The following is a 124633-nucleotide window of genomic DNA, read 5'->3' as shown; positions in this document are numbered from 1 at the left end:
TTTAAAGTTGTTTTGAAAACATCAATTGATTTTAAGAGACATGAATAAACAGATACATATAGAGAAAGCTCATTCAATTCTGAATATATATACTGATTAAAATACAGACAAAAACTGAACCATGGTGATCTTTTCTTATAGGCTGTCCTCTGGCTTTGCAGGTAGTGGTTTGTCAGCACACGAGCCATATCTGGGTCATTGAGCTCACATTCAATCGGTCACACATCAGTGTTGCAGGGCTTTGTTACAGTTAGCTGTGTGACAGCTAACTCATTAAACATTTGTTGGAAAAAGCTAAATCACTTCTGTAAACATGCAGTCATAATAGGAAAGACTGCTTCAAGTTTATGCTTCACATGGAGTTCTGAAACTCTTCATGAGACGTGAATGAGGAAACAGCTTCAATATGTGGAGATGAAGCAGGCATTGTAGGATTAGATGGGAGTTAAAACCTCAGTTTTACAACTGAACATAAAATTTAGGAGTTTTTTTTTTTGTTAAATCTAAAATCTAAAATCACTATGTGCAGCACAAGTCAAGCTGTACATGACATCCCATCATATACACTCACTGACTCACTCACAATATGTTTTTGTTATGTTTCTTGAGCTTGAAAACTATCATTCTTTCATCTTGAATATGAATGATATATGGAAACATTACCATGTTTGTTGAAAGTTAAAATATTAAAGAACAGAATGCAGCACCATGGAACATCTTCACGGAGTATAAAGAGCCATGCATCTTCATTTCCAAATGAAAGGGAGTTTGGCTCACATTTACACTTTTATGATATAAATGTTTTATTTGCCAAGGGAACAGTAAATGGATTACATTCATATAGCTTGCTTCTAGTCTTGTTGACCACTCAAAGGGCTTTTAAACTCCAAGCCACATTCACCCATTTACACACACATTGATTCAGTTCTTCTTTGTCAACACAGTCTAAAGAGCTACGAAATGCTTTTCTTAATTGATACACACACTAAAGGTGCTTTCACACTGGCGCTGTTTGGTCCGTACCACAGTTTGTTTTCTCAGATAGTCTGGGCAGGTGCACCTGCAACACGAAGTGTCAGTAGGACACTTCAGTAACTACTGACACTTCGAAACACCAACTTTCTGACTGGCAGATGACTGCTCTTTTTTTCCCAGCACTGCAGTCAAAACGTCTGGGAACCGGAATGCAAATTTCTTCAATTCCACTTCATTTACCTGAATCTAAAAACGATCATGATTTCTCCCCCAGCTGAGCAGTGCTTGCTCAACAAGTCAGCTGACAATCCCCTTCAACCAAAAACTGTGCATTGCAGGGCCATCAAAATAACAACTAAATGAAATATGCCTCAAATATCGGCACAATGTCACAGCTAACAGAACCACAGAGGAACAAAGCGAGTGATCTGTATGAGGTTAGCAAAAACTAGATAAATGTAGTGTGGTACATCAATATCTTGTCTGGGACTTCTTCAGAACAACCCTGAATATACAGTAAAACCATAGTTTTTGTAAAGCTTAATCAGATTTCCAAGCAACATTGCCTGGAAACAGGTGTTTTATTCTTACATTCTGTTGTGTTGAATAGAATATAGTTAGATGCAATTCTTTCACTGTGTGCAGCTTTCTGGTTCATCCTTGGAAAACCACCATTTCACGTGTATGTCTGATTTACAGAATCCATAAAAATCAGAGTAGCATTTTCTGTTATGAGTGTCAATATAAGAATACCTTAAATTCAATCTCACATCAGTGGAAATATTGCAGAAAAATGAACTTATTTCACATCAATTTATTCTGTCACTCAATACCAGATTTCCATTTATTCATGTATTTATGCAGTTATGGGACAAGATTTTCTATTTAACTGATATTTCACATAGAGAAGATGTTTTCTCTATGTTCAGGGTATAGGTTTAAATATTAAGGGGAGGACAAAAACAATGGGAATGGGAAACCAGGACAAAACAAAGGGCCCTGTACCTCATGTTGGCCAAAGGAGGACAAAAATAGCTTCAGAACTGGCAGAGGACTGAAACTGCCAGTCACTGAGCAGGTTCCTTCAGACCCTCAGTGCAGAGAATCAGTGCTGAAGCTAGTTTTCTGTTTCATTCTGCCAGTATTCCAGATTATAAGACTTTTGAATTTTCAGATAAAAAGAAGGTTTGACATTGTTTACTGCAGATGAAAAGAAAAATACACACCAAATAAATTAATGAGGTGCTTGAGAAAAAAACATGGCACAGTAACACTCTGAATTTCCAGCAGGTCTGGCAAAGAAACAAGGAGACACTGTGTACGTAGTATGCACACAAATGGGTTCACCCATACAAAAAACAAACAGCTACCAGCTCAGTGAAGGAGGAAATGTTACTTTCAGATGCTTTAAGTAAAATTTCCATAAACAGCTAACAGCAATTAGCCTCTTCAGACAAATTCCCAGTAAAAACAGAAGTTAGGAAGTCCTCCACAAAAACCCTTTGAACTGATCACTCTGTGGACCGTTCAGCATCAGAAATTAGAACAGAAATTTAAAAAATCAACTTGCATCTGATATGCAACATTATTACACCACCACAAATGCTGTTGTCCAGGAAGTGATAACATAAAAATGTCTTTAAGATATACTAGAAAAGGATTTTTTGTCTTTGTTGGATCACAGCACAATACAAATCATTAACAGACATTTAAACTTTTATTTCATGGGGGACTTTGACTAAGAATATAACATTGTAAAAGATTTTTTCCAATAAATCACTGTAATAATAAATCTACTTTGAATACAGTGACACATTTAAAGTAAGAACTATAATTACATTTCAATAGCAAATCACATAACTAAAAAAAGACATAGCTAATTAGTCTTTGATAACTAAAAGCACTTATTTTCTTTGAATGAAAGATCAAACTTATAATTATTACTTTCTGTCACATGATAAGATGGTTTGTTTGGGAAAAAAGAAAATCAAAGACAACGTTAGCACAATCTCACCTTGAATAAGTTAGAATCGTGAAGTTTCAGGCATTATGTATTTGACTATGCCAATTTCTGGAAACAACAGAATCTTAATTCTTCTGTCAAACAGCCCAAATCCACAAATGTGGTGGTACCCTCAAAGAGCAGATGAGCCGCAAGCATTGTGATCAAGACAGAGATCACAATTACCATAGCTGACATAAGAAAAATAAAAAGAATATGTGCAACTTGAAAGAGAATCATTACAATAAGTGTTACAGCGAGTGAGTTTCAGCTTTCAGGGACAGATGACAGCTCACTGCTTTACATAAAAAGGGTAATTGGATTTACAGATTACACAACTAAAGTATCATAGTAAAACAAAACTGATCTTAGTCCACGTCCATCAGGTAACTGTACGGCCATAATGTATTCAAATTTATCTTTAACTGGCCCAGTATGTAGCCCAACAGATCACCCACGGCCTGAGACAAGCAGCTGCCTCTTTAAAGACCTTCTTCAATGACTTTGAGAAAAGCATGGCTTGTTTGTGTTGGTGTGACAGTTCAGGAAGCAATTACAAACACAGAGCAACAGATAGAAAATGGCAAATTTCCAAATAAAACATCAGACGCGCAAGCCTTCACTGAAAATATGGGTATAGACGGCACAAACACCCACAGCAGGACGTCTCTGTTGGGCAAGCAATCTGCATATCACCAGCCTAATGTGGCAGGATGCTGGATTGCGCGTGTCAAACAGGCATTTATAAAACTGTTTTATATATGCCTGTGTTAAAATAAAGAGGATCTTGCAGTGTGCGCAAGCAGATAACCACAAAAGGAAAGCCACATTGGACCGATGTCAGCCAAGAAGCAGTAAACCAATGCTTAACCTGCAATGAAACAATAAATCATAACAAAGCCTCTTTAATGAGATTAAACAAATTGGAGACTTTGGCTGAAACAGGAGCACTCTGTAATTTAAGGTTAAAATCTAATGTCACATTCTTGTGCTGAGCACATGGAAAGTTCGCCTTGTTCACCATTTACCTTTAGGTTTAATTTTGTTAATTAGCATCCATAAAGCTGATGCGGATTTTTCTTTTTTTTTTAAATTTGTTAAGCATTTTGTAACAAATTAAAGGACTGTCCTGATATCCGATGATGCAGCGAGGGTTGGATCCTAAGGGGAGCACGTATGTTGTACCAGTTTACAGGGCATTGAATATCTAATTAATTTTCAAATGTGAATCTCACAGGGGTGATACGAGGAAAATGTGGGATTCATTAAGCAGAGAGAGAAAAAAAGCTGTTTTTGATTGCAGTGGGAATGCTTTTACCTGCTATTTAATTAACCTTTTTGTTTTTAAAGGAAACAGATGCTACATTTTGATGCTATTATGTTGCCAAATATTTGCCATAAGATTGTTCTAAATACTTTCTCCCACCACTCAAAGACATGCATGTGAGGTTAACTGTTGACTCTAAATTGACTGTAGGAGTGAGTGTGAGCATGGCTGGTTGTTGGTCTCTGTGGCCCTGTGATGGACTGGCGACCTGTCACTCGTGCCCAATGACAGCTGGGATAGGCTCCAGCTCCCCCACGACCCTGAGTTTGATTAAGCATGCATAGAAAATGGATGGATTGTTCTAAATAGCTGACAAAAATAATTTACTACCACACCACTTCACAGCATTTTATTCAAGCGGCAAAGTTAAAACAGTGAAAAATGTGAAAAACTAATAACATTTCTGCCCAAAGCGGAAGTAAATTAACTTGTCTGATCTACATTACTTTCAGATCACCTTAACACAGTAAACATATATCATATATTGCGTTTCCTCATTTTTTTTTCCCTTTTATAAACAGTCGGTAATTAATTAGAAAAAGTTACTGTGCATAATTAAAGTTTCATGGCATTAATTATGCGTTTATTATTGCACAATAAATGCGTAATAATAAACCCAGAATGAAATCACAACATTTTTTTTTTAACAAAATCAGGCTCTCTGACCCACAAAACCATAAAAGATGAAAGATAGATGTTGCTTTATTATCTAAAACAACAACAAAAAATCAAACCAATGTGTCTTATAGCCAGTGGAGTTGACATATCTGGCTGTGAAAACTCTAATATATAATCTACTTCTTACTTGCTTTGTCACACATTATCCTAAAAACTGTATGGTTTAATTAGTAGTTTCAGGTCCTATTTAATACACCATTAATCTTATAGAACTATGGTGCCTTTGGACTAAAGCAAATGGATTTAGAGCTAGGGTAATATCGGACTTACAAGCTGCTAAAGTATAGCAAATGGTCTGCAGCGTCATGTCCAAAAACACCTCGACATGGGGGGGGGGGGTGTTAACTAAGCATATACTTCAAAATGTTTTTTTTTTTTTTTACAAACTTCATTTTCAATGATTTCAAACACTATCAGCTAATTTCATACTTTTCGCCTATGTAGGAAGCCTGCTTAGAGAATATTCATGTAAATCCATAAATAGGTTCTTAGAATGTCACAGGCTGAGGTAAAGTGGTGGATCAGCCACTAACCGACTAATATTGCCTCCCCAGAGCTGAGCAGCTGAAATGACACGCATCAATTAAAGATGAAAACAGAGCAGAGGAGGTTCTTTCTGAGAGGAATAAAGGTCAAAATGTGAGGCACAGACATGAACAGTACTAAAGCAAAGTTTATTAGGATAAAACAAAGAAAACATCACAAAGACAAAATAGCTATAAATCTATCATTTTCCTCATTTTTGTTTTTCATACAGCATGTTTTACTCCAGACTTCAATAATAAACTTGAAAGTGAAAATCAGTCAGATTTAAACTGTGAAGTGCAGAGGATCGGCTAACTTTCAACCCTTTGTGACTGTCACAAATATCCCAGAGAATTGTTTTGGTGAGGAAAATCTTCAGGTTTTTCCTTTTTATAGTCACACACTGTCACACACTAGCCCACACAATCCCACACATACGCGCGCGCACACACACACTCAAACACAGACCAAGGTCTTTACTTTGGTCTTTCTGTTCAAACAGGTTGCTACGCACTTCGCCTTGAGACTCCTACCTAAATAAAGAGTGTTACACCCGTCATGTAACACCCTCAGGGTCTCAACAGTTGACAACTCACTGAGGTCTGAAGGACGAACATGCACACACTGTTTATTTATAATTATTTACACATCTGCAACGCCCAAACCGTTCCCCTCCCTGGGAATTTGCCCATTCCTTTTCTGGGCCGTCTTCTCACTCAGTGGGGGTCTGCATGGCGAGCTAAACTAATGGATCCTCGTCAGCTCCTCTACTATCTTAATCACCTCGTCCACTGTGGCTTCACGCTTCATGCCGCTGCCATCATCGATCTGAAATGGAAAGACATCAAGCAGTAAGGCTCCACTGCTCAGACAAACCCCGTCGACGTCACTTACATCACATGAGATGACAAATGTGGCATGCGTTTCACTCAAGCCAATAATAATATTCAGTCCCGTTTTATAGTTTTACTTCAGCTGATTTGAGGTTTAATCTTATTAGCTCCTGGAAATATTTTACCCTGTCTGCACATATGATGGAGTGCCTCTTTTCCCCTCTATTTCTTATAAAAATTATTTCACCAGGAGGTTTAAACTAAATGTTTTCAACAATACTGCATTCATTAGTCAAGTCAGCAATCAACAGTAGTTTTTTTTTACAATCTATAAAGAGTCTGCTCCATGTTTGTGTAACTTTGTTGTGTTCATATTGTTGTACAGTGAATAGGTATTGTTGACTGTTTGGCATCTAAAAAGTTGTGATCTGTTTACTTGATCCTCAAGAGCACAGCTTCAGGTCTAATTTCCAAACAATTGCAGGTAAAGTATATAGTTAATATTTCAAAATATGAATATTTTCAACTACTCAGAGATGCAAATGAACAACTCCTGCTGAGGCATGTTTTATATTTCAAGCAATGTTCCAATTTTAGCAGAAGAAAAGGTTTTAAACCAAGGTCTCCTGCAAAGAAAAACAAAAAATTAATGTATCAGTTGCTCTTCAGAAGTGGGAAAGGCTTTTTAATTAGGTAAAAGGCGCTGTTTTTAGTAAAGGAAAAGGGACACTAAGCATAGTTTTGTTACCCATTTGCCAAAAGTGATTTTGCCACCTGTTCTATCACAAGGGATATTCCACAGTTTCCTCTCAGAGCACAGGAGCAGCTAAAAAAAACCACTGTCTTAAAGGTTGCATCAAGTTCAACATTGCTTTAAGTGAAAATGTCAAAAGAAAGCGCAAGACTAGTTCCTTAGCAGAAGAATAACGAGGTTATGCAAAAGGCTACTATTAATCAAGCGTTTCTAATTTCATCCATTGATAATCACAGCAAACTGTCAAGAGGTTGCCAATAAGTGATGTGGATTGTCGTAGTGCTTTAATGCTTTTTTAAAATATGAATAAGTTCACAGAAATGAAAAAAAAAACTCATGTAACATTGTTTTTTTTCAGTCATCTGTGAACTCTAAAAAACACTTATTCTACGGTTGTACAAGCTGAGAAGTAAACATGGCAAAGAGAAAAGAGACTGCTGCCAAAGCTGAGCTAAATTATTTAAAAGAACTAAAAGGGTACTGGCTGGAAGAAGATTCTGAAGTCCAATTGGATTAGATTTCCAATTCATGGTGCAGTCCTGAGAGGTTTGTGAGGAAGTAAAATCACTGATGATTCATTTTTAAAGTTTACTCCTCATGCTTTTTACTCTATTCTGTTCTAGGACTGGGTAACTGGACAATTCGGAATAGTTTGATTTTAGGTCCAGACTGCCAACATAAGGCAAGTGTAGTCGTACTGATGGACAGTTTTTTGTATTTGACAACATAGAAAAACTCAGTAATACAGCTAAAAATGTTGCATGCACAGTGGAGTCAAGCTGCAGTTGCAGCTCAGTCCAGCCTGGAGAAGCTCGACTGTGTACGTTTTCTGTCGGACTAACATCTTTACGGGCATTCTAAGTTCGGTTAGACTTTTTCTAACGTCATGTAAACATGCTTACTGACTTTAAAATGAGCACTAAACAAGCAAAGAACCACAACTCTTTCTTGGCCAATCAGCAAATGACAAATAGAATTGAATATGAAGGAAAACGCAGCCCTGAAGGTCCGTTTAATGTGATGAGCTGGGCCCGTTTAAACTCATGGATAAGCAGTATGTCCTGAGCCAACATCACAGCACCACCGACATTTCAACTGTCAGACATGGAGGTGGGGTTTTATTATTAGCTTAAAAATCTAATTTTATTAATCATTTAAGAATCAAGTCTCTCAGTGCAACAACGACAGGTTGGTATTTACTGGACTTTCCAGCGTGATAATGAATATGAACGTGTGTGCAAGTCAGCCATAATCAAGGATTTCTGGGAGTTCAGGGATTTCTGTTGGAATATCCTTCACTGAATATCTTAGTCGGTAAGATCTGAATCAAGAAAGAAGCATCTGCACGAGGAGGGAGCTGAAAGTCTAAAATTAACTACCGGAAGCATTGTTTGTTGGCTTACAGTGAATGGCGAAAAATCACTATTTGGAATTACAGATGTGGGTGAACATGCGCTCCTACCTGTAGGGTGCTGACAACCTCCTGCATCTTCGCCCGGCCGAGATCCAGAAAGCTTTCAATCAGGTCCCCGTCGATGAATCCCGTGGCCTGATCGGTCTTCCGCTCTGTATGGAAGGACCTCCAGGTGTCGCGCCGTCAAGGAAAATCAATACAATGCTGTTGATTTTGCCTGACAATGGTACCTTGAGTACAACAACGCATACTTTAGCTCAGGCAGAGTCAACGAATATCAAGTACAACGGGGCGAAAATCTAATAAAAACAGAAAAAGTGACAGCTGGTATCTGATTTTAAAAAGTAGATCAGGCTTAACACGCTCCAACTGTGACACAGAAAGAACACAATTTCTTTAATAATTTCAAAATGTGTTGTTACTTTAGTTAACCTCAAATGCATCTGCAATCTCCCTCAATTCTATCGTTAAAAAAAACCAAACATTTTCTTTGATCGATCTTTACTGAAACTAACAATTCTTTTTAATGATTTTGTCAACTCAGCAAATAAAAAGTCCTCTCAGCCTTTTCCTTAAGCTAAAAAGGACTTAAGACAATTAATCAGTCATCGAGATTGTTTATGAACTCTCAGCATGAATGAATGAATGAAACAATATGAATTGTATAATGAGATCACATAGGCTGAATGGTGACACACAAATCATTCAAGCATGAAATATTCATAAAGCACCTTCAAAACCAATTAAAGACATTATTATTGCTTCGTCCTTTCACTGCTACCTGTCCGTGAGGGTCACCTGTGCTGCTGTCACAGACGGTCGAGCGTAAGTGTGAATTTCAAAAGGATATAAGCTGTGCTCGATCTTGCCCACGCTCTTGATGACCTTGTTCAGGCGGTTCTGTAGGTCCAGCAGGAGACTGTACCAGCCCTCGGACAGAGACGTCACCAGACCTAACACACGCAAACACAACCTGTGGTTTTTCTTCCAGGTGGAAAACATTTGAACCTCACAACACAACACAACAACAAGTCTTAGGACTGGATTTATTATGGAACTCACAACAGCTTTGTTATTAATAAATTAAAGCTCATTAGTGTGACTCCCAACACAAGCCTCACACTTGAGTGATGGAACAATGATGGGAGAACACCAACATGATTTTCATGCTTTAATAATTTAGGGGATTTTGCTAATTTCAAAGCAACTTTGCAAATCTTACAGTCAGTAGAGAGAGAACCTTGTGCTCCTCTGCGGTAAAAAAAAAAGTTCTGTGACATTTGATGAATAAATCTGATGCTCTGGGGAAGCAATCGCTGCTCAAAACTGACGGCACACAGACAGATTACCGAGTGAAGAGCTAAACCGATTTGCAATGCAGAGTTTGTCTCTCAGTGTATGATACAATTAAAGTGTTTTGGGACAAACAGGTAGGAGCAGTCTGAATAACAGCAGATCTGCAACTAGCAGTTATTGTCAATCTAATTTCTGCTGCGGATGATTTAAACGTGTGATCTATGTATTACACATATATACGTCTGTTATTGTACTTTTTGTAGGTTTCTTCATGTTTGTAGGAATCTTTCTTAATGCAAAGAGGCCAATTGAGAGCAAACTTTCTTTTTCAACGAAGCCCTGACATTAAAAACACAACAGCAGCAGAATAATGACAGTACATCAAATTTAGAAAACCAAAACAGCAGAAAAGGAAAGTTAAGTTAAGCATATAATTGATAATTGCATGCTCAAGAAGAAAAATACAAACACATCCATCTAGTTTGCTCAAAATCTAAATCTAAATTGGTTTAAATGCGTCAAGCTATCCAATTGTATAGAATAGAATTGTATAAGTTTGGAAATATACAGTATACAGTTTGGAAACTATTTCACTTAGAAAAGGCGAAAGAGTTGAAAGTTGATCATCCACACTCTGTGTTGACACATTAAAACTCAAGAGTGATATATTTTTGGGACCTAGTACAGTCTGAAATGGATTGGGGTTGAGTGGGATGTGAGATAACAGAAGTTCACCAAGAAGAGCTGTGCAGATAGATAGTTACTGCATACAATTCCAAGCCCGTTTCATCATAGAGAATACAGTGAAGGAGTTCAGATGCATTTATCTATGAGAAAAACCTCCGAATATTTAAAGATAAGTTCAACACAATCTGTAAATAACTTTCTATGCTTGAGCAGGTGGGAAAGTTTGTGCATTAATGAAGGGAAAAAAATTCATTATCTTAATGCCACGGATGGAAATGCACATAGATTGGATGAAAACGTGACTCAAGTGTCTATTATTTATGATTTTTTTTTATTGTCTATTTCTTATTTTCTATTTTATTGTCTGTTTTTTTTTATCTAACTTTTTTTAAGTCCACTACAAAAATCAATTAATCGACCAAACAGAGTCAAAAAGTAAGAAAAACTTAAGAAGCTTAAGTTTTGCATGTTTGCTAAAATCGAATTAATTATTAGAAATGATTCACTTCCTGACAGAAATAATACTTAATGCTAAGCAGAGCAGTTAAAAAGCCCAGACCGATTATTTGCCCAGTTCAATTCATCACCAACTGTCTAAGAACGTGCATTTAAAATAAGTTAAATAAAAGACATTTAGCTTTCTGATTAAATCATTTGATAGCAGATCTTTTTCTCAGAAATCGTGGACCCTCCCATTTCACTTTCAACCCAAACTAATTGTGATCATCCTCTGATCACAAGGTCAAGAGTTTCCACAGACAGATCATAAGTATATGAGAAGTTTGGCCATTTGTTTGTGCAGAATGATCTCGTGGCCTCGCAGCTTCTTCCCGGAAACGTTGAATATCTCACACCAGAGCGATAACACCTGCAGTGGTTTTTACTCTCTCTACACGCCACAGATCATTTTGCTTTATGAGCGACTGTGGAAACTTTTCACAGGAAAGCATGACTGCGGTTCTCGTTTCTTATAAAACTTTCCTCTGAGAATTTTTAAAGACTCAGAATGCTGAGATGAAATGATGTGTTGTGTGCTGCAGCTCTGGGAGTGCAAGGCGTAAATTACATCTGTGTCCAAATGATGTGCGCTCCCTCTTTCATCTGAGCCACAATTTCTGCCAGGCTGAGAGAGGAAAATGTGATTGCTTTCCCTTTTGTCATTTTCTGTAAAGAAAATGGTGGTTTTGGGGAACTGGCTGTGACAGATGTTTGTGTACTCCTTAAATGTTCTGAGGTCTGAAATACTGACAATTCCAGTAATCTACTGACTGAAAGACAGCTTTCTGTGAGAGGATATTATAATTAAATCTAAAAGACTGTTAACAGTTCACCAGGAATGCTTCCCTGGTTGGCTTTCTCTTGTTACTGTGAAACATTTGCAAAATGTCTGCAGAGATGTCTGGGATTCAACCTGAGTAGCAGGGGTATCATTTCTGAAAACACATACAGCTATAGAGTTTAAAGCTCTGCAAACTAGATCCTGTTCAGGTTCAATAAATCAAAGGCAGGAAAGTGGATATTACAAATAAATCCCTAAGTGACAGGACACCACTAGGATTGTCTGAGAAAACAAAGAAAAAACAACATAAAGAATTTAAAAGCGCTGGAGAGGGAGTTGTTTGCTTTCTTGCCAACAATTGAGAGACAGAACCACTGTCATATCTCAGTTATTGTAGCTTAGCACACAGACAGCCTGAAAACAGAGAAAACCTGACTACCAGCACCTCCAGAAGCCCTTTTTCACTTTACATAGTTCTACTCAGCTCAATCCAACACAAGTTTGAAGTATTTTTTTGTTTGTTTTAGAGGTTCCAGGTGTAGGGAGCAGATTCTATCAGCAGGCCACCGATTGGTCAGAGAGAATGATCCCGAGCTGCTGTATGAACAATGTCACAGCAGCAATACTGAACTATTGCAGATAAGACTTCCTTTGCCTAGTTGTGATGACGGATTACAAAGGTTACAGATTAACTCACGGTTCTTTTTCCCTCAACTAAAAACACTAAAGTTTTGGTGTCCTATCTCCGTACTTTGCCAATGAAAACTTACCTTATAAGGCAGCTGGAGCCAGATTAAAATGAGAAAATAATCAATTTTGGGGTTTTAGGTGTGGCAACATTCAACAATAGCCTAACTCATCCCCATGAAGTGACTTATGGAATCAAAGCTATTACAAACATTACCAGAATTCCCCAAAATGTTTAAAGCACACCAAAAATGTCAGTAACAGCTGTGCTTGTGTGACAGTGCTTGTGTGAAAGCTCCCCATGCGCTCACCAATCATGCCGTTGACGGTGCCGAATAGGACGGAGCCCTGGGTGGGCGTGGAGCTCTCCCCAAGGTTCTGCAGCACCAGTGAGCCATGGCAGAAGACATTTACAAACTCACCGAGGTGAAAGACCCCCACCTCCTGCAGGTGCTGCCGCTCCTCGTCAGTAGTGGCCGCACTGACCGCAGCACGGAAACCGGAAACAGGACAAAGAACGTGGCAGAGGGGATATTAATGTCAAAGGAACAACTGGAAATTGTTTGGGGTAAGACTTTGTCCATTAATCAAAAGAATAAACAAGAAGGGCAGAGACATGAGGAGCGATGGAAAAGGTCAGAGAATGATAAAGACGCAATGGTAGAAGGTTGAGAAACAGTGAAGAGAGCAACAGGAACACAGACGAGACGCAAAAGAAAAGGTCAAACGCATAGAGAGGTCCAAACTGATAAATTAGATGGGTAATGAACAGTGGCATAAATGTAGCAAACACACTTCCAGACCATATCTTTCTTCCTTCCCTTTAAAGTCAAAACTCATCTAATAGTGAAATTACAACAATGAAAAACGTTGCAGAGTGGAGAAAAGTTCAGCAGACAGATGAATCGTTATTTCCCCACAATAAATGCATGAACCATTCTGCTGCACAACATTCTTATCAATGATGCTGCTCTAAAAGCTATTGTGGGACTTGGTGCAGAAGGAGCAGCATTCTGATGGCACAGTGGTGGTTTGAGAAACTTTTTGGCAGTTCAGTAATGTAGTGATTACAAGAAGAAAAAACTTAAGAAGAGAAAACATCAGAAAAATGTTTTCTCACCTGTCCTTTTGGCAGACAAACAGATTGAAGGCGTTCTCCGCCCCCAGAAAGTTGTCGTCATCCAGAATTTCTACTGCACTCATCCAGTTAGGATTGAAATCACGAGCAATCTGAGCAAAAATATGAAGTGGGTTGAAGAAAGTTGTGAACAACACAAACGTGCCAGCAAACACCAAGATGACTCTCGCCTTCAAGTGTATACAGCGTTATTTATGAGCAGAGATGGGCCAACTCCAAACAAGAGCTGAAGGTTTGGCATACAATCAATACGTTTCAGCACAACACAGGAATAGTAAATACCTCTGAGAGCTGTAATGGACACACTGTGAAGTTGGGACGTCTGAACAGACAGAGTGCTCTAACATGTCCTTTCTAATGAGTTGATAACATGTAACACTGTTAATCCTCGAAAGAAAACAGTGTAAAACAGGAAGTTTAGCTTAGTTAGATGCTAATGATTTAGGTACAGATCAAAAATAATTTTTTAAAAAGTTATGAAACTGAGAACAGAACTTGAGCTCAACAGGGTAAATATCTCATCATCAAACCTCTTCACCTTTCTACCGTAAATCGATTTCAACACTGCTCATCAAAACACTAGATAATACACACTTTATGCTGCAAAAAAAAAAAAAAAGATGAAACGTTCAAAACGAGCCTTGGCTGAAAGTCAAAATTGATTTGCAACATACAATCCTCAGCTTGAAGCATTTTCCAAAAATCTGCCTCACATCTCACCTCTTCAAAGTTGCCCTCCATGGGTTTGTACGCCAGTAGCAGGACGGACCTCATCAGGTCTCCCACCAGGATGAAATCCCCCTTGGTTTTCAGGTAAAGGGCCATGATATTGTTATAGTGGTTACACTCTGTCCTCAGCTCCTTCTCAGCCGTCCACTCGTACAGACGGACCTGAAACAAACAGCACAGCTGTGTGATTGCTTGTTGTCAAAATAATAAGTGGATCAGAAAGTAGCTCCTGTCGTATATGATGTACTGCACTGTCATTTTTGTTCCACGCTGCCATCATTTTGGATACGATGTGCCTCACCGAGTCTGAAGTGGAGGTGCCGATTAACAATACAAGTTACCAGCTGCCCGATTAATGACTGATAACGGCTAATTAGTCACATCGTTTCACACTGTGCGCACCGTCTACCAATTATTAAAAATGGTTTAGAGGTGATTGAGAGGCAGAGTTTGTGTTGCTAAAGACCTGTTGATGCCAAGAGAACCACAAGATGATGGCAGAGTTAAGAGCTCCAACAGGTCTGAACAATCCAATGGACAAATGTCCAAAGTCCATACAAAAGCAGATTTTATAACGAATTGCTCATTTGGTTACAATTTTAAAAAAATGCCCAACTTTATAAGAACAATGATTCTAATTTCACGGCATTCTTTTTTTTCTTACAATCTACCCAACAAAATTTGAAGCATGTTCTTGTTCAACCTTTGTTTTATATTGTTCTAATTTTTTTTTTTTATATTTTTCTACGAAGCACATGGTGCATTATCTGAAACTTAATCCATTTGTATCAATATAATTGTCCCATTATTCATCTCTTCCCCAACAGGAAACTTAATTGACCAAATAAAAAGGAAAAAATGTATGACCATATATTAGATTTCAACATATCTACACGGTTACAACATGTGAGAATAAATCCTGAATCTGATGTATTTTATTTGAGATGAAAAAAAACCAACACTATCTGCATTGGAATGAATTAACATTTAGGGTAATAAACCGTTTATGGTCTTATTGAGGGGGATCAACACCAAATTTGATCTTAACAGAGAATATAAAGTTAGAACAGCTAAGTTAGCTTAGAACTAAAGACTGCAAACAGGAAATCCGACATCTGTCTCTGAGTGAAGCAAAGAAAATGTGAAAAAGTTCAACAAAAACTGAACATGTTCACAGCATTTGAAAAAGAAATCTTCACACACAGAACTACAACGCGTCATGTTTATATGGTTTAAAGGTGCTAACAGTGAGCTTAAGGGTGCCTATAGACATCTTTTTGTGTTTTTTTTTCTTACATCGTGACCACATTTAAAAAAAAATCAAATTTTTAATCCTCTTAATTAATTTCTAAGGATTCTCTTTCAACATTAGATTACATTAGGAGTGTAACAAGCAGTGGAGCTTATGGCTCAGCATTTTCCACGACTTCAGAGCAATAAAATTAGTCAATTAGTCAGGATTTCACACATAGACTTGAAGAATCGATCAACTTGCTCGGTGGCGTCAACCCATCGGAGGTGAAAAACAGTAACATGGCTTATCTCGCGTTAGAAAGACGTGCAGATAATTCTGCTAAGATTACAGCTAATGTTGATTATGTGCATTTGTTACAGCTCAGTGTGATAATCTCTCCCGTAGTTTTGTTCTTCTGTGTGGCTGTGCATGTGTTTATTACAGAAACAAAGAGAGACAAGTGAAGAGGAGCCATAACTTACTTGTTACTGTTGGTGCAATTAAAACAAAAGTCCTTTATTTATTTATTTAAATTTTCAGTCAACTTTATAAAAGATGCTGCTGAGCCTTGGAGCTCCCTGCACTTTTTGTTTGAACTGTAAACTTTATTTACAGTTGATGTAAAGTTATCAACTGCAGTATGCATAACTTCGTGCTTCCTACTCATTCACACACATTCATACAAGAATGGATGCATCGTGGTATGCATCATCATGATCGATGGGCAAGCTGGAGTCGAAGCGCCGACCTTCCATTTGGTGGGCGACTGCTCTTCCTTCTGAGCTCCAGCCGCCTCAGACTCAAGATGAGATTATTTCCATGCGTAAAATTGTTCAGAAAAAATCTAACAGTGTGACTTTGATGAACAAATGAGAGCAAAGCTTGGAAAAGGCTTTTACTGTTAACAGAGTGAGGCAAGCCGGTCTGCTGTAAATTAAGCTGACTGACTGCTTGCTATGATGACACAGAGGTAAAGACATTGATGAGAGAATAAATACACTTTTTTTTACCAAAATATCAAACTGATTAACAAATGGTCAAAAAAACTCAACTAATTTACCCGAGCCTCTAACATTCCTAAAATGTCACGCTTCTCATGAAGAGGATATTGTGCAACCAATTCAAATCTGACTGTGAAGAAAATATCAGAGCAGACCAGCGAAGTACATCCAAGTGATAATCAAATTAGTTTTTCAAAAATTTTAAGTCGTCCGAGAAAACATTCTGCAAGCAACTAATGTCAAATGATGTCACCATGTCATGTTTTCTTCAACTGAAGCTGCTCCCAATGCGAGAAATTAATATCCACAGATGGACAAGTACTTGGTGATATTGGTGAATATTTGGTGATTGGTGATGATTCAGTTTGATTCAGAGTGAATATATTTGTTTGGAGTTTGTGGAGTCAGTGAAGGTGAAGAAAGAGAGCCGTGCACTACGAGTGAGTCCCTGTACCCTGATGAGCTCCAGAAATCTGAGGCCATAAGTATTTGATGCGTGATATTTCCAGATAACGCTGCCTTTCAAGCTTTTAATCCCTTCAATCGATCAACAGCTCAGCATAGATGAGAGTGGTATTACAGCGCAGCGAAGGGAAGGCGGTTTCTTTCACACTGTATGTCAGGTAATTTCATACTTACTCACGTAGGATGAATCTATTTAGATATAGCACCAGACAGTGAGTAAGATGGCACTTTTCTTTCTGGACAGATCACACGCCTCTTAAACAATTACAGCGAAATAAATTCAAAGCAGCCAAGTTATCTGGAGGTTGACCTGCATGACAAAGACAGCAGTGAAGTACAGAATCTTAACATGTTCTCAACATATTGTGAAGGATTATGCCACCGGTTTTCTTGTCAGGTCTGAACATGGAGGTGAGTTTCGGTCACCATGAAGGGAAACAGAGCTTAAACAAATGTAAAGCCTGTTTGTTTGTTACAACTGGACGTTTTCCCACTACACAGGGAGAAAAGCAGCATTTGCTGAATTTGGCTTCAATCTGAGGACCAGATGGGCAATTCTACTGTGGGAAGCAAATGACTACAGAGGTGCACTAGAGTAGATCATTTTCCAAGGGCTGCGGATTATGATCTACTTGCACCAGCAAGTCTAAAGAGTTTCTGAATGAGGACGTGTAAAAACATAATCGAGCAAAGCAGTGGCTTTACTTTTCAGGCTATTCAATATGTCAAAACTTTCAACACTTACTGTGCTATTTATGCTGGCCAGCAGTTTGCCATTGAACTCCACCATAGAGTAGACCGCTCCTTTCACCTCTTTTTCAGCCACAGTTTGGAGCTTACCTGCAGGATACATCAATCAGTCAGGGTTCAGCTAATGCATCATGTGCTAAACATGAGATGTTTAGTTAAATTAGCACCAACAAATACAACTGAGAGAGATGTGGGGAAAATTGAAGATGAAACAAGGCTGCATTCAAAATAAAGGTGTGAGTAAAATAAGGGGCTTCAGTGTGGTAAATGAAATGCAAGCTTTGAATCTTGAAGGGGAGACGGTGTGAAAGGAACTGAGGAGAATCAGTAATGGTGGTGGGGGTGGGGGGTGTGGGGCTTCTGATAAAGAGTGATAAGAACATGATTAAGTGAGAGGACAAACGAGAGGACGGTAGGACAAAGTGTCCGTGCGTAAAATACAGGACAGACTGCCGGGAGGAGAAAATCAAACTAGGTGAAGGGGAGCAGAGTTAAATGAGCTGGGTGAGAATACAAGCATGATAACACTGAGCAACAAGAAAAGGAGGGCAGTTAGGTTCGTCTTCTGAAACCAGAGAGAGAGTTTAAAGAAAGAAAACATCTTGGTGACTGACCGTCGGTGTAATGGAAGACAACGATGCGTCCCTGCTTGGGTTCGGACTCCTCTGGGTACACCATGGCAGTGCCGACAATAAAGTACACAGATGGGTCTTTTCCCAGACGACATGACACCAAGCTGAGGGCATACTCGCTGGGGAGGAACTGATGGGCATGAAGAACTGACAGACAAACACAAAAAAAAACTCAAAGAATTGGAAATCTGAAAAGCAAGAGCAGCAGAATTTGTACTTTCAAAGGATTTAACGTTGATCTGTCCTGCTTACACGACTGTTGTACAATCGGATTGGAAAAATACATTTCTAAAAAAGTCACAGAAGAAAAACACAAATCAAAACTGTCCTCGTGTTGCCCGTATTAAAGCTGCCATATAAAGGGATCGACCTCAGATAAAACCACTTGGTGTTGCACATGAGCAGCAAAGACCAAAACCAACTGAGCCAAAGGTGAAAGGGAAACTTAAAGTGGAGTCCCTTAAACTGCTCATGGATTCTCCATCTCAGAAAAACAGACCATTTTGGACACTAACCTGATCTCTCTCTCTCTGCGGGACTCTTTTTAACTGAGGAATGTGGTTTGTTCAGTGAAGAAAAACTAGAGCTTTGCTTGCTCCTACAGTGACTCGTGTCTTAACGTGAATCACAGCTTTCAAGACTTTAAGCTGCATTATCACAGCAGGAAACCTTTCAAGCAACCAGAGTTTTTAAGCTTTCTTTGGCCACCTCTGTTTCAACTGCAGGGGATAAAGAGAGGTCCGGGGACAAATTTCAGCGTAACAGGGCCCAGGAGGAGAGGGAGCATTTTGGAGATTGCTCTGAACCTTTGGGATGGGTTTGTAGCACTGAACATTTTTGACTGGGGGAGTATTCCCAACATTTTATTTCCACATGTCTCAGTCATCTGCAATAGCTTATAAAATTAGTTAACTTTATGCTGTACCACCGTAATAATTATTGCTGTGTAAAAAACAACATTAAAACTCAAACATTCATTTCAGGAGCTCCAGAATGAATGAGGAGACAGAGCTCAGATTGTGACAAGAAAGTAGAGCAATAAAAGATAAATATGATTAAGTCACAGCGGTTCTGCTCGAACACACAGATAAAAAACACAGAAAACTCCTTAGAAAAGTAACATTGACAAATTTTCAGTTAATAGAGATGAAGCACATTGATTTGTGGGTCAGCACAGCCCCTGCATGAATGGAGAACTCAGGCAGCAGTTGTCATGACACCGAACGTGATTTGGAGCAATGAAACGTTAATCTCCTATATCAGTCCATGCAATAAGATATTCAGCTACAATTTTTAGGTTAACTGTAAAGCACAAAAAACAGCTTCCAACAAGCACTGACGGGGTGGAGCAACACAATTCAGCAGACTTCACTTCCTTAATCTTTCCTGAGCAATACATCTCGGTGGAAACGCAACAGGTCAAGGGTTCAAACAGTCTTTTAGTTCAGGGCGAAAAAAAGCAGATACATTCTGGGGGCTGCTGATCGAATTGCACATTTAGTTTACTTTCATAAAGCCACCTCTCAGAGTAGCATTCAGTTTGTGCCTCTCATTGGGACTTTTCTCACCCCAATACAGAGCGACACGTGAGTGGTTTCATTGCATGCCAGCAGGGTCCCCTGTAGATGCTCAAACTCAACCACTCACAGGCGAGCCCAATGGAGTCAGCCTCTCTAGGTGGGAGCAATAATTTCTTGACACATAAAACGAATGCTCGAGAACAAAGGATTATGAGAAAATCAAATACGACACCCACATGAGGAGAAAGATACACTGTCACATCTTCAAGTAACAAACAGTTGCTTGCTGCAGAATTGAAGTTAAAACGGCTGTATCTTGAACCTTTACATTATTTGACAGCCTGTCTTTGCTTTCTCATCCAAAATGCTTACAGCAAATAATAAAATTCTTATTATTCTGGTCCTTTTAGACTTAACTGCCAGATATCTCAGTCAAACTAGAGAGAGGGGCAAGTTCAACATTATCATCAGGAAGCAAACTGAAATCATCATCTGTGTCACTGCACTGAGCAGAGACATTATCAATCTCCCTCACTCCTCTGGTAATTTACTGCATCTGTCAAGATGATTTTTTTATTTATTTTTTTAATGCTGTTTAGCTCATTAACCTGGACAGTTTCTATGCTGAAGGAACTGATAACATTAACAAGCACACAAATCACAAAGTGCTTCCACTGCATTAGAATGTTTGTCACAGCATCGAAATGAGATGTTATCTGGAGGCGCAGTAATAAAGTGTAGTCAGCTGTGGACCCAGGGAGCTGAACAGTCCCTGATCTACATATCATTAACATATAACAGACTCTAATTTATGAGGGTGTGGTAACGGCAGGGTTCTTAAAAGAAAGGCTTGGTGCACTAAAATCTGCATTGCAAAACAGAAAGGAGTAAAAGCCCGCCACATCCACGAGGCATCATCATGGAGATGGCCGGCGCGACACTGAAAATGTTCAATCATTCAAAATTAAACTGCGTGTGTGCTTTAGATTCTAGGATACAAAGATATATTCTATCCATCCATCCATTTTCTATACCTCTAATCTAATTTAGGGTCACAGGGGGGCTGCAGCCCATCCCAGCTGTCATTGTGCGAGAGGCAGGGTACACCCCAGACAGCTGACATGATAATCATAATCACTGAGTACAATTATTAAAAACGGGACGTGAGATTACACTAAGGATGGCAACAGTGTTGAGACGGACAAATGCAAACTTCGCAGATTAAAACGTGTGCGCATTTATTTTTAGATCCGTTATTCTCCCAAGTTGAGCACATTAACATCAGACGCTGCATATGAAAGCAGCAGCTCTTTGAGTTCAGAACGATCAGCTGTCTCACCTTCAAAGGTGTGTTGATCCACGACTAGCAGACTGTGAACCTCCACCTCCTCACCAAAGGAGGTCTCATGTGGAGAGGTGCTGCTGGGGAAGAGCTTGCTGGAGCTCACGCTGCTGGAGAGTGCCTGTAGATTAATGAGATGGGACAGGAAGAGGAGTGAGTACAAAGATGGTTGTAGTGCAGGGCATGAAACAATTCAAATCTCTATTTCTGTCGGAGATGTATGAACACCACCGACACCATCTGCAGCAGCAGATGTGCTGCATTTAAAATCAGGAAGCCATCACTCTGGACATCGCATGGGAGAGGCTCAGCGGCAGTGAACACTAACACAAACAATAAAAGTACACAACTGGTCCCTTGATGAGCTATGGAGCCAAGCTGATCAAACAACACATAACGTCATTCTAAACTTACTGAAAGGACTTTCTGATTTGCTCTCAGAGTGACCTCAGTCTCAAGTTAACACACTCTTTAATAGTGAGTAAAATCTGACAGTCAGTGTCACGATCATGTCTTATGTCGCAGACATTTGATTTTAACTCCTGCTGGATTTGGAAATTTGGTTGCAGACACGCACAGAGACCAGCGTTAGAGCTGCAGCCCTGTCGCTCTTCTTACTGTAGCGTTTGCTCTAATGTTGCTGTAAACGAGCATAGCGCATATGTAGGTCTGCATATGCAGACTGTTTGATTATTTGATAATAATCACACTGCTTATAATAAATAATGCAGTGTTTCCCAAGCATGGATAAGACTTTAACACCCTACACAGGTATTAAAAGCATATTTAGCAACCAATTAACATATTTATTTGGTAAACTGCAATTGGATCTTTGTTTATATCTGATATGCTGATATTTTCCAACTCATTTTGGCCAACAATCGATGCTCACACCATTATATGCAAATATTCTTTCTATGTAATTGCATAAAGAATATGAAGCGTACCCTGTGGGGGAATTGACAAATTATGCCCGCTTATGTTATGTGATAGCTCATTAGTATAAAATATAATGCTTTGCAAATGTACACATTTACTGGACAAAACAAGTAAACTACTTGTATGCAAAACTTTTATTTTTGTGTAACATCTTCGAACAAAGCTGTGAAATTTATCCTAATTCAACAAACTTGGAGGATGATCCCTCTCTGAGACGTATATGTTGACAGCCACAATCCGGGTAAATTTGACTTTACCTGCATGTAAAATTGAATTTAATAATTCATTAGCTTTTATCAACGCTTGCATCCTGACTAACAACTGATTTGGGGTATTCCTTTAATAGAAAGTTACTCAAATAACGCTTCTGTGCAGCCGTGGGTGGGTCAGTTAACACATTAAAAATGGGTTTAAGTCTCTGATAAACGGAAATATTAAATTCTCAGACTTCATGAACCTAAATACACACAACGGTTTGATTTGAATCTTGGTTTAAAGATTTTAGCTCCAACAGACCTGCTAGGAGACGAGGTGACAGGACAAGACATTTGTCTTCCTGACAAGATCCCAGTCTAATGTTATAAATAATGTCCTTAGTCAGCCTGCTTGGTTAGATAAGAGTGCAAAACAAACAAGCCCCCGGGTGTTTTTAAATCCCCCCACAGTATTGATATATAGTACCTGAGTGCTTGCACTGGGCCGCACGGCAGATGTGGTGCCGCTTACGTCTTGAATCTCCACTCTGTTGGACAGAACCCCAAAACACTGGGAAACCTCCTGGTAACAAATCCGCCTGTAATGGTGTAAAAAGGAGAAGGAGGGGAGGGAAAAACCAGAGGGATAAATACAAGTGTATGTGGATGTAGAAACTAGGCTAAGCTGTAAGAAACAAAGGGCTTCAGGAACTTATTTAACAATGCTGAGTGTTGGCTGTCATTTACAGGCTCGAAGAGAGGATTAGAAATTATCCAGCAGATATATAACAAAAGCAGCAGAGGGGGAGCAGATACAGGGAAAAGGCAAAATCACAGCAAATATGAAAACATGCAAAATATTTGCACAGATGATAGATGTGAAACATTCATTTCATGTTCAGTTACGTGTCAATACTGAAATACTGACCTGGGAGACTCGTAGAGGGGAACTGTGCGAATGTGGAGTTTCTGAATTTCATCAATGGTACCGATGGTCAAGGTGCTGTTGTTGGCCAGAGCCAGACTGAAGAGGAAAAGAAAAAGAAAGGAATTGTAGCATTGAAAGGGGGGGGTACACTCATCTCCTACAATTCAGAAACATGAGACCGAGTGAATTTCTGTAGTCAGTGGAGAGCAGATGTGAGCCAGCTGTGTCAGCTCAAAAAATCATTGAAGCGATCAAATGGAACACGTAAAATAAGAATATAAGAATAAAATGGCATAAAGCTGTGCAGCTGACCTGTCAGGGTAGCCCTCAGAGTTGAGCGGGCACATGTAGTTGACCTCCTTGAGGTTGACGTTAGAAAACACCAGCTTGTGGTTGGAGGAGTAGATGACAGTGGGTCGGTCGGAGCAGGCAAAGACGTTGGAAGTAGAAAGGGATCTGAAGGTCCTCAGCACGGTGGGCTGTGTGCCAAGGGTCACCTTCTTGCGCTCACTGAGGGCACCTGGGAAAAAGGAATACGGTTGAAGCCTGTGTTCCGGTTTGAAAGTTGTGTGTACCAATCACATTTTGGGCCAAAAGACCACTTTGCAAAGCTCCTTTAACCAATAAAGTTTGTCCTTGTGTGCTCGGTAAGCCCTTGAGCCATGTGTAGAAGCATCCATCTTTGTTATATTTGTGTTTTTTCATTTAACATGTGTGCAGCCAGTGCTAATAATAACGGCACTTATACCATAGACTGGCGTCCTGTTCCATCCCCTCTAACTAACGTATACACTATGGGACTGTGATCCTATGATCTAAGTAAACCCAAGCAAAGTTAATGAGCACATTTATATGCACACTCATATCGTAGTTGTGAGTCCTGCCCCCTGTTTTTTATTCAATTCGGTGCCAGTGGTTTACAGGGGTGCGGGGAGTAATCTGATTATATTCAAATCCCTGTGTACATTCTTATATCATTGTCCTAGTCCTTGGTCAGGGAGTGCTGCTTGTGTACAGGTTTTTTTCTTTTCTAACTGCCTCCAACCCAAATCTGAAAACAGTTCACCAACTCTTCCCTTGACTAAAAAAATAAATAAATAAATGCATCTGGAATAATTTCAATCATTGACTTAAATCAGTCAGTTTAATCAGTCATTTCCAGATACATTCCAAACACAACTGCCAAACGTGCTCCAGCTCCAGCTTCTCAAGTCTGACAACTCGCTGCTACTCGATGCATAATACGACTCTAAAATAATTATCTTCAGTTACACTGGTTGTATGGTTTATCTGACAAAATTTGAACTGTGAAGAAATTGTGCTGGCCATTAATCAGTAATGATGACAATAATTGTGAGTTCCATCTCTAAAGGACCGTATTCTAATACTCATCACTTATTAATAGGGGTTAGTGTCTCAAAAACATCTGTGATATGATTATAAAACAATTACAAGTTAATGCATCTTTTCCTTTTCTATACAGGACATCAGTTCTCTCACCATGTGATAACAATATATTTAACTAATAAAACAAATAGAGGAGATGCGGCCAACTAACTGGATGTTTATATTTTCTAACATATTTCTCAGCAGTGAAAAAGAACATATAATAAAAAAAATGTAAAAGTTAAAAAGCAGGACGCTTAATACAAACGTTGCATGTTTTGAATCACAAACAAAGTCGCAGACTTCTCAGGTGCAAAGAGCTGTACACTCACTCATGTTTGGAGCGCATGAAGCTATCATCTGTGATAAAGTGCGCAGTTACAGCGACATTAGACTGTGACAATGCAGTCTGCACAACATGTGAGAGATAACCCACCTGCTTTTTTAAAAAATGATTCCAGAACTACAGATTTAGTGTCAGAGTGTGGGAATCTCTGCGTCAATATGATACAAGAAATGTTTCATCTCTCCTCAAAACACTGGTTCTCAGGCTCAACATGGACGCAAATCCTTGACAATAAAAGTTGCGATAGTTTGTAATTGCCTTTGTTACGTGGAGCCGTTGAAAACCCTGAAAACTTGGTTTCACAGATTTGTTGTGTTTCCAAAGTATTTTAAATCAGCTTCACAGAAGTCAAAGTGCTTCCATTTCCCAGTTTTAAACACGGAGGGTGCCGTTCATCTTGTGCATCTGATAGACTGTTCAGAAGCTTCACTTCTGCTTTTCCTCCTTTAGCAATCCGTCCACTTTACTTTACTCAGTAAGAAAATCCATTTTTGGACATTTGTCAAGCCATTCAGAACCTCCTACCGCATCGTGATGCATTAAAGATTCGATATTCTTCCCCCTCATGCTTACATGTTAATGTCCTGATGATGTTAGTTGTAATGCTTATCTTTTTTCAACAAAAATGAACAAAAATGAGTGAGAGAAATGGCTGAATTAGAAAGATAAGAAGTTAAGATTCAAAATCTATTCATTCATCTGCATTCATTGAAAATAAAGAAGGAACCTCACTGTCGGCTTTAGTAAGATCTGGCTGGAAAGTCCAGCTATTACCTCTATAACCTCCATAGTTGTTGAGTCTGATTTAAAAAGAAATAAAAGAAAAAATCTGCATCCTATCTGCTGATTACATGGAGAGGTAGTGTACATGTGAATATTTAAAGTGGACTTCTTATTCAAAGCTGTGTCCACTTCCTGCTCACCACTAAACAGCACACACACAGTTAACAACCGGTTTCTGAACCCAGGAGAGCATCAAACACCTTTTTCTTTCAGACCGAACACAGAGTTGGACAAAACTGACTAGTAAAACACTAGGAATAATTAATAACATTCCTCTTCTCTGGGCGTGTAAATAAGCAATGGTTTTCTAACGTGTTTGCAGCAGAAACTACAAATGCGATACCCCAAGTGGGGGAAAACGTTACCGCAAGTTTAGCTGGCTCCTCCACCTGTCTCCATAAGGAAGATATTTATGATACGTTTGAATTAACAATATTTTTCCTGGTAGCTTTGACCACACTCGGGGTTGTTGCCTTGATGTTTCTGTCTATAAAACCATAGCTTTTATTTTACATCACTGATAATCGCTCAGTGCAGTTCAGCGACTGCCGCTCAGTAAAACTCATCTGCAGATGTCCGTCGCCTGCACAGTTTCTCACCCATTAAATACAAATATCTTACAAGCTGACATGCAATTTTACACAAAAACGATATTCCAAAAATGTCAATGTGGCCCACACAGAGGCTCTATTTGATCTGAGAGGTTTGAGAAGCTCACGTCTGATGTGTGTAGTGAAGAGGAAGACCTACCAGTCTGCAGGTCTAGACCAAAGTAGAACAGCGCTCCGTCTCCCAGGGCACACAGCAGATAGTAGCTGCCTTCAAAGGTGGTCATTAGGATTGAGCGAGGGATGATCTCTGAGGACACACACAAACTGATAATTTATCTTTCCTGTACCACGTTGTCACTTCTTCCTCACCCATAGTGATGAATGTCTGCAAAAACAGGTATTTGTCAGAGGAATCAATCAAGGTTTCTGTACAGAGTGGCTGGAAACCTTATTTTAAAAAAAAGGTCTTCTTTTCCATTTCTAAAACATTTGTTTCTCTGATAGCAGAGCCGTTATATCAGGACAACCTTCTTCAGAATGCTTGAGAGCTTGATTATTTCTGTAGGGACCTGAGTGAGGAGGTAAACGGCAAGAACCTACAGGGAAACAACAAAACTATCACGGCTGAAGGACAGGTTTGTAGTGCTGCGGAATTAAGACTCCCTGCTTCCAGCGATAGAACTAAAATGTCAAGAATTAAAGTAGCACCTAAACTTTCATTCAGAGCTTTCCTGCTTCCGTCAGTCTGCCCATTTTTAAGAAAGTGGGCATGATTTGCAAGGTTTGAGCATCAAGCAGCTGAAAGTGTGGCACTTTGGCAGAACATTGAGATATTCTTCAAAGATGAAGCATACTAATTGGAGGGTAGAGTCCTGCTTCCTCATGGTGTAAAACTTTTTTTTCCAGAATATGCTTACTTTCTCTGAAGTTTAATCTAAGATTATTCTAAGTGGTGCACTAAATACATTTGGATAAGCAGAATAGTTAATGCTGAGGTGGTCACTGAGTGCATATTAAAAAATGAGGCACTTTATGTCAGAAGTCATTTACATCTAATTAAAACGGAGATACAATTTTACTTTAGAAATCTCTTTTATTGGACCTAATTAGGGGATATCTCCACAAACCCACCCTCAGATTTCATCTAGCAACAAATTCCATCTAGTTTTTCCCCAACAACACAAAAAGATGCTCTGTTTGGGCTGCATGAGCCGGCAGCAGCAGGGTGACGCTCCTGGCTTCATGTTTACCGTACAGATATAGTTTTTTTTTTTTTTGTTAATAGAGGGTATACAGTTACATCACTGTTCTGTATCGATCAGCCGAGAGCGCTTGAATTGACGGCCTCTTGACTGGAAAACATTTTTCAACATGGCTGCTGCCGCTGCTCAGGAGATCGGGAGAACAACACGTGAATATCATCTTAAATTAAAGGCTGTTGGTCTTGACTGGGATTTTTGCAGCTTTTCAAACAAACCGAGGACATCAACAATAATGGCAATAAATCATGTTTCTCTGTGTTTTTAAGACCCTAATTTATACTCCAGGAAAAATCCCAAAGCAAAGCCTGAAAGCACATAAAAGCCTGGATGTGTGGTTGCACTTCTAAGGGGGATTTGTTGGTGATATTAAGGTGGTAAAATACATCTTTTATTTTATTCAAATCTCTGTAATGGAAGCAGCACACTCTCTACTGCTTAATCATAGTCTTAAATAAGCTTTTTCTCCTCACCCCCTTAATCAATGGGAAAATACTCGATGTGTGAACCAGCGGATCGGGATTACAAAGATGCTACAGGTGTGATTTAACCAAAACAGCAATAAAATAACTTCATTTTAACATATTTGAAACAAACTTTAACTGTAAAGTCACTTTCTGTAGAAATATCACTTGCAGAATAGATCCGTTATCGTTCCTCTAAGGTCATCATTACATCTAATCCACATTCTCCACTCTTTTTTTACATTAAATGCTAAAACTATGATGCAGTTTCAGAGTATTAACAGGAGATGCTTAATAGCTTACGATGTCTATGGTTTGTTATATTGTAAAATAAAAAAAATTCTTATCATAAATTTAACAAACAGGACGTAAAGAGTTGAAATGCAAATCCGTATTTCTGACTCTGGATTCCAGTTGTGACTGATAGAAATCCCTTTGCTTCTCTTTATTTCATAGCTTTCTGTAAAAAGAAACCCTGACTTTTCTGAATCTGTTGGCACATTTGATGAGCAGCCGCTCTTCACCCTTTTAGACACATTTTCTGTGTTTTTTCCAGCTGGTGTAACAGTCTGCAGTCATAAAGCCAGCAGTTCTGCCCCTCCACTGCTAAAAGTGGACGTAGCCCGACTACAGTCACATGTCTGATGACATCATGAGTCTTCCGTCTTTAGGATTATAGAACGTAGGAATTATTTCATTCAGCAAAATGAATTTAGACGTTTTATTTCTTCAAGTTTCTTTTTTTCATGCGATGCAGGACTGATGATGAAGGAGCACAATTCCAATTTTTTAAGCTGCTTCAAAGAAATAAACAATAACGAGATTATAAACGCACAAAAACGTGATATTTACTGTTAAACTTTTTTATGTCAGTAAAAAATTATCTTAGTCTTTTACACTGCAGCTCTATTTAGTATTAGAATCTAGCATTAAAAGCTGTTCATGAGATACTAAACAATAAACTCAAAGACAAACACGAGAAAAAAAATCCTTTTGTTTCTTGTTTTATCACATTTTGTTTTGAAGAAAACTTTTGGATTCGATTTTTTTGGTCTTTCTTTGTTGTGTTGGTTTTCTTGAAATGTAGTAAGCTCCACCGGGACTCAGAGATAACACACTTGACTTGTTTTCTCCACCCCCCTGCCTTTCTCTACAAGTCAGGAACAGCTTTCGTTCTTTACTGCCTGTGATTTCGGCCTCTTTTCTCTTACCTCCGCCCAGCATTTCCTTGTGCAGTGCTGTGAAGCAAGGCAGTTTGAGCACACGGGCTGAGATGTCGGTCCACAGTCCCACAGCGCAGAGCGGTGACTCACCGCCGCCCTCCCCAAGAGGTGTGATGTCCAGGCAAGCCACCTCATGCTCCATCTCTGTGGTACTGAGGAAGGTTGAGAGGAGTTAAGAAAAACACAAATTGCCCTGCATGTTGTGAAGGCCTGAAATAGCATACCAGATAATTGTGTTAGTGACACAGACCTGGATTTCTAATTGATTTTTCCTCTCAAGTGAGATGCAAACTGATAAACCTTATTCAGTCATCTACTGAGTCGAGCAGTGAGGTCACGCCATCATAATTTAATAGAGGGCAATTAATATTCTATAAAACTGTGGTGGCACAAAAGCACAGTGACGACCATCTCTTTCTTCTATAAGCTGTACGGTTAATCTAGTTCAACAATAACTCCAACAAAGTTTGAGAGTACGTGTGCTTTTTGAATAACAAGATATTTTCTGCAATAGCATTTATTCTAAATTCATCCCTCTTTAAAAAAAAAAAAAAAAAAAAAAAAAAAAAAAAAAGAGTAGGCAAGATGGTGTCTGACATGGTATTAAAATAAAAGAGTTAATCATCTGGTTTGAATCCAGACAATGACATATACGCCTACTGTTAGAGAAGGATTTGACAGTTGTGTCAAATATATAAATGACTTGCTGATTATAAATCTGTAGCCCACCTGAGTGTGTTCTATGTATGATCATTTGCATATCACAACCATTCAACTCTTTGAAAAGTGCTGGATGAAACTTAAAAAAAAAGAAAGGTCACATTTAAACATTATTCTCCAGCATTTGATAGGATTGACTGACTGATAGAGTTTTAATAATGTCATCTCGGTGCACCGTGTCCTTCTGCGGTGCACATGGCACATCTGCCTCACTGTAGTTGTCTAAGCACTGCAGCAGAGAATGAAAGCTGGTGAAATTATTTGCCTTATCTTCTCTGCACTTTAGGCTGCAGTGAAAAGGTGACACAGCCACAGTCTGAAGCGATTATTTAGTTCCTTTATAAAAGGCCCTGGAGCTACAGTACCAGATACTTTTGGCTGAAATTAGATTAGAGCAAATAGCTGTTTGCTACTGTTTGAGGGGTTGGCACTTAGCACTTTTAACCTTTAAGCGTTCATAAAATGGTAAGTACTTTATACAACTTTGAGTTAAAGGGGAGCATTTCAGCCTTTAACACTTTATCAGTGGAAACGGCCTGTCTAGCACTCGCGTCAAATTAGCAGCTGTTACAATCTAAGCGGCTAAACAGCTCTGATGAGATGAGATACCTCACTCCAACTCTTTAATTGTTTCATTACTTACAAACACCAAGTAAGGCACAATCTATTTAACTATAAAAGAAACCTGATGACAGCATGAAGGTAAACCACAACAGCAAAACGAGAGAAATGTAAGGTTCTGTTGCTTGATGGTGCAAATGACTGAAGAATCTCACACTTACCCAGAGATCAAAATGAAAATTTAAGTAAGATTACGCAGGATAGTGATACATTAATAACTATGAATCAGAGATAACTACTGGGAATATAGCAATTAAATGATTAATTTAACTTTGGCACAGCTGTTCTGTGGAGTATCGTGTATGCATCCATATGTGAGATTTGTCACTGCTTTCTGCTGTTGTACCATAGCAACTAATTATATAAAAGTAATTCCTTCCAAAAAAACATTTGGAGGCTTTCATGTTTTGGAGCGTATCTAAGGGAATGAGGTCAGAGATTTCTCCCCACTTCTGGGCTCTTGTGAAGTCTCACTGTCAAACACACTGACTGTTAATGATATTTGCCCGCAAGGGATTTTGTAGTAAATCTGTAGCTAATCGGATTCAGTCCAATCGTTACCACTTTCAACATGCAGCAACTCTAAAGCCCAACAATGACCACATTACATCTCGCTTGTTTTTATCTTGACAAAGCCAGCATAGCACTTTCTTCCGGTTTGTCTTTCAGCTTCGACATGCTGATTGTATGCTGGATCCGGTCACAAATTTTTGTGGTTATGCATGATTGAAATAAAACATAATATAAAATAAACACATTCCTGTTGTTGATGTTTTGTGCCAGCTCACATCTGTCTTTCTGTGCCTAACCATTCATTCAACAATGTGAGTGAAACAGTACCTCAAATAACAAAAGTGAAATAAAGCTGAACATGCGTGTGAAGAAGTCCGTCTTACCTGATCTGTTTGAGCTCTCCAGCCAGGATCTGCAGGTAGTAGAGGGCCCGTCCCACAGCAAGCACCACCTGTGTGTGGTTGCAGGCAGCCACACTGATGTTCCTGCCCTGTGGCTCCTTCCACTCACTCACTAACGCCTTGTTTTCTTGAAGCACCAGGCGCACAGAACCTGATGTGATCTACAGGAGGACAGGTTTTTTTCTTTTTTTAAGAACAATTCTCATTTCTGGAAAAGGACCGAACCAGGTGGAGACTGAGATTAGATCACGTCTCAAAGAAAACACAGTTGTTTATATGTGATGTACTAAAATGAAATAAGGATTAATCTTTCAACAAGATCTGCATTTGTTCTGGTAGATGAAATGTGAGGGCAAGACATTCATTAAATCCACTCTAATAAATTACAATGAATAAATTAGCACAAGCTCAGTTACTTCCAGCAATATTTATGAAGCTGAAACATTCTACCCGTCCAAAAGCAGAGAAAAGTAAAGGTTATGCACCGAAGACCAAAATAAAGGTTACACTGACATTTATTTAATAGAAACCATGAAAAAAATTCTCATGTTTTGAGGGAAAACACAGCAGTGTAATCACAAATTAAATATCAAGAAATGAGCCTTTCCTAAAAATATTTTCAAGAATTATTTACAATCACAAATACAAACTTGCTTTTGTATAGAACATCCACTGTGAATAAATGGCACCGAAGGCAGAGGCAAAATACTAACTCTACGTTTAAGATGTAATGATATGAAGGAGGGAGGCACACAGCACCGAAGAGGCAAGAAAAAGAAAAAAAAACACAACTGCAGCAGGTTGGATTAAAAAAAAAATTCAACGACAAAAGGAGGTGCTGGACTGAGCCCATAATATGGTGGTGTAATGAGATGTGAAACTAGCATATATTCAGCATAACATCCTCTTAAAAAGGCAGAGGATCCAATTGTCTCATTTCTAAGGTTTGTTTGGGTTGGCATTGCTTCCAAAAAAAAAAGAAGCACTGATTTCACCAACTTGTGGTTAATCAACGGTTTTGGAAAAAATTGGACATTTAGCCCTGGAGACATTGCTAAAGATTAAGTCAGGCAATCACCAACACTGTTACACTTCAACCAGTGCATGCATGACATATTTCTTCAAATTCACACTTTTATAGTTTTGCAGGTCAGGCTGATCTTTGAAAAGAAAATTTAGAAACATGAGAAAAATATAAGATACAATTACATATCAGATTACTAAGGACTCAGGTTTTGAAAGTTCAAGCATATTCAAACTTAGATTAGTTGCAGCATAGACATTAAGGATAAAAACATGCATTTTACGTGTCATCATTTATGGATGTTTATATAAAAAACTCAAATTCCCCAACAGATGTTCTGATGTGCCTCTTTTTTTTTTTTTTCTATGACAGCACAAAACCTAGAGTAACATTCACTGATGTTACTAACATCCAGATTCTTTTTTAATTCTGGTAAAAGTTTTATGGTGTTGGAGCAGTGAAAATCTCATTTTTACATCCTTTGTGGACTGATGGCCTCACACACACATGGTTGGGAACCACTGCTCTAGACTGCCAGCTACCATATATGATGTGAACAACAACACAAACTGCATACACACCCAGAAAAATATCAGAAAAGAATCCCGTAAAGTTGAAAATAGACCCACGTTTAACAGCAGGGGGTTATGAGCAGAAGAAAAAGATGACATAGAAGAAGAAATGACAACTTTTCTCTTGATTTCTCCTCCCTTCTTCTCTTTATGCTGGTCGTTTTAAAACACAGGGCGATTAATGGCTTACACCTCTTAATTTTGATGCTAATGTAATCATCTAGGAGACAAAGCATTAACCGCATTAACATCGAGACACATTTGATTTAGGACAGCAGCATCCCCAGTAGATTGGATGCTACGCCACTACCTCTATCGCCTTGAGGGGAGATATCTGATACTTTTGATATCTGAACTAAAAAATTCATGCATTTATTTCTATCCCTTAATTAAAACGCACTCAAATTGTTTGATTTGGACCAAAGTAGCAGTCTGACTTTTAACAAGGTAGAGGACACACTCCAAAACAAACTATCTATGGCTGATCATTAGCTTGACATGCAAAGCTGTTGGTACAGTGACTGGCACCAGTATCTCTGCCAGTCTCACATTCAGTGGTCTTTTAACTCTGACTTGGTCTCCAGTTCCTCTTGAGAGGAATATGTTGGCATTTCTAGATGCTCTGCACTCTGCTCAGCACGGCTTACCAGCTGCTTCCTTAGATTTCAGCCATTACATGCTGGGGAGGTATGCTTGGTCGGCTTGCTTGAACTTGTTTACTCGAATGAGCAGCACAGTTTTTATTGCAAAGTTAATTAGAGCAGCAAAGCCAAAGCACACGGTGTATGTGCAGGATGACGGACCAAAATAACAAGCTACAGCAAGGCCAAAAGCTGCAGAGGGCTGTCTTATTGGGTTTAGCACTGTAACCAGTACTTTCATGTTGCATAGTCATTTAATTCACTGTTTGCATGAAATAATGCCACGTCTACGGTTTCTTTTGTGATTACAGCACATTTAAAAAGTATTTCAAAAACTATGGAAATTGGATAATACTACTTAACAAATCCTGCAGTTGTTTTTTGGTACATTAATTCCAGTGTCCCCAGTACTACCAATTAAACAGTTTGTTGTTGTTTTGGTGCAACCACTGAAGGCCAAATTAAAAATGTCTGACTGCAACTGGTAGCTTTAATGCCAGTTGCAGAGGAAAGTAGAAACTTTTATCAAATCAAGTAACTTTGTGCAAAGCCAGAAAACAAGGCTTATGTAACAGCAGCCAGATGGGGAAAAGTATTAATTTCATATCTGTGTAAACATAACATCTCTAAGAGACTAGAAAAATGTTAAAAAATGTGCCAGCATTAAAACTCGAGCAAAGATTAATAGAAGAAGGTCTAACGTCTGGCAGAATTTCCAACAGATCTCATCCTCATTTCAAATGGCAGCCTGAAAGTTGATTTAAGTGAAGTGCAATATTCATCAGGGCCAAGTGTAAAATACATGAAGTCCTTTTGCACCCTTCATATTCTGCACTGCCCTTTTCAAGCATGTATAATGCAGCTACAGTAAAGTATATCTTATTAAATGAAAAAAAGACTACAGCTAAATCATTAATTTCTATAATTAATTTTGAGAAATTAGAGGGCATTCATGCTTTGAGCTGTGACGTTTGAACGCTGTAAGACAGCCTATTCTCAGCTATCAAACTAGTGTGAATGTTAAACTGAGAAAAGGGCGCCGTGGTGACGCACACTGACAACGCATGCACTTCCAACGTGTAACAAAGAGTGTGTGAATGTGTGTGTAAATGAACCTGAATGAGTTGTTGGTGCGCCACATTTCCACAGTAAAATGTTTGCTGGTTGTCCACAAAGCCTGGCAGTTCGGTCTCTTCAACCTCCTCACCACTTAGCATCAACACCCTGAGGAGAAACACACTCAGAACTAAGATATGTGTAATCAGAAGTGACTCCATACTTTTCTGGCATGCAGCAGAGCACACGCTCACCGTGTCTGACCCACGAACGACAGGACCAGCATATCATCTGTCTCTCTGCCGGCCTCAGAGCGGAGCGGCCACAAACCTTGAACAGAATGAGTGTCAGAAAGAAAAGTCATTTTCTGCACCAGAAATACAACATCAAGCCAGAAGCCGATCTTTAACTAGTCCATCTGTTAAATGCTAACATGGAAGACGAGCAGGTTGCAAATTCTTTTAAGAGAGCCATTGATTGGCTTAGGGAATAATTGGTCCTCATTGAGAGGCCAGGGGCAGGAGCCAGCAGCTGAGACTTTTAAGGCAGAGATGGTCAATAAACAGCTGAAGTCTAACAAGAACAAGAAGACCTTAACTGGCCTCTGTGTCTCGTTTAAGCATCAGATAAATCCCTTTAGAGGAACCTAATCTTGTGAAATTAAGAGGTCATTAAAACCTGCTGGCTTTCCTCAATGTGATTGTTTACCACAGCAGACACTGGAGTTCTTTGGTTTAGTAAATGAAAACAAATGTCTCTGAATCCAGCCTTGGCAACTTTCCTGTTCTTTTGAAAGCAACAAGCCAAGACCTACGACATCTGCACCATCTGCTTGCACTCATGTGCAGAGCTTGGTGCAGCAACAGCTGGCAACTTGGCCGGCGAGACAAACAGATGCGCAGGATGAAGTGGCTCTTCTGTCAAGCCAGTCGAGGATTAAGGGCCAGATAGAGTCAGAACCTGAGAGGGAGGTGTTGGATGAGACACAAACGTACACACACAGGACACACAAACCTTTGATTCCCGGCAGGTCAATGCTGGCATGCTCATGAATCCCAATTCCGTTGCGGATGATCCGAAGAGAGCCCTCTTTGAATGCGCCTGAGCATGTTACCAGCTGAAAGAGGCAAAGACGAAGAAGGACAGAGAAACTGTTCAACTTTTTTCTGACACATGGTTGCTATGCATTTATAACTGATGTCATTTTCATGGTTTCTCTTAAATCATCTGCTACATCCTTATTTCTTCTGTTTCCCGACTATGATGCTTGATTAAGGGATAATGCTTACGCATTAGTTAAATCTATCATTTGCATTTTTAGCGAAAAAAGTGAGCACTGACTGCACAGATTTGATTTTTAGCAAAAAGGAAAACCAAGCAGGAGCGGTCAGAGGCTCGTGGGTTTAGTAACAAAGAATCAAATAATCAGGCAATTTTTTTCATTAATGGTCAATTATTTGGAATCTTTAGGTATTATCAGATGTGATTTCTGGGGTTACAACTGCAATTCATTCTTGAATGCAATCAAAAGTAACCTTGATTCATCTCCAAACAGTCCACAGTGTGCTTGGATTGAAGCAGTGACTTTTAAAGCAGATACAGATACGTACATATAACTCACTGTGCCATTGTTTTCAATTACAACAGATATTACAGATGTTAAAGGCTGCAGCAATAAAGGTTCTTCAGTAAAATAATGTGAAATTAAATGAGAACCACTGTTGAAAATGAATTGAAAAGATTGCAATGTTTACACAGTTAATTATTAACAAAATGCCATCCCTTACAATTTGATAAATGCAAGTATCATTAAACTGAAGGGACATTTTTATAAAACTATGATAATGTTATATAAAATGTCTGAAATGTAGGCCAAACATACAAATGTCTTGTGCTAAAAAATGTGTGTGAAAGACCAACCCTCCATTAACTTTTAGCTTAGCGTCTTTGTAAAACTGACTTTTAGCTTTCTCTGATGATCTGACATAGCTTGGGTCAATGGTATGTGTCAAAAATGAGGTGCTTTGTTGGTCAGCAGCTGGACATTTAACTTGTTTGGCTTCTTTCAACTGTAGGCACTGGCAGATGATGTGAGCCGAGACGTTTGTGCTGTTGCTGAAGTATTTGACTTTCATTTTGCAAACCTTCCATATTAAATGAGTCATGTCTCGCTCAAACTCTCCTGGAGCGCAGTAGAATTAAAATTGCCCCGAACACAAAACTGCTTGTATTTTCTGCTGAATTTTGCGCTGCTCCATATTGATTATTTTACCCTGAATACTAACACAAATGAACCAGCAACCTCAAAAACAGCCTCAAGAACTCTGGCTAATTTTAGCTGCAACTAACTCGCATCTCGGTGCTTCCTTGACAGCAGTATGGAAGCCCAACGTCAACTTTTGCCAAACAGCAAAAAACTGAAATAAATTAAATATGATTTTTCATATACATATAATAACCTTAAAAAAGGATTGTGTAGTGGAGGTAGTTGTACGAAACAATGTCACAGCACTAGCACAAGTAGCACAAACAGTCGAATCAGTTAATAGTAGAGCTTCTCTGACATGGCCGTTACCCTGAAGGTGAATAATTCTGGTATCTGGAGAGCACCAGAATGTTATTTATTCATCCAGTCATGGTACACTTACAAGATTAATGCCAGAGCCCACATAATCCCACCCCCCACCACCTGCCAACTTAATGGAAATAGCCATGATGAACCTGGCAACCCACCTAACTCCCTTGAGCATCCTCTCAAATGCCCTCATCCTGATAATCTTCACACATTTGTGAATTTGTTATTTAAGCAGGTTTTAGTCTCTGCATGATATTCAGCAGCACATCTGTGAACATAATCAGTTTTCAGCTATGACTACACACTGTGCTGTCACCATTTCTCTTTTAGAGGTCAGGCTGTGTTTCGCCCTGCAGCTTGTGCACCAGTCCTCTTTTTTTCTCAACACTCCTGGAATGTATCTGCATCAATTTGCCAGTCCAAATGCTCTGTGGATTTGCAACAAATGGCAAATTAAAACATTTGGGATCAGATTTAGTTCTGGATCTCAGCAGAATGAAAAGAGTAGGAGTGTAAGGACGAAAACCCATCAGTGGCTGATTGTCTGCTGATCTGTGCCCAGGAGAGTGGCTCAGTGCTCTAGTGGACTGATGCCTTTGGAACTCCATCCAGTGCCCTGGAGCCTGTTGTCAAACCCTGCCAACAACTCCTTCTGTACAGCATCTCTTTCTCTCGGTCTGTCTTTACTCCACTGTTTCATCTCCCTGTGCCTCGGTGATTCAACAGAAGGGAGGATAAATGTTCAAAGAATTTTTTTTTTTTAACCAAACTATGATATTTCTCTGGTAATGTGTTAGAGGGCTCGTCAATAGCAGACATATTCCATTAGAGGTTGGTTGCATTTAACATAAAAATACATCTATCTTTCTTTCTTTCTTTCTTTCTTTCTTTCTTTCTTTCTTTCTTTCTTTCTTTCTTTCTTTCTTTCTTTCTTTCTTTCTTTCTTTCTTTCTTTCTTTCTTTCTTTCTTTCTTTCTTTCTTTCTTTCTTTCTTTCTTTCTTTCTTTCTTTCTTTCTTTCTTTCTTTCTTTCTTTCCCCTCAAATTATCCATTTGACTTTTCAGGAATAAGGAAAAAAAAATCACTTTGTAGGAATAAAAAGATGTGTCTGCCATTTAAATGTTACATTGAGATGCAATACGATTTATACTGCATGCCATTCAGAATACACAGCTGACATTTCCTGAAGGTAAACAACCTTACATTCACAGAAAAGCTGAATATGATGAATCTTTAGAATATGTGCAGGGAACAACAGCCAATACAAGGTCCTCATTGTAGATTTCAAAGGAGGCAATTTTACAAGGAAATTACTTGCAGGGTGAAATGCCTTTTTGCAATGGAACAAGAATGTAAAATTAGGTTACTGTTCAACAGATGCCTTTAAACACCAGGGGAAACTGTAGTGGACACTACAGTGGGTGCATGTTGATGCTTGGTGTAAAGATACTGGTAATATAAAAGAAGAACAAGAAGAATAAGTCTTCAAAAGTCATGGGAGAGACTTTTTTTATTGAACTAGATGTAACTCTGTTGGTGCTAATCCACTAATAAAGAGGAAAAAACACAGATCGAGATTCAAGAGTCAAAGGAACCACTGGGTGGTAACCTTTTCTTCTGTGACAAATAACACGAAATGTTTGTGATAATTACCTGGCCCTGGCCCTGCCTCTCCAGGTCCACCACACACATGTCCACGATAGGCCCCAGATTGGTGAACGTCTCCATTACTGTCACATATGAGCCCTGCTCATTGCTGTCCACGTTGAGCTGCAGGGAAACAAAGTCCTTGAGTGAATAAAAACGAATGACAGGACACAGCGGACAGGTGCCAAACACCTGTTTGTCATTTTCCCCCTTTAAACTGGACAAAATAAAGTTTCATGATCAACTTTGCCACTTTGTAAAACCAGGCTCTTTTGCCTCTTACCTTCACAAGCTGGGAGTCGCCCAGTCTGGAGCCCACAAATACCACACCATTGTCCAGGTACGTCAAACACTCAGCAATCGATGTCTGTCAATGAGGAAACACACAAATATCTCTCAAACTAAATCTCAAAAGTTACACAATTTCCCAGATACTCAACTGAAGGCATGTTCTTTCTAAATGGAAGATTTGGATAATTGTTAAATAATGAAAAACAAGCAAATCCTCTCATTGGACACTTAAAGTTTCAATTTGACAAATCATCTAGTAATTTCTGCAGACTGCCTGATTGATTAACAGTTTCAGCTCCATTTCACAGTAATGATGCAGTCGATTTACACCAACTCTTACTGGATAGTAAATGCCAATCTTAAGGGTCAATAAAAGCACAAATGAGCATTTGATTATACCAGTTGATAAAAAAGGCAATTAAGCATTTTGGACAGCTGATCAACAACGTAAACATTCCAAATAAATAAAGCCTTGTAAACATCAAGATTAGCTTCCTTATTAACACATTATACAACTGTACGTTCAATTGTTTTTTTTCTTTTTTGTTGTGGAAATATGAAGACATCGGTCATTTTAGATGAGAACATTAGCTTTGATTTGGACCACTCACATGCTAAATCAATAACTGAAACATAGATAAATAAACATATCTGGCACGTAACAAGATGAAGAAGATGATAGTCAATTATCTGACAGCAGCAACAAAAAGGTCATCACTGTTCTACACCAACCTGAAACTAAGTCCCTAATAGAGTAGCAAACATGTACAGTTGTTTGCAAAATGTAGAAAAATAAGCTAACAGTTATACTTTCAACTTTAGAAAAGCAGTATAAACACAGGCACATTTCTGTATGCAAGAAACTAGAAAAAAATGATATGTTCAAACTTGTTCCCATTAATCAGCGCATTTTAATGACACAAGAAAACTAAAAAAATCATACAAATGAGCTTCTTAAAGCTTGACCCTCAGATAAAGCAGTTGGGTCACTACGTTCAGATGGACTCAATCTGGCCTTGATGTTCTGCGTATGTGCCACAGTTCCCATCCAGAGCACAGAAGAAGAAGCCGGTGGCAACAAAGGGTTTGGTAAAGATGGCCGGACTACATCTGCGCTGAATAAGTGGCCTGTTTTGTATACTGTGACAATGGAGATGATTCCAATGAACTGACCAACTCAAGCTGTAACTGTAGCTCGACTTAACTGTGCAAGTCAATGTACTGACAGTTTAAAACCATACTCACCAGTCACCATGCAAACACTTACTGTATAGAAATAATATATGTTATATTTGACAAACAATTAATAAAGCCTTTTCTGTCTGACATTTTAATTTAAAGTCACTCATGCCTGCACAGACTGGTCCAAACTGTAAAGAATGATTTGAAAAGCAATCCGTCTCTGGCTCAGCACTAGCAGTCTGCTTGATTGCTTCAGCTTCAACATCCCTCAGAGAACAAGAAAGAAAGCATTTTACCCCTCTGAGCTCGTTGGAAAGTCATTACGAGAACGGTGCTACAAACTAAATGCTGTCTGCCTGGAACATGAGGTTGACCTTCAAGCACAGTATTGAAATAGAGTCATTGTCTAAATCAACTTTAAAGGGATAAGTGACATTGTGGCAAGCAAGTAACAAAGAGCAGGAATATTTTCTTCTTATCTTTTGTACAAGAGTAGACAGAGCCATTAGTTCCTCTCAGGGCTGTAAACCATTCAAAAGTCAATTGTAACAAAAAGGGGTACTTAGGTGTAAGAAGAAAAGACAGGAGAAGAAATCAGTAAGCAAGAGAATGGGTGGTCGAGGCAGGCAGAGACAAGGCGATGGGAGACATGCCAGAGGATGGTCAGGTGGATAAAAACAGCAAGAGCGATAGAGAGAAAACAGCAGACAGAATAAGACAAATGAGCACCTCTCCGAGCAGCTCCACATGAAGATCTTTGAGCGCCACTGTTCCATCCATTAGTTCCTCCTTCTCCAAGAGTAGCATGAACAGGCGTCCCTCCATGTCCCCTAGCAGGTAGCGTGAGCCGTTGGGATCCACCCGGTTGTGGCACACAATGGTACTTTGCTGCAATTTAGAGTGGAGCACAAACAAAGTTAAAATGGCATTCAAGAGGTAAAGGCTGCAAAACCTCAGAGAATCAAACCTGTACCAGAAGAAAACCTCATCCTATTTTCATGGATTAATAAAAAGAAATGATGAAAAACTCAAAGCAACAGAACAGCGTATGTTGGGTTTGACCCGTCATCAGGTTAATATTTCCTGGCTCCTGCCGTCCCATCAAGGCTTTATGGGAGGAATAAAAAGCTGATCACAGAGGACGCGATTCCACTCTGCACAACCTATACATTTTATCAATATAAACCGATTCAAGTTTTTAAGGTTTATTAAATGTCATTTTATTGTACTCCGTCTGCCCAGTAGCTTCAGAGCGCGTATGGGAAAACACATTGGTCAGTCACTCTCAATCACATGGATGACACAAGATGAAAGTCCAGAATTTAGATTGACATTCATACCTTTGGTCGATTCAGAGTGACCAATTACCCTAACACAGATGCTTTTGTGCTGCTGAATGAAGCCAAAACACCTGGAGAAAGTCAATACAGGCCCAATGAATAAGGGTCCCAGGGGTCTCCTGGTGCCTGTCTGCACTGCTAACCACAGCACCACCAAACTGCCCCACCGCCCACATGGAGCAATTAGTATCAAAGAACTCTGTAACATACAGTACTCTGAGACAGAGATGGACCGATACTTTGTGCTTGAGGGCAAAATTTCTTTTAAATTGTTCTTGATAGTGCCATTCTACACACAGCAACAAGAACTGTATGACTCTGGAGAAAATAACAAAGAGAAGTGAAACAAAGTCACACACCGCAGTTAGAGCAGACATTTAAGACAAGCACTGTCCTCCCTTAGAGAGATGTCTGGTCTAATTTTCTCCTACTACTCCTTTTATAAAAGAGCTGTTCATAAGAATACCCGTCCAAGTTCTGTCGCCTTGTCTGCCCACCATTAAGGTCATTTCAATCCTTTTTACATTGTTAGTGGGAACTGGAAACATATAAAACATATACTACTTACATGTCCTAATTTGTAGTTATGGTAAATTCTGAAATTCCAAAAGTAACTCACTAGTGCTCCCTGGGGGACAAACTGTGCAGTAAAAACACTGCGTCTAAATTACATCTAAAACACATCTTTGGTATTTATGTTGTGCAATATCTTGTGATTAATTACTGTGACGCAGAACTAACACTAACGTATCTGTGATATGCTAATGTTCACCAGCAGTAATCACCTGACTGACTGATCTGAGCTTTAGTTGTGTTTATATAATATCACACTTCTATGGTATGATAATCACCTCGTGTTGCTTCAACTTCTGATAAAAATATGCTGTCAAGAGGAAACTGCAAAGCTGCTTAGACTGCATGAAGCAAAGGATGAAGTTTCTGATACAAGCTTCTGTGTACATTGAGTGGATTTTGTAAAATTGCATTCGCTTTACACTAACAGCTTCAGTCTGGTAAGACTTGAGCTCTCTTGAAGACATGTGCCAAACCCAACTGGGCCATACCAAAACATTTCAGTTTCTAGACAGCCAAAGCTGCCCCTTTTTACAACAACCCCAAGATAAGCTCTCCAGTTGGCAAGCTGTTATGATTGAAATTGGTATTAAATCCACCTAGCGTGACTCAACTTGCTCTACCTTTCTTTCAAATTAGGATACCGTTATTGTCACTGTCTGATGTACAAGTGGAGTCAATTTCTCACTTGGTCGAACTTCTGCAAAACTAATTCTTACAATCCTCCTGCTTGTGGCATCATTACCGTCTTTTGTTAAAACCTGGATCCAATTTGAATTTTTAGGGCTCCGATCCTGACTTTTCTCTCAACTGAAAGGCGGTTAATCAACTTATTAGACTCTACAGGTAAAACTGTCCGACAGAGCCACCACGGACACATCTATTTTAAAAAAGTTTTGCATGGTGGCAGAATTGTTGGTGACTCTAATTCAGTTTGCACTTCAGTGCCTCAGAGTGACAAGATTAAGTACTTGCCAAAAGTGTTGTTTTAAATTTATGCAAATATTAAAAGAACATACAGAACAAAAAAAAAATAAAACTACAAACCTCAATAGCATATTAAATGGGGTTTCAGATGTTACATATACCCCTCAACCTGTTCCTACACATTTACAAGAGTGTTAAGCAACACTGCTGCAGAGCCGTAACAAAGTTGCGTGACTCCGGAGGCTGTTTTTAAGATAAAATAGATCAGCCGGACACCATTTCGAGCTTCTTATGAAACAGCAGATGGATTAGTAGCGTTTGAAGCCATCACTGTGCCACACTTTTATCTGTGATGAGAACATCTTGATAAAGACAACTTTGCGGTTCAGTTAAACGAGGATGAGCAAAAAGCAACTGAATAAATGTTGAATCTGTTAATGCCTCATTCTTATACTGTTGTGTACAACAGGTGGGTCATGAAATGATTTTCAGCACGCTGCTGAGAGTACATGTTCTTTTTTTCAATGAGTGAAACTAGAGAAAATGTATCACTGCATGAATGAGCCTTGAAGAACCACCAATCTCTCAACCCTAATTCACAATGATTAGGCACTTAGCAGCAAAGCTAATGGCTCTGAAATGTCAAAAGTGTATGAAACTTTGGTACTATGGTAAAAAGACAGCTCTCTAATTACAGAAGGAGGCTGTTGAGGAGGTCCTTTGGGACTTGAGCCTCAAATGTTTACTGAGCAGCTCAAACTGCAACCTGAAAATACAAAAAGACTGAAAACCTGCTAAATAAAACAATTAATCTGCATCTAGATGCAACTAAACAGCAGCAATGAGAGTAATAACTAATAAGATAAGACCAAGTATACCTTCACGGTCTTCTGAAGGTAACAACATGACAGTTTCAGCTTTTTTATTTCAGTTTCACACTGAAAAACTGCATCTCAGTTTCTTACAAAACCTTCTCAACTCGTCACTACTTTACTTAAAGGCTCTCCGACACGGTGATAATGAGCTTTATATCAAAACAATCGCACCACACCTGTGGCGAGTTGCAATGACTTTGCCAGTGACTTTACCTTACTCTGTAACTTTATTTTAGTTTTCCTTGATAGAGAAACGCTCATTTGCTAGGATGGAACAGCAAGTGGCACATTTATATGAAGGAATTGTTGAGGGCTGTAAAAACAAAATTGGCTTGAAATTGGCTAATGATCTGTAGTTTCCTTTGCCTCCAGTCTGCAGGAGGAAAAACACCATTTCCCCGCACTGAATTATCATCAATTCCCCTTAGTTTAGGAGACACTATCTAATTCCATCGAATGAAACCAAAATGTTAAACTGCCTTCTTTAGGAGAGTGGAACAACAAAAAAGTCCAAGCCTGAAGCATTAAGATTTTTCTCTCTTTATTCGTCTTTCTGAGCTCTTTACCTTGATAGTGGGTGGTGCGATGGCCAGGTATTTGTCTCCATTGTGGTAGGTGATGGACTCTTGTCCTATGATTATAGCTCCACCAAATGGCTCCGGCACTAAAATGCAAGCACACAGCAAGAGAATCAGAGTTAAATACGTGCACATCCTGACAGATATCATTAATATGCTCAAACCAGTTATACCATCCTGCAAATAACAAAATCCAAAAATATCTATTCCTGAATTAACTGCATGATTAAAGTAAGATGGCACAATACTGGAAACATAAAAAATGTGATAATGTCAATTCAACAGCTTTCTTTGGAAGGATTTAATCATTCCATTTATAACTTAGAGTGTATCCACGCAGGAAAAAAATAGATCTTTTAATGCTTTTAAGAGCAAAGCATTTTTTCTTGAACTTTAATGCTACATAATTTCAGTCATCACACAACGGAGAAAACATCTTGTACTCTTCTAACTCAGGAACAGAAGATAGATTTTTGTAGAGAGCTGTGCACAGAATACAGAAAGGTGGTTCACAGCAGAACTGAAGTGCCTTCAAGGCGTCCGATCTAATGACATGATGGAGAGCGCTTAAGATGCACTTATCGTGGATAGCAATTTCTAAGTGAGGGAGAGGAGACACTGGTGTTTCAACACAGGCTTCCTGCCTCATCCTTCTTGCCACAGAGGAATACAGACAAAATACGCTGTGAGGATGGCGCTTCATATCTCTGCCTTCTGATGTATTAAATCATTTAACAGACTCACTTCTCCTGTCACAAGTATTTCTTGTTTTGTTTTAAAGTAAAAAAAAAAAAAAAAAGAAAATTTACCTCAGCATTTAAGAACCCTTAAACTAGATTAATAATGTTACATTAAGCAAAGCTTTTTGGTAGATTAATCAGAGATAATGTCTCTTTAATGCAGCAAAGAAGTTACTACATGATACGACAGGGTTGGCTTAATTTGCTGTGACATTACACATCATGCGATGTGACCATAACAGGTGCACACATTGGAAGCAAGCCAGTGCATCACGACATTGCTTCAACTGAGGTGTGGCTCTGCTTTAATAATACAGACAAACAACAAACTGACAGCGTGCATTAGGGTAAAATGTTTCGACTGAACTGAACTCATTTACTACAGCAGGTCTTTCTCAAAACCTATCCCATACCGTTTTGAATTCATGATTAATGGGTTGCTTTCTTTTGCTTTTTAATCACCCCCAAAGAAGTTGAAACGGAAGAATATTTCAGCATCGATTACCTGGGATGACCATAGATGCTTCGGCCTCCACATTCTCCTGCTTCCAGGGCCCCTTATTGAACTCCTTCTCCCTCAAGGAAACCTCATACGTCTTTACATGGCGTCCCTGGGGGTCCTATGATGCAAAAAACAACACTAGATTATACATATTCAAAAGTGTCTTGAATGAGGAGTATGAGAGACCATAAATGAAAAATTAGGAGAATAAATACACATGTTGCAGTTGTATGAATTAACAAGCAGCCTTTTCCTATCCTCTTAATTCACATCCGAAATGACTGTTCTTCTTACAGTACCTGATAGATGAAGCAGACAGTTGGGGCCTGACAGCCATACAGGAAGTGAACATCGATGACCTGCAGCTCCTCCAGTCTGATGTTGAACGCCTTGAGCTCACGATTGTCCCGATCTAAAGGGATCACCTTGAACAGCCCATCGTACAGCCTCAGACCAATCATCCGACACTCTGGGTCGACAATTCCGATAATCCCCGTTTCTGATGGCCGACCAATACGATCCTGCAAAAAATGTTCCAGAAGGTTTGAAGTTGGTTGTGAAAACAGTCATTCATATTGAAAAAAAAAAAAAAAAAAACACTGTTGTGACCTTACCCACCTGGACATTGCCATGGGCACGGGTGATGATGTCAATGCTCTCGCCGTTCTGTTTGTATTCAAGGATGCACGCGTTATACTTGGATGTGAGAATGAACAGCAGGTCCTTGCTCTCACCCTGAAAAACAACAGGAAAAAAATGTGACATTTCATTAACAGGCTTTGATACAAAGTGTTAAAAGTAGGCTGTCACGGCCTATTGACCCACTGATTTAAATTACCTACTACAACCCTAATTAGTAGAGATGATCATAGTTTCTAAATTTGCTCGTCAGCGGGGAAAAAAACTACTTTGGGATTACTGTCAAATAACAACTGGGAGGATTTATTTGGAACAACACAAGGTAGCCATATATATTGCATGCTTAGCACTAAACACTGAATATTGCCACATCATTTAGATATCAGCCTACTTATCTTCAAACGTCAAATTTCCACCTAATTAAACAAACAAAAAAACAGACCACAAGCTATATTTTTGCAACCAAAAGCAAATTAATTCTTTTATCATTCCACCAGCAATCCAAACTAAGAAAAGATTTTTACTTTTCATTATTAAAACAATATTTGTACAAGACGTACTTTAGGCCGGAAGAGCTCCATGACAGCGATCCTGCCATACATGCCAACTTCCTTGACTGGCCTCAGTCCCTCTGCTGTGACCACATAAATCTCCAACCGTGTGTTTTTAGCTATGAGCAGGTTGAGGTCCTCAGCAGATGTGAAGTGACCTGTAGACACAGCAACATTTTGAGCTTGTTAATAACACTGTTGTTTATGTGGAGCCAGTGAAGTAATATCAACCATTTGTGGCATATTATTGGTCCAGACTCAGTTTCGAACTTTAACAGATGAACATTTACACCTTTAATTACTGCATTCAGTAAGTCTTCAACTTATTCAAACAGCATATGATCAGTGGAAAATTACGCTTTTAGATATAAATGACTAGAAATCTCCCCATGATGTGTGAAAATAATTGTTTTGGGATTTGAATATTTTTTTTTTATATAATTACCACAATGTTTTACCTGAGTGCTGAAAAATTCAGGAAAAAGTGTGATACATTTACCAGTGAATGTCTATTTTTCGTTCACAAGTACTTGACATGATTTATCAGGTTGACAGGTTCATTTCACTAAACTGAATCAGGTCATTAGAGTTATTACAAAAACAACTCGATTTATCAACAGAAAGGCTAAATATACTAATTATTCAAAAAGGGAAAAACATGAAAATGTTGCTTGCTTATAGTTTAGTTAATAGGTTTGATATTAGAATATATATATATATACATTATTCACTATTCTATATAAACTTTAAAACCAAATTATTGTACCCAAATATTGCAGGTTTAAATCTGCTCAATCAATGTATGCTTTAAATGGAATAGATCGCATTATCATACAAGGAACACGAAGGCACACGTTTAATATGCACATGTCAAGTTTAAGGTTTAATATCAAAACGTAAAAAATAAAGTTCCCGAATTAAAATCTGTTTAACAGAACAAGTCCTGGCAACAGATAATTCACAGACTGTGAGATGATTATTTAAAACCGCCTAAGCCTGACTGATGTATCAGCGTTTATGTGGCTTATAGACACTAGGTAAGACGACACAATTTATATGATCAGGTTTGCTAGAATGCAGCGATGTGTGGTGTTTATCTGCAGGGAGAAACGCGTTTTGTTTTGCAGTTACTTAATAGGCACGACAACAACTATTTCAACATTTAAAAGAAGAACCAACGAAAGGTTCACCTGATCGTATGTATCTGTGAACAGGCATTTTGAGATGTGTGAGCCATCTATTGCATAAAAGCAACTATGCCTGGTCTTGCAGGTAAACATTGTACTTAGCAACAGCTAGCTGCTACCACAGGCCCGTGTGGAGCACTTTGGTTGTAGCGCGGGAGCTCAGCTAGCGGGCAAGTGGCGAATGTTTAATTCCTGCAAATCAGCAGACACCAGCGGGTATTTACCTGTGATGCAGGCGTTGACAGCCGTAGGCTTCTGCGCTGTTACCACGTAGTTGTAAGACATTTTGACAGCAACAAAAAACAAACACCAGAGTAGTGTTTTAATCTCACACAAGTGACAAAATCATTGATATACAACTCCCGGAAGTAGTTAGCTGAGCCGTTTCAGTTAACAACGAGCTCTGATTATGAGTCGCAGCGCCCCTTGTGTTCCGGAGGTGACATTACAAGGTAAATTTACTTGTAATCTGAAGCAGGTTTTGGTTTTGGTCCACTCATTTTTAAACTGTTTAAACTCCACCAGTTTGACTGAGACTGGAAAGTTAACAAAAGCTGATTATTTTTTTCTTAAATCAGACAAGCTCTGTCTAACAACATGACATACCCAAGATTAAAAGTAAGACATATATCTGTGTCAGCTTTATTTGTCAAATTGGTTAACACATGAGGAAGGGAAGGGATGTGACTCCAGCTTTGGGTGTTTTTCTACATATATTATATAGACTAGTTCTTATTCAAAGGTAGTCACAGTACGCAAATATTCTACAAACAGATTACATGAAGTAAGACCGTTTAGACAAAAAAAAACTCAATATCCAGCTAAATGCTTGAAACAACATATATACAAATTACTTGAACACGAACAGAGAGGAGGTGGAGTATTAGGGAGATCATCAGTAAATACATAAGTAGTTCTTGTTTTTAGTCGAGATTCAAATAAAAACAGTACTGTGACGATAGAGCAACATCACTGATGGCAAGAAGCTTGCTCAGAATTTTATTCTATTTTTTGTCTTTCAGGCCATTTATTGTACATAAGAGTGGATCATCCCATTAAATGATTGGATTGTAATAATTTCAAAGGGAAAATTGAAGCCTACAATGCTGCATTCAAGTAATGTCCGCAAATACTTCGTACAACAGTGGTCTTCAAAGTGATTATCAAAATTGCTTGTATTCAGTGAAGTTAATGACAGATATTGTTTTGGGACGTTTTTCTTCTTGGTCTTTCGTTTTATGACTATATTTATCTTGTGCGCTTAATTAAAACTGTTAATTGACAGGTAAGTGAGATTCTCTATACATATTTTCGACGGTCATTGAATATACCACCAAATGAGACACCATTGCCATGGAAACAAGCCGCAGCGTTTCAGACGTTAACTGAACTCGAATAAAAGCGTTACTTAGATAACTTTTATTAATCATATTGCTCTGCAATGGAGATATCTGAAAACACAGCAGAACCAGAAACAAACTTGGCCATTGAAATTTGCGTAATCTGTGCATATAACCTGGTAAGTTGGTGGAACGTTAGGTATAAAAGTAAACCAGTAAAGTTGGCTAACATGATCTTAAATAGCATAACTAACAGAGGCAGCAACATATACTTACATAGTGTTTAATTAACTTGAGGTTAATGTAACCAGATTAAACAAATTAAGAGTTGTCGTCAGATGGACAATATTACCGACAATAATGTCGAACACTGATAAAGCAGCAGTTTATTACTCAAAGACTGCTTTAACAACAGATGAATAGCTCCACCAGTTTTGGTTCGTTAACATCATTAAAAATTACCTCGTTTGAGCTGTGTTGTTTGACATGTAGTTGCCCGGAGGTATTATTTGTTTATGTATGAGCATTTTTAGGCAAGATTATTGATTAATTATTTTCCCATGAAAGGTCAATTCATACAGACAAAAAGGCACAATTATAAGCTCATTACGCTTAATCCCTTCAATACTTAATGAATTTCAGCTCCAGACTTAGAAGTGTATGAACAAGAAAATTGTTCAAATCAGTGTAAAAGGAAATTATAAAAGATTTTTCTAACTCACAAGTTATGCACCTCAAAATTGTCTCAAAATTACTGTTAGATTGATTGAATATTATCATCAATGATCCAGATAACACATTGAGTTGTTCGCTTGCCTCATACACTTTTGTATAAAAGCTGCATTCTGTCAGAGTCTATGAGTTTTTGGGGTTTCGTCTTTGTTGCAAATCAAACTGGAGTTGAGAAGGTGTGTGGATGACGTGAAACTTATAATGTAACATGTTCTGGCTCTTTTCAGAAAGGAAAAAAGGCAGACAGTTTACAGAGTTTTGTGCGGGTTGCAGTGGATGGAATGGCCCTGGGAGAGTCGGACAAAAAGAAAGTTGACCTCGTGGAGCAGCGAGTTGACTACGACTTTACCTGCAGCTTCCATCCAACAAATAATGCGCAGACTTTAAATGTCATAGCTCAAAAACCAATCATATGTGAGTTGAGTGCGTCTAATCTAACTGACAGTTGAGTCAACTGACACTGATGTTTTCAATCATTTAGTTTAATTTGATTTCTTCTTCTTCGTCACCTCTTGCTGTGGCTGGGATCTCCCACACATTGGCAGCCAAAACTCTCCTTGATAGTCACGGTCAGCTGTTTTATGTAAGACGGACATCCTAAAACAATAGTGATTCCCTTGTGAACGCAAGGTGGCATGGTGGATTGGGAGCTTTATTGTTGCATTTGTTGCAGAGAAAAGAGTAGTTGGACTCGCCTTTGCAGCCTCTTATGGGGAATTTATAAATAGAAACAACATATTACATGGCAGCACACACAAAATTTCCAACGACAACAGTTTGTTAGATCCTCTTACACTTCCTGATATCATTCTGTGCGTTTGTGGCCAAAACCCAATCTCTGTCTGGCACCACTGTGTCTGAGAATGCCACAACATCTTCTGTTATCAGCTTGACAGAGAACATTCTGACCCTAAATAATATGTGGTGTGAGTAGTGTCGAGGCTCTGCTCCCTCTCACATGTTCACATGCTATTGCTGAAGAATTTACACGATTGTGGTCTTATGGTCTTAACATATAAAATGTTTGATTTTATAATGAAATATTTTATTGCATTAAAGGTTTTGGATTGTTGGCTTGCTTCAACCATGAGTTTGTAATTTCTAATTAGAAATTGTTCTATTTTTGCAACTCTGAGGTATTTTTCTGTAAATTCAAACAAGTCTTACTTAGCATGTTTTATCCCTTCAAATTCATTTTCTTTTTTGATTGAGTTTTGTTTGTTGTAAACAGTTTTATCTGTTCTAAACTGTACAAATCTGCTGCAGAATAATTTTTTCAAAGTACCTGTAATTACTATGATAACATAAAGGCATAAAGTTTTCATACGTGTCTGTATTCTTCATTTTCCAGATCACTGTTTAATGTAAATATATTTTCTGGTCAGTCACAGTGATGGAGTTCCTGCCTGAAGAGAAGAGGGCTGATGCAAAAATGGCAGTGCTGGGCCAAGCTGTGGTCGACCTGCTGCCACTTCTGCAAGGTACAACTGCTCCTATTGGAAATGATCTTTTTTTGTGTGTTTTTGTAAGACAGACCTGTGTACCTCCTCAAATAACCACTGTTTTTACACTGTGGTGTAAAGAGGTGTAAAGAAGAGCAGAGACTGATTTTGAAAGAGATTTCTTAGCCAAGCAGGACTTTTCATATAGGAATAATTTTCTGTTTGTCTTCAGGTCAGTGCAGTTTCTCGGTTACAGTTCCAGTCAATCCAGTGATCAGTTCCTCAGGCAAAGAGTCCCGCCAAGGCTCCAGTCGTAAGGTTGGTTAATCAATGACTCTGCCCTTAATCAAGCCATAATAATATCATTCAGTTTACTTTGAGGAGCAGGAACAGAGGTTCCAATCGCTGGATATCTGCAGTTTGCAAAAGGCACATTTCCATTCATGTTCAAGCTTTAAGGTATTTGACAGCTTTTCTATCGTACCACTTTCAAGGAGTGAAATTCCAGTCTTGGAAGTTTCAATATCAAATCATATAAACTGAATCAATTAAATAATAATTTTCTGTAATTTAACATAAATGTTGGCCAGCATACCAATATTTAGTTTTTTCTATTTCATATATGGTGTAATTAAGTTAAAGTTAGACCATAAATGGACACACACTTATGATTATTTGAATGCTATCAAGACTCCAGGATATTTAACACTTTCTGTAAAAAAAAAAACAGAAACACTGTCACAATGAAAGAGAAGGAAAAAAGAAAAGGTTTGAAATGTTTTTGTCTTTTTATATATTTCATGTAAGATATAAGACCCTCAGATCTATGGCCAAGCTGAGACAGAAGACAAACTTTATCATTTCCTTGTTCTTAACCCGTGCCCATCTACCTACGGCCATAAATAAAGTAACCCGACTAGATTCTAAAGCTAAAAAGGAATATAAACCCAGCCATAAACCCAAAATGACCAGTTCCATGACTCTTAGTAAAGGTTGTAAATTTGAAGGCAGATGACTTGCAAGAGGGAACAATGTGTTTTTGATCATGGGCATTTACACTGATCTGCCATAACATTATGACCTTAGCAAAGGATCCTTTGGGTCTTGTGGGTTGTGGGAAGGTTGGGTTTGCTTCCCACGAATGCCAACATATCCCATCAGATTAGTACCGGAAAAGTTTAGAGGTCAGGAGAACACCTCTGGCTTGTTTATAAGCTTTTTAGCCCTACCTAAACTCGTTAGGGGCGTGATGCTGCCATACTGTACGGCTGTGGGAGGGTGATTGGTCTGCAGAAATGTTTAGGTACGTGTCAAAGTGAAATCCATGTGAGTCCCAGTATGCAGGCTTTCCCAGAAGAACGTTGCATTGGATCAAGATTAGAAGTGTTGCTCACTCTATCTGTCAGTGGTCATAATGTTATGGCGGATCGGTATATGTACACAGTATGTCAGCTCCGTGAAAATTGTATTGACGACATCAGTCGTTAATATTTTAAAGCCTTCAACTTATATCATCAGCATCCAATTTAATGAAACAGTTTGAATATGAATTAAATATGAATGTGTCTCACCATTTGACCCATTTAGCAGCCTACCCTGGATGTCTGTGTCAGTGTCTCGGATTTACTGCTGTCTGAGGCTGAGCGTTCCGCTTCCAACCTCCTGATGATAACTTTGGAGACAGCTTATTCTGTCCCTGAGCCTTGGACCCTACCGTCCGGCCCTGCCCCCAGTCCCTTCACATACGCTGTTGCCCTGGAGGTCCCTCTTACTGCGGAGGTGAATTTTATGCTCATGTAGCCCTCAAAGAAAACGTGAAGATTACCTACATCCAAAGCTCTTCGAGGTAAGGCATGAATTATGAATGTACTATTCATCTGTCTCTCAGCAAGATCAAGTGCTGGTATTCAGTGAAGGACAACTGAAGGCAGGGGGGCAGAGGGAAGTCAAGGGCCGTCAAAGGAAGAGGCCGCATCAGGCCACATTGGCGACTGGGAACCACTTCCTGCCAGGAACCTTTTTCCAGGCTGAGTCTGTTGAACAAGAGAACGGGGAGCTCACTGGCTTAGAGGTAACCTCTACTGCAGCTTACAAATGCAGCCAAATTAATTAGCTTGAAATAAATGCTTTTCATTTCCCAAAAATGGCCAAACTTTAGGCTGAAATACTTTTTTTTAATAGCACATCAGGCGATTGTAGAAACAGGCTCAGTTAGCGCTTAATGATATGAGAAATATATCTACCACTGTAGAAGATTAGAACAGTTACATGGTTGAGGATATAAATGTTTTTGCAGGACCTGACGTTTCGTAATGAGGCAGAGACCAGAAAGAACAGGGTGAGCTGGGACATCGAGATGCGCTGCTTTCTGGATGCAGGTGGAATTTCCAGGTCAGTTGCACAAAACTCACTCCTCCAACCAACATACCATTGTTTTGCCATAGATTTTAGCCCTTTTATGACCTCACTGAGAAAAAAAAGCAACAGAGAAATGTTTCTTTGCCATTTTTTATTTCCATGGGCTAATAATAAGAATCAGTGTTTTCAAACAAATGGTTAAGATGTCATGGGAAAAGTATCAACTTAGTAATGGCATGAAATATATGCAGGACATTAAAGGACATGGCATGTACCATTATTTGGCAAGTTAGTATTCTGACTTGATCATTGTTTGTATGGATATGTACAAACTCCAAAACATATCAGCTTCAACACTTATTACTTTGAACTATTTCAGGCGTATTTGTGCTATGAGGGAGGTTGTGATATTTAAAAAATGATAATCACAGCAGCAAATATTGAAGTACAAATTTTTAGCAGAAGATATTTAGATATGTCACAATGTATTCTGTATTTTAAGGCTGCAGGAGAGTATCATCAAGAGCAGACTGTGGCCAGTGGAGATCATGAGGTCGATGGTGCCGCTGGAAAAGGTTAGTCACATTTTCCGGTCTCTTGTCAGTACTCTGCGGACCCTGCAGAATTAGCTGAATAGCCTAAACAGAGTGATTGCATTTAAGTGAACCAAAGCTAATGAAGGGCTTGATTAGACTATTTAATGGGTAAACATTTTAAGAACATATACTGTGCTTAATGCTTTAAAAACCTGAAGCAATGACAAATGATTAAACCGCACATTCATCTTGTTAGTGGCAGAAATGATTCTGTGTGTTTGTGCTTGTTTTTGTGTGTGTAGCTGGGTGAAGAGAACATTGAGCTCCCCTTTCATGGCGTTGCCTTTGTGGACATGGGGCGGCTGCTGTATCCTGGAGTCAGTCGCATCAGAGGAGCATATACCATTCAACCTTTCTGCAAGGCTGAGCTGCTGAATAAGGTCACACAGTGACAGACAGGGCTAATTAGTTTTTTCTTTTCTATAGCTTTTAGTTATTGAACTGTAATCTCGACAAATAATTACTTTTACAAAAATGTCATTTTACCTGCTTTTTTAAAAATCAAAAACTCGTTGTCTCAGTGTGTTCAGTAGTAAGATGCAGTAGGTTTAATAGGCTGTATTAAAAACTTAATTTATTGTATTTTTTTTAATATCCCCAATACAGAATGAGTGGTATTTTTGCTGTTAAGCTTCTATTAAAGTGAGTTTGTCATTACTCTTATTCTCAAAGGCTAAGCGGAATGCTAGTGTGTTAAAGAAGCAGGCTAACGTTGCAGCTATGCAGGCCAAAGCTTGTGCCAGCTCTGCAGTTGGAACTAACAAAAAAGGAGGGAAGACCTATGACGGAAACAACAAGGGAGCTAAGGACCAAGCCAAAAAGGTCAGAAAAGATTTACTTTAAAAAACAATGACAGTAGATCAGTAACTCATATCATGTCAATCAATATCCAAAAAAAGCTAAATCTGTTTGGGGCCTTTTACTTCACCCGTAACTAATTGGTGAACACATAAATAACCAAGATTTCAGCAATGAAAAATATTTTGTTATAAATGTTGGGCCCTAAAATGACCTGTTTTTGAAATGCCAGCAAACAGTCAATCAGAGCAGACCAGCTGCAGCGGACGGCACTGCCGAAAGCTTGTCTGAAACTGAGACAAAACTCAACGCAGAAGGAAATGTAAGCTCCCACTTAACAGCAACACATTGCTGTGCACCTTTAGTGTTGCAGACATGAACATGATAAGTATAATTTACTGTGAACCGTGGTTGTACTTACCATTTGATAAAGACTTTCGATATGCTATACACTTATAAACAGGTAAAGGTTTGCTGTTCGGAAAATATTTTGACACCTCTCTTCTGTTAATGGCAGATGTACGTGGAGGCCAGGAGCTATATCATTATTGAAATAGCTTTGGAGAAACCAATAGTAGCTAAGACATCTCCAGAGGAGCTGGCCAGAAGGTAATGCGTTACATAAATCATGTGGTGACACTGTTTGGTAATGTTACTTTTATAAATGACTTCTTACATTCAATGATTAGGGTTTATATAGAAATGTTTCCATTAAATTGTTGCCCACTGAGAAAATTGACTCTTTAGAATACTCCTTTGTTACTTAGAATGAGCGCCCCTTTGCAGTTCTTTGTGGTAGTGACATTGTCCACAGCTTTGCAGCTGACTGTACATCCACCTTTGAATGTAGCATTTTTGCCACCACATAACTAGCAATAAGCTCTTTATTTTCTCTTTGAGTGGCAGTTTTAGCAGTACTAAAAGCTCAGAATAGCTCATTTTTAGCTTTAGCACCAGCACCCCATAATCAGTGAGTGTTGTAGACCTCTGCCTAGCTTACATTTGAAAGAGTTATTTTAACATTATTATCTAGGCATCATTTACATTTCACTGTGCTGATGCTCAAGTTGTATTCAACCACAAAGTCAAAAATGATGTGAATACTTCACATGCGTACTAACATAGCTCCATAATTGGACCCCAGTCACGCGTCATGGTTCTGAGCTATCAAAATGTGTGGGTTTGAGCACAAGTCATGACGGATTTACATGAAGTTGCTGCTCTTGTCTGTTACATTTATCAGTTGCCTTTTGGGTTACAAACTGACTGTGGAGTGTGTTGAGATGTAGTTTTTATTTTCTGCAGGGTGAAGGCACTGATCCCCTCAAGACCTCCACCTCAAGCGGGCCCCAGCAGAGCAGAACGAGTAAAAACAAATACAAACAAAGGATTAATTGCACAGCTGCGGAGAGCTGCTTACTCAATAAATTCTATTGACTGGTGTGTGCTTCTACAGGCAGTGCTGGACTTTCACAGGCAGGTAGGCAACACCGTGGCTGTTGTTTCGGAGCAGTATGAGGAACTGTTTGGAGCAAGTTGCAAGATGCCACAAGACCATAGCCAAGAGCAAATGTTGATTCAGCTGATGGGAGCCCTCAATGTCTCTGGGAGATATTTTACTTTTAAGGAGCAGATAAAGGTCAGAGCGAAAATACCTGAAATGATCTGTTACTGTAAATCAGTAGCCAATTAAGGTATTTTCCTGCAATTGTGAATCTTTTCCCAAACTCACCACTTGCTTGTGTGTGTGTTTTTTGCTTGTAGCATGCAGTGGTGAGGATTGTACGTGATAAGATGCAGAGGACTGAACCATTGACTGACCCTGAGGAGCTAAAGGAATTTGTCAGTAAGCTTTATGTCTACCTGGTGGACGAGATGCACGTTGCCCTAGACAAGGTAACAATCACAGACACTTATCAGGACATCTGTTTACTTAACTTTTTTTTTATTGATTTTGATCCTCTCCTCTTTACTAGATTTACACCAATGATATTGATGAGGAACCCACAAATGCAATCCACTTATGTTCCTCCCAGCTCAGACATTTTGCCAGAGAAGCAAAGCTCATTGGGAATTATGAGCAAGCTTCTCAGTACTATCAAGAGGTATAAAAACAAGAAAATATCTTTCAGAAACAGTTATGATGAATATGTATATCAGTTGAATTATATAATGAATGTATGTATGATTCTAAATGTCCAGCCATAATTTCCTTTTCATATATATAAAAATATTAGGGCCAGGATTTTAATGCGTTAATTAAGATTGATTAATTACACAAAAATTAACGGATTTAAATCGCACTTATTTTTGCACCTCAGAACGTTTCTCACTGGATGAGTTTCAGGCATACCGATTATACTGGAGCACCAACTAACGTTCATGACTTCAGACAACAACAAACCACAGTGAACAATAGTCAAACATGAAAAAGAAGCTGATGAGACCGCTTTGGTTGGCCCCGTGGATGGGACATTTTATTTTAAAAAACAGACAGCTGGGGTTGTGCAGGCGCCCCGTGGATAGAGGCTACAGTCCTTGCTGCTGTCGGCCACAGTTCGAACCCCGCATCGGACGGCCTTTTACTGCGTGTCATTCCCCCTCTCTCTGCTTTCTGTCTCTTTTTATCTGTCCTGTCCATTAAAAGGTATAAAAACATTTTTTAAAACGGACCGATGGATGGAAGCGTCAATAAGAGCGTGGTTGGTTAAGTACCACCTTGAAAAAAAATAAACAGTGTTTTGTTGCTTAAGCTTATGTATTCCGTCATTATTCAATGGTATACTAAAATCCATGTGAATAAAATTGCGTCTCACTGTTCTCAGGTCAAATATTTATATGCGATTAAAATGCGATTCATTTCGATTAATTAATTACGAAGCCTCTAATTAATTCGATTTTTTTTTAATCAAGTCCTGGCCCTAATAAATATATATATATATATATTTATATATACATATGTACATATGTATATATATATATATATATATATATATAGTAGTGATTATTGAAATTCTCTCTGCAGATAATCACTGTGGCTGATCAAATAACTGAAATGGCTACTGAAATGTGTAATTGTTTGCAGCTAGTGGTGAGACACCCCGATGAGCCCTCCCATAAGTTTGAGTGGGGGACCATGTACATGTTGACCAAGGATTACATGAAGGCAAGAGAGTGTTTCCATGATGCTGTTTCCACCCAGCAAGTGCATCAGCCCAGGTGAGAAATGCTCTACCAAACATAAAACATCAAAACAACGTCACAGTTTACTTCAAGCAAATAATTGATCTACACATCTACACAAACAAGTGGCTCCTGTTTTGAGAAGTAGTGTCATAAAGGGGAGCTATGAGCTCAACACCAGTGTATCGCTAAAATATCATAATTTATTCATCATTGTGTGTTACAAATTTATTTTCAAGTCACTTCACCAACACACCAGAACTCTTTAACTTTACTTCCTTTGCGGTGATATTCACCTTCAACTTATCCCATACTTCTGTAACTGATTATGTCAAATAACTCTGTGACACATTTGCATCATGATTAACACATCGACCCACCTTTTCTTACTGTAAAGTGACTCAGTTGTTTGTTACTGTGTCTCCTTTTTCTCCAGTCTGATAATGTGTGGGGTCTTGGCAGTGATATTTGAGCAATACACAGAAGCACAGACCTTCCTGGAGCGAGCCACCAGCATCGACCCGTCAAGTGTGGTGACCTGGACGCTGCTGGGTGAGATGAAAATCAGGATTTCTTCTCAGTGCTGTTTACCCTGACCGCTGCTGCTGCTGCTGTACCAACACTCATGTAAAGACTAGATATTAGGCAGTCGTTGTTGTTAACTCCAGTTGGATGGATGTTACAGCTACAGCCACAGAAGACATTTTGTTTGATCAGTGTATTGTATTGGCAAAATTATTTAATACATTTATTTTTGTGTGCAAAATTTAAAGACACCAGGTTTAAGTAGGTGAGTAAATCCATCTTTAAAGGGGCAATCTTTGAATGTATTAGTTTTATTTCAGCACATTGTTGAAGTCTTTAAAAATGTTGCTGAAAAATCAAAAGGAAATACTTTATATTGTACAAAAAGAAGCAATACTCATTAGAAGATATTAGAATTTACTACTGCCAACATTATAAATCAGTAATACCCACATCCCCAGAGCAGAAAAGCAGGGTGATGCATGTCTGGAAATGTATAACATAGTTTCATTTTACATTTCTGGGTGGGCTGTCAAGGTTTTCTCCATGAGAGCCAGAATGAATCCATCCTGGCAGAGAGGGCTTTTCTGGAGGCTAGAAAGCTGCTGAGGGAATATGAAGCAAATGAGAAAACACACACAGAAGAGGAGGAGAAAGATATGGAGTTAGAAAATGAGGAGCAAGTCCACCAGGAAAAGGAAGAGACAGCCTCACCTCCACCGACTGCCACTGTTGAGCAAGGTGTTTACATGCAACACAGTCTTACGTGATGTCAGAAATGAATGTCGTGGTTTCGGTATATTCTGTTGACAAGAACCACCTGACAATTAAACTTGATTTTTTCCTCTTCTGTGCTGTAGTGCATGTAGCCTGGAGTCTGTGTTACATGACAGTTTTGACATATGTCTCTTCCAGACCAAAAGATTGTTGACCAGGACACAGAGGAAGACAAAGAGCCTCCAGCACAGGATGACAGCTCTATATCACCTCCAACCAAAGTCACCTCTACCATTTACACACAGACGGTCCAGTTCCTGCTGCAGAACAATGCCCTGCAGGTATACACATGGAGTACTGGTGGTTTTTCAACCAGATAGCCACATGTACAGGACTGTTATTTGTGGCTATTGGTTTAGTATGTGATAGATTATGTTGTGATTTATCCCTGATGGTGTGATAGTGTGAAAACAAAATCAACAATGGTTACATTCAATGTCTGCAACTAAAATTTCTAACTCTCAGCAGAAAATTATAACATAGATATTATGAAAAAGAAAAGTATTGCTAAACAGTTTCAGAGGTCACTGTGTTCTCTTGTCAGATGGCAGAGTACACTTTGTCACAGGAGCTGCTGTGCTCTGAAGGTGATCGCAGTGTCTCCTACCTCCTTCATCTGGCCCAGTTGCAGCTGCTCAAAGGTGACTACCCCAGTGCTGCTGCCAGCCTCAAAGAAGTACTGTTTCACAGATATCAGGTACTCTGCCGTCTAAGGTTTGGACAGAGAATAACATGTAGTTTGTCTTTTTCATTTCCACAGTCTGTGATTTAACATATTTAAACTGCAGTAAAAAAAAGGCATTATCTTGTTTTTGATGGGATGGGATGTGCATCCTGGCTCTTGTCCAACTCTCCAGCCACATCAACTCTTGGCAGGGTAAAGGAGGTGCAGCTAATTAATGGAATATAATAAGGATGCTACATTTTTTTACATTTGGAAAAGATATTCCAAGTTTCTGTAATTACCGTAGTTATAGTTAAATACACAACAAACAAAAACATTCTCCATTGCCTGTCTCCACTTTATCAATATTAATGGAGACATTCTCTTTTAGTAGATTAAATTATATTTAAAACATTTAAGAAGAAAGTTGGTGAAACTGCTCCAAAAAGTGTACTCTCCCCAGCTTTAAAATGTCCTTTTTCCAGCTCGGTGTTTCTCTGCAAACACCCTGAAGTTTTCAGGGTAATTTTGCTGTGTAATAGGGTAATGTTATGGCCCCTGCATTGTAATTTTACAAATTTCCTCCTGATGAATCCTTTTTGTACTGCCGTTTTGTTTCTGGAAAGGCAGTAAATTCAATAGTAATCATATGCCTCGTGTCGGTTAATGTTTTCCAGCCAAATGAATTAATTAGTGTTCCCTCATACATAAAAATGAGAAGTAAGAATATAGTGCTATAGTTCTGTGGCAATAAATCAAACTAAAGAGATACAAAAGAAGATGTGTAAAACTACTACAGGTCAGTAGAGTATGGTGCACATTCTGGTCTTTATTTCTTTTCTCGAAAATATGTATAGCTTTTCATGCAAGCACTAAACTGGTTCAGAGTAGTGCTAAATCTTAGTTAAAAGAAGGGTTGAACAGAATGTGTTAAAACCACTTGTACTATTAACAAAATGGGTTCGTACTAGTCTAATTCTTGTAAATAATGTGACCACATAGCAGTGGCTAAGTTAACCTTAAGCCTGCTTAAACAAGCACCTCTTCTGACCATTAACATGTTCATGCTCTAAGCAGGACACGGATGCCTGGTCTTTGAATGGTCACTGCCACTTCCTGCAAGGTGCCCTCACTGAAGCCCAGGAGAGCTACGAGTGGAGCCTCAACTTCCTGGAGCAGCCATCAGACTCTCACATTGTCTTCCTCCGCCTGGGATCCATCTACCTAACGCAGAAAAAGGTCAGGATTTTAGAAAGTATCGCTGGTGTCTCCATGAACAGTTTATCCATGTTAAGCGTCTGGCAAATGCATAAACATTAACATAAACATTAAGCAAATCTGCTAATGAGCCCCCAGATTAAATTTGACCTCATGCATTTTCTAAGAAAAACTAAAAATACGACCTACTTTTTATCAGTGCCACAGCTGACACTCCCATATACATCTTGTCTGTTCATAGTTGTCGTAGGAATTTTTACATTTGCATTGTATTTATGCCATATTCATTGCCATTTACTTTGTGAGTATCTCATAGAGAACATCGGGCAGTGGGAAACTGTTCTTATTTAATTTAAAGCATTTTTGATAATTTAGAGTATCATTTGAAGCCACTAACCTGTCTGTTTTCTTACTTTTACCCTCAGTTTGAACGGGCCAAAGTTGTGTACCTGCAGGCTTGTGAGCGGTCTCCATCATGTCTGACCTGGCTGGGTCTGGGCAAAGCCTGCTACAGGGTAAAAGTCCAACACTGGAATCCTTCAGTGTAGTTATTTACACAATCTAAGTTACTCATGGCGCTTCAGCAGACTTTCATCTAGCTACCAAACGGGTTGTTGGGAATCCGATGTTTTTCTAGCAGTGGAAGGAATTTAACCTTGTGTGTTTTTTTTTGTATAGTTGGAGGAGCTGTGTGTAGCTGAGGAAGCTTTGACCAAGGCAAACCATTTGAACACAGAGAATGCAGAGGTGTGGGCTTATCTGTCTCTAATCTGCCTTAGGGTGAGTAATTACAGTGCTCTGAAAACACACTGACAGTCTGCCCCAGTTCAGGTTCTGCCTCCCCTGAAGGTTTTCATTCAGGACAGAATATGATCAAGTGGGTAGACACTTTATCCCATATAAACAATACAAAAAAATGTAGCCTTTCCAAACCCAAACATGAGGACACAGCTACTGTATCTTTGGTAAACATTTAACTCAAAGCAAGAGGGGTAAGCAGAGGGTTTAAGCATCACAAGAAGTAACTTGTTAGGGAGAAGGAAAAGCTTAGGTTTATGCCTTTTTAGCCTTGTAATCAGACAACAACATGTATCCCCTCTTGCTTAGTGTCATACAATGCTTGCTCATTGATCATATAACCTTATTGTATTCTTCACTGAAACCTGATCCCTTTTCCATCAGTTCAGTTTGGACTACTTTAGCCTAGTCCTGATGTGTCGTATAAGGACACATGTTAGGCAACAGTGCGATATAGCCCATGAACTGGAACACAGTTAAACACAAATTGACTTTCACTTTGTCTGAAACTGAAATAACCCTCTGATAAACCTTTTGTTTTCAGTCTGGCCGACAAGAGGAATCTGAGCAGTTCTGTAAATATGCAATAAGGGTGAGTTAGTCTGATGTTTTTTCAGTCATGGTTATTTTAGAGTAAGGATGAGACAGTCATTAAGTTATTGTTCATTACTGATAATGCCATAAAAAGATTATTTAATGTCTACATTTAATATTTACAATTTGTTTTCCTTGGAAATGGAAAAGACAAAAAGAAACATCATTTCAGAAACATCTGATTGAACAGTTTGTTCTGCTTCCGAACTGACCTCACAGTGGCACTGTAGTCATTTTTGTCCTAATTATCTTAAGTGGCTGCATCTGTGAAGGTGTAGATAAAAGACATCCCTGGTGAGGTGCACATGTTCATGTTTGTGTAAAAGCCCCAGGATTTTTACTTTAGTTACTGTTTTACCCAAATAAACCTCTTTTTTTTTAGCTCTGTGTTCTTTCCCCTTTCTCTGTTGTTGCCCACAAGCCCAGTCATAACTATTAAACAGCTCTCAGATGTCATTTCCCCACACAAACACTGAAGAGGTTGTGCAGAGAATTTGGTCAGGAATTTCTCTGCAGTTGTTTACAGTGAGAGACTCTGCTGGAAGTACCACCATTGGGCATCTGGCTAGAGGCTAGAGGGGGCGCAGGACATGATGCAACCACTGTGAAAAAGGCTGTGTTTAATTTGCAGCACATCATAAATGGCAGCAGTGCTGAATCGTGACTCCCAAATCTTGGCCTTATCACAGATGCTCCCTTTTCAGAGGAAAAGAAAAACCTTAGCTACTGTCCTCTGATGCTGTTGTCTGGTAACAAATATTGTGCAACAATACAGTGAAAATGCGAACTCTTCTGAATAGAAATCATACTATCACATAAGCTGTAGGCTGCACATACATTATTTATCATCGTCCGAACACAAGGCACACGACACCAAATCAATTATATGAGAGCATTCCCACACGCCAAGCTTCAGATACCAGTTTCCAGTAGTAACCACAAATGAAATTTCTAAAAGATAACTGAGGCTCTATTGGAGCAAGGACCTATTAAATGCATGACACATTTTGTTTGGAAATATAGGGTAAAAGTACGATATGAATGGAAACTTAAATTAAACATTATTTATGCATTCTGCAGAGCAACTTTTCCCTAATAAACTCTAATACAAGTCTAATTGGCAACATAATTCTGTATTATTAAATACTTTTCTGAAACCCATAACTGATAACAGTTTTAATTTCACATAAACATTTTTGTTTACAGTTCAACCTGCAGGAAGAGTCACTCCTCAAGGAGATCACAGACCTGAAGGATGAGCTTCGTTTCAGTCATCTGACGTCATGCTTCAAAACAAGTGCTGAAGCAGAGGTTTAACTCATATGATCAAGTACATTTTACACATACAACATAAGTTATGAATAGATTTTATTGTACTTTAAGCATGTGTAATGTGTTAAACTTAGCAGTTCAGCGGCAGACAATGAGTCATATTTTAACAGACAGTCGAGATCAGAAACTCCTGGAAATTAAAAATGAAAATCTGTTCAGTACAAATAAACAAAAATGGACAAATAAACTTAGAGCAACACAAATAGTATCAAATACATATCAAACAACTGCAACATTTATTCTTTAAAATGTACTGCAACAACAAAAAAGAGCAGGTGAGAGGGTGATAAAAAAACAAAACAGATAACACTGCATAACATAATTACTAAAGTCCACTATAAGCACATTAATAAGGCATTGCAATGCTTGGAGAACATTTTATAAAACATTTGATATTTGTATTCTTGCATGATAACTCATCTGTGGACATGATTGTTGTGGCATGGAGGCTTGAAGCATCATGAATGCTTAACTTAGTGTGTTCTAAGTTTAGCATTCATAATGCTTTCAATACAACATACACCCCACTCAAAGTGATTTATAAGCCTCAGTGTTATCATGCATGATTATAAAGACTTTTAAAAAGACTTATGAATGCATTATAATGTCTTGCGAATGTGCTTGTAATGCATGATGACCTTTTCAGAAAGTGTGACCTAAATATCATTAACTCAGCCTTTTGAAACATTCTGTTTCAAAAGGCTTGTTTTTTCTGAAACCCCTTCACAGATTTTGGCACAATCTTCCCTACCTTCAAATGAGATGTTATAAAGAATATATTTTTGGCCTGTCCAGTAGATCTGTAATGCATGTGTGGCAATAAATGCATACCTCAGTGTATTTTTAATTTTCTGTTTGGTAATTAGTTTTTAATTAGAAATGAAATGCCTTTAAAAGAATTTTCCTTTATCTTGAAAACAAGCTGAAGCTGACCCCTGCAGGACAGGATTTTCATTCTTTAACTTATATGAGCAGTTGTGGTATCACGTACTCTCCTGTAGCGAGATCACTGTCTGACCCGAGCAAAGACGTCTCGCAGCCACGGTGAATCCTCATAGAGACGAGGGTCACCCAGATACTCTGAGGTCCTCTTGTAGAAGTAGTAGTACAACACAGAAGCTAGAAAGACAAAATATATAGGAGGGTTTTAATACCCACATCACAAAATCAAAAGGTAAACAGCACTTGTTTTCACCTTTTACATCAATATCAAGGTGCTCCAAGTCAACCAGTCTCAAAACGTGAAATAATTAGGTCAATTTAATCTATAGATTTTTGTCCTCAGACGCAATTTTGAGTTTATTTGAGCTATAGAAAAACTAGAATAACGCCATAGAATTTCTTGGAAAAGTCACATATTGACTGTTGGACATTAAATAGGGCAACGCCACACACCCGACTGACAGGTGGGGAGAGTGAAGACTGAGTCCCGTCCTGACCACCAGTGTCTTCCAGTACTTGAAATACTTTACTTTAAGTACTTTACTTTAAATGTCCTTTTTGCATTCAATCGCTGATTCCTTGCACTTTCACTCGCTCTTTTGTTTTCTCATTACAAAGGTTAGGTATTAAAAATGAGATGGTTATGGTTAGGAAACATTATGGCTGGCATTAAAACTGATCCTGTGAAAACAAATTGGATCAAAATATGCTTTTCCTGGATTAATTGCTGCTGAGTCCCACCCCCTCAGCTAAACACACAAAACGTGCTGGACACATGAACCAGACTATTAAGATACTTTACTTTAAAGTTGTGCTGGTTGCTTGAAGGAAATGCAGATTTCATCGGCATGAATACAAAGTTCTCAGCTACGTGACTATTTCATGGTTAAGTGGGCTGAGACTGGGCTGCCTGAGTATATCAGCTAAAATACAGTTACTCCTTTTAAAATATCCACCAGTCAGAGACTAGTACACTTGTGTGTGTTAAAAGTCTTCAAGTTACAGCACATGTACAGTTTTCAGTGCTTTGAATTAACAGTTAACAACAAATCCACAATTTAGTATTTGCCCAAGCCACGATGAAACCTCTGAGGTTTGAGTTGTTTCATGTGATGAAAATGTACTTTTCTGTGGCCCCGTACTGAGCAGCTGTTAGCTTAGCTCCCTGCTTCTCCAACTGAGAGTGTTCTGTGTGCAGCAGGTGAGACATGATTATTCATAAGCATCTCACACAACCTCACATAAAAGAAGAAAAAAAACAACAAGCAAACAAACAACAGTGATAGTACAGAGTCAGAGAAAGGGAAAATCCCTACCAGTGAAAAGACAATTTAGAACAGTGAGTCATGCTCTAATGTCTGGACAAGTCTTAAGTAGCAGACAAAACACAGGGACAAACAAAAAATGGCTACAGTACGTTCTCATACTTAGTAGGGATCACCTTCCAAGAACAACACTAACTAGACAATAAATCCTTTAATCCTCTAATGAGCTTACATCAGTATGAAAATCACACCCACACTGATGTGATAGCATGGCCTGGAGCTATTGCAGAGGAGGGACTAACCCACTCACTTACAAAAAAACCCAATGACAGCACTTAAGGTTTTCTTTCAGTGACGTTCTGCAGATCATAAATAGCAGGCTGATAAACACTTAAATATTTTGTTCTTTACCAACATACCGTTTACTGTAAACTGTGCAAACCGGTTACTGTGTGCACTTTGGCATTCAAATGAGAATAATCGTTTTCCCATGCATTTTATCCAGATTTTATAAAGATAAGAGAACACAAGGTAATAAGTCACTTCTGCCTAATTGTTCTGTGTAAACTAAACATCTACTGAATATAGAATATGATCATAAATGAAGTTTGATGCAGTACAGTCAGATTCATTTGTGAATACAAGCTAAATTAATTTAAATCAGAGGGAATTTAGTTATATCTTTGAGCTATGTCTAATTGAGGAATGATGTGGGATTCATGTTTAAATAAACATTCAGAATGAATACTTTTGGTCATCATAAGATTGAATGAAAATTTTACCAGATCTTTGGAACACAAACAGCACTTGAAGACCATCTGTCCAAATATATCTGTTAGTGTTTAGCCAGCGCAGATTCTGAAAAGAATGTGAGGAAAACATAATGAAGATTTTGATTTCAACTCCAAATATAAAGCTTGATATATTGGGTCTCAGACTTATGAAACATTTGTGCCATATATGGTATTTAACAACCTTGAGATAAAGACTTTTCGGTCTACCTACTGCAAAGTTTGGGAGCTTGCACATTTTCTCAGACTTTATGTATTTTCCTCCTTAAATACCATTTTTTAAAATGATTATTTCAACATTGTCCTCTAAGAAGTTTATAAATACAGAAAAAGAACATTAAATAAGTGCCTATCTTTTTGGTGCAAGCTAAAGTGGGGAAATTAGGGCTGTACATAAAAACCTACATACCATGAGCCAGGAATGGAGTATGATACTGAAGGTCAGGTAGAGAGCAGAGAGCAATAGCAGCGATCTAAATCGCTCCAGCAGTATAGCAACCAGGCCAACCTGGAACACGAAGGTGTTGAACAGCATCAGCAGAATGATGATCAGGTTGAACAAGATGGAAATGTCCTGGATGCTGTTGAAGATGTTGAAGAATAAATGTAAAACCAGTGGAAACAAGGATGACAAGAACAGAAGGACTTGGTCAACAGTGCCACTGCCTTGGTGTCAAATTATTTCAGCCTCGTAGATGTTTCATAATACACAACTTAAATATTACAGTGTTTCATGTGTGTTTTATGTCAGAAACTATGTGAAAGTTTGACTTACATGAAAAGCACCAACTGGATGGCTGGTTCGGTCCTCAGCAGCTCGCTGAAGGAGTTGACAAACAGGTCAAAGGAGAGCAGGCTGAGCTGAATCAGTAACACCAGGGAGTAGTTGCTGGTCTGGAGCGTCTCCGGCCCGAAGGCTGGGTGCCCGGGCGGATTGTGGTTCCACTGAGGATCCAAGGCTGCACTGCACTCTCACAAACGCTACGCAGAATCATCAACCTGCATGCAACAGGTTTGACATGGGAGGCTTAGCTCGGCATTCAAATGTCCTTGATTTCCCAAATCCAGGTAAAGTGTGGCTGATACAACATTAGGGGTCCATGTCTCCTGCAAATGAATTCTGTTTACTTGGGGAAAACTGAAGTCCTCTTAAAAGGGAAAACAGAGTCTGGCCTGCGGATGAGCTGCCAAAAAGTCAGAGATGTCAACATGTTACTGTTGATATTTTTAGCCTGAGCATCAACAGATGTGTCAGCGCAGTGCAGTCTGTGGCATGAATGCAACAGCAAAGGTTGTCTTGAGCGTTCATATCAAAACTGGTGACACATCAGCGCTCAAGTGAATGCAGCAGAGATCCTGAATAAGGAGATGGGAGACACATTAGTATTCTGCTGCAACGCTTAATGCTGGAAAGTAGAGCAACTCTCATTCTCCTAAAGATTTAGATGCACTGAAACAGGACTCAGCCACAATATAAATCAATAATACTTACATTAAGCTATTTAATGTAAGGATTTCAAACCTCCAAATACAAGATCCTAGTACAGTTGCAACTTACTATAAAATCGTAAACCCAGAGTGTCACTCCCTGATAAATAAAAGACCGTCAGATCCAGATCTTTTCCATTAGGTCCACTACTCTAAACTAAATAAGTCTATACGTTCACTTGTTTTTTAGAGACTGAAGAGGAGACAGTTCCACCTTTCACTACTGTTACTGCCTCTTAGAGAATTTGTTGAGGTTGTAGAGTAAATCTTTGATCCTCTTTTGAGCCAGGATCACTATCACGCAGGATCCCTTACACTGACACCTGCTGGATCCTCTTATGATCCCTGTATTTATAGCTTGGTACGACCATGGCAGGTGTGAGGAAGATTAGGGCTATTCTAAACACCCAACCATCGACCAGGAGACTGCTTATTCTCTAAAGCCATCCCACTTTCTGGGTTAGCAGTCTTACTTTGTTCTTAGCAAAAAAAGAAAGCAAAATCGATAATCAATGTATGTAAACAGACAGAATGAAGTAGCAGGGAAATATGTTGAAGGTGTAACAAACCTCGTTAAGGTTTTCCAGTGCTATGGTCACACACCAGAGATAGACATGCATCAAGTTTCACTTCAATTATTTCATTTAAAAAGTTCAACAAAAATCAATCAGTTTTTCTGACATTGAGTTTTCCTCTGATAAGAAAAACAATGCAACTTAAAAATCTGTTGTTGTTACTGTGCTCCCAGCTTGTAGTTCTTAGTACCACACTGCTTAATCTTCTTAGAAACATCTAAACAGCTTGTTGCTTCACAAAGAAACATAACCTAATATTCTACAGTGTTCCAGAATAACAGGCAACTGCAGTCAAACTGCTACAAAAATGCACAAACCTGTGAATGAGAGTTGTTTTCAAAGGTTGAAGCATCGAATGTCTCTCCAAGTGATGCATGTAGCCACGGACAGCATAGTGCGCAGCAGGCTGACAGCTTGTGTCCTTGTAGCAGCTTTTATCCCTCCTCCCCTCTTATAGTAAGGCAAGAGATCTGTGTTGAGATGTGCTACAAACTGTGTTTGTTGACATACAGTTTGCTAGCAGTGTGTGCACTCCCAGTTTGAATTGAATTGAATGGGTAGTAGCAGTGGCAGAGATTCCAAATAATTATCTTGTGTTTAGGAGATTAAGTGGAGAATTGGACCTAAAAAGTCCAGATTTCAGTATTACTCCAAATTTCCCTGTAACCCTGCCAGGTTTCCTTTTTTTTCATTGACTTGTGGATTGAATTTCTTCTGAATTTGAATTTAATAGAAAGGTCAGAACATCAGCAACACCTGTGTATACATAGAAAACTACTTTATTGTTTGACCAACACGTTTCTATTTGTGGCCTTCATCCGGGTCAGAAACCTAATCATTTTTGCCACAAGCCAAAATGGGTCGGTCATACTATAAAGTTATTCTCTAAATATGCTACAAGCGTCGCTGCAGGTCTGACCCTCTGACTACCCCCCTCATCAAGCAGCTTGGAAGTAGGTGAAGTTGTGCCAGGAACTTCTACGCTGCTGGAATTTCTTACTTACTTATCTATTTATGAGCTACTCTTTTATTTCCCACACCAGGCCTTGCCATACAACTCCTGTAGGTCTGTGTTTTCCATGGCTTTTTCAGTCACACACCCATTCGAGATTACAGTAATGCTTCTAGGAAAGATAACTGTAATGAAGCTGGAGAGAAGCTGTTGTCATCTAGTGGTGAATCTGTATACCTGCATGCACAAAACAATGCTGTATGTTTTACCTGCAGGGAGAAATGACTCATTTCATTTGCAGTGCAAACTGTTATGTAGCAGTCATGGAAAACTGAGGATTGGTTGTCCCAGATGGATTAAATCTAAAATGTGTAGATATGAAATGTTAAAAGAATAAGCAACTCTCTGTGGTTTATAGGCCTTACCCCATGACAGACGATGAGAGTTGGTCACATATTCAGTCTTTTAGTTGATCCCCAGGCCAGTCTGGGCATTAGTTACAGGGTAAAAGTCTCATTGTAAGGTTTTTAATCCAATTAATTAATACATTCTGTAATTCATTCACAAGATCCACACATAATGATGATTAAGTTTCAGTTTTAATCACATTAGCCAATACAGTATTTTTCCATCTTCAACAACTGATTTTACTTTGGATTTGCTGTAAAAAAATCTTAGATATTGAAAATTTGGTCATATAGAAATGAGCTGTCTTACAATGACAGAATGAAAATCACTACTTATACCTACTTTCTGAGTGGTATGTTGGTTTTTGAGTACAAAGAGGCATAATGTTGGTCTCTGGGTTTCTGGAATGGTAGAGCTGATACATAATAGTCAGTAGCATGAATCATAAATACAGCTATTAACTTAATCTAATTAGAGATTTATGGGCTTTATTGGAACATTGACCTCCTTGCAGTAAAGCTGTAACATGGCAATGGTGGAGATAAAACTTAAGTATAGTTCATTTTAAGGATTAGCAACTGATGTTATTATAAACTGCCAGATTAACTCAATTATTTGCATGTTCAACTAAGAAGTGGAATTCACTTTAAACTTGTACATGATATTTATCACAAAATAGCTACACTACTGCTGTGGAAAATGTGGAAAAAAGTTAATGTGTTAATTTTCTTTTTTTTCTTTAGCCTCTGGGACATTAGCTGTTATTTTGACACACAACATCAAACACCTGCATATGTTTTACCATCTGTCCTGAAGGCACAAGCAAAGAGAACACAGTAGGGCTCAGAGAATTGTATCTATATGACTGTTGGACTCATAGCTCTTTGTTTCCTCTGTGAATAACTGGTGTTATGTATATTTTCTGCATATCGTGCTCGTAAACATCTGGACACACATACTAACCACAGGTTCTACTTTATCCATAACCCACTTCCCAGATTTCAAAATATTTAGGACATAGTGCACAGTTGAATTTGTTAGAAAATGATAAATTTTCTATTCTCTGTGTGAGGGCCTGGTCATGTGATGCTGCTCTCCAACACTCTGCTTCGTGGCCAAACAACCCTTCGAGAGTCCAGTGGTGTGTTTTGGTGTGCTGAGACAGAAATGATGGCCCCACTGGCAGCAGTTCTAATCTTAAACTATAATCCTAATAATTTACTTTTATCAAGAAACACCCATTAACGATAAACCAGTGCAGGTGATTATCTTAGAGTGACAATAGAGTGAAGAGCTGTCGTCGAGGAAGCAGCAGCAGCTGAAACATAGTCTGCTCTGATGATCTATTTTTCCACACTGAGTTGTCAAATTATGACCAACAATGCAGACTTGTTTTGAGTGTATTTGGGAATATCTTTGCAATTATTAACTGACCCCATCTTCCCGTGATTTTAGTTTGTCCCACTTCATTGTTTGTGGTCGTCTTGTATCCTTCTTTCATGATTTTTTGTCTCTTTCTAGTAATTTTGAATCTTTTTGTTGTAATTTTATGTCTCCTTTACTATTTTTTAAATCAGTTATAAGTAGTTTTGAGTTTCTTTTATGTAATTGTTTGTCTCCTTGCAGTAATTTTCTGTCTCTTGAGAAATTTTGTGTTTATGGTGTTTTGAAATGTTGTGGTTCATTTGCAGATCTTTGATATTTTTCTCTCCTTTGGTAATACTGTGTCTCAGGCTCGTCCTGGTCATTTAACTGCCTTTCTAGCTCGAAATATTAAGGTTGACTCTGTGTTTTTGTTCCTTTGCTTCCCCTGGCTGCCATCAAAGTTCGTCTTTGTGCCTGTAGGTTTAATTTTCATTAGGATTGTTTTTGCCTGTTTTATTAGATTTAACCCATTTCTTTTGTCCATCTGTCTGCTTGCATAACTTTCCTGTTTTTATAAAAACTATAATTGCACGTAAATTCATGAGAACATTCTTAAATTGCCCCGTTTTCTCTCAGTAGCTGCTTGAATTACACTGAAGCCAAAGCATCGCCCCGGGACATGAAAAGCAGGGAACATGCAAGGTGGCCCGGGGTGGAGTCAGCCGCAGCTCCAGCCTCTGTTTATGAACTCAGCGTTTTGATTTTCTGCTTTCTGTCCTCACTAGCTCCTCAGAGAAGCTTTTTCCAACGGAGAGTGGAATGAAAACAGGCGACATATAGGAATATTTGTCATACTTTTCACGCTTAAACGTCAGTAGAGGACAGAAGAAACGGCAGGTGAGTGAAAGCAGGAAGTACTCGGTGTCCAGTACTAGCTCATACTGCTTTGTCGCAGTGCTTAGACGGCGTGTTGCTATCATCTTCAGCGAAGCGGCCAAAACGTGTTACAGCTTAATATAAAGTCCCAGTGACTAAACAGGATTTTATCAGATTATAAAAAGTGGGTCGTGCTGATTAAAAACGGCCGTTCTGTTACGGTCACAGTAGGGGCTTTGTTGTAACTTTAGCGCTAGCTTCCACCGGAGCCGTTGTTGCGCGTAACAGCTGAAAAGCAAACGTATTCAACAGATTTTTAACTGGGTGTTTTCATGTATGTGGAAAAAAACAAAGAGGGTTATTTATCTTTAAGGGAATAAACGAGGATTTAAAGTGCTTATCACGAGGTCAAACCTTTTACTGTAACTACAAGAATACTTCACTTTCCAGCGGTTTTTCCAGATTAGTTTATGTTTGGATACAGATTTCTAATGATAGCTAACCTAAATTTTCCATTCGATGATACATTGGATTAGGTTTTATATAAAAATGTCTTCACTAAAACATATGTATTCATTTACGATGTGAATAAAACAGCATTTATATTTGAATTACAACCAAATATGTTGGCTGTAATGACACATTTCTCACCCATCTCTGGGCATAGGCTTTGTAGTAATACCAGTTGTTTATTATCGAACCGTAAGATGCCAAATACTGCAACTCTAAAAAAAAGTGTTCATGTGCTCAAAATGTGATTTAAAGTCTTGATTTAATCGATAAAATAATATAGAAGCAGTATGACACCCAAAACAAGACGATACCTGCCATTTATACCCAGTTTTAGTCTCATTAAAATCAAACTTTGCTTCTTTGTCATGTTCAAAGGTGAGTTACATGAATCAAAACTCAAGATGATGTCCACACTAGCAACACAAACATAAAGACTCCTTATATGTAGTCAAAATAGCTGTAGTTGTAGAAAAAAACCTGAAAAGAAAAAGGGCAGCATGTCTCTATAATCTTGTTGACTTAATCTGATTTTTCTTTGTTTTAAGACTATTCTGGATTTCCAACATGACACTTTAAAGATTTTAACACACTGGACTGATGGCTTTATTCATTATCGATAACTGTGCAGGGTCTTTTTATTCAACGAGAAGATGATAAAACTTCCCCCCAAGCCCAGGCTCATATCTTTATATGTTATGAAATGACCACATTTCCATTTGTTTTGGAATTTGTTGTTTTAAAATGACAGTTCAATTTCTATAGTTCAACGCATTGATTGACCAAGCTGAGCTGCTCTAAACAGTGCGGTCTTTGTGTTGACCATAAAAAAAACGTTAAAACTGGTTTAAGTGATTTGATCACTGTAATCTAGTGGGGTAGAAAACACTGCTATCAGCCTACCAAATGCAGTTTACAGAGAGTATATCAGATAGATGACGTATATTAACTATCTCTGTTAGGAAATAGTTTTGCTTAATGTGTCCCAGATAAAATGAATCATATCCTGAAGAAAAAAAGTAATTCTAAGAGGATCCATTATTGTGGAAATCAATTCTTCTCCAGTGGTAAACTTTCTGGACAGAAGCAAGATTTCTACTGCTTTTTAGTTTTAAAAGCAAGCTGGTAAACATTTGAAAAGGAAAACTGCTTTTATTGACGCAGCACTGTTCTGTCCAGCTCTTACAGGAAAAGACAGAGTTGGCAATTACCTCATGTTTGAATTTAATTAACAGGAGCACATTAAGAGGCCCCACCTAAACAGATGGCCAGCAGACATGCTCTGTTATTCACTCATGCCATGCCCACACCTAAACTGACAGCAGTGTGTATGTGGGGGCAGGGAAGGAGACCCAAGAGTTAGGAGGAGAGAAGGAGTTTCAGAAGGAGGCAGTCAGAGGAATGCATGTATGGACTTGACTGGCAAGTTATCCAACAAAGTGTTTGGCTTTGGAAAAAAGGATGTTTGAATCAGAGTTAACACGAAGGCAGAAAACGTTACATGATGGGATCCATGAATCTTAAAAACATCAAACTTGAGACTTTGTTTGCTTTAATTGTGGCAAGACTACGGTTGAATTTTGAAGGAGCAGGTTATTAAGATTTCTAGCCTTTGGTCGAGTCTTAGCTCTTACTCAGTGCTTAGTCATGGATCTTTGCATGCACATGTAATAACTCAGCTCACTGACTGTGTCTACACTTAGGCTCACACCCCAACACACACACACTCACACACACACTGTTCACTGCAGCCCTGTAACAACTCATTTGTTAAAAGCCTCACACAAGAGCTCATTTTTACATGGTGCACTGCTTCTTTATTGTCCTTGCAAACAACTTTGGTATAATTCAGAGAGCTGCAACGACTGGTTCATTAGTTGATTAAATTAATGTGCCTGTATTTGTGTTAACTGTTTGAATGTTTTTTAGTATTTTTTTTGAAAAGCAATCATTGCAAATATGCTCAGGTTTCAGATTTGAAGGGTTTGCCCTGCTTTTCTGTGTAACATGCTATGTTTATTGGATAAATAAAACTAACTGCAGATTAATTGTTAATACTCGGCCTCCCTTTTAGCCTTTATATAAAGATAGTATAAAGATAGATAGTGATGTCTCTTCCACATTTTCACATTTCCTGTAAAAACAGAATCGTTGGAGACTGTCTAGGCTACTTATTTATGCTAAATACTCATTCAGTTATTACATATCGCTCTTAAATGCTAAGTGCTTTGATTGTCTCTACATGTCTGTGCTGATATAATAGTTTGTTGCGAGCATCCTTAACTTTTTTTGGTACCAACTGAAACTTTTACTGCTGCACAATGTGTTAAAATGATGGCAAATCCCTGCTTTAATTTTCTAATCCATGTGACCACTGCAGCCTGAGCTGCATCCTACCCTCATAACTCCAACTCACTCATTGGTGACTGGTTCAAAGTGCTACTTTTTCTTTTGGTAAAAGTTTAATCGATTGTATGAGTCATGGTGGAGATTGATTGTTAGAAGACAGACAGACATGTTTCACAATGCTAACCCCACTCAGAGAGTACTGGCACTCTTAAAGGAGTTAGGATATAAAATACCTCCTCTGCACTTTCGCTGCCTTGTCCCTGCAGGGAAAAGGTTTCTACAAAGTCCCTGAGGACAGTTCCTGTAGTCAAAACGAAGTTATATTGGTATAGTATTAAATAAATGTCTGTGTGCTGTACAAGTTTCTAAAAGGTATCGTACTTGTCAGTTTATCTACATTTCTACTGTTTATGGGGAAGCTTGAAGCTGTGGTTCTTGATCTCAGGTGTAAGTAGATCATATTCAATCTCCTATAAACTAAAAATGCTTCTACCAAATTGTAATATAATAACTGACAATCTGCTGTCTTTTTCAGCATGGGGGTTCACGAGGAGAAAAGGGAAACGTGTGGGACCATCTGCCTGAAATACCTCCTGTTTACTTTCAACTTTCTCTTCTGGGTAAGTTTTGAATTCAGTCGGCATTGAGCTTAAATAGAAGATTTAGTTGTTTAAAGGTTTTTTTCTGTCCAATGTGTGGTTTGGTCAGGCTCTCAGAATTGAAGGTGTGGACTTGAACAGCTTTTTATGCAACTCAGGTCTTTTGTGTTTTGATTTGGCTGTTTTATTTGTTGATTATGGTGATATATTGAATCTTCTGGGATTGCAGTGAGGTTAAAGAGAAGTCAGATGGGACAAGAAATGAAATTAAAGTTACTCAGTTACTGTAAACAATGTCACAGTTTACCAGTTAAGGTTGGCTGCAGTTAGGGACATTTACCACCATTTAAGTTTACTGTCAAATTTAGATGAATTAACCGTGTGTGTGTGTGTGTGTGTGTCTCTGTGTGTGTGTGTGTGTGTGTGTGTTGGGCGCTGCTGATTACAGTTGAAAGCATTCACAGTTGCTTTGCTGTGTTTAGCCTTCTGCTCAAATCCAATGGAAACAAATGTCTTTAATAGATGTCTTCAGGAGAAGCATTCTCAACTCCATATAAATCTGAGACCGGTATATTCAAGTTTTAACAAGTCAAACCCATATTTCCTGTCACAACAAGGATAGTAATATGCGTGCACACAGTATGCCCTTGTATTGACATGAATAATAGTCTTTTTGAATGGCATAAATTGGAAAAAAGACATCCTTCCTAACACATTAACAAATCCTTATTATTTGTGGTACTATTAGCCCTCTGCTTCCCCTCTTCACTGAATAACATCTAAGTTTTCCACTTAAAAAGAGGATAAAAAGGAAGCATCCAAACCTAATTCCCCCAAACATTCCAGTGTCAGTGTTGTACTGAATATAACTGATGTATTTATGTGTAAAAGAAGAGTCAGACACAAGTGTAACACCCTCACACTCTGCGAAGAAAATCTGTCTGTCTGATTCTCTCTCATTCTCAACGTGAAATCACACTTAAAGCTCTTCCCATATGTGACCATCATCCGTCTGCCAACGAATCGGATCTTTCTCACATTGGCAGACAAACATCACCGAGCCTCCTCAGTGCCAAACGTCAGAGTGAATATTTCAGACCAAATCATACAGTTTGTTACATTGCGGACCTTACGCACTGTGAAGATAAACCCTGCAGCCATTAAGGTCAGGAAGATGTCTCTGACTGAACACTGGGTTTAAAAACAACTTAACTTCCTGCACCTACAACACAAGGAAAGAAACATCAGGTTTTAACATGGATATTGTAGAAGCAGTGATATCTTGATCTCAAACTGCAATAAATGTTAGAATTATCCATTCCTTTATTTTCAAGAGGGTGCTGGAGTCTATTCCAGCTACCATTGGGGACAGGTATTCTGATATATAAATATAATAAAATATACAGCTACAGCTGTGCATAAAGACACAGAACAGATTTGAATTTTCTTTATTCAATCTAGGTAACAGTGATTGTGTTGAGTTGCTGTGTGCTGAATGCTCTGACTCAATAAACGTCACACTCGGATGCTCCAGTTGTTACCACTTTCAGCCAGTAGATGTCGCCAAAGTGTAAGATTTCTTTGCATGACTTGAACTAGATTTTGGACAGGATTCACAAATTACTGTGGCTCATTGAGCTTAAATGGCACATTTACAGCAGCTTTTTCTTTCAGCCCATGCAGTTAGTACTGCAACCAGATTCTGCTGCATCTCTTTATTTGTGGCCATAACTTTTTAATGTGCTGTGTCAAATTATGATGATTATGTCTTGAATCTATCTGTTAGTAAGAAGTTGAAAACCACCTAAAAGGGATATGCTTGAATTGTTTGTTGATGACAGGGGTTTTTACATGTTTTTCATGTTCATTTTAGTGGTCATCAGAAGTTTTGAAAATAACTTTGGGGAAAACAGAAGCCTGCAGGCCTCTTTAAGTCAGTTTAGACTGCTGTGTAGTTTGTGTGTGGTGGTAAATTAGTGTGTCGACTGCTATTATCAGGTTCTTCTGTGAGCTGAGCATTGCTGCAGCTGTTGAGTACTTTGTAAAACACATTTTGTAATTCTACCACAGGCAGTTTTTCTGTGTTTTACTGCCTCACCGTCTCTGGGCACATTGCAGTCTCAGTCAGTTATCAATCTTTAATGATCATCTTCTCTTATTAACTTGATTTAAACTCAGTAGGTGCTTGTCCATGATGACAGAGATCTGCTGACTCATGTTGCGCTGATGTGATCCTCCTGATGACCGTTATGTGTTTGATCAAAGCATCAAATGTTCATTATTCCTCAGTCTTTGAAGCATAAAGATGCTTATTAGGTAAAAGAAAATTGACAAGTCTACAACTTATAATTATTTAGCTTTAGGAAGACATGCCTTTCACATTTTTCAGAGCCCGTATTTGGGACTTTTTTGGTCACCGACAGTCCAAAAGCTAAAGATGTTCAGTTTAATCTCACGTTTGATTAAGAAAAGCAGCCTTTTTCATCACTAAGTCAGTGAATCATGGTAAACTGTCAGTCAAGTCATTAACTAATCAAACAAGCTGCTGCTAAGTTTAGGTATTTTAACCTGTCGCAGTAAGTCTGACAGCCCTGGAGAACTGACCCGAGTCTCTCCAATCGGCTCTTCAGTTATGCTGTTGCAGGACTGGATCTTCAGTGGCGGCAGTAGATTTTATTTATCAGTTCTCATTCGGCCACCGACAGACTTTCATTTCAGGCCCCTCCTTTGGCACTTTGAAGCTACCTTGGATGGTTAATTATTCAAACTCTCTTTGGCACCTTCATGTTGTGTCTCCTCTGTACTGTACTTTGTTCTTTCCAGTCCGGCCACCAGCACAAACCGGACTCTTATCAAGTGTCTCTCTCCCAGTTGGCAGGGGGCGTTGTGATGGCTGTGGGTGTTTGGACCTTGATGGAGAAGAGCGACTACATCAGCCTTCTCTCCTCTAAGACCTACGCTGTCTCCGCCTACATACTAGTGCTGGCTGGAGCCATCGTCATGGTAACAGGCGTGCTGGGCTGCTGTGCCACTTTCAAGGAGCAGAGAAGCCTACTGCGAGTGGTAAGAGATCACATCAAGGTAGAAAGAGAAAAGAGGCTGCTCACAGCAATGTGTGAGACAGAAGTCGCTTGTACAAAAGGAATTTAATGCTTATATCTATATCTATACACATATACACTAGTTTTTTCTGCTACTACTTTACAGGATTACAGGAAACCTTTTTGTCATCAGTCACGTTTCAACTGTTGGCTCTTAATGAATAAAAAAGTTTAGAAAAAGGAGGGTGGACAGAATTATTGTTGTTTTTAATACAGCCAAATTCCCAATAAAGCCTTAAAGACACCATCTGTGAGGTTAATTTGGCTATACTTACATGTACGACGATGAAAGGTAGGTCTCATGCATTCCACAGCATCGCAGCGTCAGACATACTTCAGTCTGTAACTTGATTCTGCTGTAGCAACACGTCACATGTTAGAAGGACGGCTGGACTCAAACCAGCTGTGAAGAAGACCTCCAGCCGGTTATTCTGGGCATGTGAAAGATTTTTTGTTTGTCAACAGGAGTTAAGCAAGAAAAATAAATGTAGAACACTGAAAACAGCAAGCAAGACAAGGGATCCTACAAGGACACCGTTATATAAGAGCCACGTCAAAGTGTCATCCACTTTGGACAAAAAGGCAAATGCTCAATTAGAGAATTTGCTCATATTTGACTTGGTACACATACTGTGCAAAGACATAGGACAGCACTAAAAAAACAACTCTTAATACTAATTTTTCTCATCCAAACATCTCACATGGTCTCTTGCACTCTGTGAAACTCAAATGTTTGTGTCGCAGAAGCTTTGCATCACTTGAATTTCTGTTTTGCTTTAGTGGAACAAATGATGATCAAATGAGAAACTAAGTGCTTGTTAACTATTAGTTAGCGAGTACCTCACTCCATATGGAATTGGTTTGAGCAGCTAATATTTGTTAATAACTACTTAATAATTGGTAAAGGAAGACTAAATGATGGATCTTAGGTTGATCCTGTTGACCAGTCATTCCTATTAAATCTGAATTACTCAATGACCTGCACAAAACTGGTTTAATTACTGTTACTGTGTAGTTTAAGAAGGTACTGTCACTAATAAAAAGATAATCGTGTAGAAGTAACTTGGTGAATAATTTAGTAAGTCGTAACCACCCAGTTTGATGCTCCACTTTACTTGAGGGGACAGAAAAAGGTTAATTAATCCTAACATAAAGATAGATTATTTATTCATTCATTGCTCAGTAGTGAGAGACATTACTTTGGTTCACTGGTAGATAATGTTTAAAAACTGTAAGTTATTAACTAATCATCAGCCATTTCTTAGGATTCAGTTTAGGAGCGAGTCAGTTTAAGAGTTCCATTTGTTTTTGTCTTGTTCCTCTGTATCTTTTCAACACTTTCTGTCTCATCAAGTTTTACATCTTTTTATTATAGAACTGCATGAGACTGTTCGAGACTTAAAACTAGATGTGGAACTTTATTCCTGTGTAATGGATTTGTGTACGACCAATTTAAGAAAAACCCCCACAAACGTCTGTTGATTTACAGCTCAGTGTTTACAGCTTTGTGTTGTGCACCACCTCTTCTCCTCTGTGTGGAGAAGTTCTCAAGCGCTCGGTGCATCCTGAAGAGTTGAGAATTAGGGGGTGAAAGAATGCACTTGTCAGCAAGGAGAGATGCTATCGAACGTGTTAAAGGAAGGGGATCTAAGGGGGTGGGATAATTGTGTGTTTTGTTTTGTTTTTTACTATGTAATGAGTCTCTGCTACCTGCTGAAATTAAACTGGAGTTGCAGTGATTGGCATCACCTTCCTGCAACCTTCTAACAACAAAAAAAGCTGGTCCCATCACAGCTTCACAGCACAAATTTACTGCTGTAAGGCTTAATTTAACCAACTATATTTGCCTTTTAATTAAAGGGAAGGCCTTGTCAGATTTTCATGGAGGTCACTGCAGATGTCCGCACTGTGCAAAGAATGAGAGAGGTCAGAAGAATAAAGAGGAAAACTGTCTGATGGGAAGCGAGGTGCGGTGTGTGTCTGCAAACACACACCTCCATTGTTTTGGTTTTTTTATATTCTGGTAGAAAAGCAACAGAACAGAGTAATGACTCGGGGAGAAGAGGGAGAAACCTTTCCTTCCAGGTGACACAGCCAAATAGAAAGCAGTCCTTAAGGAGGCTGGAGTTCATGCACTTTGTCTGAACACAGCAGAAGTCATTCCCTGACTTTCCCCAAGCTCAATGTGGCTTCTTCTGCTGTTTATTTTTGTCGACCTTTCTGCCCAAAACCAAGAGATTCTCAATTTAGAATTTAAAGAAGAGAAGCCCAAATGTTTTTGTCATTTTCTTTTGATACATTTTTTCAGCTGTGACGTGGGTAAACAAAGCTTAATAAATGCCCAGTGAGACACACCACAGTGTGTATCGTGTGCAATCATGTGTATACTGCACGTTAAATAGACAGCAACTGATTCCCCCTTTCACTGCAGTGAAGGCTGCTCAGCCAGCAGCACGGAACCCGATGAGGCTTTCATGACTTGGTTATGATCGGTGCACATGATGGCCTGGCATTTATTGAGTCACAGATGTTCTTCGGACAGTCTGTAACCGTCAGTTAGAGCTAGAGAAAAGTGGCAGGTGTAGAATTTGGCATGGACAGGGATACTGAATAGTGTCCATGCATTGTTTTAAAAGCTTGACAAGTTTTGTCTTGTTTTGTTTGTGTTTTTTTTACGCACACGAAGAGTGGAAATTACAGCTGTAGATCACTGAGAAGGAATGAACTTGTCAGGTAGGTGTGGGATCACTAGCAACGGCCAGAGAATAAAGGAGATGAGTGTACCACACTGATTTTATGTTGTGCATCAAAAGCAGCAGATATATGGAATGACATCTTATCTTTTAAATCAGTGTATTAGCATTTACAAGTTGTTGGGGTGTCCTCATCCAAAATATTTTATTTATGAATGTCATATTCCATAAAACTGCAGCTGACATCTCCCATTTTTATTCAACGGTGAGTCTGAGTGATCATCATGAATAATTTGCACTATTTTGGACTTGTTTTGACATATTTGCAGTCTTTCAGAACACATGGATAAGCCCCTATCTAAATCTGAACCATAAGGCTGAGCTTTTGTTCTTTGCATTACTGCTGAGTTTAAATGGAGAGTTTTTAAATGGAGATGTCACATGGAGGAAATGGATGGCAACAAAATGATGGACAGTTTGCAGATCTGATGGTTATTATCTTAGGAAGTAAAAGCGTATTAATTAAACTATTTCAATTTCTTGATGTAAAGAGGAACTCTGTTAATGTCTCAGGAAATCAATACTTGTACCCCAGCAGAACAACTGCAGTGTACTGAAGAAGTCTGACTATTACACTGCCTTTTATTAGCGAGGTTAATTGACAGCTAGGTGAGCTCTGTGTGCTGCTAAAAGGTTGCAGGTTGAGTTCCAGATGCTTTTTTTCATCTGATAAAAGTCCCCTTTAATGTGACCTCACTCCCTCTTGCTCAATAATTGTAGAAGCAGCAGTGCACTTCTAGTTTAGCAGCCTTACTTTTTCCTACATACATATATATATATATATATATATATATATATATATATATATATATTCTCCTTGCGCTCATCAAAATGAATCTGGGTTTACTATGAGATGTTAGTTCTCTGCAAAGAATATGTGTGCTTCAGCCAGGCAGCCCACACACTGTGGAGTCTTAATGCCAATGCAGTACTTTGAAAAAGGTTTTATGCAATACATCTTAACCTGCTGACAGTCCTTATGGCAGGAATTACTTTGTGCCCTAAAGTTTCCCCAGAGAAGAACGGCAGCTTGGATGTAAAGTCAGCATCCATGAGAAAAAATGTTCCTGAGATCATGAGGAATCCTCTGGAGTCGCTGCAGTCAGTGATTCAGTGAGTCTCAACCGGCGACAACAGGTTCTCTGTTACACTCTGTTCATCGCACTTCATGTGGGATCAGTCTGCAGAGGCTGTGGAGGAAAGAGTAGAGAGAGCCGCACGGCATGATTATGGCAAAAATTCCACCTCTGTTATCCTTATTTTCAACAGCTGCAATCAGCTTTATTAATAGTGATAATTCCTTAGTTGGGAATATTATGTAAAAAATGTTGGCTTGATCAAAACTCTGTCCAGGAATGTAATGTTGTTTAAATCTATAAATGAGAAAAAGTTGCAAAAGGTGGTAGTTAGTGATAACCCAATTAAGATATTTTGCCCTCGATACCAAGTCACTAAAGTCCAAGTCATCTAAGACTGTCTCAAACTGATATGTGCAGCAAATACAACAAATACTGTGCAAACTACTAACCACACTACATTAAAGTTCCGAAGACTCAACACCTCAACAGCTCTGAAAAGCAGTAAGAAAACATTGGTTGATGCTGTTGCTTAAGATGTTTCATACCATCAACAAGTCCTTTGAACTTGGATTATCAGTCAGGAGGAGGTGGGAGCGCTGCTGGTCTTTTTCCGTGCATTGTTTGCATTTCTGAGATTTTAAGAAACCTCCGGACATGCGGCCTTGCTAACTTTTGATTAAATCAGCCCAGTGTGCAGTGAAGCTTAGGAATGACATTGGGAAAACACTAGAACTCTTAATACAGTAACCCCAGTCGTGGTTACATCAGATGGAAGAACTTGTAGGTGATGGTGAAGTTTGTTTTGTGTCGCTAGAATTTTGCCTGAAGGGCATGTTGTGTAAAGAGGGTACAATTTAACGTGCCTCCAAATTATTCTCAACCATATCAGTGGACTCACCATCCATAGCGATGAATTCCTGTATCCAGGAAACTTTTCTTCTCCTCAAAGTCTTCCAGTGTTTTGTCCACGGCACCGACGTTGGTTTGCAATCGACACTTATAAATAAATGACCCTTTTTAGCTGTGAATTGTAAGCCAGCTTCAGATTGCTCTTCAACTGAGCCAAAGCCCAAAGCAGCTGAGTGAAGTCCCTGTGTTCAGCCAAGTCTTTAAACTTCATGTGTCTGATCAAATCGGAAGTATTAAATAAATTTCTGACCGTACTGTTTTTCAGAATGCTCCAGTTACAGACATTTTCCATTTTAACGTCTGGACACTGACATCCACACAGCATCCATGTCAGCAAAGCTCCTGGCACAACTCTTTAAAGCAGCTGTATTAACTAAAACTCTCTCTTCTTTTTCATTTTGGACCCTCACACACAGCTCTAAAATTCAAGTTGGAGTCTGCTCAACATTCAGGCTCAGAGCTCCTCAGAGATCTAATCAGTTCAAGTCATCAAATCAAAGACCAACTCTGCTTCAACAGGCTGAATTTCTCCCTGTGATAGCAGCAGGCGAGAGGAATTTGGGCCAAGGTCTGACTCTGATAACATCTCTTGTCTTTAATTCTGGAGAGGGACGGTCTACTCTCCGCTTGGCATGAAACACAGACCCTCCCTCCCACTCCCATCACCCTCGTCATGAATCAGATGCAGACGATAAACTCTGAACAGGAAATCTCTCCAAAAGCAGAGAGTGACATGGTGCAGTGACTCACTTTTTGTAGTACCAGGCTGTAATTCTTTAGGTCAAACAACATAAACATGGAGTATGACCCTTATTTACTTAACTTTTGGTTTCATCATCTGCTGTGAAGCTTCTTTTTGTGTGTCAGGGAGGTTATGCAATCATTATACGCCACTATTACTGGGTTGTTCAGGACACGTACTGCGTGATGCACTGTCCCTGCAATATATGTCAGGCTAATGAAAGTGTTTCTTGTCATAGTTATCATGCTCTCATGTCTCAAATTTAAATTCTTGTAACGTTTTACTGTCCTGTCACATGCTAACCTTAACATTTGCATATATACCATCGATACAAACTGCATACTCTTTGTTGCAGGTAAACAAAAAATCTTCTTAAAGCAGCTACTTGCATGCTTGTTGATTAGAGTACTTCTGCTCAGAAGTCATTTTTCTAAGTAGGAATGTAGATGAAAGACTTTGTCCTCCCATCAGAAAGCTACTAGTTTTCAATGAGTCTGTTTCTTTTTTCTCTTTGTTTGTTCTTATTATAGAAATGTTGTTTAAACCCACCGTGGACCAGAATTTTCAGTATTTTTATTTCTAATTAACAGCTGACTTGAATGCTACATGCTTTACACTCTGTATTGTTTCTATTTGGATCAAAACTGTTAGCAGTAGCAGTGCTGCAGTTCAAGCACAGCACATAGTTTCTAATAGAAAGAGAAAAGCACTTTTCAGGCAGTGTCGGACACAGGCGATGAGGTGCCACCTCTGATTTTGAATCCCCATCACATTACCATGCACTAACTGTATTTTCTTCTCCGCAGTACTTTGTCCTGCTGCTATGTATCTTTTTGTTGGAGATCTTGGCCGGCGTCCTGGCTTATATCTACTACCAGCAGGTAATCCTTCCATCTATTCTGGGATTCGTATGTTCAGCTGTACTTATGAAGTGGTAAAGGAATGGGTGACATATATCTAAAGACTAGAAATTGATTTCAGATGACAGAAAAATGAATTTAGAAACAGACACAGAGGTTAGGACTTTTAGGTAGTCTTAACTTACAGCAGTGGGTGAACCTAAGTCTACTCTGTTACTGAAAGTCCTCCACTACTATGAAAACCTCATGTTAAAGTGTGTAGCAGCTTTATTGTATCCTACCGCATGATCAATTGAGCATGTTGGACAAATGTTTTGTGATTTTTATCCCAAGCACGTAGTCAAAAGTGTTGTAACAGAACGTAGACATTTGTTTTAGTTCCCACATGGCATGTGCTGTGCTATAATTTTAACCACGACAAAACCAGCATGATGAATGAGACCGCTGCGAGGAAACATAAGACAGCCCATTAAAAATACAAATATCTGACTACCCGTATTACTTGTGGTACATTTAGTCCAAATGGAATGAAAAATGCCTCAAGTGGTACAAGGCTGAGCGCTCTGTCAGTGTCATTTAAAAGCATTTGTTGTGATTTTGAACTGAAATGCACTCAAACTGAGCTTTTTACATGTATATCAGTGGCAAGTTTATGTCTAACAATAGTAAAAACAATGTTTGGTACCGCTACATTTACTCTGAATCCACACAAAACTGAGTACACTGGTAACAGGAGTAATTGAGGAGTTTTCTATTTATGTGACATTAACATGACATTACTCCCCATCAGCATCATTCCCTCATGGCTAAAGCTTAGGGGCTTGTAGCATTTTTCATTCGTGAGGTGTACTGCTGTCAGTATAACTGCCTCATTCATTGATATTACACAACTCATGAGGAGCCACAGAGGTCCACATCTCTGTCTCACTTCCTAAAGCTCTGCCCCCTTTACTCCCTTCAAAATATTCACACTTGTAAAAGGTGCTAAAATCTCCAAAGCCACCCTTCTTCGTTTATTAGTATTATTATTATTCACGCCTCTCTCTGGTAACAAGTCGTGACAGCTACATTTGCGTTTTAGTTCAAGATACACAAATCTGCTGCCAACTCACTTACAGAAATCACCCCAAGGTTTTACTAGACCAGCATGCTTTGCATAAATGCATAGCTCCACACGACTACTCATCACAGGGAAAGCGAAGCACAGGACTGATTCAAACAGCTTTATACACCATCACAAAATGTACTCTGTATTGATAGACTGCCTTGTAAGCATGCCTGTGTTTAGCTACAGAAATTAAGCAATCTGTGCATTTTTCTTCCATATTTATCATGCAATCCTTCTCATTTTTTCAACTTCTTTGTTGCCTGAAACATACTTTAATGGATTTCTCACATGCTGCTCATACTCTGTTGATGATTAACTTTTCTTCTTCATTCTTCTTTTTTTTCCCAATATTACACTGATTATTTCTTTTTTTGTTTTTGCATCGTCTTCATGCCACCAAAATAAAACCACAGATTTTGTTCCTGCGATAATTGATAATGATCCAAAGTTAATTAAAACTGCTTTATACATAAATGGTGTGCATTCAGTCGAAGGGTATAATGTAGCACTCAGAATTTAATGTAAGAGAACCTCCAGTAAAGTCTTATTTTTATATCTGCTCATGCGCCTTTGTCATCAGCACATAAAGTCGCACACACAAGATGTAAATATACACGTTCTGAAATAGAAGAATTACTTTTGATTTAAACAAATACCGGTACTTGTAGCTTCAGGTTGCCAAATTTCAAATCTGCATTAAAGATCTTGTAAATATGGTCTTTATATGCTGTATTATCTATATATTTTTTTATCTATATGTTTGTTTCATATGTGAGATTATTTGACAAGTGGCTCTTAATAGTTCAATACTATAGATTTAATAGCTCTTCTCCTGGTACTTAGGCATGTATGGTCGTTAGCCTTGTTTGTCCCTTTTTTGGCCCTGAGATGATTTGGTGACCTGTCCAGGGTGAACCTGCTGGGATTTAATGGCTAATTTAAAATATCTGATGGGCATCAGTCCAAACCAAAGGACTTCTGCTATTTAACGTGATAAATTTGAATCATTTTAATTAGACTCCCAACTTTAGTGCAGATACTTTGCATGATATATTGCTTATGCTGGGCTTTGTTTCCTAGCCCTACATTTCTTTTTTTTATGCACTCGTATGAAAACACTGTGAGCTCAGTTTTCCTATCAATATTCCACAGAAAACATTGTCATGTTTATTCAACTCAAATGTAAACAAAGGACAATAAAATGAACCTGGAAGCACATGTTTCATGTGTGTGACTCTGCAGATGAGTGAGACTGATTTCTGATCCTCACCTGCACAGAGACTTTAATTCCTGTTACTTGTATGTGGTGACTGAACTGCCATGATCCCTTTCACCATCACACCCGCTGTTTCTAGCGTTTCCACGTTACTGCCGCAGTGTTTCCCAGACTGTCAACAGGTAAAATGTTAAGCTGAACAGCTCCACCTTCCCTTATCTCCTTCCTTTGTCTTCTCCTCTCGTCTCTCATCTCTCCCATTCCTCTCTTCATCATTCATTCCCTTGATATCTCCTTCACGCTTTGATTTACAGCAGTTCCCCAGCTGGCTTGTTGCCATAGAAACTAAGCCCCCCAGACCTCCTGCTCCTTCGTTGAGCTGCCACCGGTCGAGAGAACAAAAAAAACAGACTTCCTCTGCGTTTGCCCTGGCGTCATCTGCTTCACTGTTGTTAGAACTGCCGTCCATGACATGTATCTTAAGAGAGAGCTTTTGTCCTCTGTGCTATAAATGTGCTATCTTTAGCTAAGTCAACAACTGCAGCTAATTCGTCCCTTATGGCCATGCCCAGTGATTGTCTGATAGTTTTGTGGTGATTGTAGTGGGCTGCTGCTGCATTTATGTGTGTTTGTGTGTCTGAACAGTTGAATGAGGAGCTGAAGCAGAACCTGAGGGAGACTCTGATTATGAAGTATAGTCAAGACGGGCATGAGCATATCACCGAGGCTGTGGACAAACTGCAGCAGGAGGTAAGTGGATGGATGATTGAATCGATATATAGATGAATAAGATGGATGGATGGGCACAACTACATATTTCACATGATCAAAGTTGGCCTCGTTATAGTTCTTACTATCACAATATTTCTTAAAATCAGAAAAAGCTGTATGTATTTAGGGAGCTGTTGGCCTCCACACTGTCATGTTAAAAATCAACCTGAGCTTTTAAACACAAGTCACATGGATCTCCAAGTGGTTTGTTGATTGGACAACATTTTTTTTAACCTATCATCCCATCAGATTAGAGATTTTGATGATGGGGGCGAGTCGAAGCAAATCCGATTCCGGTCCTTCTGACTGCAGCTTAGCATGATGGACTTGTCCACACCCATCTTTTGCTTATACCAGTTGACAGCAGGACTGGATAAACCTGAGAAGCAGATGAGACTGCAGTTTGTTTTTCAGGCCATTTGGTGTCTGCACGGATTCTTTTATTTTATTTTTTTTCATAAACTTTAATTTGTACCATTTTGAAACGTTTCTTAGCATGTGGTGCTTTTACCCCGTTTTAGAAATTATTAAGTTGTTTTTTTTAAATACTGGTATGCCTATTGGGAATGGTGTCATTCTCATAACAAAATACACCCACGGACCACAACTTAAAAACCACTGAGGGAGTACTTTGATCATCTTGTTACAATGCAGTGTTGTGCTGGAAAAGTTTGGGTTTGTGTGGATGCTAATCTGTCATGTCACTCTCACCTCAACCTTGCTTTAAACCAGTCGAACTCTAACCAGCGAGATCAGATTGAGAAGCATGTTAAAAAGCCACGGCGTTGAAGCAGCCTCCAAAAACCAATGATCCTAATCTGATTTCATTTTATGTGTACCAGTGCAGCAAGCTTTATCCATCTAGGTGCCACCCAGCGACCTGCACTGCCCATAGCATCCACTTCTTAAGTCCAGATGTCACACATCACAGGAGACTGTAAGAGGCCTTGTGTTTTTGCTCTCAGAGGAGCTTTGGTAACACGAGGGAGGACCTCTGTGGTTTTAATGTTGTGGCTGATTGTTAATGTGCACATAATGCTGGCATCAGGAGTTGAAGCCTAGCTTGGCTTAAATACTGGAATGGACTCTGATTGAGAAGGCCTGACCCCCCCACCTCCACCCCTCCACCCCCTGTCACAAACTGTGGTCTCGAAATAGTTAGCGGTGCACTATTTCTAGATCTCAGTGATTGGGAGGGAACATTAATAAGTCTGATATGTATGTGGGGGCAAGGTCATTTAAGGCTCAGAAGGTAAGATTCAGAAATCAGATTGAAGTCCAACAGGGAGATTGAGTAGTGAGGCAAGCACGGGTAATCATGCCTTTTTTCTCCCACTAATCCACTGGAGATGATGGAGCGAGCCCTGATGGATACCTGAATACAGTGAATTACAGTAGTCAAAACGAGAATAGAAAAGACATTACCTGATTTGATTAATTCATTTATTTTCTTATATTCTCTTAAGCTGGAAAAAAAAAACTAAACTAAACAATATGTTTGACCTGCGCATCAAAACTGGGGTTAGAATCAGATATTACTCTTAGATTCTTAGCAGCTTGTGGGATAACAGAACAAACTGTGGCTTATCATCATTCAATTTAAAGGGAATTTTGGGTCGTCATATATCAATAGCATATGTCTCTGCTAAATATTGTTCACTCTCCCCTGAGAGGAAAAGTATGTGCTACAAAAATAAAACCGACCACAGAGCTCAAAACACTGAATTATTGTTACAAATGATCTATTGGGTCTTTACCTCTTCCATATAATACAACACAACAGCCTGCACTGCAGATGCCACCGCCAGCCTTGATTAGTTTCTAATATTCTTCAAGATGCCACAACTTTTACAGTCACTCTATTGTTTGGTTTCAGTTTGGTTTTGAGATGAAGCGCAGGTATTTTAACTTTTTTTTTTAGGGCTGCATAACCCTGTCCGTGCACAGCATCATTCACGGTGCAGACGTATAAACATTTATGCGCTTGTCTCTTTCACAGTGGCAACATTAAAGCAACAAACTGCTACAGAACCCACAATTCCTTGGGTCAGTATTGATTTTTAAACACTGTCCTGCTCAATTAGGTCAGACTACATCACTTATAAGTTCATTCAAACGAGCACGATGTGATCCATCTACTCACATCTACGCTTTAAGATGCATTTCATCAGCTGATATATGTTTTGTTTTCTCCTGTGTGCTCCTGCTGATGACAGTTGTTGTCACCTTCTCTGAGAATAAGTTGGACAGGCACTCGTGGAGGCATTTGTTATAAGTCCTGATAGAAGGTAACAGGAAGTTGTCAACGTTATGCATTTGAATGAATCACAATGTCTAAAACTGAGATGAGCCAATGAGATTTTAGACTGAGCATAAAATCCTCCTTTTTACTATCAGGTTTGGTTCCGATCATATTGTGTTCATCACTGAAGGCTCATTTAATTTTTCTAATTTCAGCTTCCTCACTCCTCACTCTTCTACCCTGCTTGTGACTCATAAATCCTTCCCAGCCAAATATTTGTGGATGTCCAGAGTCCTAAAATACACCCAGAGTAGATGGGACTGAGGAGAATGGTGGGGGAGCGAAAAGCAAGGAGGCAGCACTGCGTCCTTAGCTGAAGATTTTTGGGTACCCACAACATTTAAAGAGCACGTGCCATGTTAACCTTACACCTTGAATTCACGAACAGATTTAATGCTCATATGGGAAAAATAATTAAAGTATTAAATTACAGCGAAACAACCGTTGGATGATGTTTAAAATGACTCTGAAGTAAGAATTCTCTTAAATGCCTTTCATTGCGCCTCATGTCGGTCCTCGACTCCTCCGCTCGCATCTCTGGTGGGAGGGACTAAGACACAAATAGAGGAGTCGAGTGGAGGAATCGAGTGTGTGCGAATTGTGAAATGAGATGAGGGCTGAGAGCTTCACAGCAATACCAGACCTGACAGGGAGCAGCCAACAACCGTGGAACTGCGTATTACAATGAAAAGCTAACTTTTGGTGAATTAATGAGAGATCTGGAGACGCACAACACTCTGAAGGAAGACATTAGTTTTTTTGTTTTTGCCATTTGTATATTCAGCTTCTGTGATCATTTTACATAAAAATTGTTGTCTTGAACTTATGTATGTTACAGTTGTATCATACTGAGCCCTACACCAAAGCTTTGCCTGTTCATATTAAACAGGATAACTTGTCATGATTGTTGTACAGATGCCACAGTCGCAATGATCATCTGAATCGGCTGTAAGGCTAAAAAGCCTATTTCCTGAAACGCTTCCCTATTCTTTCCCTAAGTTACACTGTGATTTACTTTTGTGAGGCGCCGTACTAATTTATTTTAACCGTCCATGTAAAACAGAAAGTTTCATTTGTGTCTTTTTATACGTTTTCTTTGATATTTGACATGTTTTCTGCAACTCGTCCATCAGTTCAAGTGCTGTGGGAGCAACAGTTCATCCGACTGGAATGAGAGCATCTGGATTCGCTCCTCAGATGCAGATCGGAGGAGGGTACCTGACAGCTGCTGTAAGACGCTCACAGATTTGTGCGGTGTAAGGGACCACCCCTCCAACATCTACAAGGTGGAGGTGAGAGCCTGATGCGAGCATTTGGTATGACTTTGTATGTGTGTGAGTGCTGCAGAACTGTATACATAACAGTTGTTTGCCGTGAGACTCCGGCAGCGCTCCCACATCAGCTGATGCAACATGAAGACACTCTGTTTTTCATTTAGGGTGGCTGCATCTCTAAACTGGAGAAATACATCCTGGACCATTTGAAGATTATTGGAGCGGTGGGTGTTGGGATCGCTTGCGTACAGGTGAGCGCAGAACTCTTCTGCGATGTGCTGCACGTAAAGATATCAAATAAAATGTAATAACTTGTGTTTTCCTCCTTTCCGTCCAATCCCCAGATCTTTGGAATGGTGTTTACATGCAGCTTGTATCAAAAATTAAAGGCAGAGCCATACTAAGAGAAGCAAAAGAAGAAAAGTGTGTGGGTTCGGAGGTAACTTCGTCACCATGTGCCATACTTAAAAAGCCCATACGTTATTTCCTCTTCCCTGCACATTTAATAAGAATCATTTGGCAAGATATCTAATTGCACATCTGATTATCTCATTTTAGTAAGCAAAGTGTGGGAAAAACACTTCAAGAATTTGGCAGCTTCAGCTACATCTTTAAGATCAGAGTGGCGAGAAAAAGCCTCTTAAAGACGAACTGATGGGAATTTTACACAAATTTTGTAAAATTTGCGCGAAACAGCCTCCTCGAGACTAAAACACTGGAGTTTTCTTATCACTCTGATTCCCACAATGTACTTTTGATATACGTCCACCGGATTGTACACCGATGAGTGGCGTGAAGATCAGTAGAGTAAAGCTGGCACTTTGTAGAGTGGTAATCCTGATCACAGCAGCTTCTCTTATCAGCAACATGAGCTTTAATAAGCTCATCTCTGGAGCACTCTTTAACAGCATTTTGTATCCACATATAACCAGTCAGTCATGCATTTTAAGTTTTTATTTAATAGTGGCCTTTTTTAACATTTTATATTTTGTAAACAATCATTTTCTGGAACACCCGAGATACTTTCTCAAGAGCTAGTATTTTTAGCCATATACTGCCAGCATCTGGACACTGTTTTACTGCTCTGACGTGGAAAGGCTGACTCTAATGAAGGGATTTTATGGTTATGCTCATGACGTATACAAACAACGCCACTAATATCGCTCATAAGAAAGTGCCTCATGTTTTTGATTTTTACCACCTCTTTTTTATACACTTATGCCAAAGTCATAGATTGTAAGATTGTACCAACTGTATCTCCTCCAGCCTTATTCGCCATCTACTGTGCCGATGTTCTCTTTTAAAGAATGTTTTCTTGAGTTAGGATTTTGTTTTGTTTTCTAGACCTTGAATATAATAATGTATTAAACACACACCTACTGTAGTGGGAAATTCTATTTCCACACTTTCACTAATTATCTTTTACTGTGTGCCTAAAGGAAAGCACTAAATCTGCTGTATTTCTGTCTTCATGATGATATTTTAGTTGAATAAACATAGATCCACACTACTCATCGCTTCTGCTGTGTTTGTTCTTTCAGCAAAAGCCAGGTGGTAGTTATATTACCAAAGGATGATCAAATATTTGATTGACTTTACAGAGTAGTACAGTACAGATTCCTTCACATCATAGTTATCAGGCCATGTCATCCCAAAAACTGCCAAAAAAAACTCTTTAATGAATAAAGCATGTGACTGTAACCAGTGACCCTTACACAATTGGCACCAGCTTACAGGTGCATTAGTGTATTAACCAAAAGGCAATTCCATAATGTTACAGCATTGTGTTGTGGTGATGTGGAGGTGGGATGTGAGCCATATTTCTGACAGCTGCTGTGGAAGTGTATTATGGCCTGTAATGAGAGTTACTGTGTTGTCGGGTACATGGCCGGGTCGTTTAAGCCGAGGCATTGCTAAGGGTGACAGTGCGTTGGTGTCGTTGCTGTGAACAGTAGCAGTTACTGTGTCCAAACACAGGGAGGCAGCACTCTCCAGGCTTTCACTGCCACAACATCATGGTGATGAAAACAGCTGGTTAGTGTGTCTGAAAAACACCCCTGGGTTGTTGTGAATTACCCCCTCCCCGACTCACTCATTTACTTTCTCCTTATTCTAAGTAAAAATAGCAGAGCATCTTTCACAGGGACACCTGACGTGTTCCTGAGGGGGTGAAAGAGGCTAAGCACACAGTTGCAGAAGTCATTTTGGCAGTGAGCTATAACGACTTCATGAAACAAACAATTTATTCATTCACAAATATGTTTCTAAATTCTATATTTAATGTGCAGAAGTGGAAATCGAATAGCAAGCAGGCAGCTCGCTGCTCCAGACTTCTAAATGATTTCCACTGAGACTGCTAACAATGCAAATCCAGCCATTTCCCTGTTAGTGACACTGGCAGTGTTACAGCATTTCCCCTCTTGTGTAGCAGGCACAGGTGGTGGAGCGAAACGGCAGGAATCAGTGCTCATACCACCCCTGAAGGTGCTCTCACAGTACACCATGTGAAAGCTGAGTCATTCCTGGCAAAATATGCGGGTGGCGTTTCTTTTCTTTCATAAAGGGGATTCATTCAGCCTTTACTGTTTCCTTTTGAGTGAAAGTAGTTGAACACGTGGCCATTTTTACAGAGCAGTTATCCAAGGAGCAAACAACTGTGGAATGCAAGCCGTCTGCCTTGCTCTTGACGCAGTCGCCTCCTTTGCTTGTTGCCTGAGTTTGACTTAAAATAGACAGAAATAACGATGACCCCTCAAACAACCACCGTGTCCTAAGCGAATGCACCCTGCTGATGAAAACTATCATAAATCTTTCTCTTCGCAAGCCATGCAGGCATCCCTGCCTGTTATGCTTGCGTACCCACATGCAGGCTAACACAAAGGGGTATGCTAATAATGCCAATGCGTGACATTTCCAAAATATCTCCTCCAATTCACTCTCTAAACAGTTGTCCATTCAGTGCGCATGTCACCTGCTGCATCTCAGCAGAGACGTATGCTATTTTCAGTCCAGAGGGGAGGCTTGCACACCCTTCACCTTCCACCTTTTTCCTGGGAGGTGATGTGATTTCCGTGCCTACGTGGTCAAAGCGACAGCAGGGAGCTGTGCTGCAGTTTGTCTGCAGCTGGTGACAGAAGGAGGAACATACAGGCATTTGTTCCCAGGGTCACCCTTGAGCTGGGAACCCCAAGAGTACAGAAACTTGTCTAAATTTGGGTGTAATTTGCATAATTTAAACGTAATGGACTGGGGACAGCCTATCAGCCGAGGTTAATTATTTGTTTCTCATTTGGCTTCACAGCAGGTAGATTTGTCATGAGCTATAACGGTTCCTGTCTACATCCGGGTTGAGTTACAGCTTAAGTTTCAGGTTACTTACAAGGAAATTAGTGTGAACGCTTGTGTTAGGGCCACCCAGAGAGGATAACACATCTTACGGAAAAGGAGAAAGACAACAATGCTGGCTGTAATAGAACCTATTTATTTTTTCCTACTTGTCTAATAAATTACTGTAAATATTACTGTATATATATATATATATATATATATATATAAATAATAAATCAGTTGCACTTCAACCCTTAACATGGCTGCAAATAGACACTGCATTGTTTGAAGAGGTCACATGTTCAAAAGTGAGGAACAACTCTGTATATGACCATAACATAAAAAGAGCATGATGTCATGGAAGCAGAGCAGGCACAACAAGGCTGTGATTGTGACTTTCAGCCAGCTAATTCATAGCTGTTCATGCAGGAGAGTGAAGGAGCTCTGAACATGCCGGTAATCTGCTCTCGTTTGGCTGCATGCATGCTCTGTATCCCGAACATCTGCTGCAGGCATCTCTGGTCATTTCATTTTCATTCAAGGCTTTGGTTGTTTATGTCAAGTGTGTGTGTGTGTGTTTGGGTAACAAATGTAATCTTGAGTCTGTAGATGGCAGCAGCACTCTTGGCCAATCTGTCTCAATAAAATGGGGGAAAAAAAGTCTTTTGTCCTGCCTGTCAAAGACTGCCAACTGAAATTCAAATTAATTGGAAATTTCCGGCAAAAAGAAAAAACAAAACAAAACACAGCAACAGAGAAAAATAAAAATTCCCTGTACCAAGCAAACTGTGCTTATATACCTGTACAGGCCAAGTCTTTACTTAGTCAAGCCATGCAGATATTTTGAGACGTGAAAAAGAATATTTGCTTATAAAGTCCATAATAGGCTTCTCGTCCAATGACAGCTGGGATAGGACACAAAGATAAACACTTATTTATGGTGACCAACAGATTCTTCTTCACCTTCATCATCACTATGACTCTGGATCAGGGATCCTTGACACTGTGCTGCATGAAGTAGGGACATAAAATGTCAGTTTTGTCCTTTGTCTTAGCTCTGTGAAGATGACTGATTTTATTCGGACGTTTTTACACAGTTATCAACAGTGTTATTAAATGCTGACTTCACCTATTTGGCGTATGTGAGTGAAAGGAGGGGGCTGATTATGTAAGTAATTTACATTTCCTCCAATTTTGAGAGCGACTGGCTCAGCGAAGTGAGCTACTGAGCCTCGGCAGCTTTGAAGCACCCCTTGGACTAATACCAGAGAGCTGTGGGAAATAAAACCTCACACTGAGCTGCCTCTCAGCTTCTAGGAGTTGTCAGTGGTGCATATCTTGCAGGAATAGATAAATAAATAAAAGGAGCAACTACTAGCAAGACGAAGATCTAGGTAAAGCTCCTGTCTTCTGACAGGAGGCTCACACGTGGCTCTTATCCCTCAGCATGCAAACACTGTATTGTACACACCGCATACATCACTCTCTCTGTCACTCACTTGCTCACTCAGGCTCACTTCAGCCTCAGTTCGCCCCCTGAAGCGTAGCGCCTCAACATCTGGCTCTCCATTTCCAATCTCCTCTGGGTCACATCCCAGTCAGGCAGAGGAGATTCTGAGTCCTGAGGTGTTGGACCTCCTCCTAGGTCGCATGACGAGCTGGCTTTTGCTCTTCCTCCAGGGCTTTAGGTTGTGTTCCTTGGCGTGTTCCCTCCTGGATGGCAGCAGGGTTACAGCTGTAGATCTCCAATGAGAAGCAGTCTGTAAAATGAAACTACCATGCAGATGAGAAACTGATAGGCGTGACATTATTGGACCACAGGAACTGAAGAGCAAAAATGGATGTATTGCTCCACATTTCCTGAGTAGAAACAATCTATGTGAATATGCATATTTCCTTATTAGATGCTATTATTCTTGTTATCACAACAAACGTCATCTCAAGGCACTTCGAAGATACAGGCCAATTATGTTCCAATTCATTGTAATCAAATTATAATATAATAAAATCCAATTCAGCAGCTATTGTTATGTGTCTTTCAGATATGAAAATTCTACTCACAAAATATTGAAGTTTCTAAAGATCGAGTTTTCTTAAATTAAATTAGTGATACTGTCACAATTTGGCTCCTCCAAAGAAGACTGTTTTCACCTTTTCCCTCCAAACTTTCATGAGGGTTTGATAAAATAACTCCTCCACTCCTGCATGCCCCCAAATCACCAAAAACTATTAAAAAAAAAAAAAGTTGTGTTTAGTTAAATATGTGCACATTCTGGCCGAATAACATAAGAGTCTATGCACCCGAGTTAAAAATTAAGGACAGTGAAAGAGGGACTGTTTTAATTAGTTGACATAATTTACTCGACAAAATCTGTAAAAATACCAACAAAACACAAATCATATAGATCTAAGTTTGAAACTTGGCTTGGCTTCATAATTACTGATCAATCAACGTGCCAGTATTACTTTGTTTTAATGTTGTGGTGGATTTAATTTAGTCTCCTTTGCATCCTGTTCAGCATTCTAACCTGCGACCCATTTTAGAGTTTTTTCTTACAGTTTCTCCATTTTATCTTACACTTTTAAGTTGTTTGATTACATCAAAGTGTAGATGACAGGAGGTTTCATTTCTTTTGTATCTGTGTGTGTGGTGAATTAGTTTGAATTTTCTGAGGTGCTGAGTTTAATTTTTCTAACTGATTGCATCTGGACAGCTTTGAGGGGTCAGTGACTCTGATAATAGTGGATGATAAATGCTCATCGACAAGCTTGGATTGTGCCACAAATCGGGACGTAGATCTGCTTTTGATGATTTTTTTTAATGCCTTAAAAATTACCTTTAAATCATAACAAGAAATGACCAAGAAATCGACAGGGCTTGTAAAATACACTATAGTTATTTTTGGCGCTTGGAGCACTGGGTGCACCTGCACTCGGGGGAAGCCTTATGGTGAGGAGGTGCATGCTGACCGCTGCTTATGGCACTGAGAGGAGGATCCATGCCATATTTATAGGCTTGCTGTGTATTTTTTGTTTAATCTGGCCAAAAATGTGGTATAAAGTAAAGGAAAAGAACACCAGTAAATGTGCATGTAAAATCTTTTAAATCGAGCCCTTATACAGTCGACAACAGTTTCTTTTTCCTACTTAGCCTTGCGTGACTGAGCAGCAGTGATACAAAACCCCCCCAGGGTGTCTGAACGTGCCACATATTGGCACTATTATAAAGTCAATGCCAGTCTGGTCAAGTCTCCCTGCTTAAAACACACTTTTCTATTTTTAAAGACATAATTGTATTGAGATGATAACATTTCTGACCTTATTTGCTGTGACTTTATTAAGTATGTGTTTTAAGAGTATGCACACATACACTGGGAAGGATTATCCAGTTATTTCCTCTTCTTTCACCAATGAAAATAAAAAAAACTCTTTGCATGTACACTATGAATCGCTGTGAACGACAAGGATTTGATCTAACCCAATGTGCGACAGTTGATTGAGAAAAAAGTACAAAAGAATGGCAAGTAAACTCTGCTCTTTCAAAGCACTCATTTTGAATGCAAATTACTTTTGACTATAAATTTGATTGAAAACAAATAAAAAACACATTTTAAATTCATCCATTTTCTATACCCGCTTAATCTGTCAGTCGGATCGCGGGGGGGCTGGAGCCTATCCCAGCGGTCATCGGGCGAGAGGCGGGGACACCCTGGACAGGTCGCCAGTCCATCACAGGGCCACACAGAGACAAGCGAGACAAACAACCATGCACACTCACACTCACTCCTAAGGACAATTTTAGAGTCACCAATTAACCTGACATGCATGTTTTTGGACGGTACATTTTAAATCTTACAACTTTTATTAAATATATCCTCATTTTAATTTTGATCCCAGAAATACAGTTTGTTTTAAAAAAGTTGGGACAGATTTCAAATGTTTCAAATTTCAGTAACTAGTGGAGCATCCTGGTCAGTTTGGTTAGTTTGTAGCAGGTCAGTTTGTCTCTGTGTGGCTCTGTGATGGACTGCCTTTTTATCCAATGGCAGCCGAGATCGGCTCCAGCCCCCTCAGTTACCCTGAACTGGACTAAACGGATATAGAAAATGGATGGATGGATGGTAACAGGTCAAATACATGTAAAGAAAAACTAATTTTCAAGGGAAAATGGGAGTGGTTCACTTGATATGAGAGACTTCAAGCTATTTTATATGAATGTTTTGAAACACAAAATTGAATAATTGCAATAAATGAATAGATGAAATAAACTCTTTGGTCAGATACATTGTTAAAAATGTTGCTTTTGTCAAACTTCTCTTTGTCAGCATCCTTCCTACTTCTAAATTGCTGCCACGCATCCGCCTTCGGGCATGAGGGTGAAGCTGTTATTGTTGCTGCTTCTGTCATGTTTCCTCCCCCCTCGCAGATGGTGCAGGTTATCATAGACATGTGCGTGAATCTGGCTGCTCAAGGTTGCAAGACTGAGTTCACACGACTAGTTTACGCAACAAGATTCCCAATACGGATATTCTGGAAATGGCATATATTAACAATCGGTTCAAGAATTTTATGAACTGATGCAGGATTTTTCAAATAAGTAATAAAATAATTGATTTGAATTGGAGAATCGTTTTTTTTTTCCATTAACCCAGCCTTACTCAGGGACACTTATTAAAACCATTGAGGAACTTTAACATAATTTTTTTACGGCTAGAACAACGAGCTAAACTGAGCACATGCTTTTAGATGCTCTAAGATCACAGAAACAGAAAATTGTGCCTTTGCAGTGGCTGCTCCCAATCTGTGGAAGTTGTGCTCATGTAAAAACTGCCCAGACCTTTCAAAATGCTTTTGAAGACTCACTTCTTCTCATTAGCATTTGATTTGGATAGAGCTTCTTGATTATATCCATTGTGTTGTACTATATTGTCATTAGAATATTGTTTTACTTATATTAGTCTGTTTTAATATTTCATTGATGTAACTCTGTTTTATTGTGCTTTTATTGTTTCCCTTCTCTTGGTTTGCTGAAATTCTACTGTATGTCACTTTTGGTTCAACTCCAGTTTTGAATCTGCTTTATGAAGAAAATTGGCATTGACATTTTAAGGGAGTACAATTTGTCATTGCATGCACAAATAAAACTCTATCATGCATGGCACATAAACAAGATCCAGAATCCATAACCTTTTTCACTGGGTCTGAACTCATTCAAGAGGGACTGAGGTGGCATCATTTGAATAATTAAATTCTTAGCAGAGGGACCATCTGGTTTCTTATCAGCACACAGTTCAAGAGCCAGCATTTTAATGCTAACTAGCACACCCTTTTATAGGTTTTGGAGCAACATCAGGTGCCATCCAGATGATGTTTCTTTATTGAAGGCCTTGCCCGTTTCGGCAAGACGACAGAAAACCATGTGAAATACAGTTTTGTTTAAATAAAAAGAACTTTAAATCTTTACAGAGTACTAAAGAAAAACTTGTGGTGGGGTCAGCTGTGGAGAGCTTGGCCAGTGGCATGTGAGCTACAGACAGGAAGAGACTGGGTGAAGGGAGGTCAGTTCTGCCCTGGGACGCTCTTTACGTTTTACAGGAGGAGACGTGAGCGGGGGAGACGGATGATGGCTCACGGACAACTGCCTCATGAAAACCTTAGAGCGTTTAAGCAGCTTCTGCAGACACAGGCCAGTCCTCTTGTGTTGTGATGACACACAACTACAGTCATCACCACCGTTCTTAGCAAAACTACTTAGCTATAATTCTGTCATGCAGCTCAGCTGTTCACCTCTCTGCTCTTTTCGCGTTGCATTATGAGACACTCTCGTGCCAAATTGCATTTAATGTTGCTCACACTACTGTTTGCAGAGAGAAGACACTACTTTAGGACTTTTTTTCCCCCACACTGTTGTCGTTCATTTTTGGTTACTTTTATTTTTGTAGTAATACACAGTTCCTTTAACATATTTGACAGCTAACTTACCAGGAATACTTATATTCCCACTTTAAAGAAAAATAAAATGCATTTGTAAAGATTAAACCTGTTGTGACAGACCCTTTATTTACCCTGTGACCTTTTGTAAGTATTATTACACTTAAGCCCAAAAGTTTCTAGTCCTGCTTGGATGGTAAAACGTTGACCCTTTCAACAAGACAATAATCCAAAACATGATACCAGAGTCAAGAAATGTTTTTTCAGAAAAAAAAAATGAAGGATATTTCAGAGTGACCCAGTAAGAATTTAAATCCATCCATAATCTGATGATTTGCACATCTGGGTCCTTGATGAGCTTGAGATAAGAGGAGTGGTCCAAAATCCACTCCTATTATCTATTTCACATGCAAAATGCTTGTTAGCAGTTATAAGTGCAGCAGGGTTTTAATTACAAATAAAAGATTTGCCTTTAGATCAGGCATAGATCATTTTGGATTTGGTGTTTCTATTAGGTAGAAAACAAGGCTTAAATTTGACCATATTTAGTCCCCCATTTAAAGGCTTCTTTCCAAAACAATTGCAACTGGATTGCTGAAACTGCCCTTCTCTTATCTCTTTCAAACTGCAAAAAAGTTTTGGCTGAATCTATCAAATTCTTTCTAAATAGAGCAGAGATGAGAAGTGGTTCATTATCAAACTTTCATCTGCTGTAAGTCCCAAGTGCACTTAAGGTTGCCACAGTGAGGTTAAGTGCCACATACTATCGCACGTAAACTGTAAAGTCATTTAAATGAATTTAAGGAAAACCTGTAATCACTATTGACAGATAGTGTGCACCACAAGACTTACTCTGCACACATAGATGTGACATTAAAGATTGCTTCAATTCAGTAAATTGATATCATAAATAAATCTAAATTTGGTAAGGGTTAAAAAAAATATATATATATTATATATATAAATATATAATACATATTTATATTGTCAACAATGTCAACTCAGGTTTAAAAGCAGATTGAAACTACAATACAACTACATTATGATTATAAAATGCTGTTTATCTTTCTCTGCAGAGAATAGATTGCACGTTTTTTTTGGTAGAGATGGTTGCAAGAGATGTTTTTGGTCTTTACCAATTTATATTATTATTATTATCATTATTATTATCATCAGTATGCATGCTATATTTTAATAAGATATTGTGACGAATAACAAAAAAAAATAGGGTTTTGAATTAATTCCCCAGTTATGTCGCAAAGAAAAACAAAGATGGCCGCCAACGGCTACCTGAATGTGACACCAAGCGCACAGCTTCAGCGACGGTTTACAAATATGATCGTTTATTTCTCTTTATCATTTAATGAATGAAATATATTACCTTCTCGAGGTTATATGAGCCTTTAATGATGCCGGAGATACTTTGAGGATTAAGGTGAGTGTTTTTAAAAGGATTTAGATAATTAATTTATTGACAGAAAAACAAATGGCTTTTGCTAACAGTGCTAACATGTTAGCTCTCTGACGAAATGTTCCATTTTTCACCACAGCTGGCAGTTTTACCTCATTTTAGCTTTGCTTTGCTGTTGTGGTGTTCTCGTCTAACATACAATAAGTCTAACCAGTTAACAGTTTGTAATGCTTTTTCAGGTGTGTTCTTTTCTCATGTACCCAGTTTTGTAGGACGTTTATTGGCTTCAGACAATCTTGCAACTTCATTTCCCAGGTAATCATTAATACTGTTTGTCTTTTAACTAGTCTAGGTAGTTTATTTAAATTGTAGTTTGTTTTAATGATTCTGCTGTCTTCTCAGGTGTCTCCTGTTCATCTACTGTCCAAAAAACAGCTCAATGTGCAGTAATTTTTTTGGCTTTTATCAAATGTCTCATCAATGTTTGGCATGAACTCCTTGAACTACATTTATGCTGTCCAAATGTTCCTTTTACACCTGACAGTATCAGTTGATTGTCCAGTCCTAATATTTTCTCTTTTATTACTTTTAAATCAACCGAATGCCTACAGATGGAACATACACAATGCAAGGCCTATGCCAGACCCTTTTGTTGTGTAGCTGCTTCATAATAAAATGGATTAACAGGCCACCCTGTGCTCTGATTTTGCAACCACAACCAACATTGGAGAGCCCATCATTATGCTTACTTTGTTCTCTTAAAATTAAATTAGTGTTGGATTCTTGGCAACTGGGGCGTGAATGTGTTCTGGGATTTCCTAATTGAGTTAAAATAGGACGAATTATGATAAAACAGGATCTAAAGGTTGTTAGAATCTGCTTCTTTAATGCTAAATGGTGAAACGTCATGTGTACAAATAAGCTTTATTTTTTAAATATGAACAAAAAAGAGGAAACCTCTCTAAATTGCTTCAGTCTCTTCTCTTATGAGGCAGATTTCAAATTCAGGGTAGTGTAAATTTGTTTTGGGAATGCAAATATAATTGTTGTCCCTGTGCACACACAAAATTCACACAATTATTTTCCTGTAAGAGAAGCTTCATTCAAAACTTAATGTGGCTTTTGGTTGTTCATTCACATTTCCACTAGAATAAAGGAAAATGTTGTCAACTCAACTAAGTTTATATTTGTACCTTAGTGATTTACTGCATATAGTTTTATATATATGTCCACCTGCTTTTGGTCTCATCTGATGTGCCTAGCAAGGTAATGGGCTCATGAGGATTGCGATGGATGTTTAATCCACAAGACGGATGCTGGGCCTGCACATTGTAGATTATCCAGGATAGCTGCCTGTGCTCAGAAAATTAAACTAAAAAGAGAAAATAGTGAAATGATGAAAAATACTTTTGTCAACTTAATCATTGCCACCACAGAATAAGTCACCTTTGTTTACTTTTGCATTCGTGTTTATGCAACAACTTAATCTCAGTTATATAATTTGCACTGTAAACCAGGCCACTTTTAAGAACAGATTTGCATCCGTTACAATATGAAAACATCAGCACAGATGAGTTTTATATGGGCTTGCTAATGCTTCCAGGTCTGCCTGTAGAATTGTAATAACTCAGTTTTTTTTTTCAGTTACTAAAGATCCCCCCCCCAGGCATGCTTTTTAGAATAGAATAGAAGTACTTTATTCATCCCAAACTGGGAAATTACTTTACAGTAACAGCATTTACACCCAAAAGAAATAGACATAAAAGCACAAAGCACCTTCTATTAAGTAGTAGTATAAACAAAATGTACAATTCAACCTTTAAGATCGTAATTACCCGGCTTTTCCCGGTTTTCTTTCTTATCCCCAGTGTTAAAACAATGTATTATCAACTTAAATGTCACCAAAAACTCGTATTATCCAGTAGTCTTGAACTCTCACTTGCAAGACTTTTTTTTTTTCTACAACCTTTTTACTCACACATCACATTGGGTGAAAGACAGGTTTTGTTGAGGGGGTGAGTTTTTCCTGGCCATCACCACAGTTGTGAAGATGTTTGCTACACTGCAATGGCACAAATCTAAACCTCAAACAGTAAGTAATACTTTCAAATGTTTATGTTGTGTTGGCATTAAGCATGCAAATGCATTTTAGCTCATGATGGATACAATGAGTGAAAAGGCAGCTGAGGGGGCTAACTGTACTCTCTGTTGGTAAGTAATGAATCATTTGTTCACAGGGCAGCCAAAAGTTTTAATTTGTTGCTTCAGCAACTCCTTTGAAACACAGACTTACTCTTACAAGCAACAATAGTTTGCATTTACCACCCCCTATGCATTTCACGTAATGGGTACAAAGAACAGCAATTAGCAAATTAGCCTCTGGTAACAGTGAAGGCCTGCGACAGCATCATTATGTTGTTCTTGGAGCAGATATTTTCTGGCACACTTCCCACATCTGCACTTATTAACACAGGAATATACACAAAAATATATATATGTTGAGGAGCTGAAAGATGACATAATCCATAATGTTGTAGATTTGCTGGAAATTAAACGGGGACTTCCGAGCAGTAATCATTTTTGTGGCGGTTCGTTGTGCAGCTCACTGCCATATCCTAGATCTGATTCTGGCTCCAACCCATATGGCTGAATTTGAGGTGTTGTCACGAAAACAGTGTTCCATCCCTTATTTACAAGTTATACCTTTCTAACTGGTAAAACCCTGAGTTGTCGGCGATCACAAATTACCGTCATTGTCTCCGCCGCCCGCTCAGCAAACCTCCTGGGAGCTGACCAATCAGAGGACACTTTTAAGAGCCCCCCCAAGAGAGCTGTCCCTCATTCTTAAATATTTACAAACCATTAGGAGATATGAAGTGTGCAACGCTAATCTAGCGGTACCCAAAATTGAGAATTAAATGACTGGAAATAATGATGTTTATGTGGACCATCTGAACATAAGTCTCTTCAATGTATCACCACTCTATGTTCTGGCTGGATATGATGCATTATGCATTTGTTGCATTTTTGTAGTTTTTGTTTTATATAGTCAACGCCCTACACAAAAAGCCAGGAGCTATTGATGGGCTCTGCCTGCAGTGCCATGTATGTGTCACTGATGTGGGGGAAAAAGAGAGGGATGAGAACGAAAGTGCCAAGGGGTTGTGTGTTCGAGTTGGCGGTTTGTTGGTGGGGGTTGCAAGTTGCTGGGGCGTAAAAAGTCCACTACTATTTGTCACCGTCACTTCAGTACTTGGCTGTCAGTGGCGCCAGCCTGCATGCGGCAGCAAAGGCCTCTGGGGGCATCTCATTGCACGTATCTGCAAAGCAGGGACGTAAACACCTGTTGCTCGCTTTGCATGTGAATGTTTGCGTGGAGGGGGGTTGAAGGTTTATCAGCTACTTATCTCACCTTGTAACCAGCAAGCTCACTTGCAAGATAACTGACCACAATGACAGGGTTTATCTGCTAAAAGGGTCTAACGGACACATTTCAGGTGTCTAATTAATACGCTGGAATTGGGCTGTGTGATCAGTTTTCACACATTGATCTGATTTACGACTATAGTTTTCAAAAACAAAACATGAAAATATTTTCCACTTCATCAAAACTAGATTAAGGTGAAAGACTCAAGACGAATGGTTAATTTACTGGTTTTACGGTTTACATCCCTCTGAACTGGTTGACAGGCTAACAAGGCTACTGAAAGCTAGTGCTTTGATGCCTATGGCTGTTCCTTTTGGTCACGTGACCCTGTTGCCTGTCAAATCGGTTGGTCGAGATATTATCATGTTAATATACCGAATCGCATGACGCAACGCTCACGCAGCCTCGAAAATGTATGTATCAAGTATGTACATCAACGGAGTATGTATGTTTGTATGAGGAGGTGTGTGGATTTAATTTATGTGAAACAGCAGACAAAAATGGAGTCGGACAGCAACATCTCCTGTCCGCAAACACACGCAGTGGTCTTCCCGAGGCCAGTGCTTTATTCCCACATGATTCATCTCTCTTGACACACAGGTCATCAGCTCAACATTGTAATGAATGAATGAATTCCCCAGTATGCCAAACTAAACGGCGATCACAAGATGGGCTCAGGATGTCTTAGTCAAGCTGTCTCTTGCATTAAGGTTATGTAACTAAAGGATTGGAAAAGGACATGTATGTGTGTGTGTCTTTGGGGGTGGGTATGTGTGTGTGTGTGTGTGCTCAATTCCTTTGATTCACAAATACATCCTGACTTTGTTCTTTTGAGGATTGTGAAGGTGACCAATTGCTTCAAAGAGAATTGTTTCCAAAGATCATTATGTGTTGTTCTAACAAATCATGTGGTGTCTTCTTTCACTAAATCTGTAACAAATCGACAGAATAACTGGCATGAATCTATTCTACTGACAGCTTTTTTCATTATTTGTGGTCCACATATTGTGGTTTGAATATTTAACATGGCAGACACATTTTTTTCTGGACTGGGAATGGCTGAATTGAAATGGCTCCTTTTATTCAAACTGCCTGAAACCAATGTGTCCTGTTTATCCTGGGTGTAACGTTCAGTCATCTTTACCCGTTCTGTCAAAAGGCAGCTGTATTTGACTGTATGTGAAACTGGTCGGTGTGTAGACAGGGAAGATCTTCGCTCACGTGTGCACGTGTCGTTTATTTGCTCCCCCCTGTCACTTTACTGGCTTGGGGGTGGTTGAGGCTGCCATCTCTGACTTTATGCAGTGCTGTGGAAACGCAAGTGTGAGTGAGAGAAAGTAATGTTGAGGAGAAGAAATACCAACGGTTAGTATGTGAGTGTGAAAGAGACTGATTTAGTGAGTGTTGATATTTGAATGTGGTGGTAGACTTGATTTTGAAAGCTCTTAAACATAATAACAAATTCCTTGCATTAGATGTTTTTTTTTCATTCTTTGACTGTAAAATTGTTCTCAGACTTGGAACTGTGAACTCCTTTCAAACAACAGCACTTCTATTGTGGCTGATTCTTCTATTCCAGGCGACAAATTTTAATAGTCTAAGGCTACATTCACACTGCAGGTCTTAATGCACAATTCCGATTTACTTCTCAAATCCGATTGGCTGTTCACATTACCTCTTTAAATGTGGCCTGTCTACGGATTGCTGTGTGAACAGCTCACGTTCCTGAAGTGACCCGCATGCACAGTTGATCATTGATGACATCACCCCCACAGACCATGCCACAATAGTGTTTACTGAAGCGACCATGACAACAGCAACCGGTACTGCAGGACTGTATGGCTCCATGCTAAAAATCAGGGCTCTCAAGTCTGACGAGAGACACACGCATTTCAACACGGTCTCACGCTCACACGTGGTATTTCTCACGCTGAAAAAAAGTATAATAGAAATTTCTCTGGCTATCGCTATGGAAACGGCAGGAAACAAGCACGTCTCCCATGAGTCTGAGCAGAGCAACACTAACAACAACTAATAATAATCTAAGTAATAAAAAATCGGATTCAGGTCACTTGCAACTGCAGTGTGACCGTAGCCTAAGAGCAAAGCAATCAAGTTTTCAGACAGCGGCACTGCAAGGTTGTCTGCTTCCTTTAAAAAAACAAAACCTGTCTTTTGTGTCCCCTTTCCACAGTGATTATACAAAATCCTAATTTCTTATTATAACCATTTCATGCACCTCTCACTGCTAACACAGAAGTGATGGTTTTCATGGAGAATCTGTCAATCAGAGTATCCTCATGGGCCCTTTCTTTTTGACGCTTGACAAACTAATGTGAATTCTCATGTCAATATGACATGTTGTTGAGAAGACTTCATAAGGATTTAAGTGTTATACCTCAATGTGTTGCTGTAGATTCTCAGTCATCCAGGTGATGGTAATCCTAAGAGTTTGAATATGAGTAACTGGACTTCTTCTGGGTTCTTAAAGACATTTAAACTCTCATTCGAAAGGCTTCTTCAGTTCTAAACTAGTTTGTGTGAATCAGTCTCTGTCTGAGGGTGCTCTTGGGTGTGAAAAGTATTAGAATGTCATGTTTGGGGCTTCGTCAGAGGACAAAACACCAAAAAGAAAAACTCATTTATGCAGTGCATTGGGGAGTGGACGGACCTGTATTTAGGAGAGACCAAACAACAACTTCACAAGTGCATGGCACAACATAGGGGAGCCAGCTCTTCAGGTCAAGGCTCAGGAGTTCACCTACATCTTAAGGACAGGGGACACTCTTTAGAGGACACGGTCTGGACAGAGAAGAGAGGAGTCAAGGAAGCCATCTATATTAAACTGGAAAAAACATCTTTGAACAGAGGAGGGGGTTAGAGGTATCACCTTCCCAGCACTAACAATGCAGCATCGTCTCTCCTCTCCTGGCGGTTTCACAACCATTCACACTTTGGACCCTGTGACCAACACACGCCCTTTCAAACAGCTAAACGACTTACAGGTGAGAATGACTTGAATGACCCACACGTTGGTCAGGTGACTCAGTGCCAAATGTTAACATAGCAACCTGCCAAGTGTGAATTGCCCCGCTACTACTTATAAGCTGATTCTCCCCACAGACTAGTTTAGAACTGAAGAAGCCTTTCGGGTCAAAGGTGAAATGACTTCAAGAACAAAGAAATCCAGTTACCCGTATTCAAGCTTTTAGGATTATACCTCAATGACTTGGTGTTTTATACCTTGATATACGGTCCAGTTTCATGCAAAAGGGAAGTCTTGCACACTCACCACATCTCTCTTCATCCCTGTTATAAGTATGTCTGAGTGACTGAATGCCGTCACTTTAAGGGTTCTTAGCTGAGAAACTGTCCTACGCCTGGTGTCTCGGTGAACATCTGTTACTTGTTTTTTCTGTTGGCACTGTCAGACCCTGTCGACATTTTTGATCTGATTCAACGGGTTAATTTGGCATCAGGTCTGTCCATAAGAGAGATCGTTCTGGCAGTTCAGAATGGCGATTGAGCTCTATATGTTAATGTGATGTTACTTAATGAAATCATTTCTCCCAGCATGAAACTTTAAGGCCTCGTAGAAGTACAGCTACAGATCGACTCTATTATGTTATAATTCAGGTTTATTTCTTTACCTTAGTGATTATTGTATTGACTGATGCTCCCCTCTGCTCTGCAGTTATTTCCTCAGGGAGGCGCTGATGAAAACATCCTATCTGGGAGTTGTGTGTAGTATTTGAGATATGCTCAAATATTTTTTTCCAGACGCTGGCGACAGGAAGAGACAAAGCAGCCGATTCTGCATGTCGATTTTGTGTTAAATAGCCCTAAGAGTTGAAGCTATTAATGTAACATATGTTCACATGAATGAAAAGGGCGTTAATGTCATATTTTACGTAGCTGCTCTTGTGTTAAACATTTTTTGTCCATATTTTATCAGCTTGCCATCATAATAAAGGCAGACATACAAAGATAGAAGAGGGTCTGGACACCTCAAGCATTCAGTTAAGGGAGCCCCTTTAAAGCTGTTTATTAAACTCTTGATAGGGCAGTCAACAATATAACCATAGTAACTAAGTATTTGTTGATTTTAAGATATATTTCCTAATTTAATAGTTTATGAAAAACTCAATGTGTACACCGTAATGTAAAAAGAAGTGGAGTAACAAAGTCTGATTGTTTGGTTTATTCTTCTTACTTTTCCCATATCAAATATTCTAATTAATTCCACAAATACCGGGCTGCTTTATTCAACTTATTTTTCCTTTTGTTATAGTTAATTTAACACATTCACTGGACAACAGCTGAAGGATGACACAAACATTCTTGTGCAGGCACAAAGCGAGGAATTTGGCGCTTTTTGAATAGTTTTTATGACCTCTTTTAATCAAATAGATGGAGACGGAAAACAAGATTTTGGAGGATTAACACTAGAATTTCCATTGATCACTTATTTCCTCATACGTTTGTTTGCCTTCAAATGTGGCAGATCTAAAAACAACATAACGTCCCCAACATGTTGTTCAGCTTTGTTTCAAAATGTCATTCAGGTTTCGGGTTCTGAGTGGCCCCAACATGGCTCTCCCCCATGTTGAGAGAAAATGGCTTTTAAGGAGTGCCTGCTCCGAATCATTCAGTCAACAGTGATATGAATGTGGATGGAGAAGTAGTCTGTGTATGTGTAAAATGCCTCAAGGAAGTTTACAACATCATGTTTGTCATAGATTTGACATCCACAAACGTCTCATTATGATAATTTATGGGTCCTTAAATTAGAATGAGCTGTTCAGATCCTGAGGCTGAGACATGGGCATGCTGCACTTCTTAACTGATGACCATTGTGCCAATTTACTGCGAATAATTGTGATTTGCTTTGTTTGTCTTGGTTTGCTTTTGTCTTGGCTGATCTTGGCTGATCAGTCAACATACTCGTTTTGAAAATGCCCAAAAACAGGCAAACCTTTTATCCCGAGGCCAGATGTATACAAGCAGTTACGCTTTACCAAGAGCAGTAATCTCTGTCATAGAGCAATAGGCTATTAAATGAGTGTAATTTGAAAGAAATGGATGGGAGCAGCCTACTAATGATATCTGTTTAATTTTCTCTAAGCCTGAGAGCTCAGATGTGGGTCAGAGGGTGATTCATTGCAGAATTACCCTTGCGTAAACAATACAAAAAAAAGTACTCTGGAGATGTCAAGTGCGCTCGAGCTGTGTGAGCCTTCTTCAATCTCTGTCTATCTCTGGGTATCATCTCCTTTTGTCTCTCCCGGTCATTTCCATTCTGTTTGCAGCTCAACACACTCACTAATTGTCCACACGACTCTGTGCAGTCAGCCTATCTGCCTTGACAAGGAGGGTCTTGCCAGACGCTCATTTGGAAATACGTTCGAACTGCATCAGTGACTCAATTGAGATGCATTTGAGGAGGTTTGTCTTGCTCTGTGACGTGGCTGCAGCTCCAATCAGCATGTCGGCTGTTTTCTGTTCATTCTGACTTGCTTATTAATGTCAATGTGATGTGACAGTGAGGACAATTTGCAGTACTATTTTTTAGATGCTTGGGTCCCGGTTATTCTGCGCTGCCAAACTTAGATTTGTATTCAAAGTAGTTTTGACAGATGAACTTTCCCAACAGTAAAATTCATTCTGTTTTATGCACAGAACTAATGTGTTGTGGTGGTGGTCCCTGGAAGTGATGTGAATTCTAAAACTTCTTTTGCTGCATGATATAGGAGGTATTTATCCAGGCACAGCCCTAGTTACCTGGACTGATACACTCCCACCGCAGTTTTATTAGGCTAAAAGCTAAGTTCTGGGAGGAAAGCCTACACATACATCCAGTGAGCTGCATAGGAGCTTACTTCACTTACTTCACTGTAGGAACATGTCAGAGTTCAGTCGGCTACCAAAAAAAAAGAGTGTGATATGCGGATGATTTTTAGAGTATCAGTTCAACTTGCAACAGATAAATAAGAGAGCAACTAAAAAGCCTATGTAATGTATTTTTAATAATCTATTTACTTTTTCAAGTCATTAATCAAGAAAGAACTTAAATTTTGCAACTGTTATTGTCCATTGGAGGATCATTGTGAACAACCAGCAATAAACAGAGAATCCTCAATAGACATTAAATGGATAATAAAAGTGAAAATCACAGAGTTGCACATTTGTGGTGCATGTTGGTGGCGTTGAGACGTGGAGCCAGAACCACCCAGGACTGACTGGTGATGATGATGATGATCATTCAAAGTCGTGACAGCAAATTTGACGCATACTTTGACAGTACAGTGTAATTTGATCCTATTCATGAGGAAACGTAACCTGTAGCAGCTGATAAAGGAGAGGGTGAGGAGTGATTTAATAAAACAATGAAAAAACGTTTTCATGACATTGTTGTTAACATTAGAATTCTGCAGCTTATGATAAAAGTACATAGTGTTGAGATATTTACTACCACCGGTAAATAGCAGTAAATAACAGGATACAATATAAAGCTGTAGCACAGTGACAAGGCGCAACACAAAGGTCGTCCAGTTGAGAATATTGGGGCAAAGTAAACAACGGCCTGATGCAATAGTGACACAGTGTTGAGTTGTTTAAGATGGCGAAAATGCTCTCTTCTTTTGTCCTTGCTCTCACTGCCCATTAGCTTGGTTCACCCATGAGAATTCCTCCCTGCGTCTCCAAACAGAGAGGGCTCTGACCGCTGCCAACTGCAGGTAAGTTACTAAAGTGTGTCACACAACCCCACTTCAAAAAACCTGAACCATTTCTTTAAATACACTGATAAAAGTGATTTGTTTGGCTTTTAGATGGCCTAAATTAAATCTGTAAAAAAGATTTGTATTTAAAACTTTTATTTTTGAATGCTCTTATAAAGGTTCATGTCTGACTTTGATCTTTGTTAAATCAGTGTTTTTAGCAGTGAAATACCTATTTTATGCATCTTAGACCCTGATAGGGTAACAGTGGCCATGATGCCAGGCGTGACAACACTATTAACAATTTATTTAAATAAAAAAGTTTTAAAAGTTCATAAAGAAAAATCTGGTTCATATAAGCCAAATATAAGAAAAAAACTCACATGTATCTGAAACTGTTTAGACATTTTGTTAAATTCCCATATATCATGTGCTACATTACCCCCCAAATCTTATTTTTAATATTTATGGACCTGTATGATATTTTGCTTTCTCTCTTTAGCGTAGAAATGCAACATCAAAACAAAATAGGATTTAAGTCAGGGCACCATAGAACACATATTACAACTTATTAAAAATGTCCACAGTGTGTTGGTGAATGAGTAATGAATTCTTAATTTAGAATTCACTGGAAAAAAAATGGACAAAATCAAGATGTTTAAGGGGCAAAATAAAATGAAAATGTTATAAATGACACAGAGCGAGCAGTTTAATAAAGACTTCATATTTTGTACTTATTTGTTATTATCATATAAGTTGTATTTTACAGACATATGAAAGAAACTACATTTTTAACTCGCTAAGAAATCAAAGTTCATGCTTGACCTTCAAAGACGGATGGAAAGAAAGACCTTTTGGTTGCTTTTTGACCTGCCATGTCCTCCATATCCAATTATCACTTAGAACAGTTATTAGTTGTTTTTTAAATAAAAAATGCTAACTCAAGATTAAAAAAAATCTTCATTCTGTCATTAACGTTGATATTTATGCACAAATGCACTGTACAATCTAACCAAACCATCTACTCTATATGGGGAACCTGCACTGTAAGTATGTTTTTGTTCTTGAGTTGTTGTGTTTTCAAGAAAATCTTTTTCATCTAATTAAGCCAATTAACTGATGAATAATTTATCTATATATATACATATATATAAAAATCCTACCAACATGCTTGTTTTTGGCTGCTTCTATCTGCTATCACATGGAAGTTGTTTAAAGGTTTAAGGTTTAAAGTGGGAATTAAGTGTTCCCTCATTAGAATGTAAATTTAAGCAGGGTGGTGCTTCAAAGTTTGATTAAATGATTGAGCATATATGAAGTACCCGTGGTGTTGGTGCTGAGCTATAAAGCCCGTCATTCAGCCCCTGTAGGGTTGTTATTATTGTAAGTGCGCAAGTCTACGGGTTTTTACTTGACGGTAATGTTGTCATCGGAGGGTGTGCACCAGGCCCTCTGATGAAGATTGTGTACCTGGCGATCTGTTAAGACAGTTATTATCCTTCTATGATCAAATTAATGTGGATGGGTCTGAAACAATGAATGAGGATATAACAATCTGGCTGCCAGCCGCTTGTCGTTTAAGAAATCAATTGGTATTTGGCCAAAGCAAATGCCTGCACAGACAATCCAGTGTGCTGTGACAGGGCACTTTGGTGGTAACAGGCCATTGAGATAGCTCTGCAGGGGCTGTTATTTTAACTGTTAAATACATACACACGTGCGTATTGAACATGTATGGAACTGGGTCTATTGGAGATTTTAGTTCAGGCGTCTTGAGGCACTTGCCCCGTTGGCTTTCTTGTAGATTTGTAGTTTTTCAGTGTCTTTTTCTCCATTCCTGTAAACACAGATTTTCGCAGTGATGTACAGAAAGGCTCAGTTGGTACAACACCTTCTTCTGCAGGACTCCTTGATCTGGTGTGGCCAAAAACAGTTCTTTACAACGTGTTTTACATGTTGTAATGCTGCAGAATAAAACGGCATGTTTACATGACACTTGGAAAAGAAAGAATTGTTAGTCAGACCAAAACTGGGTTTTTAAGATTCATGTAAACATCTTAGTCTGAGCAAAATCATACTAAATTAAAGCCGGACTAACACATCCAGGTGATGCGGTTGGTGGTCGATTTACTCCTCCATTTATAACCAGACTCAAATTGGCATAGGTGCTCTGTGCATGCTCTAAAGTTCCCATTCTGGACTTTGACCCAAAAATAACAGAACATGTCAGTAATAAAGAAAATAATAATGTTGTGGAGAAAAGAGTAGTCAGACTTGTCTTTGTCAGCCTGTTATGGGGAATTTATTGACCAGAACCACATAGAGACATGTACATGGCAGCATACCCGGAAATTCCCAATGACCGTAGTTTGTGAGATCCTCTTGTACTTCCTGATATCATTCTGTGCATATGTGGCCTAAACCCAATCTCTGTCAGGCGCCACTGTGTCTGAGGTTACTGCTACATCTTCATTATCACCTAGACAGAGATCATTCTGACCCTAAACAATATTTGATTCAAGCAGTGTTAAGGCCCTGCTCTCCCCCACAGCATGAGGCTCTCTGATAAAGACTGTGTACCTGGCGTTTTGTTGAGACCATGCTGACTTGTCTGTTTACTCGATTTATTAGTGCTCTGTAGATGCTGATCTCATGGAACGTGATCCTCCATGTGAACACCACATAGGTAACAGTTCAATCAGCAGCTGATTGGTAATATGTGATGTGTTGAAAGGTCTGGAGTCTTTTTTTTTTTACTCTGTTGTATAAATAGCAATGTGTTTCTTGCAGTGTATGTTTCAGGTCAGATTTTATCACCATTTAGTTTGAACAAGTCTCTACATTATTTTACCACAGACTCCATATCAGTTTTAAGACAGTTTGTGGGTTTTAAAATGCGGTCAAAGATTGAAACTGCTCTCTGCTGAAAATCTGTTTCCCCTGCCCTGCATCCCTTCCTACCTAGCTATTCTTCTATTTCTGTGAGGTTGGGACATTGTGCCATATGCAACATTACAGCTACTTTAGGCCTGATAGACCGTTATTATGCTTCTATGATCAAATTAATCTGGATGGGTCTGAAACAATGAATGAGGATATAACAATCTGGCTGCCAGCCGCTTGTCGTTTAAGAAATCAATTGGTATTTGGCCAAAGCAAATGCCTGCACAGACAATCCAGTGTGCTGTGACAGGGCACTTTGGTGGTAACAGGCCATTGAGATAGCTCTATTATTTTAACTGTTAAATACATACACACATGCGTATTGAACATGTATGGAACTGGGTCTATTGGAGATTTTAGTTCAGGCGTCTTGAGGCACTTGCCCCGTTGGTTTTCTTGTAGATTTGTAGTTTCTCAATGTCTTTTTCTCCATTCCTGTAAACACAGATTTTCGCAGAAAGGCTCAGTTGGTACAACACCTTCTTCTGCAGGACTCCTTGATCTGGTGTGGCCAAAGGCAGTTCTTTACAACGTGTTTTACATGTTGTAATGCTGAAGAATACAACGGCATGTTTACATGACACTTGGAAAAGAAAGACTTGTTAGTCAGACCAAAACTGTGTTTGTAAGATGCGTGTAAACATCTTAGTCTGAGCAAAATCATTCTAAATTAAATACTGACTAACACATCCAGGTGATGCGGTTGGGGATCGAATTCATTGTTTACTCCTGATGGGAATACATTGTTTAATAACTCTATTGTACATGTGGTTTTACTATGTAACAACTAATGGGTACCCTTTATGTTATTGCAGGTTCATAGGTTCTTTAAAAACATAGATATTGCCTTCGTTTACACAAATTAAACCTGAATTGCATCTAATGAGTAATGAACTATAATTGTATAGAAGTCTTTTGGGTTAAGTTGAGTGATCTTTTTTCACATGATCTGTACTTACAGGTCCTATATAATAGAGAATAGTATCCTTTCTGTGAATTATGGTCCGTTTGGGAGTAAAATACTAGATAGCAGAGCTACATTTTGATGGATTAGCTGCTGGGAATATGTAGTTACAAAAATATAGTGTCATGTAGTGGAGTGTATGCAGTATTGCCACATTTATGTTGAGTACACCCACACCTTATTCCGCTGTCATATGCTTCACAGTCAGCAGTGTGCAAGTGTTTTTAGGTTTGACAAAACCTTCATTATACTTGAAACTTTAAATCATTTGGAAGTTGAGTCTAAGGGTCTTAATACGCCCAACCTATAATCTGGCAATAGAAATGTCTAGAGGCTCATGCTGACCGTCTTTTGGACCCAGTTGTCTTCTTTTTTTGGGTCAATTTAACATGAATCATCAAGCGGGTCTGTCAAAGAGAGAGATTCCTATGTGTTAGTTGTTAATCAAGTCACATAGCACTGAGATGAAGCCCTGTTAAGAAGATTTTAGAAAAATTCTGGTTTATTTCAAACTGCTTTGTTTCTCATCATTGTGACTGTTGTGGCCTCTGTACAGCTTTTTTTTTGTCTCACTGAAGTTAAACACAAAAGCCACGTGCACATACTTCTAACGGCACCAGGGCTCTCAGTCTTGCAAAACTTAATTTGTCCTTGTCGCCATATTCATCTGTGTATACTGCTTTGTTTACATGAGCCAGGCTGAATTTCTGGAAACTGAAGAGCTTAAGTGAAAGGTGGATTGACCACTTTACAACTCTGAGGGCGATTGCAAATCATTTCAATTTGATGATCTTCCACATTTATTTGAACCCAACTATATATACAAAATCAGGGAGACTTTGAGGATGGAGGCAGAGCCAGAAAGACAAAGTATCTCTGGAAACTGGTGATGATCCTGTGGTTATGACATTGCTCCTGACTGAGGAAGAAAATGTTTGTGATAAAGAGAAGAAGCTTTGAAAACTTTGATTTGTCCATGAATGTGAGTTTTCCCAACTGCACATTCGCATCGAAGGAACTTTCAGTTTTTAATGAACATGCCAGCATAAGGTCAACTGGCATATAATCCCAGATGGAGATCCCTAATGCTGCTAACAAAATGTCTGTTGCACCCAGTTAAAACAGGAGCAGTTATTGTGACAGAATGAGTTGAAAGTGCAGAGTCAGCATGACCCATTGAGTTTCAATAGCTACATTAACTCCAAACATGCCCGATTGAAATGCACCAGAGTTATGCTTGAAGTACACACACTTGTGACAGGACCATTACTATGTGGCTTTTCAGTTTTCACTTTGAAGGGACAAAATAATCTGTCAGATAGTGAGCCGTTGCCACCTTCGTCTCCACTGTTTTTAATGTTAAACTGATCACAATAACTAATAACTGGTATTACCAAAGGGAGGAAACAAAAGCTTTAAAGTCTGAAAAAGTAAATCTGGGACTAAAAAAGCTAATTTGAAATAACTGTTTTAGCTAATTGGTTTTTCCACGTGTTTATAAAACACATTTTAACCATTTTCACATAATGTCCACTGCAGCATCAGCTCAGTTACAGTATATTGGGATGTGAAGAACATGAGCTGCAGTCATTTCAAAAGATTAATTTAAGATTCAAATTTGATTAGAAACCTATTCAGAAATGTTGGACATCCCATGCTTTCCACGCTGCAGATTAGCTGGTCACATATAAATATGAATATACAGGCAGATAAGAATAAATCTGTGCATGAAATCTGTCACCATGGCCTAGAGGTAACAAGTTCATGTCTGCAGATATAACGTCATGTTAGTTTGGCCCTGGGCTACCTGCTTCCTCAGCTGAGAAGCACTGTCTTGTGCTGTGTTACACACGCTTTCAATTATGATTTTGAATCAACATTGTATTTATGTGCTGTGACTCACATTGTTTCAGGGGGAAATTTGAACATTTTGTGCAACATTTTCCCAAAGCAACCAGAGCATTCTGATCATTGTGACAGGTCAAATTTATGAATGTATGAATGGGATGCATGCTGTTTCCCCTCCCTTTTGTGTTTGGCTGTTTTTGTTCTTCTCTACTAATTAGAGCCAAATAATAGGTAAAAAAAATCAACCTCAGTTTTCATAGTTTTTCTGTTTGAGATTGTTATTCATGTGTTTGAAAGTATTCTCATGGTTTCAAGTTTGAACATTTAGGTTTTAATTCCTCTGATGATCATACACAACAGTGTGTGCATGTTTTATGTTTTTCATGTTATATGTTGAGAGTGGGAATGAGACTTCTGATCGTTAGTTTATCAAATGTTTCTGTCATTTATTTTGCTTAAAACTTTAATGGACGTTTACCCTCTGATATTGAATTAAACTCTTAATGAGACTTGAAGTGATACGAATAATGAAAATGAAATAAATTTCAAATGAAAAATTGATACTCTATTAATCCCAATGTAAAATTGTAATGTTGCAGTATTTTTTTCATTAACTATCATCAGTGCAGTGGCAGGAATTAGCTGTACCTTTCTGTGTTACAGAGGAGCTGAAAAAGCCTAGAATTGAACAAACTCCATTAATGTAACACTCAACAGCAATTCCCAGCACAGAGTCTGTCTTCTTTACCAGTGTAAGTTTCTTTGAGTCATTGTTTCTGATGTTCCTGCTCCAGCAGATGGCTGAAAAGCAGATTGCTATCTGATAGCACTCAAATAGCAGCCCCCCCCCAAAAAAACTTTATCTGTTCTTAACCAGACTTACATGGCAGGTTAAGGTTATTTATGCAACCCCAATTCCCAAAAAGTTTGGCCACTGTGTTAAAGGAATAACACAATTAAATGATTTTCAGATGTCATAAAGCTATAATTTATTCACGGTAAAACATAGAAAACATCAAATGCCGAATATATGGTCCCCCTCCTTTTTATTCTGAAAGTCATTTAAGGCGTCCATGATTCCCATAGATAATCTGACCACTGAACAGTTTTCTACACCAGACAAGATGGTGGTGTTTGTGGAACATGTTTGGCTTCCTCTTTAAATGATGCAACTTCAACCTACATTTGTGGGTGATTTCTGAACGTGTTCCTGAGCCCATGCAGTGACTTCCATGACAGAATCATGTCGTGTCCCTTGGACACAGAGATGGCTTCAGATTCTCAGTTATTAGTTATCTACTGCAGATGAGAAACAATTTGTAGACACAGTTTTTTTTTTTTTTTACATATTCCTGAACCTCTGCCTCTGAGAGACTCTGCCTCCTTCATGCCCAGTCGTGTTACTGATTTGTTGAACATCAACCTAATTAGTTGACACATGCTCCTCCAGCTGTATCTTTTTAGTACCACTTACCTTTCCAGCCTTTTGTTGCCCCTTTATCTACCTGTTGGAGACGTGTCTCTCTCATCAAAATCAAGATGAGCTGATATTTTTCATGAAATATTAAAGTGTCTCTCTTTCAACATTTTATGTTTTGTATCATCAGCAAAATATTGGTTTGAGCTTTTTATTTACATTTTACTCAGCGTTCTAAACATTTTGGAATTGAGGTTATAATAAATGTTTTCTACATTAAAGTAGATTTATTAAACTTCAGTATTTTTTGTGCTGATCGGACAATTTTTCATTTTCAAATTGAATTCAAATGCCACAATACCCTTTCTTTTAATTTTTTACTCCAAATGAACTGCCTGTAGTGCCCTCAGTGTTAGAGTAACAGTGCTGAAACTTCCAAATAAGCTAAATGAATGAGTAAGAAGTTTTGCTCAGTGTCAGCTTGGTGTTTAGGCCTTCTGACTTATGTACCTGATGATCTAAGTGAAACTGAGTAAAGATCAGTCAAAATGTGAATGCTGGCCTTGAGGCCGGACAGCTTGGATTTGGTTGTGTGACTGCTTTGTGAGGGATTGTCCTTCTCACTGTGCAACGCTTTGGTAGGTGCTGACCAGATGTGATGAACAACTTGTCATGCTGATTCTGGGGCATGTGGGGCACTGTGAGCTCTTCCAGAGAGTCTCGCTGCACAGGAGGAGATTGCGGTTGCTCACACAGTACTTGATGTTGACATTAGTTGGTCCCAGAGAATCGCTGGACATGAAAATACGGATTACGGAAACCAATTGTTTTCATCCTCAATGACAAACGCATACGGAACTGTCGTGAAACAATCTATTCAACATTATTTTAATCATGTTATTACTACATTTAATAGCATTTTTATTATATATTTTTGGACCACACTAATCCAGATTCTCTTAAACATTTACCTATCCCTTATGCTTTAAAATGAATCAAGAATTTTCACTACTACAAAGTATTAAAAATGATTAAAAACAGATTAAACAAACCAAAATGGAGTTTAAACCTCTGCTCCCAACAACCTTGAAAGGATATATAGGATGGATGAATGTGGGGTTGAGCTGAAGAATGACTCGACTTTGTACATCAGGATTTAATGTGTTCAGAGTTTTAAGTGTTCATATTTTTTGTTTTTTAACCATTAACTAAGACATTTGGAGTGTTTTCTTTCTTGAAGGACATTACAAATCAAGCCATCAGATTTGCCCTCTGTCATCCTTGTGTCTTCCAACCCGCAGGGTCTGTGGCAGTTGTTATTTTAAGATGTTTGCTTTTCTATGTCACGCACAAAGATGTCCTGGAGTTAAAAAAGAAAAAAAAACACAGAGCAAAAAAAAGAACTGCCTCACATCACACATGAAGGCGTTGCTGCCGAGATGAGTTAACCACCCACACAGCCACAAGTGATTTTATTTAACCTTTTATTTAACTTTAAAGTAAAACTTGAAATTTAAAATCTCACTTCGAAGAGTGACCTGCCAAAGGTAGGCAGCAGCACAGGTCAGCAAAATCTAATATTTAATGCTAATCACAACACTTTTCTAGTTGTTTAATGTTAAAATTTGGCATATAGTTCCTGACAGATTCATGTAAAGACTGATAATTAATGGATACAAGTTTAAAGTTTCATATAAGCGTTAAATCAACAGTGAACAATAAACTAAAATACTTCTCTTGATTTTAATACGTACAGTATATGGAAATACTTTTGCAGCACATTTATTGGATTATTTTTTACTTTACATTTTAGCATTTTATGTTTAGTTTTTTTGTGTTATTTTTAGTGTTATCAAAGAGACATTTGCAGAGTTGTTTTGCTCTGACAATTCTTGTCAAGCATCCCGGTGCTGGACAGCAAGCCAGCCAGCATCATATAGAGCAGTGGAGGCAGGTCCATTCATCACTGACTGGTGTGGTTCACTCAGGAAATGATACATTGGCAGCTGACAGATGTGGGTCACTTTAGCAGCCGAAGTGATGCTGGTCCTCTGTGCCTCCACAAGTTTGATGATTGAGGATCTAAGGATGAGTTCCAAAGATGCTAACTTTCCCAGAACAAAGTCATGTTGTACTGATACTGACTGAGGAGTCTTTTCAAGGTTTGACATGCCTTGGCAGCACAAATGGAGACATTAAAACAATGATTCTTTACAGATCACATAGAGGATATTGATGAACTTTGGGAAAGGAGCGCCATAGTTTATGCTGTTGGCAACACTAATTCTTCAACTACGACTAGTTTAAATGTTTACCATGAGGAAGGCTTCTTTAGACATAAGAGCAAGTGTCCACTAATTCTCTGTCCATAGAAAGTACAGTTTAATCATGGCTGTTAGCCATACTTACAAAGAAGTTTTTTTACAAACACGCTTCCAAACAGTAAAAAATTACTTGATAAACTCGTTATGTGCATATGGGAGGCTTAAATGAAAGCTTTGCCATAAAAAACATAAAAAACGTTGTGGTAACCTCTCAGCTACAAGATAAAGGCTCGTTTTCCAACCCAGAACAGAGTTGGATGGTTCAGCCACAGGATGCAGCAAGTCACGTAAGTAGAGCCTAAGTATTGGGCCGGCCATAAGTCTGGTTAGGATGCTCAATTAAATCCACTTTTGTGTTCTACAAACTATCTTTGAGTGGTTTTTGGACTATAGCGGGGGTGCTGTTTCCATGGGGGAGTGTGTTTGGCCTCCAACAATAGTTCAGTGGGTGATGCATGTCAGAGTAACACCCACACTGAAGTCAGGACCAAATATTTCCAAGAGTGGTCTACATATTAGATTTTAAAATGGTTTTAATGTTGCTTAAGATAGATGTATTTTTAACTTTTAAGAAAAGACCGTTTGTAGAGCCAATATACAGCATTGCAGATGATTTTGAAGAGGACAAGTGCCGTCTATAGATTTCTCAAGATAACAAAAACACAAATGTTGCACTTTGACATGGCAACACACTGCCATTGGATGAGACTTTTTATACTGTAATGTCATTGTATACTAATGGTGTTGTAATAAGTTTTAAGGGTCCAAATGAAACCATGAGCCCAACTGAGAAAGAACCCAGAATTTTCTGCCTGCTTTGCCTCTTTTTTTTTTTTTGCCATTAGCAGTTTTGTCTGTATTTGTTGCATTCTCCTATTTGTTTAACAACTCTGTGGTGAGCTTCAGTGATTTGCATAACAGCAATAAAATCAGATGTAACCGAGAATGAGCAGCAACTCAAGTGGAGCTTTAGGGAGGGTTAGTTCTCATAGTTTTGCAGGAGATTTTGTTTGATGGATTTTAGGCTCACATACCACAGCTTTTTTTTTAAGGCACAATGCAAGATCTCTTTGTAAAGATTACTCGTTATGGCAACTTTAACAGAGATTTTATTTGAATATAATCTTTTGTTACATTGTTAAGGATGCAGCTGTTGATAGTGATTACATACAGTATCCTTGATGAAAATGATAGGTTTGCACTTCCTGTGTTTTTGATGTTTTGCTGGATGAAA

The 124633-nt window shown here is 38.9% G+C and overlaps 4 protein-coding genes and 1 long non-coding RNA gene across 5 annotated transcripts; 2 read left to right on the top strand and 3 right to left on the bottom strand.

Moving 5' to 3' along the window:
- Window positions 1-5637: 5637 nt before the first annotated feature.
- On the bottom strand, window positions 5638-48879 carry ddb1 (damage-specific DNA binding protein 1). Its single transcript, XM_072380042.1, has 27 exons — window positions 48721-48879; window positions 47319-47467; window positions 46738-46854; window positions 46419-46640; window positions 46123-46237; window positions 44866-44963; window positions 41314-41472; window positions 39395-39478; window positions 39118-39234; window positions 35904-36006; window positions 35144-35219; window positions 34949-35057; window positions 31579-31757; window positions 29330-29493; window positions 26595-26702; window positions 23642-23849; window positions 23330-23425; window positions 22889-23000; window positions 21266-21389; window positions 18389-18553; window positions 17770-17864; window positions 14316-14486; window positions 13578-13687; window positions 12769-12938; window positions 9359-9461; window positions 8557-8680; window positions 5638-6335 (listed from the first exon to the last, which is right to left on the bottom strand). The coding sequence occupies exons 1-27, from the start codon at window positions 48779-48781 to the stop codon at window positions 6252-6254; spliced, it is 3423 nt and encodes a 1140-aa protein (XP_072236143.1). The 5' UTR covers window positions 48782-48879; the 3' UTR covers window positions 5638-6251.
- A 1058-nt stretch (window positions 48880-49937) lies between these two features.
- On the top strand, window positions 49938-64953 carry cfap70 (cilia and flagella associated protein 70). The gene is made up of 26 exons (XM_072381130.1): window positions 49938-50015; window positions 50796-50982; window positions 51954-52049; window positions 52243-52328; window positions 53598-53789; window positions 53899-54081; window positions 54307-54401; window positions 54871-54967; window positions 55207-55344; window positions 55637-55788; window positions 55988-56084; window positions 56280-56371; window positions 57068-57128; window positions 57219-57401; window positions 57527-57658; window positions 57739-57867; window positions 58848-58981; window positions 59382-59497; window positions 60008-60211; window positions 60386-60528; window positions 60792-60944; window positions 61989-62150; window positions 62555-62644; window positions 62808-62909; window positions 63472-63519; window positions 64728-64953. Exons 1-26 carry the CDS (start codon window positions 49938-49940, stop codon window positions 64836-64838), a joined length of 3261 nt encoding a protein of 1086 aa, XP_072237231.1. The 3' UTR covers window positions 64839-64953.
- Window positions 64954-65058: 105 nt separating this feature from the next.
- On the bottom strand, window positions 65059-68429 carry LOC140302376 (transmembrane protein 138-like). Its single transcript, XM_072381203.1, has 3 exons — window positions 68261-68429; window positions 67843-67918; window positions 65059-65972 (listed from the first exon to the last, which is right to left on the bottom strand). Exons 1-3 carry the CDS (start codon window positions 68384-68386, stop codon window positions 65860-65862), a joined length of 315 nt encoding a protein of 104 aa, XP_072237304.1. The 5' UTR covers window positions 68387-68429; the 3' UTR covers window positions 65059-65859.
- A 4907-nt stretch (window positions 68430-73336) lies between these two features.
- Window positions 73337-94598, top strand: LOC140301540 (CD151 antigen-like). The gene is made up of 8 exons (XM_072380043.1): window positions 73337-73536; window positions 76910-76994; window positions 79845-80036; window positions 86364-86438; window positions 89387-89491; window positions 92948-93106; window positions 93253-93339; window positions 93433-94598. Exons 2-8 carry the CDS (start codon window positions 76911-76913, stop codon window positions 93490-93492), a joined length of 762 nt encoding a protein of 253 aa, XP_072236144.1. The 5' UTR covers window positions 73337-73536; window position 76910; the 3' UTR covers window positions 93493-94598.
- LOC140301541 (uncharacterized) lies at window positions 83601-98142 on the bottom strand. The gene is made up of 2 exons (XR_011914917.1): window positions 97915-98142; window positions 83601-84017 (listed from the first exon to the last, which is right to left on the bottom strand). It is a non-coding gene; the product is annotated as an uncharacterized lncRNA (long non-coding RNA).
- Between the last annotated feature and the right edge of the window lie 26491 nt (window positions 98143-124633).

This window comes from Leuresthes tenuis, unplaced genomic scaffold (assembly GCF_036924035.1).
Source record: "Leuresthes tenuis unplaced genomic scaffold, fLeuTen1.0.hap1 SCAF_2, whole genome shotgun sequence".
In the NCBI taxonomy this organism is placed as follows: Eukaryota; Metazoa; Chordata; class Actinopteri; order Atheriniformes; family Atherinopsidae; genus Leuresthes; species Leuresthes tenuis.
Note: the sequence above shows the minus strand (reverse complement) of the source record. Positions and strands in the feature narration are given on the sequence as shown.

Coding starts and splice junctions, on each gene's coding strand:
- ddb1 (XM_072380042.1), bottom strand. CDS start 48,781: ATGTCTTACAACTACGTGGTAACAGCGCAGAAGCCTACGGCTGTCAAC. Junction 44,964..46,122: donor AGCATCTATGGTCATCCCAG/GTAATCGATGCT, acceptor CTTGCATTTTAG/TGCCGGAGCCATTTGGTGGA. Junction 6,336..8,556: donor AGGTTGTCAGCACCCTACAG/GTAGGAGCGCAT, acceptor TTTCCATTTCAG/ATCGATGATGGCAGCGGCAT.
- cfap70 (XM_072381130.1), top strand. CDS start 49,938: ATGGAGATATCTGAAAACACAGCAGAACCAGAAACAAACTTGGCCATT. Junction 52,050..52,242: donor CCTGCTGCCACTTCTGCAAG/GTACAACTGCTC, acceptor GTTTGTCTTCAG/GTCAGTGCAGTTTCTCGGTT. Junction 57,659..57,738: donor TGCACGTTGCCCTAGACAAG/GTAACAATCACA, acceptor CCTCTTTACTAG/ATTTACACCAATGATATTGA.
- LOC140302376 (XM_072381203.1), bottom strand. CDS start 68,386: ATGCTGTTCAACACCTTCGTGTTCCAGGTTGGCCTGGTTGCTATACTG. Junction 67,919..68,260: donor TACTCCATTCCTGGCTCATG/GTATGTAGGTTT, acceptor CATTCTTTTCAG/AATCTGCGCTGGCTAAACAC. Junction 65,973..67,842: donor GTTTGTGTTCCAAAGATCTG/GTAAAATTTTCA, acceptor TTGTCTTTCTAG/CTTCTGTGTTGTACTACTAC.
- LOC140301540 (XM_072380043.1), top strand. CDS start 76,911: ATGGGGGTTCACGAGGAGAAAAGGGAAACGTGTGGGACCATCTGCCTG. Junction 76,995..79,844: donor CTTTCAACTTTCTCTTCTGG/GTAAGTTTTGAA, acceptor TCTCTCTCCCAG/TTGGCAGGGGGCGTTGTGAT. Junction 89,492..92,947: donor TGGACAAACTGCAGCAGGAG/GTAAGTGGATGG, acceptor CTCGTCCATCAG/TTCAAGTGCTGTGGGAGCAA.